This window comes from Oreochromis niloticus, linkage group LG3, assembly GCF_001858045.2.
Source record: "Oreochromis niloticus isolate F11D_XX linkage group LG3, O_niloticus_UMD_NMBU, whole genome shotgun sequence".
Taxonomy (NCBI): domain Eukaryota; kingdom Metazoa; phylum Chordata; class Actinopteri; order Cichliformes; family Cichlidae; genus Oreochromis; species Oreochromis niloticus.
The window spans coordinates 63,161,730-63,290,420 of record NC_031967.2 but is presented as its reverse complement, the minus strand read 5'-3'; the positions used below and the strand labels follow the sequence as shown (position 1 = coordinate 63,290,420).

The following is a 128,691-nucleotide window of genomic DNA, read 5'->3' as shown; positions in this document are numbered from 1 at the left end:
TTAACATATGGCATAGAAACTAAACATTCAACAGGGTTTCCTGAAAACCCTCTGCTGTCTGATCATTTCCTGATAACATTTACATTTACAATAATTGATTACACAGCAGTGGAGAGTAGACTTTATCAAAGTAGATGTCTTTCTGAAAGTGCTGTAACTAAGTTTAAGAATATAATCCACCCACTGTTATCATCTTCAATGCCCTGTACCAACACAGAGCAGAGCAGCTATCTGAACGCTACTCCAACAGAGGTCGATTATCTTGTTAATAATTTTACCTCCTCACTACTTACGACTCTGGATACTGTAGCTCTTGTGAAAACTAAGGTCTCAAATCAGAAGTACCTGACTCCGTGGTATAATTCTCAAACACGTAGCCTCACGGTGTGTTCACACCGAACGCGATAGACGCGAGCGAAAATGCCCCAAACGCCCCTAATTTGACGCGTGCACATTCGCACCTCAACGCGTGTCCAAGAAAAATCCATCGCGCGTCAGAATTGCATATTTTGACGCGCGTGAACCGGAAATGTGGGAGGGATGTGGGAGGAAGTTGTGCCAGACAGTATCTTTGCTAGATGGCAGCTGTCGAGCTAGCGTTTGAAGAGAGAGTCTCCCTTCTCTATTTACTGTGGAGAGCAGAGCAGCGGCGTTAAGGACGTCCTCGCCGTACCTGGGTCCATCAGGTCCTCCAGAGGCGTGAGCAGTTTGGTGAGTTTCACCACTTGCTCGAGGAGCAGCGCCTGGATGACGGCCGATTTCAGCGATATCACCGTCTTTCACTCGCCCAGTTTGAGGACCTGCTGTCCCGCGTCGGTCCCAGAATCGCCCGCCTAGACACCAACTACAGGCGCTCAATCCCACCTGCAGAGCGCCTGTCCATCTGCCTGAGGTTAGTAAAAGTGTTTAATAAGGTAGTCCTTTATTGATACCTGTGCTAATATATGCTAAACTATCGTTTATACACTGCTAACATGGCTGTGGTATGCTATCAGTGAATGCCGTCGGTGTTTACTGATAGCAAACTGTGGTATGGAGACGACTGTTTATAATATTTCTAGTGATACTCGACAGTTCTCATCAAGTCCTGATTTAATTCAATTTATGCTGTTATCAGTGTTAGCAATGATAGCATGGCTGTGGTGTCTATCAATGTATGCTCTCGGTGTTTGCTGATATCAAACTGTGGTATGAGGACCACTGTTGGTAATCTTTGTAGTGATACTCCTTTTTTCTTTTTTATTTAGACCTGCTTTAATTCTGGTATAGTTGAATATTTGTATATAATCCCCGCAGCTGTCAGACTCTATAACAGGGGTCACCAGCCTTTCTTAAAACTGAGAGCTAGATAAAATTGTGAACAGTTTGGTTCATCTTTAGTTATATGGTTCTATCTAGCATATTCTATCTTGATATGCTATGTCTTATCACAGGTTAATTTTTCAAAAATATTAACAGTGATTTAAGCAAGGAAAGGGCTACATGTCAACATACAACTCTTTATTTCTATTAATGTCTTACTTCATTCCTACCTGATTGACATGTCTAGGAATTATGAGTGATTGGCTCACTGTAGTGGTAAAAGTTGCTACCAATCAAATTATGATATGGTAAAGTTAAAACAAAACACAACTGACTGTTTTATATTATATCTAATATATGTTATGTAATTATCCTTATAATTACAAAATGTTTTATGTAAGATTTATGTTTTGTAATTTAAATCTGACATCACAAAAGTATTTTGGAATTTGAATAATGTATTTTGTAACTGCAGTACACATAATACTAATTTTGAACAATTTTGTCCAGGTCCCTTGCCACCGGGGACTCCTTCAGGACCATCGCGTTCAGTTTCAGAGTCGGTGTGTCCACGGTGTGCCAGATCACCCCCCAGGTAGCGACGGCCATCTGGGACTGTCTAGTGGGCGACTTCATGGCTGTGCCTTCACCTGGAGACTGGCGGTCCATCACAGAGGGATTCCAGGAGCGCTGGAACTTCCCTCTCTGCTGTGGAGCTCTGGATGGGGAGCACGTCCAGACAAAGGCACCCCATATATCACATAGGAGACACACACATTGATATACACTAAATATTTATTCCATTTCTTTTTTTGTGGTGCCCAAATTTATGCACCTGCTTGATTTATCACATTTAACACAAATATCACTGTGTGTGTCTGCTGTATGATATATTTAACTGACATTTTTTATTGTAACAACCAACGATTTATACAGGAAAATAATGGCTATTAACAAGGTTGCCCAAACTTTTGCATCCCACTGTATTAGTATATTCTGTCATTAGTATAATATGAAATAAATTCTACATGTGTCAAGTCGTGTGCCAACATTTGCTGTGTAGTAGAACGGAGACATTAGTCATTATAAAAATTTATTTGAAATAATATTAAAATTCTCAAACAGAAAAACATTAAACATAAATATATAAAATATAAGTATTTACAGAGAGACAGGAATAAAAAGGACCCAGCTGCTCTCCAGAGCAGGAACAAGGCTGAGGAGGAAATGCTCCATTGGAGACTGGCGTGGCCTCTTCAGGGACACCAGGATGGCCAGCTCCACCACCGATGGACCGTCCTGGGACCCATCCCTCATCTGCCTCGGAGCTGTCCTCCTCTCTGGGCCTGTAAAACAGCACAAAACACAAAGAAATGAGAAGGCTGCTACTAGATTTTCATTTCAACACTGAAAAAAACCCAAAAAACAACAGGATATAATCAGATTGGTTGTAGATATTTAGTAAAGGTGATCACAAGGGAATCCCACCGAGTAAAAAGCTATCAGTGCTGCTGTACATCTGATGCTACAATTACATACCTGTGGGTGCTGCAGCAGGAGCTCAGGGACTGGGGAGCCAGGAGAAGCAACAGGGGATGCTCTGCTGCAGAATCAGTTGGTTCTATCAAGACAATATTAAATGTTAACAGGTTGAATACAATAATCATAGAGAAAGTATATACAGTGGTCCCTCATTTATTGCAGCAGGGGTTGTCAGAATAACTAGCCCCTCGCCACGCACTTTATACACTTTTTCCCCCACACACATGAACATTAGTCACAGTTCTCACAAGTTGTTTCTCAAAGTGCAAACCTTTGTAGATTGCAAAACGTAAAAGTATTATGCCGTGTTTTGTCTTCATCTGCCTGCCACTTTCGTGCGCCTTTTTCCCTCGCGGTGCAGGTGTCTATTTCCAAATGAGGGTCATAGTTATGGGTGTTTTTGTGCTGTTTTATCTATTGGATGTGATGGTTATCAAAACAAAACATGATAAATTTGACAAGCGCAGGAGACACAGCACGGAGGAGATTTGTCAATCAGGCTGCAGAATGCAATGCTGTACTGTGCAAAAAAATCAGCGAAAAAGCGAGGCAGTGACGGATGAGCGGGACCACTGTGTGCTGTTTATTAATAAACAAAATATATTCCTATATGACAACATGCATAAAAGCAGAACGGTATTTGTACATCAGTGGGAAAATAGCGGTGGCTTGCTAGCTTTTGTGCGGCTTCCCCGGGTCAGTGAAAAATGTAAAAAGAGAAATGAATGAACTTACCAGGTTGCCCGATCTCTTCACATTTCTTCCTCCAAGCTCGGTCCTTTATATTCCTGTCTCGGTACACAAAGCAGCTGGTGTTGTACAGCTCTGGGTTGTTTGCTACGGGGTTGATTAGCCTTCCCTCCATTAAAGAATGAAGGGCTTTGGCTGGATCTGCCCCTTTGACCTAGGTCACAGCCACGTCACCAGGCTCCTGATTGGTTGTCGCGGCGCGATTTGACGCTGGAGTTCAGATTTTCCAACTCGAGCGGCAGAGGCGAAACACGCGTATGCACAAAATGCAACACAAAAATTCACGCGCGTGGTTTTTGTTGGGTCTGTTCCCACAAACCCCGCTAATTCTAGAGACTTATTCATCATGAATGAAAACAAGACAGTCAGCGATCGATCGATTACTTGCGCAAGGGAGGCCTCGTCTATGTCCAGCATGGAAGTGACCCCGATGAGGGCCTCCTCTCGCTGGCTTTTATTGACAAACTTCAAACAATAGTTTACAAAACACCTCCCCTCGCAACCCCCTTTGGTTACAAAGACAAGGCACTGTATGTATATGCATGCAGGTGTGTGTGTGTGTGTGTGTCCTCCTGCTGACCAAAGGGTCGTAAACGCAGGAAGCTTACATCAAAGGAAGTAGATCTTCCAGATAGGATGTATCTGCTATAAAACCTCCCCCAACACAAAGTGGTTAGAGGTGCTCAGGATCAAAGGAATAGCTTTGATAATACTGCTTGAACTAAGACTGTACAAATTTAAGAAACACAATGGCAACATTCAACAATTAGACCTAACATTTCCCCCCTTTTTGTCATTGTATATACTTAAATTTCAACTTATGCACCCTTTGTTTGGACAGTGACAGTGTAGATTTCATTCATACACAACTCCTCTTCATTCACCTTCTATCGATGCAAAAGTTCACAGTTAATACATGTAAGCAGTTAACCTGCTTCTCATTGATCTCATACACAGTAAACTACATCCTATACGTAAGCAAATCAGTATCAACAGTCCAAAAACAGGAATTAATATTTTCAAAAGAAGATGCCACCAAGGACCAGACATTCACCAAGTTATCCAGCCTTGTGGTGCATCTACTCCTGTCGTGCAATTCATTATGTATTCCTGCAAGTAAACAACTGAATGTAACAGTCAAACAAGAAGAATCAACATTCTCAAAAATCATATGTCACTACAATACAACTGTATACAGACATAGACATTCAAACACATCAGTTGACTTTATTGTTTGTCCATGTGGCTCTCAGCTAACTTCAAAGCTGTAGCCTGGTCAACACCCTTCTTTATGACTCCTATCAACCCCCAAATCTTCTCACTGTAGGCATCCTGTGGGGGTTAGAGTCAACTGGTAAATTATCCGCATTTACAACTTCTCCTGTCATGTTGTCACCACAGGAAAACCTTTGTAAAGGAAATTGGATCAAGGTGTTTTGATCTTCTTGGCTCAAAACCTCAGCCAGCTTGATGTAGATGTAGATGATGTAGATGTAGACAAAGGGCTTCTCTGTTTGCATCCTTCTTGCAGAGGACACAAGAATAGGTGACGTTGCTCAGATTTCATGGTAAATCTCCAACTTGGACTAATCCATTGCCCTTCATACACATAGGCAACTGGCCTGTTTCCAGTTTATTTAGCTGTTCAATGTCCTGCAGCAAGTCAGATAGTTGGAGTCGGACTAGCAGGTCTGTCTTACCAGAGCAGTTCACCTTCCCAGCTACTGGTGAATCAACCGTCAGGTTCAGAAGTTGAAAAGTTGGCAGTGTTCCAAGTATGTTTACTCCTGGATGTGTTGCTACGGCAACCAAACAAACTGTCTCGCTCTCAGTGATGCTATATGGCCACAGTCCAGAAGAATGTGTAGACAGTGGCTTCACAAGCATAACCATTGGTCTCGTTCTTTATGTGAGCGGTTGTGTTCACAAACTGCCACCAATAGTTGGTTGAAAACCCCATGCAGGCACTGGGTGTGGTTTGCTCTGTCCCAGTGCGCTCCTGTCATCCCACTCTGGGTCCACAGGCACAAGAAGGCGCACAGCACATTCCCAGCCATCTGATGAGTACCTGTGGCTCAGTTGGTTTCTTCACCGGATTGAGACGAGGGGCCCTGGAGGCTTTCCCCCCCCTTTGTACCCGGTCTTCCTGCCACTTACTCCGAGCTGGCCTGGATGTGTGTCACCTTCTTGCAGTGCGCTTGATGTATCCAAGTGTCCTTTCAGCAATCTTCACTGCTGTGGTCGTCGTCAGCAGCACCCGATATGGACCTTCCCACCGTGGACTGGACCAGCACTTCCTCTCCATGGCCTTGTCCACATCCAATCTCCAGACTTCAGACTCTGCTCCTGTGGAGAACAGAATCATCTGGCAGATCATTTGTTCTCAAGACTTTTTTACTTTTAAACACTTTAAGCATCTAACCTGCTAATATGCTCTCTCTTCTGCTCTCCTATCATCACTACAGAAGACTAGAACTCTAAATGCTCTAACATATATAATCTCAAAGAATCAGACCATTCTCTGTTGGAGTAATCCTCATGTACATTCATATACATCTTAACTAATTCTACACAGTCTAACCATGTCCTGCGTGTCTCTTCCAAAGTCTTCCTAAGTTTTAACTTTACTGTTCCATTAGGTCTCTCTACCAACCCTGCACTTTGTGGGTGATATAAACAATTATGTTGTTAATGTTATCCCTAGATGTTGTGCCATTAATCTAATCACTTTATTTACAAATTGTGGACCATTATCACTATAAATGGTCTCGGGAATCCCATGTTCCAAATATTTGCAGCATATCATACATGACCTGCAAAATTTTTTTTAAGGGTATTTAATCTTAAAGTATAAACTACTCATTATCTCCCTCCTGTTGCGACATGGCAAAGCCCATGGCGCAAAATAGCAACAGTTGTATACCAATTCTAAGGCAGTATTGGTTTATCACACAGATAACAAACACCATCCTGCAAGCTCGCTCCTACTGTAAGTCACAACTGTTTCCCTGCAGTAGATGAGTGGCCCTGCATGTCTGCCAGTGCATCCCGCATAATAGCCAACGTCTGCTGGCGGTGCACTGCTAAAACGTTAACACCATGTTCTCCTAAAGTTGCCTCTTTCGCGATCTTATCTGCAAAAGCATTCTCTAATGCATCTGGATCTTTCCCTCACATGTGTGCTACACATTTACAAACGGCAATTCTACTGGGTAATAACACTGCCTCCAGCAGATTTTGCAAGAGTTTGGCATGTTCTACAGGTTTCCCTGTAGAGGCTGTCACACCTCAGCTCACCCACTGTACCACGAAGAAATGTAATGTAGCAAATGCATACTGGCTATCAGTGTATATCGTCACATCTTATTTCTCTGCAGAATTAGACACTTCCGTTAAAGCTAGCATCTCTGCTACTCAAGCAAATATAAAACATGCTAGTTGTCCTGCATAAATAACTTTCTCACTATCTACTACAGTAAACCCGTTTTAGTTTGTCCCTCTACTGTTGTAGAACTCAACCACCAACAAACCAAACCTTTCCCTCACCAAGTGGCACATCTGTTAAGTCATCCCTCGGCTTATACTCCTCTCTACGCGCTGTCTACACTCATGAGAAGTGCCCTCTTCTTTCGTTGGCAAAAGGTTTGACGGATTCAGAATTGTGCATCACTTTATGGTTATATGTGGTTGTGAGAGTAACAGTAACATTAAAGACAAGTGTCTTGTAGGTGACAGAAATGTAATTTTAGTCTGCAGTAGTAGACATCTACCTCGTGTGAAACTAACAATGTCAAAAGGTGAAATAAACTATTTCCTGAAACATTGTACAGCTTAGGCTGCTGCACATACTGATCTCACGCATGGAGGTAAAGCACAAGCAACTAGAGCTAATCTTTTAGGATAGTAAGTTACTGGCTTCACTTGTGGAAAAAAAAAAAAATGCTGTTAGTTATTTCACAGTCACCTGGCATTTATGCTGTTCACAGAACCACAAGTCCATCGCTGGACCTCCTCTGCGCTGTCACTTATGGAGCCTGGCACGCTCCCTCAAATCCTCATGATTCAACGTTGCTGAAGATTTTAAAGGCAGAGCACGTCGTACACCTTAGTTGTCTTCCTCAACGTCAACGTCGAAACTCTTTCATTTTATTTTAAGATTTTGCTGTGCAGAGTCTCCTCATGACGATCTCCTGGAAGCTCAGTAGCACAGCTCTCTGTGCTGAAGGCGATCTCTGATCCTCCTGAAGACTCTCTCCAGGCCTCAGCTCCCATCTTGTGGACGATCCTCTCAGTCACTTCTCTCGTCATGGCATCTCACGACATCTGCAAATTAAAATGACACTCCTCTTGCCACATGGCTTCCGCCATGTGTCAACTCCCCAATGAGACATGTACAAGAATGTTGCACATTCTCCCTAAAACAATCTCCAGGGTTTGTCCCTTGGAGCAGCTTCACTCCAACCTGTAACCCTGTGTAAAAACATTAGTCAGCAATTAAATGTTTAGCTTGTCTAACTCTCAGCTCCACCTGGAGCCTGTATCCTGGAAGACAAATCCGTTAAATCAAACTTCACATTTTCAACCGACTATAGATCAAAGGAATAATAAAGTATTCAGCATAAAAGACAAATATCATGTGCAGGTTTTCCCCAATCATTAAATCACTATTATTATCACAATTTGTCCCAAATCATGAATCATCCCAATTTATTCCACAATTTAATCGGTGACTTTCCTTAAGCAATGTCACTCCACTCATTTTATCACTATGAGCTCAGTAGTGGCCAGCTAATGAGCCCCATATTCAACTATTCTGTAACCACTGCACATTTGTTCAATTGTCACTTCTCTGTCTGTGCTGAATCCTTTACAAGCACTCTTAAAGAAAAACAAACATTAGCCAAACACAGTTCATCCTGGTTATCAGGTGTCGGCCATTCAGATTCCAGAGAAGCTGTGAAAAGTCATAAAGTTAACACTCGCTGTAGAAAAAGTAACAATAGTTTCATCACAGTATGTCTCAAACTGTATTCACTTCTCCCCTGTAACATTCATATTTTCTCCACAACACAGTGTAATTTCATCATCAACACACAGCCTGTAACCACAGTTTTCTTCACACAAAATCTCAGTAATCCTGTGGTAGAAAACACACATTAAGTTGTGTCCTGCTATAAATCACATGATCAAATCACATGATTAACCATCTGCTGTAAAAAGAAATGTTAATGTTAGCGCTGCGCAGGTGTATACACTCTTTCTCACAGTGATCTCTGTGAGCAACACAAAGTAGTTAATAACACACCCATGGTGAATTCACAGACACAGAAAATTTTAAACCAAAAGGTTAAATTTGCAGAGTTCACATAGTCATGTGACCCAAGTTTCCTCCTGTGGTCTCCTTCTGTTCCTGCAACAGAGACACACACAGAGATACATCCACACCTTTGTCAGGTGGGGGTTAACTTCACACAATGGTGTTAAGTCAGTCAGTCTTGTCAGCTTTTGTCAGTCAGGTAGTTAGTTCCCCATTTATTTTAAAATTCTCACTCATTCACACAGTCATCCATTCTTTCTTTTTGCTGATTGTGGAATTTCATCGTCGCATTTTCATTTTCACCCACAGCAAAATAACGTCATTTCAAAAGGAAAAAGAAAAACTCCAAATTGGATTCCCTCTCTGAATCCTTTTTGACAGGGACTTGTTTTCTGATTGTCCCAAATAAGTGGCTTTCTCCTGAGCTCATTTTAATTTTTTGGAGAAACTCACTTTTGCAACAGTTTTCTCGACGATGAGTCGTATAGCTCTTTTATTCTAATCGTGGATATCTGCTCAAACAGAGATCATCAACCGAAACCTTCAGTGCACCATGAAAGTAACAAAATAAAAAAGAAAGGAAAGCAAAGGAAAGAAAGGCCTTGTTTAAGTCATGACACGTGTTCTTCATGCCAGGGGGATAAATCGTAACAACCCATTTGGCAGGCTCAACTTGGTAACAAAAGACAAATCAACAGCCAGTTTAATCTCAAACATTCATCCAATCAGTCACACACACAACATACAGCATAACCCTGTTGTCTCATCACATAATAAGTTTCTTCTCATGTAACCAAAAAAATGTTTGCCGTGGTAAAACTTCTTCATACACCAGAAACTCACAATCAGCTCACTCAGTTAAAACCCCTCATCAGCATTCTGTTTTCCTCTATGATGCAGTCATCTCTCCTCCTATAATATTCAGTCCACTAGTCTATGTATCACTTTCATCTTACTAGTGACTTGGACAAGATGACAAACAGAATCTCATGCTTAAGATGCTGTCTGGTCTTCATGAGTATCATTTATTGTGTATATGCATGTAGGGTTAGTATGGTTGATGTATTTTCTGTATGTTTTTGTGTTCCTCTCATCACATTTCATTAATCTCATCACTGCTTAAAACCACACACATCTCTCTCTCTCTCTCTCTCTCTCTCTTTTAAACTATCCTTCTCTCATAAACAGAAAGTAGCATTATAGCTGTTTCAGGCTGAGAAACACCAAACACTCTTCGTGCTATCATTCACCACACAAATTATGTTATTTCTTTGTCCGCTGGGCAGGTGACCTGCAGAATCACGTCTGCCCCAGCTGGATGCCTTTTCACACACACCGTGACGTCAGACACACTCACACTCGCTTCTGCTTAGAGCACAATTTCACTTCATTCATCAACGATCCACACACCACGTGCTGCCCAATAAAACTTTGCAGTGTATTTCATCCTCTTTCAAGGCAGACTTAAACACCATATGGTTTTTTTTCTGTTGTATCAGGGATGGATATGTGGTTGCAACGTTTATGTTCACTTTCTTTCCTTTCTGTCTCCTCTCCTGCCTAGTCTGTTTTGGACTCAACGCTGCTCCTAATGCCTCTCCATACTCAGCCTTTAGTCTCTCCTCCACCTCTGCCTCTTACGCTCTTCTCTGGCTCTTTTTTTTCTGCTAACATTCTTGCTCTTTCTAATGCTTTTCCACGGTGTTGTTCCACAACTTAGCGACTGCTAACTGCAATTCCTTCCTCTGCTTAGCTGTCCCTGTTTTACCTGCTGCACTTAGAGTTATTCTTTCTACAAGCATTTTACACTGAACTTCCACTAATATCCCTTCAAATACACCAACAACCTACATACTGCATGCTGCCCGGTGAATATTTCTCCATAAATTTTACATCCCCTTCTAAGGCAGACTTACACATTTTATTCTCACACAAGACAACAATCAGCCACACTCACGCAGACCACGTCTGGCCCGCACACACACAACATAGGCCTATCGCTTGCGTCTACACGCACAGCTAGCGCGCTCTGTTGAAAACTCTCAAACGCCCCATATGGCGGAGAATTCAACCGTCGGACACTCTCCAAACGCCCCAAATGGCGGAGATTCCAACCTTCGGACACTCTCCAAACGCCCCAAATGGCGGAGATTCCGAACACTCCTCACGGCGGAGCTACCGAACCTAGGTTATCTCCACGCCCCACACGGCAGAGAAGCCTGCGTCTCTCTCACGCGGCTAGCGCGCTCCCGTACCTGCGATCAACGCAGGGTCACGTAGCCGCTCTCTAAGGCCTTCTGTACTTACTGTTCGTGTTGTTTCCGTTCATGGGAAGAGTCTCTGTATCCCGTCAATCGCCATCCATCCCGAGGGAGTTCAGACGCAAACTTCCCGGCCTGGTGACAAGCATCAAGGCACCAGGGCTTTCCGTCAATCATCCCAGACGTTGCGGTGGCGTCCTCTCCCTCTCCTCGCGATGGAGGCAATGTGTTGGGATCCGGCTCGAAGGACCAAATAAATGTTGGGTCTGTTCCCACAAACCCCGCTAATTCTAGAGACTTATTCATCATGAATGAAAACAAGACAGTCAGCGATCGATCGATTACTTGCGCAAGGGAGGCCTCGTCTATGTCCAGCATGGAAGTGACCCCGATGAGGGCCTCCTCTCGCTGGCTTTTATTGACAAACTTCAAACAATAGTTTACAAAACACCTCCCCTCGCAACCCCCTTTGGTTACAAAGACAAGGCACTGTATGTATATGCATGCAGGTGTGTGTGTGTGTGTGTCCTCCTGCTGACCAAAGGGTCGTAAACGCAGGAAGCTTACATCAAAGGAAGTAGATCTTCCAGATAGGATGTATCTGCTATAAAACCTCCCCCAACACAAAGTGGTTAGAGGTGCTCAGGATCAAAGGAATAGCTTTGATAATACTGCTTGAACTAAGACTGTACAAATTTAAGAAACACAATGGAAACATTCAACAATTAGACCTAACAGTTTTTTTCGCGAGTCAAACGCGCCCCACGCGCTACACTGACGCGCGTTTCAGGCGTTTTGGCATTTTCGCGACGCAAATCTGCCTCCGAATTTTCGCTTGACGCGCAATCGCGTGTCATCGCGCTCTTTCCATTGACTTTACACGTAAACCTGACGCTCTGGCCGCCTCTATCGCGTTCGGTGTGAACACACCGTAAAGCAGATAACTCGTAAGCTGGAGAGGAAATGGCGTGTCACAAATTTAGAGGATCATCATTTAGCCTGGAGAAATAGTTTGCTGCTTTATAAGAAAGCCCTCCGCAAAGCCAGAACATCTTACTATTCGTCACTGATTGAAGAAAATAAGAACAACCCCAGGTTTCTCTTCAGCACTGTAGCCAGGCTGACAAAAAGTCAGAGCTCTACTGAGCCAACAATCCCTTTAACATTAACTAGTAATGACTTCATGAACTTCTTCACAAATAAAATTTTTATCATTAGAGAAAAAATTACCAATAATCATCCCACAGATGTAATATTATCTACAGCTACTTTTAGTACCATCGATGTTAAGTTACTCTTTTTCTCCAATTGATCTTTCTGAGTTAACTTCAATAATTAATTCCTCCAAACCATCAACGTGTCTTTTAGACCCCATTCCTACAAAACTGCTCAAAGAAGTCCTGCCATTAATTAATTCTTCGATCTTAAATATGATCAACCTATCTCTAATAATCGGCTATGTACCACAGGCCTTCAAGGTGGTGTTAAGGTTCAATGTTGAGAGAGGAATCCAAAAATAACCACAGATCCAGGCGTGTGCAATTTAGACGGCATTTTAATGAATACACATGTGTGAGTTCAACAACCCAATCAGTATTGAACTGTCTTTACCATATTCAGACAACGGTTTTATAGGGTTAAGATAGTACAGCCCCCTTTTCTGTTGCTAGGCAGATTTAAACAAAGCATACGTCACTCCAAAACCACAATGACTCTTAACATAGTCTAAAACAGAACATCTTCTTCGGGTCGACGCCAAGCGCTTCCTGTCTCCATCCTGCCCAGGCTTATCTGCTTATCTCCTGGAACATCAGGTGCACTTCCTGTACAAAATGTCACTCATGCACAACTTTGCAGTCATAAACTCTTACCTACTAAATGAGTCTATCTGTGTGTGCGTACACGTGCGAGGGCGCGTGCATGCTGTGTACTGCGTACGTGTCATGACCTCTCACTATTTGTGTCTGTATGTGTGTCTCGCCCTTAAATGCTCTCACATCTCACCCGTTACACTTCTGACCTTTCACCAGAACAGAGGCTCATCCTTACATATAATAACCTAACTGGAACTATATATGTAATCTACTGAATAAATGTTTTAATCAAAAGCCTCTACTAAAAGCTTAAATCAAAGATAAATGCATAATAAACACCCTACTCTTTGGCTTGCACTCACTCTGCTTTCGGTTTCACTTCTGCAAAACCTGCAACTTCAAAAGCCTATAACTTCCTGTCTCATTTTGGTTTATAGATTCAACTCAACAGTTTAAAGTGGTTCTTACTGGACCTGTAATAAAGACTAATATGATACCAATATATTTGAACATTTGAATGCAATATCAATACCTCTTGTATCAATACTTCTTGTATACATATGCTTGCTATATGTTTATGATGCAACAGTAATGACAGTAATACCAATAATAACAAAATAATAAATCAAAATGACAAAACATACTACTTCCTTCTCCACAGTGGCTGTAGTTAAACCTTTAAATGGTAAATGGCCTGTATTTATATAGCGCCTTTATGGTCCCTAAGGACCCCAAAGCGCTTTACATATCCAGTCATTCACCCATTCACGCACACATTCACACACTGGTGATGGCAAGCTACGTTGTAGCCACAGCCACCCTGGGGCGCACTGACAGAGGCGAGGCTGCCGGACACTGGCGCCACCGGGCCCTCTGACCAGCGACACTTCTGTGACAGCTGCTCACTTCTAACCTTTACTTAAAAAGCCATCTCTAGACCCAGCTGTCTTAGCTAATTATAGGCCAATCTCCAACCTTCCTTTCATATCAAAAATCCTTGAAAGAGTTGTTGTCAAACAGCTAACAGATCATCTGCAGAGGAATGGCTTATTTGAAGAGTTTCAGTCAGGTTTCAAAGCTCATCACAGCACAGAAACAGCTTTAGTGAAGGTTACAAATTATCTTCTTATGGCCTCTGACAGTGGACTCATCTCTGTGCTTGTCCTGCTAGACCTCAGTGCTGCGTTCGATACTGTTGACCATAATATCCTATTAGAGCGATTAGAACATGCTGTAGGTATTACAGGTACTGCACTGCAGTGGTTTGTATCATATCTATCTAATAGACTCCAATTTGTTGAAGTAAATGGAGAGTCCTCTTCACCCACTAAGGTCAATTATGGTGTTCCACAGGGTTCAGTGCTAGGACCAATTCTATTTACATTATACATGCTTCCCCTAGTAGCATCATTAGAAGACATAGCATAAATTTTCACTGCTATGCAGATGACACCCAGCTCTATCTATCCATGAAGCCAGGTATCACAGACCAATTAGTTAAACTGCAGGAATGTCTTAAAGACATAAAGACCTGGATGGCCGCTAACTTTCTGCTTCTTAATTCAGATAAAACTGAGGTTATTGTACTCGGCCCTGAAAATCTTAGAAATATGGTATCTAAGCAGATTCTTACTCTGGATGGAATTACCTTGGCCTCCAGTAATGCCGTGAGGAACCTTGGAGTCATTTTTGACCAGGACATGTCTTTCAATGCACATATTAAACAAATATGTAAGACTGCTTTCTTCCATTTGCGCAACATCTCTAAAATTAGAAATATCCTGTCTCAGAGTGATGCTGAAAAACTAGTTCATGCATTTATTACTTCCAGGCTGGACTACTGTAATTCTTTATTATCAGGATGTCCTAAAAACTCGCTGAAAAGCCTTCAGCTGATCCAAAATGCTGCAGCAAGAGTACTGACAGGGACTAGAAAGAGAGAGCATATTTCTCCTGTTTTGGCTTCCCTTCATTGGCTTCCTGTTAAATCCAGAATTGAATTCAAAATCCTGCTCCTCACATACAAGGTCTTAAATAATCAGGCCCCATCTTATCTTAATGACCTTGTAGTACCATATCACCCTATTAGAGTACTTCGCTCTCGCTCTGCAAGCCTACTTGTTGTTCCTAGAGTATTTAAAAGTAGAATGGGAGGCAGAGCCTTCAGTTTTCAGGCCCCTCTTCTGTGGAACCAGCTTCCAGTTTGGATTCGGGAGATAGACACTATCTCTACTTTCAAGATTAGGCTTCAAACTTTCCTTTTTGCTAAAGCATATAGTTAGGGCTGGACCAGGTGACCCTGAATCCTCCCTTAGTTATGCTGCAATAGACATAGGCTGCCGGGGATTCCCATGATGCACTGAGTTTTTCCCTTCCAGTCACCTTTCTCACTCACTATGTGTTAATAGACCTCTCTCCATCGAATCATATCTGTTATTAATCTCTGTCTCTCTTCCACAGCATGTCTTTATCCTGTTTTCCTTCTTTCACCCCAACCGGTCGCAGCAGATGGCCGCTCCTCCCTGAGCCTGCTCTGCCGGTGGTTTCGTCCTGTTAAAAGGGAGTTTTTCCTTCCCACTGTCGCCAAAGTGCTTGCTCATAGGGGGTCATAGGATTGTTGGGTTTTTCTCTGTATTTATTATTGTGCTATCTACTGTACAATATAAAGCGCCTTGAGGCGACTTTTGTTGTGATTTGGCGCTATATAAATAAAATTGAATTGAAATCAGAAACCACAGAAGTTACAAATGGTAAATGGCCTGTATTTATATAGCGCTTTTTATGGTCCCTAAGGACCCCAAAGCTCTTTACATATCCGGTCATTCACCCATTCACGCACACATTCACACACTGGTGATGGCAAGCTACGTTGTAGCCACAGCCACCCTGGGCGCACTGACAGAGGCGAGGCTGCCGGACACTGGCGCCACCGGGCCCTCTGACTACCACCAGTAGGCAACGGGTGAAGTGTCTTGCCCAAGGACACAACGACCGAGACTGTCCAAGCTGGGGCTCGAACCGGTAACCTTCCGATTACAAGGCGAACTCCAAACTCTTGAGCCACGATCGCCCCTACAAGAAAATACAAAGATCATATTTTATAAGCACACACTGAAACAACAATATCATCAGTTGAACTTGCAATTTCGTAAAAGATTTTCTTCATTGATCAATATTTCTTCAATAATGTCATTTTAATTAAAACTCTCATTGCGTCACATCATTGTAATGTGATACTGCCACCAGAAGGTGGTGGAAACACACCTACAATGTTTTTGTTGACATGTTGAATTCCACTGATGGAGGGAGTTTCAGTTTGTTCCATGACTACATTTCACTCACTGCCTCTGTTTGTATCTCTGTCACTGCAGGACCAACATGGAGCAAGAAGTCAGCGCTCTCAGGAGGCCGACAAACCTCACAGAAGAAAGGGAGAGAAAACCTACAGTTGTGATGAGTGTGGAAAGTCTTTTACCCAGGCTGGACACTTGAAAAAACACCAACTCATCCACAGTGGAGTTAAACCTTACAGCTGTGACTTGTGTGGAAAGTCTTTTACCCAGGCTGGACACTTGAAAAAACACCAACTCATCCACAGTGGAGTTAAACCTTACAGCTGTGAGTTGTGTGGAAAGTCATTTACCCAGGTTGGACACTTGAAAAAACACCAACTCATCCACAGTGGAGTTAAACCTTACAGCTGTGACTTGTGTGGAAAGTCTTTTACCCAGGCTGGACACTTGAAAAAACACCAACTCATCCACAGTGGAGTTAAACCTTACAGCTGTGAGTTGTGTGGAAAGTCATTTACCCAGGTTGGACACTTGAAAAAACACCAACTCATCCACAGTGGAGTTAAACCTTACAGCTGTGAATTGTGTGGAAAGTCTTTTACCGAGGCTGGAGGCTTAAAAACACACCAACTCATCCACAGTGGATTTAAACCTTACAGCTGTGAGTTGTGTGGAAAGTCTTTTAACCGGGCTGGAAACTTAAAAACACACCAACTCTTCCACAGTGGATTTAAACCTTACAACTGTGAGTTGTGTGGAAAGTCTTTTAACTGGGCTGGAAACTTAAAAAGACACCAACTCATCCACAGTGTAGTTAAATCTTACAGCTGTGAGTTGTGTGGTAAGACTTTGGCTCAAAATACCAACTTACAGAGGCATCTAGTTACCCACTCTGGAATTAAGGCGTACAGCTGCGACTTTTGTGGAAAAAGTTTCCGCGACAAACACTACCGAAATATTCACCTGCGGATTCACACTGGAAATGATGTTTACTGCTGTGATCAGTGTGGGAAACCATTTACAACAGATGCACAGTTACAACAACACATGTTTAGCCACACTGAGGAGAGACCTTACAAATGTGACCTGTGTGAGAAGACCTTTAAATCTCCATATCACCTGAAAAAACACCAACAGATCCACACCAGAAAGTAACTCTAGAAGTGCAGTTACTGTGAGGTATGTATTTATCTTTATCTTGTAATTTTAACCAGATTGTTTGGAAAAAGTCTGATCAGTAAACTTATGGAGTTATACTGAATGAACTGTTTGGAAAAATGAAGACTCATCTTCGCTCAGTAAGCTGAGTGTTATAATGTAAACAGTAAAACGTAATTGGACGTTGCCAGAGATGCTCTTTATTTCAGGCGACATTCAGGATAAAAATGTTGAAGGAATTCCCTGATTTATAATGTCTTTGTTTAGAAGTAGAGCAACGCACATGGATCCATTTCTCAACCCTGTCGTCACTGTGGTGGTGGGAAAGAGTTTCTCTGTGACCTTTGTGGAAAAACCTTCAGTCATGAACGGGACCTAAAACCACATCAACGTAGACACTGGAGGCAAAATGAACTACTGCAAAGAATGTGGGAGAGGCTTCCACAAACCATATATACATGAACTCTTCCACAGTGGGGTCAAGAAGCACATATGTGACCAGTGTGGGTCATCCTTCACCACTGCACGTGAGCTTAAAGAAAAAGCATAAGGGAATCCACACAGGAGAGACACCATACAAGTGCAGACACTGTGACAAAAGCTTCTCACAATCAGGTCATCGTAACAAACATGAACATACACACATGGAAGTGAATTTCAGCTGTGACCAGTCTGACAAGAGCTTCAGGAATCTCAGTTCATACTCTGAACACAAACGATCCCACACTGTAAATAAACTGTTTCACTGTTACCAATGTGCAAAAACATTCACTTCATTACTTGCTCTGTGCAAACATCAGCCTGATCATGCAGGACTGAAATCACTGGATCATAATGAATCTGAAGAGAGAGAAAGATCCTCTTCTGGTTTCAGGGTCGGACTTAAAAACCTTGAGATCAGGCTCCACAGAGTTCAGATGGAATCTCCTGTAAAGAGTGTCAGCTGATGTCACACTTGGATCTGATGAGGTAGCTCTGATTTCTGGAGCTGCAGTGAATAATCCTGAATGTTACATTTAGGAAGCTGCATGTATAGATATGTATATCAAGTTTATGTTATCTCTGTTACATTTTAGTCTTTGTTTCCTTAGGACACAGTAGTGTTTAGTAGTTGTACTTGTTACTGTATTATTAAAGTTATAGGAATGTCTTTTTTACCAAACTAATAAAACTAATAAACTAATAAAGTATCAGAATTGCAGATATGGATATATATTCAGAGGTGGGTAGTAACGAGCTACATTTACTCCGTTACATTTACTTGAGTAAGTTTTTGAAAAAAATGTACTTTTAAGTACCTTTTTTGCACGATACTTTTTACTTTTACTTGAGTACATTTATAAAGAAGAAATGCTACTTTTACTCCGCTACATTTGCAAAATTCGACTCGTTACTTAAAAAAAAAAATTAGTTTTAACACATTAGATAACATGCCGTCAGTGGAGTTTCCGGTAACTTTTTTACCAATGAGACGTGGCCATACACTCACAAGACCAGTTTGAACCCGTGGCGGGCGGAGTGGCCCAAGCGTTTCAAAGTAGCGACACACGGAAAGAAGAAATATGATGGCAGAGTCTACGCTAGAGCAGAAGAGGATGAACACCATTGGCCTCACATACAAAGAATGTTTCACTTAAAAGCAGTACAAAAGAACAGCTATGTCTGCAGTGTCGGTGTCTTCAGTCAGAGCCAAAACAAACCAACTTTTCAGCGTTAAAGAAATCAGCTCGTAACCTGATGAAACAGTAAGTTTTCTCTAAATATCTTTTTAACTGTGGTTAGCTGGTTGTCAGTCTTACGGTGTGTTCACACCGAACGCGATAGACGCGAGCGAAAACGCCCCAAACGCCCCTAATTTGACGCGTGCACATTCGCACCTCAACGCGTGTCCAAGAAAAATCCATCACGCGTCAAAATTGCATATTTTGACGCGCGTGAACCGGAAATGTGGGAGGAAGTTTTATTATGCTGTGCTTTTTCTCCGTCTGCGCGCCACTTTCGTGCACCTTTTTCCCTCACGGTGCAGGTGTGTATCTCCGAATGAGGGTCATAGTTATGAGTGTTTTGGGGCTGTTTTTTCTATTGGACGTGATGGTTATCAAAACCAAACATGATAAGTTTGGCAAGCGCAGGAGACACGACACGGAGGAGATTTGTCAATCAGGCTGCAGAATGCAATGCGCATTGTGGAAAGCTGTACGGTGCAATAACAAAAATCAGCGAAATGTGACGGGTGAACAGCGGGACCACTGTATACTGTTTTATTAATAAACAAAATATATTCCTATATGACAACACGCATAAATTAACTGCCTACATTAATTCACTGTAAACCTTGTCCTTCTGACTGACACTCCCCTGCTGCCTCTCCGGGCTGTCCCTGGTCCTCGGGGGGGGAAGTTCTCCACGGTCCGCACCATATTGCCGCTAGTCTCCCGCAGGGTGAGGAAGGGGTCCAGAAACCCCATGACCGCGAAGAACTTCCATCTCTTCCCCGATCCTGCTGCAGACCCACTCCTCTTCTCCTTCTCTGTCCTCTTCTCCTTATTATATGTGTCCCTGAGGCTCTTCCACTTTCTCCTGCAGATGTCCTCTGAATAAACATATTATCTTGTTAGTACATCAGTGGGAAAATAGCGGGACCAGCCTCCTGATTGGTTGTCGCGGCGCGAATTGACGCCGGAGTTCAGATTTTCCAACTCGAGCAGTAGAGGCGAAACACGCGTATGCACAAAGTGCAACACAAAAACTCACGCGTGTGGTTTTTTTCGCAAGTCAAACGCGCCAGACGCGATACACTGACGCGCGTTTCACAGGTTTTGGCGTTTTCGCGACGCAAATCTGCTTCCGAATTTTCGCCGGACGCGCAATCGCGTGTCATCGTGCTCTTTCCATTGACTTTACATGTAAACCTGACGCTCTGGCTGCCTCTATCGCGTTCGGTGTGAACGCACCGTTATGTTACAGCAGCTGTGTCGAGCTCGAGCTGCGAGTCATATTTCCGGCGCTACGTTGTAGTGAGGTAAGTTTGTGGGTGTTTTGTGCAGCTTCAGCTGTCTTTTTAACTGCTCGCTGGTTAGCTAGCGTGAGCTATAAGCTAACAGCTAGCCTGGTTAATGACGCTAGAGTTCCACGAACATGCAAACAGCTCGTCTCTACCATTGACTGTAGAAAACATGGACGACGCCACAGCTCCCCAAAAATGAAGCCAAAACGTCTCTATCGCCCCCTGGTGTCTGGCTGCAGTATAGGTCATAAACCCCGCCTCCTCCATGTTAGCGGATGGGACTGGGGTCAGACTAAAATAAATTTATTCTCCTCAGATAATTTTTTTCCAAAGATTCTTTCTTTTGTTATCAATAATTCTCATCATGCTGATTGATGTCCAAGGGGTCTCCTTTCCCATAAGTTTGATTCTAATTCCTACTGCGGTGATGTTAAATTGGGGTGAAACGTCATCATAGCAGCTTTGACTGGCAGCTGCAGTCACGGAGAAACTTGCGTATCTCTGTTCGGGAATAGCAGATAGAGCGTAGGCTCTGAGAGGAGGGCCAGCGTTTACGTTACGAAAACACGACCGAGTGTTTTAACCTGACAGCCTGAGGTGTTCTTCAGTAAACTGGACTACCTGACAGAAGGACCCGAGGCCCCGCTGCACTTTTTCGGTAAGTTAATCGTGTTTGTAAGCTAATCCGTAACTACTGTCCTTAGCTATGTCCTGAGACCTAGCCTAGCTAGCTAAAATGAGCACTCGGCTGTCAGGGTTCGTTTAGCTAATCTGTGCAGGTGAATGAATTTACTAAAGAAATTAAGAGAAACGTTCCGGGCTAATCAGTCACTAATTACTGTTACTGTACTTTTATTACAAGTATTATACTGTAAAAGCAACAGGCTGCACGCTGCTTCAGCTCCTGTGCAGAACTGAATATTAAATATATGCAAAGAACAGCATGTTTTCGGTCTCTTGCCACATCTGTAAAGACAGTAAGTACAAGCTTTTTAAAAGCTTGTACTTCAGTAACTCCTCATTAATCAGGAACTATGGATTAAAATACTGTAGTGTACTGTAATACTGAAAAAATGTAAGAGAAGAACTTCAGATCCTGACCCAGATAGCAAGGAAACATTGAAACAATGTTGAGTCAATATCAGGCGACGTCATTGAAGCAACGTTGAAGTGTGAGGTTGACCCAACATCACTCTTGCACCCATTTTTAACGTTGAAACAACGTCAGGTTTTGATGTTGAATCAATGTTGAAACCTGACATTGATTCGACGTTATATTTTCTAACACTGTTGACATTGAAACAATGTCAGATTCTGATATTGAAACACTGTTGAGCTATGGTATTGATTTTCCACCTCTTTCGCACAGTTGCTTTTTATTGAAAAAAACAAAAAATCAAAAAAGGTCAATAGACATGTATCATTTGCAAAATAAATTATTAAAAGACAAAGTTTCCTATTTACATTTCTATGTTTCACGTCACTTTTTATTATTTACTCCGGGATGGGGATGGATGATGTGTGTCCTGCGCGCCACCCGTACGATCTGGAGCATATCTGAGCCATTTCTGGACTGCTTGAGCAAAGACCAACTCAGACATAGAGTTCGCCCCTACCTACTGCGCCAGGCCATCTAGGACAAAAATAGACACACACACAAAAAAACAAAGACAAAAAAAAGGGAATTAGAGCACATGAATAAGCTCTTGTTAATTGTCTTCAGCAGGGAGAAAGTATGTAAACTCCTAGGCTGATAAACATGAAAGTCACCAGGTGGAAATCAGCAAACTGCCGCATTTGATTCCCAAAGAGCTATAAGCTGAAAATGTGATATGTTTTAGCATGGTGTGCCATGTATCCTTTAAAAAAAAAAAGAAAACATGGGGTCCTCGGGCTGTACAAAGTGTATAACCCGAGGACAAAACAAGCCGAAGACCAAAGACTCCATCTCCAGATTAACCGGACATGAAAGTCTTGTTATTAAGAAAGACAAAGTAATATAGCAAAAAACAGACATAGGAAATGTGAAACGCACCCAGCACATCAGTTGATCCCATTATTGTTCACTTCAGGCTCATAAAACTACAATAAATGTTAAAACTTACCAAATATGCATCTGCACAGCGCTGTCTCTTTAAATGCCCTTTTTTGCTTTGTCTGGTCCTTGGTTTTTTTTCCCCTGCCCAGTCGAGTACAGAGGCCAGCTCCTTCGTAATGGCATAAACCATTACACGGCGGACTCGCACCTCCAGTGCGGTCCAGCAGCACCAATCAACGCAAAGCGTCTCACCTATAGACACATTTTATGAGATGGAATTAGCATGTCTCATGTCTTAAATGTGTATGCAAGTGCTTGTGTGTTTACTTCACGTAATTGATGATAGAAACATGTCATTTAGTTTTCCCTAAAGCCTGATTTTCAAGTCATACAAAGAATAAACCAAAGTATTGGCAGTACAATGTATTTCTATTCCCTTTTGTTGGATATTCATTTGTTAGTTCTTGTAACTGCTAAAAGTGTTTACTAGTTTTTGCCTGTCACATATATTTGTTATACCATGTAAACTGTGAAATTCCAAGATTTTCAAACTTGTAATAGTGGCCTCACAGAGTCTCTGGAATCTGCAGAAAAAAAAAAATCACAACAAGATGACATTCAGGAGTATAAATTGGGTTTTTTTTTTAGATAAGAGTACAATGACATTGTGATGCAGCTTTAAAGCTTTTTTAAAAGCATACCATCTATAGGGAAGACATCAGACTCTGCATGCTGGCGAGATCGCAAAGCTGTGTCGGTTTGTGCTGGAGTGGCGAAAGGTGCCGGAAGCTGGGTGGGGCATTATGATGGTTGCTATCAGTGGGCTGGGGGGCAGACTGCGGAGTGATGAGGGCTGTTTAGAAAAAGATAATTTTTTAAGTATTTAAGAATACAGACAACTTGTCAAAAAAGTTTCCTCGTGTCAGACACAGATATGTACACAGACACTAGACAGTATTTTATTACCTGGTATTTTCACTCGAGGGGCCTGGGGAAACCGTTTTTTTGTAGGCTGCTCATCCTCTGAGTCCGTATATGTGTACAGGGGATTTGGTCTACAGAAAAGAAATTAAAAACGGTCTTAAGTAATTGTAAATATGCTTTTGGCATATTGTTTCCTAAAGTTAGTTTGATTTCTAACAACACACACAGGAAACAGAGACGTGCAAGAAGGTACAGTATACAATGAATTTTTGAAGTGCACAAGTGTACACGGCTTTGCATTTTTAAAAAGTTTACAAACTTCCACTTTTTGGACTATATTATGTGGTGATATTGCATTATGCATGCACCACAGATATGTATAAAAGACAAGATCATAAATTCTTAACAATCAAAGATATGTTTGTGAATAAAAAGATTTTACTTGTGCTTTCTTTTAAGACTGGTCTGGGTTTCTTCTTCGGACTGAAGGTCAGACGTATCACAGCGTTCACGTGGATATCTCTGACGACTGCGTTCTGCTTCGTGAAATGTGCCTGGAAATACAAACACAATGTACGGCTAGACATACATTACGTGTGGACAAAAGGTGCTAACGCATAGAAAAATCAGCGGTTTCAAAAATACGCTGGTACGTGTGGACGTAGCCTTATTCATTATTCAAGGCACAAACGGAAAGTCATGTACGCGTGCAACGTACAGTCACGTGGGCATGCCGCGTGAGCATTCAAACTGAGTCTAAAGTTTTCGTGTGCGAATTGAAGCGAGTGCTCTCCAATCATCAAAAGTAACAAAGTCATTGAACACGTTTATACAGTTAACTTTACGTTTATCAATCATATATCACAGATTTAGAATTTTTTGTAGTACTAAGCAACTACAGAGCGAAAGTCTGGGTCAAGCGCCGAGGCGACGGCAAGAACAAAGGAAACCTCGAAGCGTTAAAGCTAGCTTTGTAAGGGAATGTAACGAAGAAATTATGAAACAAAAATGTTTTCTTTGTTGATATACTTTGTTCGCAGTGCAATTTATTTGTTGCCGGATTGTAAGAAGTAGACACAATTTCGGGCTCCCACATTTTGTGGGAGCAACGTAAATAACAGTAAAAAAAACTCGTTAATGTACAACATTAACGAGTTTTTTACTGTTATTCAAATGCAAACATGGAAATAACGAGTAGGAAAAAAAATCATTCATTCTTACCTTATACTAATCGTGGTGCAGGCCAGTGCAGTGCATGACCTGATGCCTTCTCCGGTCAATTCCGCTGAGAGTAAATCAAATGTCCCGCTCTACTGTAGAAGACAATGAATACCTGGGGGGATGTACCAATGTGAGAGGGGTGCTGCGGAATAGTCCAAGTGATCGCTGCTTTAATTTCCCGGTCAACTACACATAAATTGCACGTAGACACGATTTTTTAAAGCTGGTGAACTAGACCAAGTCATTGATAACAAATGAACAATAAATCTACTTTCTCTGGTACTTTATACCCGATTAGTTGCAATGCAATTTAATGCTCAACTACAAATTGATGGTTTTTGATGGTGACCGGAGCCGAATGATCGTCAACTATAAATAGACGTTTTCTCGACGTTGTTGTTGTCACCTGGTCGACTATAAATAGATCAAATATCAATGACAAAAAAACAACGGTGAATCAACATCGTTACAACGTCTCTATAGTAAGACCGTCGGTTTACCACAGTATTTCAATGTTGTTACAACATTGGCATTTCAACCCCGACCATATACGACGGTTCGGATGAAAAATCAACATAGATTCAATGTCGTCTTGCTATCTGGGGAGTGTGTGAGGACAGAAGAATCAGCTTTATTTCAATTTTGAGGGATAAAATTTATATTTGAGTTTGTGATGGTTTTGTTCTCTTTGTGATTACAGGAGCTGCCCTCAGATTCAGACCTCAGCACCACCCAATGACAGCAGACAGATCATCCAACATGTTAACTGCAAAATGAACTGATGAAAACAGTACAAAGCTTAAAATACTACATTTGCTGTAGGGAAAGCTGCAGCTTTATTGATAAAGACAAAAAAACAAAAGGATTAATCACTCATGTAACTGTGTCACTATATATCAGCATTACAGTTTTTTCTGATTGCTTAAGCACATTTTTTGTAACTATTGGCTATTTTTGCAAAACTCTACACACAAATAAGAAAACCTGTCACCCAATTCTCAAAACATTGTAGTTCTCTTGCAAAAGCGAACACAGCTAGATTAACTCTTCACACCTTCGTAAAAATGGTGTTTTCGTATCAAACAGTACACACAAGCCATCATCTACTAAGCACACAATGTGCCAACTGCACACTGATGGTATGAATACAAAACACATCTGGCTTTTGCTTTCTCTGTGTACAGATGTCAATTTGAGGTCACACTTTTGTCATAGTGTCATGTAAACATACAAGGATCCAAACTTCAAGTATTGGTGTTTATTCACACTCATCAAAACCAAGACAAAGTCAGAACACAAAATAGGAATTTCACAAAAAAAAGGAAAAAAAAAAGACAATCAGCCTACATCATGTCGTCTTTCTGGGTCCGGCCACAAAATTTCGTCCACATCGCATGCGATATCCTCCAGTCCAAGGCACCGGGGAAAATATCTCCTTGAATGCCGTATCCAGGCCTGACATGATGCCTGGTCAGTATCTCCACATGTCTCCTCCATTGCCTGTAAAAGGGCTACCTGTTGATGAGGATGACGGTCGTACACTTTCCAGCGCCAGGCAGAGAAGAACTCCTCGATGGGATTTAAGAATGGAGAGTATGGAGGGAGGTTGAGTGCCATGAAGGATGGGTGATCTGTAAACCAGTTGCGGACCAAAGCATCCCTATGGAAACTAACATTGTCCCACATGATGACATATCGGGTCTGCTCTGGCCTCTGAACAGTGAGCATGTCATGCAAGGTGTCCAGGAATGCAATAATGTGTGCAGTGTTGTATGGGCCTATGGTTGCATGATGGTGAACAACACCATTTTGGCTTATAGCTGCACACATGGTTATGTTACCACCACGTTGTCCTGGGACATTGATGATGGCACGGTGTCCAATAATGTTCCTGCCACGTCTCCTGGTTTTACTGAGGTTAAAACCAGCCTCATCCACAAAAAGTAGCTCATGTCCCATTGCATCTGCTTCTAGTTCCATCACTCTCTGGACAAGACAAAACAAATGCAACACATCAGGCCCATGCACAGCACTACAGTATGCACTTCCACATTCAGAACCAATGACACTAGCTTACCTGCACATAGTCATATCGCAGTTGCTTTACACGTTCTGTGTTGCTCTCGAAAGGAACTCTGTAAACTTGCTTCATTCTTATTCTGTGGCGGGCAAGTACACGACTTAGTGTAGAAATGCTTGCACTGTGTATATTTTGAAAGATGGTGTCATTATCAATTATGCGCTGCTGTATTTCACGCAGTCTTATTGCCTTATTGGCAATCACCATGTTCACTATATGGGTCTCTTGCTCTGGAGTGAACATTCTGCCTCTGCCCCCAACATCTGGACGTCTGGCAATTCTGTAAAGTAACAATTTCAGTATTTTTGCATGTATGGTACTGTTGTGTTTCTCATTAGAGTATGGCAGTGCTACAAAGTACTTACCGATTCTCATTTCGAAATGTCCTAATGATGCCTGCCACAGTGTAGCGGCTCAGTTTAGGCTGCACCCATTGGCCAGCTTCCCTCAGGGTCATCCCATGGTTGATGACATGGTCCACTATTGTAGCTCTGATGTCATCAGTTATTCTGTTTCTTACTCTTCTTACTCTTCCTCTTTCCCCTCCTCGTCCTCTTCTTGCTCCTCCACGTCCTCTTCCTCCAACTTCTTCACCTCCACGTCCTCTCCCTCGGCCTCCTCTGATTCTCACTCTTCTCACTCTTGCTGCTCCTTCCATTGTACTCCACATAGACAGCTTACCTGTGGCCTGTTTATAGAGCTTAGGCTGATTGCAAAGTGGACTAATTATCTAAAACAGTTTTCACATGTGAAAGTGTGCCAGACAGTTGGCAAAATAGTGTTAATGATAGCCATACATGTTTATAATTTTGCTAGGAGTGTGTTGGAAATTTGGTAATTGAGTGTAAGCAGTGAGTTGTGCCTACAGTTTTGCAAAGTGTGTGTTACAAAATGGCAAACTGAGTGCAAAGCAGTGTTTGTGCTTTTAGTTTTGCAAACTCAGTGAGTGGTTTTGCTATAAGTATTAATAGTTTTAGAAATTGTGCTATAAAAATCACAGTTAGGGTTTAAGCATTCAGAAAAAACTGTAAGAGGACCTCAGTTTGGTGTTTCACAAAGCTGCTGATCTCAGACCTGCACAGCTTCCGTTTTAAACACTCGATGTACTCAGCTGCATGAAGAGCATATGAGATTTTCTCTGGCACAATTAAATAAAACCTGATGAAGGTCAAAGGTCGTCACTTGTATGTTGAACTACAAACTTGTCATCTGGAATTCTTTCACAGTTTTTTGCAGATAATGTGTTATTTACCATAAAGTGATTCAGAGTTATTCATACCAGAGTAACCAGAGAGGATCATATATTTTTAAATATATAACTTTCTACAGGACTGAATATAATATCTTCACGTAAAAGTCTGGAGCCTCTGGGGAGTATCCGAGTATTTATAACATTACACAAACCAAAGGTCTCCATCACAGTGTTCATGAAATGCTGGGTGTATCCATCTCCTGGGGCGGGCCTACAGAGGAGTGCTGAAGATTTCCCTGTGAGGGAGCTGCTGGTGAAGATCATGAGTCCTGCTTGATCTATGCGATGAGCTTCAGTCTTCCTGGTGTTTCTTAAATGAAGTCTCTCTCAGTCGGTCAACAGAACTTCTGGCACAGGACAGCTGTGATGAAAGAAAAGGAAGAAGTTTCTCCAAACCTCTGGACCCAGGAAACCCAGCTTGGTCCTGATGGTCTCCCTCACTAGTTTCTCTCCAGGGTGAATATAGCTGTTGATATAATATGGACTCTGTTATTAAATGAAAAGAACAAATTAGACTACACTACTGAAACGTTCTGCTGATGTTTTTAAAGTTTCCATGTTACCAGGCTGTAGAGGGCTCTGAAGATTTAAACAGTTTTAGATCCATTACACTCACAGTCTTATGTTAAAATCTCAAAGGACAGCATTATATTTTTGATATTAACAGTAACTCTGGGCCTCTGTAGAGTGAGCAGCTGATCTCATCGCTGTCTAAAAATGGATAAAAACAAACATAAGAAGTGCTGAATCCTTCAATAACACAGACTATTAGAGTAGCAGGTGTGTAGCATCGCTAACTAGCTAGCAACAAGCCTCCAACACAGTGCGTATGCTAGCGGCTAATCTAGCAAACGAATTAACAACAAAGTGACTTTAGAACTATAAGATGATACGCTGTGCATCTTTTTTTATAACGGTGACATGGTTGTATTTACCTTAATTAAACGAGTCATCAGTCACGGTAAACCAGCAAAAAAACTCGAGCAGCCGGGCTACGTAAAAAGTGTAGGGGGGCGTGTTTGCGGTCATGTCCAGCGGGTGTGTGGGCGGGAGCGTTACACAGTCGCTCCACCTCAAGTCACTAGTGCGCAGACTCTGGCTCCAAATTTGCAAGATGGCAGCCTCCACAAGCGGGATATTTTGGCTTCATTTTTGCACAATGGGAGGAGGCGGAGTCGCGTCGTCCATGTTTTCTACAGTCAATGGTCTCTACTGCTTTAACTGTTAAAACAGAAGGCAACACTGCGGCTGACAGGGTTTATTATGTGAAACAGCAGCTTGTTTAGTTTAAACAGTCTGCATTAAGCTGGGCAAACACTGTGCGAGTTTTTTTCAGTCACGTTATTCCGCTCCTGCTCAAACTGTACAATTAAATCGCAGAGGTTAGAAGTTCATAGGTCACGATGCAGGGTCTCACACTATAGGCCTGATGCTCTGATGCGACCTGAGTACTCAAACTGTGCGTCCATAACATGAAGCTTATCATACAAAATCTGTCCCTCGCTCTCCCTCTCTGTCTTTCACTCACACAGACACAGACACCATCAACTCTGCTAAATTACTAATGAAAAACATTGACCAGGCAGCTGTGATTGAGCAGCAATGTCCATCCAACTCTTCATGGTTGTTGTAGTCGTGATAATTTTGTGAGGCCACATTGAAAAGCCTCGGATAAGGAAGCGTAGAGCTGCCACCGGGGCAAAAGAAAAATAGAGCTATGTCACGTTATAACGTGAAAAGTATGTTTTTCTAACATTATACTGTTCATGTTTGTACAATATACCTTTCATGTTTGAACAATATAATATCACATTATTGCAATATACATAATTATCACGTTCGTACAATATAAATATTATATTGTTCAAACGTGAAAGGTATATTGTTAGAACAATAAACTATTTGCGTTATAACGTGATATAGCTCTATTTTTCTTTTGCCCCGGTGGCAGCTCTACGCTTATGTACTCGGATGAGCTTGCCTCATCCTCCAAGTTGTGCCTCCATCTCTTGTGTCCAGATCACACGCTGCACTGCCGTGCCGCTCCACCTTTTCTTTCATTTCTGTGTTTGTGCTGCGCAGTGTGAGAGGCAACAGGATTTCAAACTGGTTTGATTATCATGCGACCATACGATTGATGATTGGGAGCTGGTCGTGAGGTGTTAACTGCTTTTCGTTACCCCATGTATACTACACGATGCACACACGATTAAGGCAAAACACGGCCATCTTTTGGAGGCTTCCTCCAAACAAACATCTGCAGCTTGGCAGTGTATACAGCACTATAATGACCAGACCTAATTCTTTTGAAAACCTTACATCTTTCCACAGGTCTCCACTTCATCAGACATCACCTAGACCCAGAGCTGGGCGAGGCCAGAACAAACAGCGGCCTATTCGATGAAGATGATGGATCCATGGGGTCAGGAAAGCCAGTAGCAGAGGAACTGGAGAGGTACCTTTCATGTCCATTCATTGGAGGTGTGGAGCTATTGCATGGCTTTCCTCAGATCAAGAAGCTGTCGATCAAAGTCAATACAGCTCTTCCTGCATCTGCAGCCTGTGAGAGACTTTTTAGTCATGCAGGACTCCTGTTCACTGCCAAACGGTCACAGCTTCACAGCAAGAACCTTGAGAGCAAACTGCTGCTGAAGCTGAAGCACCAGTTCACTGACTGAAGAAACAATTTATGGTAAAGTGAGCCATACACATATGTACATCCACATAGTGGGAATTTGTATTTGTCTTACTTTACTCTGATTTCAGTGTTTATTTGCGAGTGTAGTTTTTCCATTTTTCCATATTACATTGTGTTAATCCACTGTCTATACTTCAGGGTATTTTAGTATACAAAATAAGTTTTGTTTGAATGTCTATTCTTGTGGAGTTTTAGCACAGATGTTTTGTTTTGGGGTTTTTGGGGTTTTTTTTTTTTAATTCCTGCCGTCCGCCTTGGGAATAAACTTTTCCTGATTATACCTGTTGCATCTCTGTGTCATTTGTTTCCGATTTACTTAATCCCTCTTGTATTTAAAAGAACCACCCCTAGTATGACATTCTGGCGCATCAGCTGTAGTCTGTTATGTTGAAGTTGCCTCGTTCTAATGTTTTCTCTGAGGCTGCTGTAAATGTGAATATATTTACTGTGGGTTTTGCTTGAAAAAGTTTTACGTTGTGAAAAACTGAAATCTTGAAATTAGAATTGTTGTGCCTTATTTTGTAGATCTTTTTACATATATTCCTTTTGAAAATACTAAAATTTGTATATTTATTTTTGACTGTCTGATAGCATTTATTTATAAAATAAATCGGACATTTCAAACAGTTACTCGCTACTTACTCAGTACTTGAGTAGCCTTTTCACCAAGTACTTTTTTACTCTTACTCGAGTAACTTTTTTGACGACTACTTTTTACTTTTACTTGAGTAATAATATTTTAAAGTAATGATACTCTTACTTGAGTACAATTTTTGGATACTTGACCCACCTATGCATGCAACACAACAGCTTTATGAATGCTCAATAAGAGAAAGTTTCATTTGGCACTGGTTTGACAACCACACTGGGGCACATATTCAAAACACAGCAAACCTTAACAATCTTATCAAGCAGTGTTGTGTTTATTTCTGCTCTGCCCTGTTCATTGCACACACAATCCTTCGTCTGCCTTTTAGCTTCCGTGATGCTGTCTGTCCAATCGCCACTGTCCACATTTACAGCTGGTACCTCAACCTCCACTTGTCCAACACAACTGCTGTCCACAGCCTCCATGACATGGTGATTTTGTTGTTGGTCATCTGTCAGATCTTCATCGATTACTTCTGCACGGGGCACACCTTCAGACTAGGGCTGTTCGATATAACAATATATATCGGATGACGATATAAAAACGTCTATCGTTTCATTTTACGCTATCGTTTGTTTCGTGGTGTCGCAAAATAAACTGTTTACGGCAATATTTTTTCATTATTTTGATGGTCACTGTAGTGGCTAAATTAATTTCCTAAAGTTCTCTCTTTCTCTTATATTTAATATAACCACACTACGGACGGACAAGCGCTTGTTTTTATGCGTTGTCGTTAGCAACAACGATGGTAAAACCACCTCGTGTCCGCTTGTTTATTTTCCACATAAACCTTTCACAATAAAGCTCAAGATCCTGTTGAGACTTTTCAAAATAAACTGAATCACGTGAAAGATGCAGAGTATTTACGGATGAGAAGCAAAAAAGAGCCGCCAGGTGCTAAAAAATAAACCTTAGCCTCAAACGTTAGAACAGGCTTTTCCCCGCAGCACGCCGTGTAATAAATACTCACAAAGAAAACGGCGGCCGTTACAACTTATGTCTAAAAATGTATCGTTTCATGCATCAGTTAAAACACTCGACTCCAGGTACGCGACGCCCAGCTGGAAACACTTCACGCAAGTCGAGCTGCCCGAGATTCACAGAATTTACAGAAAATGTTACATTTTTGTGATTTATATCGTTATCGGACGATAGATGTCTTAATATCGGGATATGAGATTTTGGTCATATCGCACAGCCCTACTTCAGACTCTGCAGCTGCATAATAAAAGCCGGTAAGATAAAATTAGTGCACATGACAGGTGTGTGATTCATCTGGAAGTTATGTGCGGATTAGTGTACAATGCCAGCAATTTAGTATGTTTTTAAAGGCCCATGTGCAGTGTTGGTGCCCAGTCTGGATTTGTTACATTCATTTCATATGCTGGTTTGCCTGCAATAATGCTAAATCATAAGCTACTCAGTTGACATGATGACATGACGTGGTTCTGCAGCATCACACATTAGCATGTTTTATCTCATTATCTATGACCTCAGCGCATTGAAAATAACACTAAAAGCCTTTTAAGAGTGATATGTATGGTGGCCCCTAGAGACAAAGCACATACAAACTCCAAAACACTTGCAAAATCCAAAACACTTGCAAAATCCAAAACACATGCAAACTCCAAAACACTTGCAAAATCCAAAACACATGCTAACCAAGCTAGGCGAGTGGCTCCAGCAGATCCCGGGAACAACATCGGAGATCTCTGTCCAGAAGCGCAGTCCTGGGAACAGCTAAGATACTGCGCAGGACCCTCAAGCTCCCAGGCCTCTGGTAGAGGACCCGAGCTTGAAGGATAAACCGCCCGCAGGGGCGTGATGGGTGTTTTATATATATATATATGGATATATATATATGTATATGTATATGTATGTATATATGTATATATGTATGTATATGTATGTGTGTATATATGTGTGTGTGTGTGTACATATATATATATATATATATGTATATATATATATATATATAGAGAGAGAGAGAGAGAGAGATAGATATGTATGTGTGTGTGTGTGTGTGTGTGTGTGTGTGTGTGTTTGTGTGTTTGTGTTTGTCCCAGCTGAGTAACAGGAGTCTGGTGGAGCAGCAGAAGAACAATTTTGGACTCAGCTCAACCACTACAGAGGAGACAATGACTTCAACATGGAAGGTGAGAAAAACATCACAGTTACACTATATTATTGGTTGGTTTTTAAAAGCATGTTAACAGCAGCTTTATCTTTTCCATCCTGGGCTCCTCCATATATACAGAATCTACATTCACAACCAAAAACCACAGAAGTTACAAGAATATACAGAGATCATATTTTATAAGCACACATTGAAACAACAATATCATCAGTTGAATTTTTTCTGAAGTAAAAGAGTTTCTCTACTGATCAATATTTATTCAATAATGTCATTTTCATTACACCTAAAAAAGCGCTATACAAATACAGGCCATTTACCATTTACCATTTACCTCCCATTGTAGCACATCATTGTAATGTGACACTATCACCACAAGGTGGTGGTAACACACGTACAATGTGTTTTTTGACATGTTTGATTCCACCAATGGAGGGAGTTTCAGTTTGCTCCACGACTGCATTTCTCTCACTGCCTCTGTTTGTATCTCTGTCACTGCAGGACCAACATGGAGCGAGAAGTCAGCGCTCTCAGGAGGCCGACAAACCGCACAGAAGAAAGGGAGAGAAAACCTACAGCTGTGATGAGTGTGGGAAGGATTTTACCCGGGCTGGACACTTAAAAACTCACCAACTCATCCACAGTGGAGTTAAACCTTACAGCTGTGACTTGTGTGGAAAGTCCTTTACCGAGGCTGGAGGTTTAAAAAGACACCAACTCTTCCACAGTGGAGTTAAAGCGTACAGCTGTGACTTGTGTGGAAAGTCTTTTACCGAGGCTGGAGGTTTAAAAAAAACACCAACTCATCCACAGTGGAGTTAAAGCACACAGCTGTGAGTTGTGTGGTAAGGCTTTTGCTCAAAATGGCGACTTACAGAGGCATCTAGTTACCCACTCTGGAATTAAGGCGTACAGCTGTGACTTTTGTGGAAAAGGTTTCAGTGACAAACACTACCGAAATAGTCACCGTCGGATTCACACTGGAAATGATGTTTACTGCTGTGATCAGTGTGGGAAACTGTTTGCAACAGATGCACAGTTACAACAACACATGTTTAGCCACACTGAGGAGAGACCTTATAAATGTGACCTGTGTGAGAAGACTTTTAAATCTTCAAATCAGCTGAATATCCACCAACAGATCCACACCAGAAAGTAACTCTACAAGTGCAGTTACTGTGAGGATGTATTTATTTTCATCTTGTAATTGTAGCCTGAGTGTTTGGAACAAGTCTGATCAGTAAACTTATGGAGTTATACTGAATGAAGTGTTTGGAAAAATGAAGAAGTAACCTGAGTTTTATAGTGTAAACAGTAAAATGTAATTGGACGTTGCCAGAGATGCTCTTTATTTCAGGCGACGTTCAGGATAAAAACGTTGAAGGAATTCCCTGACTTACACTGTCTTTGTTTAGAAGTAGAGCAAAGTACATGGATCCATTTCTCAACCCTGTCGTCACTGTGGTGGTGGGAAAGAGTTTCTCTGTGACCTTTGTGGAAAAACTTCCAATCATCAACAGGACCTAAAAACACATCAATGTAGACACACTGGAGACAAAATGAACTACTGCAAAGAATGTGGGAGAGGCTTCCACAAACCAAGTACATTAAAAATACATGACCTCTTCCACAGTGGGGTCAAAAAGCACATCTGTGACCAGTGTGGGTCATCCTTCACCACTGCACGTGAGCTTAAAGAAAAAGCATAAGGGAATCCACACAGGAGAGACACCATACAAGTGCAGACACTGTGACAAAAGCTTCTCACAATCAGGTCATCGTAACAAACATGAACGTACACACATGGAAGTGAACTTCATCTGTGTATAATATATATATAAGTATAATAGAATATGGCCCGCACTTCAACTTTTGCTTGAGTTTCTTGCACTTCTTAGTTTTAACACCAGGGGGAGCTGCTGTTGATCAAGGCAGTTGCTCCACCAAAAAGGACAATCACAGAAGAAATTTATCCCAAGTTACTAAACATGGCACAACCAAAGAAGCGAATGGTCGAAAGTGAGTGCAGAAAATTTCAGACACGGTGGGAGAGTGAATATTTCTTCAAAGAATTCAAGGGGACGTGTGTCTGTTTGATCCACCTTCCTGCGTGCCGAAGTGAATAATCTAACTCTACACATCAGACAGGCTCCTATCATCAATCTCTTCAAATCTAATCTAAAAACACATTTGTATTCACTGGCTTTTAATACAGTATGAGATCATTTTGGTAATAATATTTTACGTTATATTGTGTTTTCGTAGTAATAGTTTTGTACTTCTGTACAGCACTGGATTACACCACAGCATTACTGTTGTAATTACATGTGCTATGTAAATAAAATGAACTTTTCAGACCATTTATTGCTACAGTGGCTCCACCACATGAAAGATGCCAACACTCAGATCACCCAGTATTATCTGGCCCTACACCCATTTAACTTCAAGGTGGTCCACAGGCCCGGGGCACAGATGGTAATGGCTGATTATTTTCTCCGGCTCACAGGGCAGGGATAGGCTTGGCCTGATGGGTCCCTGGCCTCAGTCGGGTATGGGACCTGTGTGGTGGAGGTGTTCTCTATAGCTCAGCTGTAGAGGACAGGTGGTGCAGCAACCTCAGGGGACAGTACCAAGGAAGGGATATGGAGTAGTGCCAGATCCGTTATGTAACATAAGTGAAAGATTCAAAGAAAAGGAACAAAGTGCAAGTATGATTAACAACTGAGATGATATTGACATTTGTAAAGTTGAAACTATACTTAGTAGGTAAAAACTTAATATGGACGAAGAAAGAACAAAGATCTGGTAAGTTTCCCAGAAGATCTTATCTTTTGAGTGATTTGATTTTAATTGGATCTGAAAAGCTAGCCCTCCACATCATTGGTGGGATAAGGTTATCATGTTAGCTCCAAGATTTGCGACCACATGACTAGCAATAACAGTCATGTGAGAAAGTGTCAGTGTGCCCCAGGGTGGCTGTGGCTACAATGTAGCTTACCATCACCAGTGTGTGATTGTATGTGTGAATGGGTGGATGACTGAATGTGTAAAGCGCTTTGGGGTTCTTAGGGACTAAGTAAAGCGCTATACAAAAACAGGACTTTGTTTTTTTATTATTTCACAGTAAAAGTGTGACTGGGTGAGCAAGCACAATTTACTGTTAGAACCTGAACCATCCTCTCTGTGGCAGGAAATTTTTGCGCACTAGTCAAAAAAGTCACTGCTGTAGTGCGGGTGAAAGTAGCAGTGAGCAAACCAAGCAGTGAGGAACTCAGTATGGTTAAGAGGAGGACACAGAAGGCGGAATCACACAACAGGAGCTCACTCTCTGTACAGCAAGCAAAAACAAGGGTCAGATACAGGTTTTTTATTTGGAATCCATTTTACCTTTGTTTTATATGGATATACCACATGTGTATTTTTAGTAAAACTCATTTAATTGTTTGGTAATAAAGTATTTATTTTAATCTAGACACAAATAGAACAGCCTTGTATAAACTTTCCATGGCAGTACGTTTCTAATGCACTAGGCAGCTCATTCCCTTTCCCTTGAGAACACTTAAAAAAGAGAGAGTTTTAACACACTTCAAAGAAAAGCAAAAGACAAAAGGAGTTTCCTTTGGTATTATATTCAAACACCTCTGTCTATCTATGGAGGATGAGCTCAGTAGTTTCATTTTCACTTGCAGACAAGATGGAGTAGTTCGAGGAGTATCTCACAGCTCTCTGACAGACACTATGAGCCCTTTACTAACACTTTCTGAAAATCAGCATTTCCTTTGAAAAACAGTGATGAGAAGATTTTGTAAATAATGATAGGATACTTTACATGATTCGATTCACTTCTATTTAATTGTGTGTCATTTTGAAGTGCTGTCACAACAACAGTATGTTGTCATAATAGTTTACGGTGACCAGAGATGGGCAGTAACGCGTTACTTGTAACGAGTAATGTAAGGGATTACTATTGCAAAAACGGTAATTAGATTACCGTTACCTTCACGTAGGAACGCTGCGTTACTGCGTTACTAAAACCGTGATTTTTTGTGAGAGTGTCTCATGACAGTGACGTAAGCGAGTGCGACGTTCGTGACAACAGCTGTCTGCAGATCAGCAATGGATAATATATCGAGTGCGGGAGAGAGTATGAGCGTCCAGCGTTTAAAGCGTGGAAGTACTGACCTTACTTTGAGTTTGATTCCATGAAAAGTGACAAAAACATTAGCGTCCGCTGTTCACTGCGTGGGAAGAAAACTTCTTTTTAAACCCCTAAACTTCCAAACAAGCACCGAGTGCGCTATGACGTAATGTGAAATTCACAGAGAAACTCGCGGATTCTTCCACTGACCGCTGCGGCACACCTGCACCAGGGTAAACCTCCGCCTACCCCAGTCCTGCTTTATAGGTGAAAATAGAGCAACAGGACCGCTAGTCTTTGATTTTATTTATTTTCTGCTGTGTTTTACTTGCATCTATTTGAAAGAGTGAGTGTAAACACAAAAAAATATTTTATTTTATGTGCTGGAATGTGAAGAAAATAGGTTTAAATGTTAAACAAATTTCTTCCAGTCAGAGAATGTTGCATATAATTAAGTTTTTGCTTGATGCATAAAGTTAAAAGATTAAAACAAATAAAACAAGTTTTAAAAAGAGACTTTTCCATTTGATTACATTTTGTATGATGAATTATGCAGAAAAAGTAGAATTGGGCTGAAAGATCTATCGCTTTATTACCTATTCAGGTTGTAAATGTGTTTTTAAAAAGTAACTAAGTAACTAAGTAATTAATTACTTTTGAAAATAAGTAATCAGTAAAGTAACGGGATTACTTTTGGGGGGAAGTAATCAGTAATTAGTTACTGATTACTTTTTTCAAGTAACTTGACCAACACTGACGGTGACACTGTCAGGTAAAGAGCAAAAATATAAGATAGAGAGACTAGAAATGTTGATGTGAAATACCTTTGGATCAGACATGTGATATCACATGGTATACATATGATATCCAGTATATGATTGTATATTACATTTGTACTTACAGTGAATAAAATCTGCCTGATCAGCCTCCACCCCCTGCAACTATGGATCACAGCTTCCAAAATGTCACACAATGTTCATGTAGTTTAAGGATAATTAACACCAGAAGGAACTGACAGACGAAGGATCAGTCCAACAGATCCATCCTCTGTGTGTCCTCCTGTCTGACCTGCAGGTGAGAAACAGGTGTGAGGTGTCAGCTGTCAGGTAGGTGATGAGTGAAGAACAGAACAGAATCCATTTCCTCTTCAAACTGCTGTCAGACATTATCTACTGCACTCTGATCACATCACTCAGACCAGCTGCTTTCTACAAAGTCTCATCAACAACATCTTTAGAAACAAACATCAACAACCAGGAAGCAGCTTCACCTCTGATCACACACACACTCAACTCTACTCACTCACCTGGAGGAACGACTCTCAGGTAGATGATGCTGATGAGCTTCCATGAGCATGTTTGTTCCATGAAGACACCACACTCGTATGTTCCAGCATCATTAATCGTCACATCCTTCAGAATCACAGACACGTCTCCATTCTTCATCTGTCTGTCCTGCAGATCCACCCGGTTCTTAAAAGATGGATGCTGGTTGTCTGGAAGAAAGAGACCATCCCGGAACACAAGGGCATATTCATCTCCCAGGTCAGCTCTGCTCCAATGTACAGCTCTGATGTTGTTGTTTGGAGCTTGATATGTCAGAGTGACGTCCTGTCCAGACTCAGCTGTGATGTTTTTCTGGTCTGAAAGAGGAAACAACACAGAGCAGAGAGGTTAAAGGTCAAAGTACAATTTTCCAAAAGTTGAATCTGTTCAGGCAGCACGGTGGCACGGTGGTTAGCACTGTTGCCGCACAGCAAGAAGGTCCTGAGTTCAATTCCACCATCAGGCCGGGGTCTTTCTGTGTGGAGTTTGCATGTTCTCCCCGTGTTTGCGTGGGTTCTCTCCGGGTACTCCGGCTTCCTCCCACCGTCCAAAGACATGCAGCTTGTGGGGATAGGTTAATTGGATAATCCAAATTGCCACTAGGTGTAAATGTGCGAGTCAATGTGAGTGCGAATGGTTGTCTGTCCCTGTGTGTTAGCCCTGCGACAGACTGGCGACCTGTCCAGGGCGTACCCCGCCTCTCGCCCTATGACAGCTGGGATAGGCTCCAGCGCCCCCCGCGACCCTGAAAAGGATAAGCGGAAGCGAATGGATGGATGAATCTGTTCATCTGGATGTAGCGTTTTGTGGGAGAAACGTTTCGTCACTCATCCAAGTGACTTCTTCAGTCTCAGCTGACTGCAGGTTTCCCCAATCTTATAAACAGTACATTTGCATAATGACTGAAACCAGCCCACTGAAGGAACAATGGGCTGTGAGGTCAGTTCCTTAATCATAATTATGCAAATTCTTATGACCATTGATCAACAATCACTGACCAATGGTCACGGATCACATTAACTCGGTGGACTGACACATCAAATTCACCAGGGAGGATATGAAAAGTGGCAGGTTAGCCTTCTTAGACTGTGAGATTTCCATCAGTAATGGGGGACATCTAAAAGCTGACGTGTACCGTAAACCTACACATACGGATCAGTATCTAAGGTTTGACTCTCATCATCCACTGGAGCACAAACTGGGTGTCATCAGGACGCTACAACACAGAGCAAACACCATCCCCACTGACACAGCGGCAAGGGAGGCAGAAGAACAGCACATCAAGAAGGCCCTGAGTAAATGTGGTTATCCCAGCTGGACTTTTGTCAAAGCTGGAAAGGCACCCAAAGAAAGCTCCAGCCGATCCAGGAGAGAAGGACAAACGCTGCCCAAGCGAAAACCTGTAGTGATCCCATATGTGTCAGGAGTATCGGAACAGTTGAGACGCATTTTTTCTAAACACCGGGTCTCTGTGGCTTTTAAACCTCAAAATACGCTGCGCCAAAAACTGGTCCACCCAAAGGATCAGGTCCCCCGACACAAACAGAGTAACATAGTGTACGCTGTTAAGTGCCAGGAGGATTGCCAGGATTTATACATCGGGGAAACCAAACAACCTCTAGCGAAGCGGATGGCACAACACAGAAGAGCAACCTCATCAGGCCAGGACTCTGCAGTCTATTTACACCTACAGGCCAGTGGACACTCTTTCAATGATGAGGATGTACACATCCTGGACAGGGAAGAACGCTGGTTTGAGCGCGGAGTCAAGGAGGCCATTTACGTGAAAAGGGAAAGACCATCTCTGAATCGAGGAGGGGGCCTAAGGGTACATCTGTCACCATCTTACAATGCTGTGATTGCAGCCATTCCCCAACTCTCTGTGAATGGTACTCATGACCATTGATCAGTGTTCTTTGATCAGTGGGTTTTGGTCAGTGATTGTTGATCAATGGTCATAAGAATTTGCATAATTATGATTAAGGAACTGACCTCACAGCCCATTGTTCCTTCAGTGGGCTGGTTTCAGTCATTATGCAAATGTACTGTTTATAAGGTTGGGGAAACCGGCAGTCAGCTGAGACTGAAGAAGTCACTTGGATGAGTGACGAAACGTTTCTCCCACAAAACGCTACGTCCAGATGAACAGATTCAACTTTTGGAGATTTACTTTCCTGGATGATTGAGAATGCATCAAGACGTCAAAGTACAATTATGATCAGAATGATTGACTTTAAGTATTTTGTTTATTTCCTTTGACATTTGAGTTTTTAGTCATGTTGGATTTAATGAACCTCTGAACATCCAGCAGGTCACCAGTGACCCACTGAGGGGGAATTTTAGCCTCATGCTAAACATGCAAAGTGTCAGAAACTACAAGATGTTAGCTTCCACAGAACAACAACATGTGCTGATAATAAGTGAACATAATGTGTGAGAGAAAGCAGCCTCTCATTATAAGACACTGTGAGTCTCTGCATGCTGCCTTTATGGAGCTACAGCTGTTTGTATACACTGAACAAAAAGCTTTGTAGCTGTATACTGACTCCTGACACTACAATACATCACACTGACACACACATTACACTTCTTTGTCTCTGTCACAGCTGGATTACAGAGACGGATGTGATGCCTACACAAACTCCACCTCTGAATTAACATAAAACTCACTCTTAGTGAAATATTCTTTACATGTAGTACAGACTCATACTCTGTTCCTCTCAGTCTCAGAGGCAGATATATTTTGGTTTTTAACAGTTAAATCTCACCTGCAGAGACAAACACGAAGAAGCTGACAAAAACCAAACTGAAGCAGAGTGACGCAGTTACAGCTGACATGTCCATGTTCTCAAGGTCAGATTATCCAACATTTATATTGTGATAAAAGTCTGTTGGTATTTCCAGTGACTGAAGTTTCTTGAATTTATTAGATTCAAATTAAGGTTAAAATGAAACTAAAAGTTTGATCTTTTCGGCCACTTGCTTAAACTCAACACCTTCGCTTCGACGTCTCTTAATGAAGTCACATTAGCGTGACGTTTGTTACTCTGCTCTGTAGGACGATCATAAAGTGTGTCACGACTAAAGCAGTGAAATCTAAAGCAGGTCTGAGTGTTTAACAGGTTCAGTTCTTGATGGATCTCCACAGAACAACACAAACATAACATATCTCATCATCAATCATCAGCTACATACTAAAGACCATCATCAGCCAAAGGACTTCAAAATGACGTCACTGTATAAAAATGTATATTGTACTATGGAGAAGGCAGCATTTAGCTGTAGCCTTCATAAAACCACAGCTGTTCATGAGAACTTTGTCCACCTTTGATTGTCTTTAAGTTGTGTTGGAGCCACAGAGAGCATATCTTTGCACTTTATGGAGAACCAGTGAGGCTTTTTGGACTTTCCTATGAAACATCAGTGCAGGAGTCTCTCAGTACATCTGTTTACAGTGAGGGACAAAGAAGCAGCAGAAACACACACAGAGAAAAAAGGAAGTAAAACTGCTGAAAATGTTGGAGTCTAAAACTAAAATTACATTAATGACAAACTGTAAATAAAGGTCTAGTATAATTCTGTGCTGAGATTTTCAATAAGTGCAGAAAGAGGCACAACTGCTCTTACAGTATTTGAGGAGGCTTGTCGGTAAATGCCTTATAATTGTTTTCTCCGCCTGTTTCTTGACTATAGGCATTTTTTTTTGTCTCATTCTCATTAAACCAAGATTGTGTTAATCAGTGACTCTGGTAACTTCTGTGTGCCACAAGAAGTCGTCAAAAAACAAGATGAGCTAAAACAATTGTTAACGTTAATACAGTCATTTTGAACTTTGAACTAACATATGAGCAACACTCAAATAACACCAGAAGGTGTCAGGTCACTTACTGTTCTCAGGTATTCAGGACAATCCTTAGAGTTTTTATTCCTTGACATGATGAAAAAAGAAAAAGATGAGATCACATGTTGATTCTCTCTTAGTCGCTTTCTGAGTTGGAACCAGTCCAAAGCAGATGTGAGTGTCAAATCAATTCATGTAAAACAGAAGTAAAAAGAAAAATCCAGAAATAAATGATGATAGAAATGCTGGACACTGACTTCACCAAGTTACTAACTTCAGCTCTGAAAACACCAACTGACACAGGGGAGGAACACTGTGCTTTTACAGGATATAGGATATAGACAGGATGAGACATGTTTTGCTATGTTTGAATATGAACACATTGAAACTCACAATGTGTTACGTCCCACCCACCATGGAGGGGACTAAGACAGTTAGGAGACAGAAACACAAGACAACCAAAATTAATGAAGAGGGACAAAAGCTAGGTTAATAGTTAGGCAGGATTTATTTGTCATGTACCTCGACAATAATGAACTTGACAAAAGAAAAAAGGTGGGGGAGGAGGACTGGGCGGTTGTGCCAAATCAAAAAAAAGCTTTCAAACAAAGATTTCTCAAAAGTCAGAAGCCACCCAGATGGCCAGGGAGCTGCTTATTTGTAATGATCCCTAATGACTGATTTGCCTTCTGTGCCCAGACCGGCCAATGGACACATGGCAATTATCTTTGAATAGGCCAATAGGTGGAGACTTGACACCTGAAAGATAAAAGCAACAGAAAAGCAACATCTTTCGGCATGTAACACAAAAGTTACTCAGATTTTGTGGAGTATTCACACTGTGTGGCAGGTTGAGCCATCATTCAGTGATGTATAACGTCTGTGTGGCACATATTTTCCCCTTTTATGAACATTTTCCATAAATCCTATATTCTGAAGACTTTCCCTGTGTCACTTCACTTCGATGTCAGACATGTTGCAGGTGATGAATAAAAAAAAAAAAACAATGGAGGAAAAACAAGGACAAAAGTTCACAGAAATACAGCATATGATTTAATACACACCAGCTTATTAAGGGATGACTTTTTCCAAAATTTGCTTGATTAAGTTTTTACACAAAAAGTAATTATTTTAGTTTCTTTCTTCAAGTCTCCAGTAAGACGTGATCCCGATTTATTTATTTTCCTCCCTCTATATATGCTCTGTTTTTGTATCCAGGTAAGAAGGACATCTGGAGATTTTACAAGAATTTAGTTAAAGACAATAGCAGTGCACTGAGAAACTGAATAACCTTACACTGTAGTCTCCTTAATGATGAGATGCTGGATGTCTGGTTTGTTGGATGTGCAGTTTGTGGAAGAAAAACTGACTTTATGTGGGTAATTTAAATGAGAACACCCTGTGAAAAACATGATAAATGCTAAATGGACTCGTTCATATATAGGGTCTTTGTACTCTATCTGAGCACTCAAAGCACTTTACACAACTTGCCTCATTCACACAAGCCCCTTTTTCTATGTAAGCACTTCTTTCAAACATTGACATTCCAATTAATGCATCAGCAAGCAACTTGGGGTTAGTATCTTGCCCAAGGATATTTGCAGACTGGAGAAAACAGGAATTGAACCACCAACCTTGCAGTTACTGGGGCGATCGTGGCTCAAGAGTTGGCAGTTCATCTTGTAATCAGAAGGTTGCCGGTTCGAGCTCGGATAGTCTCGGTCGTTGTGTCCTTGGGCAAGACGCTTCACCCCGTTACCTACTGGTGGTGGTCAGAGGGCCCAGTGGCACCAGTGTCCGGCAGCCTCGCCTCTGTCAGTGCGCCCCAGGGTGGCTGTGGCTATAACGTAGCTTGCCATCACCAGTGTGTGAATGTGTGTGTGAATGGGTGGATGTGTAAAGCACTTTGGGGTTCTTAGGGATTAAGTAAAGTGCTGTACAGATACAGGCCATTTACCATTTTACTATGTGACCCGCTCTATCACCTGAACTACAGCAACATAATTTCTCCACAAAGCTGGAATTTTAAAGAAAGAACACATGGATTTACCAGTTTAACATTAATTTAACATAAATTTACCAGTTTTAAGTTTTTTTTAACAGTAAAAAGCTGTTGAATTTACTAAAGAGGTCCTGTGTCAGTTTTCTGACTGATAGTTGTGGCTGTCCTTACAGAATATGTAGAAAATCCCCTCTTAGATCAGAATATTTAAAGGAATTGTGGTTTACAAAGTCTGTGGCACACAAATAGCAAACTTATGGCTGTGGGTGTAATTGTTACTGCCAGGAGTAAACGGTCATTTTCTCAGAAGTGCACACACAGTGAGTGACTTTTATCTAGTGAATCTATAACGGTCCATGAAAATTCAGGTATTGATGAGACTTTGTTAATATTTTAAATTAATGGCTGAATGTTGAGTGGTGAAAAAAGCCAGCAACATCATGGTCATGCAAAAATGTCTTGAAGACCTCTGATTTGCTTCTGTTTCTAAATTCAGATAAAGGTTATTGTACTTAAATCATTGTATCTAACAAGATACTTACCAGGATGTCGTAAAAACTCGCTGAAAAGTCTTCAGCTGATCCAAAATGCTGCAGCAAGAGTACTGACAGGGACTAGAAAGAGAGAGCATATTTCTCCTGTTTTGGCTTCCCTTCATTGGCTTCCTGTTAAATCCAGAATTGAATTCAAAATCCTGCTCCTCACATACAAGGTCTTAAATAATCAGCCACCCTTGCTCATAGGGGGTCATATGATTGTTGGATTTTCTCTGTATGTCTTGTTATAAGGACAAGAAAGGCATTATCGACAAAAAATAAGCCCCCCCCCTTAATTTTATATTTACAATATTATATTTGGTTAAAATGTTCTTATTGTTGAAATATGTTATTTTCTTTGGTTGTTGTAAAATATTGTGTGCCCCAGTCTCCAATGAGACATAGCGCAGGAATATTCACAAACCGGCTGTGTGTAGGCAGCAATAGGCAGACACAAACTCACAGACACGAGAAGTAGACCCAAAAAAAACACAGCTTTATGTGCTGGCAGGGAAAAACCAAACTATACTTAACAATAAAACAGAAAACATGATGCGGGAGTGGGAGAGAGGGAGATGAGAGGGAGCGAGGGAACACAACTGGCTCAAAAGACCCAGGACCCTGATGTAGTTATTCCTCCATTATACTATATGTATATATATATATATATATATATATACATATATATATATATATATATATATATATATATATATATATATATATATGTGTGTGTGTGTGTATATATATAAATGTATATATGTGTATATATAATTTCTATACAAAACGTAACAACTGCGTCTTGCAAAGTAAAACTTGACTCTATCCATTGTGCGGTCAGACTTGTGAATTGTTAGATGTCTGTGCAATGACAACGCATCAAAGTCATATATTGGTTGTTAAGCTTAACGTGGGAATGCTTTACAAACATTCAGAGATGAATTCACACATTTGCATTACGCCTCTGGGATAGCTTGCTCAGAGATGAAATACCGGTTCTGAAAGACGTAGCGAGGCTCCAAGTGCTTTCAGTCAGAAGACCGACAGGTCTCACACACCACAGCCGCTCTATCACGAGACACATACTGTTCTGACCTGCTAAGTTCATGAGCTGGGTTACACCATATCACAAGATTTGTGAGGTGCTTTTGTGATACTTAATGGATCGGATTAGATTTTCTATTTCAATTCAATTCAATTTTATTTATATAGCGCCAAATCACAACAAAAGTCGCCTCCGATATCCGATCCAGTAATTTAGGTCAGTATCGGACTGATACCAATACATTATATCGGATCGGTCTATCCCTATCTCTCAGAGAAGCTAATATGTTTTAATTCAGGGAACAGGAACACTGCTCTGTCTTTTTCTTTCAATCTCAGGCATCTTACTTTTTAGGTGAGCTGTTGTGCACAGTTTTAGAGTTTCAAGTTAGAGAAACACTGCTGTTTCTCATAGCTTCAGTCAAAAATAGACCCTGCACTACTGTAGGCTTCATATCAACTTTGGCCTGTCTGGTACACCTGTAAGGTTATAATGAGAGTCACAGTTACATGTTGCACCATTTCCTGTTTTTGTCAGAAACAGCACTACCCACTAAAAGTTGATGCACTATAACTTGTTTTCACTGTGCAGGATTTTTTGGTTGAACCTGATATATCAGATTGTGAAGCTTGTGTTTTGTGTTCACTTCCAGCTCTGGATTTTTACTATTGGACTTTACTAGAGTAGATCTGTATGATTCAAATTTCAAAGTAAACTTCATGCTTTTCGTCTGCAGTTTGTTGGAGCTCCTCAGATGTCAGCTTTTCTGTAACAGAAAGATGAGAAACTTGATATTCTTCACAAGTCTGAGCTCTGAGCTTGATGTGGTTAGCTTAGCTTAGCATGATGGCTGTAAAAAGGGCAAGCAGCCCAGCTGTACCTGTTCCTCCTCGTTCTGATGGTTGTTTGTCCATAACTGACGTTGCCAGCGCTCACTGCTGGGTAGACCACAGTTGTATCAGTTTCTGCAATATAAAGCATATAAAATTACCAAAGCTACAGCAACAGTACTGTTATATTATTACAGACAGATGTTAAGTTGATGAAGAAATTAAGTAACATGTTTTGTAATGTGCAGCATTTTTCAGGTTTCTTATCTTAACACCTCTGCTGTGAAACTCATAATGAGCAGAAATAACTGAGGGCTCTTTCTGTGAAAAACAAATGTGGAGCACCACAAAGATGCTGCTTGCTATTAATACAAACTTGCACACTGCACCACAGAACACAGAGCAAACATGTTCATGACTTGAACACTATCATTAGCCAAACCGGAACACACTGTGGTGAGAAGTCCTACCTGGTTCAGACTAACTGGACTCAGCAACAGGAAGTAGCTGCTGTGGTTTTACATGCAATTTTAACAATGAGTCGAATGTTCGAGAAGCTGAAAACACACAGTTAAGGACCTTGTTCAACTGTTCTCTTATTACGACTCATACTAAACAACAAGTTCATCGTCTCAACAACTGCGTGCTTAACCAAATCTAGAAAGCACTGTCGTGAGTGTGGAAAGACCATGTCTGGCAATACTGCATTTGTGACTGGTGCTAATATATATAAGCAACGAACTGGTCATCAGAGGAGGCCCAGCTGATTATTAAGTTTAACATTGCCTATAATGTCAGAATAATATAATGCCAAGGAGTGTCAAAGTGCCAAAGCACTTTAAGCACACTTTTTTCAGTAACTTACCTTTGTTGTAGAACTGTACTCAAAAAAAAAAAAAATTGTGTTGAAACACACACACACACACGCACACACACAAACACAAAAGACTGCAGTGCTAATCGATGCGATGAAATATTTGGTGCACCTAAGAAAAAAAGTTAGCTGCACCAGTGCAACCGTGGCAAAAGGTTATTCTAGAGCCCTGCTGAGGGGGTTCAGGCCTATGCAGAACAGCAGTGGGGACAGGGCATCTCTAAAACATCGCTTTAGAAACTAATCTAACAACTCAGCAGGCATTTGAAACACCTTTAGGCAGGTAGTTGGGTAGATACATTCAGCAATTTAAATGCCAACTTTAACAGTAATGAAGAAAACATAGTAATACCTTTGGCTTGTCTAACTGGCTCTTGTTGATGATCTGCTTTTGACCTGTAAGTGACGTGAGTGAGGATATCATCTTCTCCAGCTTCTTCTTGATCTTCTGAAATGATACAAAATAAATAACAACGTTAAATATCAAAAGATAGATTACATTTAAGAAAGTTGTTACTGTAATAATTATGAATGTGAACTTTATTATACTAAGCAAAGTGATACATAATAATGGATTGAAGTGCTTTACAATGCCACTATTCATTCACTCTCACACTACAGTTGTAGCCACAGCTGCCCTGGGGCAGACTGACAGAAGTGAGGCTGCCATATCGCACCATCGGCCCCTCTGGCCAACACCAGTAGGCGGGAGGGGAGGGTAAAGTGTCTTGCCCAAGGACACAACAACCAGGACAGAGAGCCCGGGGATCGAACCAGCGACCTTCCGGTTGCAGATACGCTTCCCAACCCCCTGAGCCACGGTTGCCGCATGAAAGATCAGGAAGTCTGAGTCTCACCTTCAAGTTTCCTGTGAACACATGGTCTCCCCAGCAGAACCAGTAACACCAGTAGAACCACAACACAGACTGATCCAACACATGACAACACAGAGAGAACAGGAGGAGATAGTGATGGAGGAAGAGTGATGGAGGTGGAACCAGTAGGAGGTGTGGATGTAGGTGGAATAGTGATGGTGATGTTTGAAGGAGGTCTCGGTGGAGGTGTGGTGGTGGTAGGTGATGGAAATGTAGAGGTGGGTGGAGGTGTGGTTGTAGATAGAGTTGAGGTGGTGTGTTTGTCTAAAATAAAGCAAACACAGTCATTAAGTTGTCGTCACATTGTGAATGTTGAAAGCTGCAGAAACACAGACAGGTGAGTGTGTCACCTGTGACAGTGATCCAGCTGGATGGAGACTCTCCATGACCGCTGATGTCACACTTGTAGAGGCCTTCATCAGACCTGGAAACATGCTGGATGGTCATGTGACCTGTAGGCTGCTTCCTGATGAGGGAGCCATCTTTATAGAAAGCAGCTGGGAGGTTGGAGGGAGTGGTCTTTGTTTTACAGAGCAGAGTGACGTCATCTCCCTCCATCACAGGGAGGACAGGACTCTGCAGGATCACTGATCCACCTCAACACAGAGACAAACTACAGCATTTCATCCATTTACACACAGCTTCATCAACACTAACTCCACACACTCAGCTTACCAGTGACTGTCAGGTTAACCATGTTACTGATGGGACCCTCTCTGGACTCACACCAGTAAACTCCACTGTCAGATGGATACGTGTAGCTGATGCTGCATGAAGAAACAGCTGGTTTTCCCCACCCATCTCCACACTGACTGTTCTGTTGTTTGCTTGTGTTTCTCCTCAGAGTCCATCCAGCAGAGCTGTCGTCCTCCTCACAGCTCAGAGACACAAAGTCTCTTATAGAGAACTGAGAGCTGCTGGGACTCACAGTCAGACGAGCTGTGAGGGTTAAAAAACAGTTCAAATATTTTACATGACACTCTTAAAATTGTGTTTTGCTTCTACATTATGTTAGTAGTTTAAAACTTTACGTTCTGAAAGCAAAACTGGTCAATTTAATGAGTACCAGTATTGGGCGATCCACACTATTAGAATTACATTCCCTTTGCTATTACTAAATTCAGTAATTACACTACAGTTACAGTTATGGCGTTACTTTCGTTTCTTCAGTTATCTGCACATCTGGCTGATAGAAAGAAAAAAAGAACAAAACATCAACATGTGCATTTGCACTGCAATGAGATGATTTCAGTTGGTGTGCAGGAAAAGCAAAATGGTGCCGTGTCCTACAGTTTCTGAGTGGAGATATGGACATTAATTTGATTTTTATTGCACAAAATGACCAGATTATAATGATTAAGTGTAATCTATGTCCAGGACAGAAAACTTTCTAGCAGGACTTTGGCGTGTTGGAAGCACATGCGCAGACAGCATGCTAATGCTAATCTAGCCAAGAACCCAGAGTAATGATAAAGCCAAGTGTATGTACTAGAATCTAGTCCAGCAGCTAGGAGCCTGATTGTCAACAGGTAAGAAATGCAGTGAGAAGTAAGACAGATGACAACATTGTGTTCATATGTAAATAGTAAATGAAAGATTGTATGTGTGTCCTTATTAGGATAGGGATTTGTGTTGGTGTGTGGGACTGTATACCTAAGGATTTATATTGTTATGGTATTGATGATGCTTATGGTGTGCTTCAGGTCATTTTACAGAGTAATGAGAAAATAATGTAGCTAATAGTGTAAGTAATTATGAGCAATTTTTGTTACTTTTTAAAATTAACAATCTGGTGAGCATGTATCAGGTTTAAACTGTGACAGAAGAAGGTTACTGACCTTGGTTTGTTGTGCAGCTCAGCAGTGAGATCAGAACTAAAGAGAAATGACACTCAGGTTGATTTGAGTTGAACATAAAGAACAACTCCACACAAACAGCTGACAAACACACAAACCCGTCTCTCTCTTTGATATGTTCTCATTTTTAAAAAAAGAAAAGAAAAGAAAAACAAAAAAATTTGATAGAATAACAAGTATTCACACAATCTGAGCTCATCATTCTACTCTATCTCATTTTCAAGTTATTATTATTAAAAGCAGCACTTAAATTGATCATTGTGATCATCTGCAAATGATGATTTGAGCTTTTCACTGCCTGCTGTGTTTCCTCGACTCCTGAGCAAAGATAAAGAGTCAGTTCAGACCTGCAGTTGGTCCTCGTGGTGTTTTGAACTTGAATTCAGCCTGATTTGTTTTTCATGTCTTCTCCTCCATCATCAGTTATCAGGAGAGCAGACAGTCAAAGTACAAGAATTCAAACAAACACAGAGATTCTACTTACAGAGCAGACACAGCACAGATGTTTCCTTCATCGTCCTTCTCACTCATTTGAGCTTTTTTCATTTCTCTCACTGACACCAAGTAAAGCCCGCCCTCTTCCTCTGAGCACCAGCTTTCTATTGGTTCAAAGACCGAGGTGGGACGCTACTTTTTTTATTTGTGTAAAAATGCAAGTGATCACTGCATTAAAAAAACACTCCAAGTGAAATAAATAAGACAAAAATGAGAATTATCAAATGTCCTCTGTTCTCAGTGATCTGTAGTTTGGTTGATGAACAAATCCATGTCCATGTAGTTACGTCCCCTCAGTGAGAGAGGCAGATATGAGCTGAAACACAGGAATCAAACCAGGGACGCTGCTGTTATGGAGCTGAACTGGAACCATTCAGACACTGAGGCCCTCTGAACATATTTCAATCAGGATGCTTGGATGGATGGATAGGTTAGGCAGAGATGACTCTCCAAAGGGGCAAGGAAGAATGAAAGATGAGCAGATAGATTTAAAGTATGCAGAGTGGAGTCTGACTGTCTCGAAGAAAGTGGACAGAAAGATGATAGGACAACAGCGATGATGTCAGCATTGAGTTTTACACTGTGGGAAAGTAATGTAAACTTAGGTTAAAAGCCCCGGGAAAGGAGACTAATGAGTGAATCATTAAACTTTATTGAAAAGCTTAATTTTAATTACAGCTGCGCAGAGACATACTGATGACTGACTGGAACATTATGATTCACACTTTACATTAAAACCATCCTCACACATGGTTTATATATGGTCACTCGTTTGACTGTAAAGTCTACTTTCTTTCTCTCTGTCATGAAACAGCTGTGGCAGGCAGGATTTCAGGAGTAGTTTTTTGTGTTTATAAATTAAAAATCAAAAATGTGGGATTCTGTTTGTCCGTTATTTGGACAGCCCAGCGCGTGCTCCCGATGCAAGGGAAACAAATTCTGTCGGAGATGCCTACCTTGACACCACCATTTTGCTGGTGAAGCCAAAGGCAAGATATGCTTCATCATATTTACTAGCCTTTGGGTTGGAAGGAAGTTGGTTTGGAAACATATCTGTTGATGCTTCATCTTCTGCTTTGCTTTTGCGTGGGTGCCCCATCAAAAACCTGCCCATTATGCTAGCAGTGTCCAAGCATTCTTTTATTTTTTATTCCTACAAGCCCCTGACCCTCGTTGTCCCTAGAGTATTTAAAAGTAGAATGGGAGGCAGAGCCTTCAGTTTTCAGGCCCCTCTTCTGTGGAACCAGCTTCCAGTTTGGATTCGGGAGACAGACACTATCTCTACTTTCAAGATTAGGCTTCAAACTTTCCTTTTTGCTAAAGCATATAGTTAGGGCTGGACCAGGTGACCCTGAATCCTCCCTTAGTTATGCTGCAATAGACGTAGGCTGCCGGGGATTCCCATGATGCATTGAGTTTTTCCTTTCCAGTCACCTTTCTCACTCACTATGTGTTAATAGACCTCTCTGCATCGAATCATATCTGTGATTAATCTCTGTCTCTCTTCCACAGCATGTCTTTATCCTGTTTTCCTTCTTTCACCCCAACCGGTCACAGCAGATGGCCCCGCCCCTCCCTGAGCCTGGTTCTGCCGGAGGTTTCTTCCTGTTTAAAAAAGAGTGCTTCCTTATTGCGGGTTCATGTGATCATTTGGGTTTGTCTGTTTTCTTTATGTGATTGTAGTGCAGTATATTAAATAATTGAATTAAATTAATTCAAAAAATTAAATTCATCTGCTGACATAAAGTACCAAAGGCAAGTAGTTGTGTTACCACTTCACTATCCATCTGCTATTTTGAGTGATCATGGACCAGCCAAGGCTGATTTTTTTTTTGTCCCAGTCGAGCCCTGCCCTTTATAACAACTGTTAGGAAGGTGGAGTTTTGTTTTTTTGTGATTTTTTTTTTATACCGCACATATTTGAAGACTTATAAGGGGCGAGACCTATTTAACAGCAGTTGGATAGCGACGTAGATTACTGCAGCCAGTAACGTTGTCCAAGGCTTCACCTTTAACTGTAGTCCCTGAAGTGGACCTCTCTTTGCAATGTTTGAGGCTTTGGGAACTTTTCTATGCAATTATCTGACCAATAATATAGCTGATGTGCAGTTAATTTACTAACAGGCCAACTGAGAAGTCTAAACTCAAGTTCTAGTGAAATTCCCGTTTTAAACAGTTGCTGTTTTGCTCTCTGCTTTTAGGAATACATGAGAATGAAACAAAAGATAAAAAAAAACCCTAATATGATCAATTTTAGAAAAAGAGAAATATTTTTCTGAATTTTTGTTTTTCTCATATTTACCGAATTAAAGATTGAATGCTGTATCAGACATTACTGAGCCAGAGAAACCTTACAGTGTTTTTCAATTCTACATGTTCGTGGGTAAAGGAAAGAGACGTTTTCAGACTCATTTAGGAAGAAAAAAATTCCCCACCTGCAGCTCACTTCCGCTTACATGGACAGCTCACACCTAAAGGAAAAAAATACAGCTTGTATCTTTTTACTGCAAACTAAATATTTCATTTAAATGTTAAACAGTGAGAAAACTGCATCAGACTCAGTCACAGACAGGAAGGGGGGGTTAAAAGATCTAAACTTGGCTGTGGTCCTCTGTAAGTACATCAGGTTTTTTGATTGATTGATTGATTGATTGACTGATTGATTGATTGATCATACTTTATTCATCCCGAGGGAAATTGGGTTAAGGCTGCCAGCCGTGCCAGCGCCATCTTACCTTTCCGAAAATACATACATTGCACAAACATCACATGGGAAAGACAGGTCAGAGATGTATAACAATGGAAAATGCACAACATGAGGAAAGACGAGGAGAAAAAATAGATGCTGAGATTTAAGAAAAGCCTGAATATTTTTGCGGACAAGCCGACTGCAGTGTTCAGTCAGTGTTCAGTCAGTTTACATTTTATTAATATGTCAGAGTGTACAGCTGGTCTGCAGGTTTTGGTTTTGATGATCTTACTTTAGGATGTTTTGATGCTCTTTCAGTAAATTTTAAGTCTTGTAATATTTATTTTGACATGATTTAAAACTAAAAAATGTTGTCAAAGAGTCATCTTTGTTACAGTTTTGGGGATTATTGTTTTCTAGGGTTATTTTTCTTATAGCAGGACTGTTTGCACCATTAAAAAATCCCTTTAACATCTCACATCCATTAGGCAGCTAGCAACCCACATCCACCATGTCCAGAGATTTCTTTTTGTATTTCATATGGCATTTAAAAAAAGGCATAATCAAAGCTAGGCTCTAGTCATTAATCAGGTGGATGAGGTTAACCTTCAGCTGCAAAAAGGAGACAGAGAGCTGTAAGCTCCCTCAGACCAAACAAAAGAGTCCTACCTGAGAGGGGAGAAGAAAAACAATGTAGATGTTAGTGTTGTCTTTTGAGTGTGAGTCTAGTACCACACGTATTCCATCATCATACTTACTTTATCGTACCATAGCTTTCGTTTGTAGCAGTTCACTGCGTGGATCATTGCACATAACTGAATAATGTACACTGCTGTAATCCTGATAATCAGGCATAAATACATGAAACTGTATTCAATTGAATTCAATTGAAATGAAATAAAATACTGATATCATTTTGGGTTAGTAGTATCTCATTTTATGTGGAAAAATATTGTACATTTGAATCATATTTTGAAAATATCAAGAAAATGCTTTTAAATACACATCAAATACAAATAGACTGATCAGATATGATTTCACATAAGTTGCACTTATGAGCTTTACTTCATAATAGTTGCAACATATGTCACAGGTCAGTTTGACCCAGTATTTTGAGTTGTTATGGTTTGGTTTATTTTTGACTGATGGATTTTTATTTATGTTTCTCTGGTGCTTTGTTGGGTTTTATGATGAATCTGTGTTTCAGTTATTTTGATGTGTTTTTTCATTGTGGATTGTTTTCTTATTCTCTTGTAGTGCTTGTGTTGGTGATGATGATTATGATGATTATTATTAGAGTTTCATGTTTCTGTTTATCTGTGTTTAAGGAATTGTGGTCTCACGTATTGTTTGAGTTCCATGTGTTATATTCTGCCTCTCAGTCTGCATCCTTGTTTAGTGGTCTATTGTTTCCTGTTTTATTTTGAAGGAGTGTGCCTTATGTTAGTGTGTCTAGCTTCGCTCCCCTGTCTCGTTAGCCCCAATCTCTCCCAACTGTCTCCCCCTCCTGTTTTCCATTCCCTGATTACTTCCCTGTGTATATTAGCCCTGTGTTTGCCCTTGCTCAGTGTCGCGTCGTACCCTCAGAATTATGCCTGTGTTTCAGTTCTCAGTGTCATTGTTCAGTTCATGTTTTCAATTATCACCAGCAATAAAGCTAAGGTTCTCAGTTTCTATTCAGTCTCAGAGTCTCGCATTTGGATCCTCCTCTCCATCCGCCTGCACACAGAGCCCTGACAACATAATTGCAACCCTTCATAATAGTGCTTAATGCAACATTATTAATTTGGCTCTATTTGTACTTAAAATATTTTTAAGTCACTCATGAAATTTTCCAAAAAGCATGTTTGTTTCCAGTTACTTTTAATTTCATAAGTAATGTTCATTCACTGTCTAATCATTCTTTAAATGCATTAAAAAAGTAAATTCTGTAACACTTATAGGAATAATTATGTGAATTTATATATATATATATATATACACTTATCAGTTTGTGTATGTTTAAGGTTCACAAACACTCAGCAATGAAGGTTTAAAATCAATTTCCTGGTTTACCTTGTAATTCTTACGGTGCGCACACACCAAATGCGAAAGAGGCGGCCAGAGCGTCAGGTTCACATGTAAAGTCAATGGAAAGAGCACGATGACACGCGATTGCGCGTCCGGCGAAAATGCGGAGGCAGATTTGCGTCGGGAAAACGCCAAAACCCGTGAAACGCGCGTCAGTGTACCGCGTGGGGCGCGTGTGACTCGCGAAAGAAAACCACGCGCGTCAGGTCGTGTGTTGCATTTTGTGCACACGCTGAGTTGGAAAATATGAACTCCGGTGTCAAATCACGCCCCGACAACCAATCAGGAGGCCGGTGACGTGGCTGTAACTAGGTCAAAGGGGCAGATCCAGTCACTCCGTATGGAGGAAAAGCTCATCTGTGCCGTGGCTAATCATCCAGAGCTAAATGATGCTAGTTGCTACTTCTACCGAGACAGGAATAAAACGGACCTAGCTTGGAGGCACATTAGTGAGGAGATTGGGCAACCTGGTAAGTTCATTCATTCTGCTTTTTAATTTCCAGACTGACCCGATGAAACCGTGCAAAAGCCAACAAGCCCGCCTACTGTCCCGATATTTTCCCACTGATGTACAAATACCTTTCCGCTAACAAGATAATGTGTTTATTCAGAGGACATCTGCAGCACAACTTCCTCCCACATTTCCGGTTCACGCGCGTGGAAAGATGCAATTTTGAGGCGCGGTGGATTTTCCCTGGACACGCGTTGAGGTGCAAATGTGCACGCGTGACATTAGGGGCGTTTGGGCGTTTTCGCTCGCCTCTTTCGCGTCCGGTGTGAACGCACCGTTAGTGTCTTTACACAGTTTTCAGTTTTCTTCCAGGTGTTTCTTTGTGTTCCCATAGAAACTGTCTGCCATGTCATAAGCAGTTTCACCCATGCTAATCACACTTGTTTCCAAACACCCTCTAATTTGACTAGTCTGATCTGAGAATCATGCAAAGCTGCTCCAACAGAGTTCAAGAATAAAAACACAGCACACAGTTTCTTTTAAAATCTCCTTTTTTCTTTCTTCAGAGAGCTTTTTCTCAGAGAGCTGTGGTGAATCTGTGTACATTAATAACATATTCCAGAGAAAATTATGTTCAAAACATTAGGCATTCATGTATTTTCTAGTAATTGAGAAAAGTTAAGTTAAAAATAAGGTACTTAATATTAAATTACCAGTTTTGTTTTTACACTATTTAGCTTCCTGCAACAAAAGTCAAGAGGTTGTCAAGCTTCACAGTACAGGATCAGAGAAATATCTGCAATACTCAAATGTTAAGTTTCATATAACTGTAGCTCTAAGCTGTTACGCTGAATGATTTTCTTAAGAATATGAGAAATTGTTGACTGAAAAAATTGAGCTACTTTCAGCTGCTGAAAGGGTCAATATAGTGAGCTGCTCTGTGTGGATGTTTGGCAGAGTCACATTTCCTTCTTGACACAGAGAATTTATCTCTCTGGCTACAATAAACCAGCAACACTTTGCATGGCAAAAAATGTTTACACCACTTGTAGGCTCTTAACCACAACAAAAGATGGGGTTGCTATAAAAGAACATTTTTGTGTGCTAAAAACAGAAGGAAAAAGTGACATTAAAGTTAATATTTTATATTAACATTAAAGTGCTCTATTAATTTTAAACCTTAATAGACTTTATACAACCTTTAAACATTCAAAATTTGGGGAGCAATTTAGTTTTAGCTGATCAATGATTCCTGAAAACTATCAGAAGAATTATTGATCATCTATAATCCAACAGACCTCATCTATACATCACACACCGTTTGACTTGTTATCAGTGTCTGTAATTATACTGTAAAGTGCTGATCCTGAAGCTAAAATACAAAACCAATAGTTGATTCTGAGATTATAGCACATAAATTCATTCATGTTTGTAACACAGTTTTATCTCATGAACATACTGAAGATGAATAAACTGTAGTTCAGAGTCACTGACAGACAGCACAGACACACACTGTTGGTCTGAGTCTGAACATGATGATCATCAGAGACGTCTGAGGTCCATCTGATGGATGTTCAGGAGAGTTCATTTATAGTTTTATTTATAGTTCATTTATATTTGTCCTCAGATCGTCTGACTCACAGTTCAGAGGTTAAGAATTAAGAGGCTCATTTGAACCTTGAGTTGCTTTATGTTTTCTGTAGATCAAAAAAACCAACAAACCAACAACATCAGCAGGAGACTCAGAGTTCAGCTGTAAAACACTCAGACATTTCAAACACTCACTAAACAACAGGAGGCTAGCACGTGCCCCGACACTGTCGTTCTGTGTAGATCAAAACACCAACAACAGCAGAAACTGACAGACCGACGATCAGTCCAACAGATCCTTGGTGGACCTGCAGGTGAGTTCAAATGCAGGCTAGTTAAAATCCCGGTTCTGTTGATAATTTTTTTTGTAGATCAGAAAACCAGCAACAGCAGCAACCAGAAGTACAGCAGAAACTGACAAGCCAACGATCAGTCCAACAGATCCTCCTGTGTGACCTGCAGGTGAGAAACAGGTGTGAGGTGTCAGCTGTCAGGTAGGTGATGAGTGAAGAACAGAACAGAATCCATTTCCTTTTCTAATGCAGTAGGCAAAATGTAAATTGTTAAAAATATGAATTTTGTGTAAAAAATATGAATTTTGTGTAAAATCTTACATACTAAGGGGATTTCTGAGCTCTTTCATAAAAAAAAAAAAATCCATATGATCCGACCAAAACTGTTGTAATAAAAGAAAACCTAGCCAGGTTATAAAGGACCAGAGGACGGCTGGAGCCTTGCTCAGCTACAACAGGGTGAGAGGCAGGGTACACGATGGACAGGTTGCCTGTCTCTCGCAGGGCTAACACAGAGAGACAGGTAACCACTCACACTCACAGGAAATTACTGTATACTGTGCTGTATAAAGTAGAGATGACAATAAAGTTTACTTTCACTTCAGCACAGCAGCAAGCAGGCGCACCGAGGGCTCTCGCACTCACTGTATAGAATTTCCAAAAAACATATGTACAAATTATAAGTCTGTATCATAAAGTCTGGTGTTTTCGTTTTTGTTGGTTTGTTTTTATTTTGTTTTGTTTTTTTGTGACTTGGTTATCAGATTCTGCTCCAGCCAGCCAGAGAATCCCCCACCGCCCCACCCTCTCCTCCCTGCGCCGCAAGCAGCAGACCCACCTCGCAAACAAGGGCGTCCTTTATGGGCAGAAATCTGTGCCATCAGAAACTGAATTTGAATAAGTTAAATTTGAATTTGAATTGCTCAGATTGAATCTGAATTGTAACTTGAATAAATGCTTTTGAAAACTGAATTTGAATTAGTCTAATTTGAAACTGAATTTATGGTTTGAAAATGATCATCACTAAATTGAAATTAAATTTTATATATTGAAAATGAATTCATTTGCTTTGAAACTGCATTTTATACTTTAAAAATTCAGCTCTCGAATAATTTCAGATTCACTTCTCACCATTCAGTTTCAGTTCTACAATTCAGTTTTTTGGAACTTACATCCGGTTCCGGTTCAAGAGTAAACGAGCGCAGATTAATAGAACTACGTTTTACTAGCGGACCGAAAGTGTTACTGACGGGAATCTACAGCGTCTTGAGCTGAATTAAGACTTCAGAAGTCATTCGTCATGTCGAATGACCAGCGGATAAACTCTCAGGTTGGTAATAAATGTATTACATGTATAAGAACAAGCGTCATGTTAACAAATGATAGCCATACAGTAACTTTTATGCTTATTGTAGCTGTTAGCTAAAAACGCTAATTTAGCATAGTTTGCCCTGGATTTAGCTTTGACAAACAAATATGATCGACTGTTTCTAGTAGGATTCCAAAGTTGTCATCTTGGACCCTCTCAGAGCCCCGTATGCTTGCAGAGACCCCTACAGTAGGGAAACATGCAAAACGGTGTCCAAACCTTTGTATTTTAGCTTTATTTATGTCTTACACAGCATCCCAACTCTTTAGCGAACTTAATAACTTTAGCTAAAGTGAATAGTTAGTCTAATTCATTAGTGCAGCATTACTGGTAACTTCAGTGAATCTGAAATTATTCGAGAGCTGAATTTTTAAAGGATAAAATGGAGTTTCAAAGCAAATGAATTCATTTTCAATATATAAAATTCAGTTTCAATTTAGTGATGATCATTTTCAAACCAAAAATTCAATTTCAAATTGGACTAATTCAAATTCAGTTTCTGATGCACAGATTTCTGCCCATAGTCCTTACTCCCAGAAAACCAATCGGTACCTATGCCATCCCCAATATGCGCTGGCATGACTTTGGGGCAGCATGAGTACGAGCAATTTTTCTTTTTGCCGATGCCCGTGATGCCGCCCCCAACCACGATGCCGCCCCAGGCAACAGCCCGTGTCGCCCATATCAAAGCCGCTACTGCTCATGAGAAAAGCAACTGACGGCTAATTATTAAGAATCACATTTGTTTTACGTAAGTACAAAATATTACAGCTTAGACAGTCCATTAGGGTTTAGGGATTATGTATTTTTGAATTTTACTCAACTCGAAGGGGAAAAGACAGAAGATGGAGTTTCACAAAGCCAAAAAAATAAAAAATAAAAATAAATTTTTTTTTTTTCATCCAAATATATAAATCTTTTATTGGTTTGTGTCACGGTTCTGGGTCAGTTTGACCCAGTATTTTGAGTTGTTATGTTTTGGTGTGTTTTTGCATTTTGGATTCTTTTCTTATTATGATGATAATGATGGTTATGACTCTATGTTTCAGTTATTCTTTTTTAGGGATTAGTTCATAGGTTTTGTGTTCTCATGTTTATTGCAGGTTTAGTTCAGTGTCTAGTCTGTCTCTCAGTGTTGTGTCTGCGTCTTTGTTTTGTGGTGTCTTGTTTCCTGTTTTACTCTGAAGGTTCATGTTCCTGTCTTATGTCAGTGTTTCTAGCTTTGTTCCCCCTGTCTCATTAGGTCTTATTCCTCCCAGCTGTGTTCCCCTTCTGTCTCTAATTCCTTGATGACTTCCTCAGTGTATAAGCCCAGTGTGTCTTTGTGTCAGTATTGCATCGTCTGTGTACCTCCCTCTGGTCAAGTTAAGTGTTTTTCAGGATTCTGTGCAGTTCATGTTTGCCATTTGGTTCACAGTTTCCATGCATCTGCACAGCATTCTGTTCACAGTGATCATAGTTATTCCTTTCAGTTAGTTGCAGTCTCTGTCCCTGTTATGTTTTGTCCACTCCCCTCTGCATCAGCCCGAATAAAGGCTCGCTCTCAGTTTAAGTTCACTCCCGTCTCCTCGACTGTGTTTGCGCCTGGGTCCACCACACACACTCTCCACATGGTCTTCCCCCGCTGACCATAACAGTACGACGCGACCAGTATGGACCCAGCGGACACTACAGATGGGATCGGGGAGGAGCTGCAGCGGCTCAGCCGGATCATGACACGCATCTGTGGGTGCGCGGACCCCAAAGTGGTGTCAACCGGATTGGCGGCCATAGATGCCATCCTCCGGAAACAGCTCCACCAGTTTCCTCAGCTTATTGAGAAGTTTGATTCTCTGGGCCCCCTTAAGGAGGAGCTTCGGGCCCGTGCGCTGGCCCAAAGGGTATTGAATGCTGCCTCTGCACCCATGATCCCGCCCCACGAGCGGGAGTCCTCATTTCAGCCTCGTGAACCGGAGGCGGTCCGAGTCGTAATGCTGAGTCTCACCACTGACCCGCCATCGGCCCACATTCCACCATTTTGCCACAGTCTAGCCGCACAGCACGGTGCACAGGGCTGACGGAAGCCATAGACTTCGGTGAGGAGGAGCGGCAGCAGGTGTTACGGGCTTATCGGGAGGAGGAGCTCCGATGGAAGCCCTGGCTCCTTCGCGAAGAAGAGCTCCCATCCATCGCCCCACCGTGGAACAGCCGCTCACCTTCACCCCCTCGTGAGGACTTCTCTTCTCCGTCTGCTTGCCTGGCGAGGAGGTGGGCGGAGAGGAAGAGTCGGTCTCCGCCGTTAATACCGCCGCACTCATGGCCGCTCCTAGGAAGAAGCGGCGTCTGCGGTGTCGTCGCTCCATGCAGCCGCCACAGCCTCTCCAGAATGAGACAATACAGACACAGAGTGTCCACCTGGAGGCCCCGTTTCCATCAGAGATCCGGGTAATGGCTGTAGGTGAGTGCTCAGACATTGATGAGTTTATTTATCCCCTTTGTGACTGCAAGGAAAATGTATGTAAGCCAGCTATAGCCAGCTCTGTTGGGGTTATAAATGTCCCGGAAACTAGTCCTGAACACATAAATCATGCTGCCAAAGACAATCTTGTCATTAATGTAGCACATGTGGCCGAGTGGGCTGCTTGTGAATCTGAAACCTCGTCACAGGCCGAGACTGAAGAGACAGTATGTTGCCTACCTGTGACAGAAGAAACCAACTGTATCCAGGGGCCAGGGAGTTTTGAAACCAGTACTGCTTTAACCATTAACACACTCTCTGGGGACCCTGAGACTATTAAGGATAATTCTGAGACTGTGAAGTCCTGTTCTAACAGGTTTGAGCCTGCCATCATTCCTGCGTCCTCTGAGGGAGAGTCTATCTGTCCGGCCCACAAGCTGGCTGGAGACCCACAGGTGTGTTCTGCTGTATTTGTGAACCAAGACACTGCAACTGGTTCCGGGGCCTATAATGAAGTAAGTTCTGCCTATGTTGCCAAGACACAGCAAGGAAATACTGAGTATAAGACTGCCAGTTTACAGTTATGTTTTTCTGCTCCTGAGGTTAATGAACCCAAGTCTGAAAATAAAGACTTTGAATTTATGTTTGTTAAAGACGATGAAAATATGAGTTTGAGCTATGACAGACTGGACTCTGAGGGAGGCTCTCACCCCTTATATGATTGTACTCCTAACATTTATAAGCCGGTCATGGACAGTTCTTTTCAGGTCACAGAATCAGGATGCGAGCATATGAATAATGTTTCTGTGGGAAATCTTGTTGAAAATGTTTCTTGTGTACCTGAAGCAACTCCCTGTGTGGGAGACAGCCTGTCTGAGGCTCAGCTCTGTCCTGCATCTGTACTTTCACTTCAGATGGGGACAGCTGACGCCCAGCAGCCCCCTGCAAGTGCAGTCACCAAGCATGTTATGATTGAGTGCCCTATGTGGGATTTGGGGTCAAGTTATGAACTTTTTGTGAAGGCTCCCATGAACAATGATTTGACTGTTTTACATGTGGACAGACTGGCACAAGTCAGGACTGAAACTCCTTCAGAGTCTGGTGGGGAGTCAGAGGGAATTGAACTTAGCCCCTTAAAAGCAGCATCAAAAGACAACATGGACAATGTCAAAGACACTGAATTAAAGTCTGTTCCTAGTGTTGCTTCCATATCTACTCCTCGAGAAACTAATGCTCTGGAGTCCATGAGTACTCAGAGTTTGACATTACAGACTGTTTTTCAGAGGGCCAGCAAGGAGATTGAGCCCTCTGACTCAGTAAATCTGTTGGGGGCTGGGAGCAGTAATTATGAACTAATCCCAGTTGGTAATGCAGCAACTGTGTATTCTGGGTATGGATACTTAGACCCTGAGTTGCAATTCCCTCCCCCTGATGGCGGGGCTTGTGTTGTCACCTCTGCCTTTAACAATTGTCTGCAGGATGTAAAACCATGTCAAAGACGTATAAGCTGTGTTATCTCAGGCAATCTGACTAAGAAGGTTTCTAATGTGTCTGAATCAGCTGCCTTCAAGTCTAAGGTTATTTCAGAACTAACCAGAGATGTAGTCAAAAAGCCTCGTTATGTAACTCTGGAGCCAGGCTCGGGGGCCGCTTTTAGTGCAGTGTGTGGGAGCTCAAGCTACGACAAGCTTTCTTGTGTACCATATGACTGTCGGGCTACTGTGTGGGAATCACCCTTGAACATTTCTATTCTTCAAAAGTGTACCAGTGAACCAGGTCATGGACTTATGAAGAATGTTTTCTTGGGTAATGTTTGTGTTTTTCATGCGGCGAAATTAACTCATTTTTGGTCCGATGCTCTGTTTAATTCATGCTCCAAGGCTAGAGAAAGTGTGTTTAACCCTTCAGAAGGAGTAACTCTGGGTTATGTAAATGGTCTTAAGGACATTGTAAAATCAAGGTCCGTTTCTGACATGAGCCCTGCGTCTGCGTCCGCTGACGGCTCGGATGCGCCCAGTCAGCATCATGTCCAGTTTGCTGGCGGGAGGCCCGAGGAGCCCGTCCAGCCTCACGCCACGTCAGCTGGAGGGCCCGAGGAGCCCTGCGGCTCCGTCGCTTGCAGCGCCTACGCCATACTGTCACGGTCAGCGGGGGCAGACCGTGTTGAGAGTGTGTGTGGTGGACCCAGGCGCGAACACAGTCGAGGAGACGGGAGTGAACTTAAACTGAGAGCGAGCCTTTATTCGGGCTGATGCAGAAGGGAGTGGACAAAACATAACAGGGACAGAGACTGCAACTAACTGAAAGGAATAACTATGATCACTGTGAACAGAATGCTGTGCAGATGCATGGAAACTGTGAACCAAATGGCGTGACAAAACTGACATGAACATGCACGGAACCTCATCGTGCGGCTGCATGAAAAACAACATAAACCAAATGGCAAACATGAACTGCACAGAATCCTGAAAAACACTTAACTTGACCAGAGGGAGGTACACAGACGATGCAATACTGACACAAAGACACACTGGGCTTATACACTGAGGAAGTCATCAAGGAATTAGAGACAGAAGGGGAACACAGCTGGGAGGAATAAGACCTAATGAGACAGGGGGAACAAAGCTAGAAACACTGACATAAGACAGGAACATGAACCTTCAGAGTAAAACAGGAAACAAGACACCACAAAACAAAGACGCAGACACAACACTGAGAGACAGACTAGACACTGAACTAAACCTGCAATAAACATGAGAACACAAAACCTATGAACTAATCCCTAAAAAAGAATAACTGAAACATAGAGTCATAACCATCATTATCATCATAATAAGAAAAGAATCCAAAATGCAAAAACACACCAAAACATAACAACTCAAAATACTGGGTCAAACTGACCCAGAACCGTGACAGTTTGGTGCTTATTTGTAGGTGTTTTCCAAATTTTATGGTGTACAAAGTTTTAGTCAGGTCATTTGTATCTTATTTTTAAATTATAAGTTAAACACTACATGTATCTGCTCCATTATTCAAACTGCTGTCAGACATTATCTACTGCACTCTGATCACATCACTCAGACCAGCTGCTTTCTACAAAGTCTCATCAACAACATCTTTAGAAACAAACATCAACAACCAGGAAGCAGCTTCACCTCTGATCACACACACACTCAACTCTACTCACTCACCTGGAGGAACAACAACAGTCAGTGTAACTCTACTGATGGGTTTACTGTCCTTGTTGTTTGTTCCTCTCATGAAGATACGACACTCGTATGTTCCAGTATCATTAATCGTCACATCCTTCAGAATCAAAGACACGTCTCCATACTTCATCTGTCTGTCCTGCAGATCCACCCGGTTCTTAAATGATGGATGCTGGTTGTCTGGAACGAAGTGATGATCCTGGTACCAAAGCACATATTCTGTCTTCAGGTCAGCTCTGCTCCACTTTACACCTTTGTTGTTGTTTGGAGCTCGACATGTCAGAGTGACGTCCTGTCCAGACTCAGCTGTGATGCTTTTCTGGTCTGAAAGAGGAAACAACACAGAGCAGAGAGGTTAAAGTTCGGAGACTATAGATGTTCATCCATAGAAGATGTTTCAGTAAGGAACTACAGAGACCACAGAGCTTTATTTGTATTTTTATTTATTTGTAAAGTGTACTTCCTGAAATTCCTAGGTATTAATATCAACACTGCTGACTACTACTGACGCTGAAAAACTAGTTCATGCATTCATTACTTCCAGGCTGGACTACTCTAATTCATTATTATCAGGATGTCCTAAAAACTCGCTGAAAAGTCTTCAGTTAATCCAAAATGCTGCAGCAAGAGTCCTGACAGGGACTAGAAAGAGAGAGCATATTTCTCCTGTTTTGGCTTCCCTTCATTGGCTTCCTGTTAAATCCAGAATTGAATTCAAAATCCTGCTCCTCACATACAAGGTCTTAAATAATCAGGCCCCATCTTATCTTAATGACCTTGTAGTACCATATCACCCTATTAGAGCACTTCGCTCTCGCTCTGCAGGCCTACTTGTTGTTCCTAGAGTATTTAAAAGTAGAATGGGAGGGAGAGCCTTCAGTTTTCAGGCCCCTCTTCTGTGGAACCAGCTTCCAGTTTGGATTCGGGAGACAGACACTATCTCTACTTTCAAGATTAGGCTTCAAACTTTCCTTTTTGCTAAAGCATATAGTTAGGGCTGGACCAGGTGACCCTGAATCCTCCCTTAGTTATGCTGCAATAGACGTAGGCTGCCGGGGATTCCCATGATGCATTGACCTTTTTTCACTAGCTATGAGTTTATACACCTCTCCAAATAAATAGCTATTATTAGTCACCCTGGTCGTTTCTTCCTGTTAAAAGGGAGTGTTTCCTCCCCACTGTTGCCAAAACACTTGTTCATTGGGGTCATATGATTGTTGGGATTTTTGCTGATATCTTTGTATTATTTATTGTAAGATCTTTACTCAACACAAAACCTTTTTGAAACAGGTCCTCAGACCCCTCAACAACATAGATATAGTGAAAAGCATTCACTCATGTACCTTCACACATATTAACTTGAGTGGCATCCCATTCTTAAATTCCCAGGATTTAATATGATGCCAGCTCATCCTTAGCAGCTGTAACAGCTTCAACTCCTCTGGAAAGGCTTTCCACAGATTTAAGAGTGTGTTTATGGGAACTGGGACATTTTTCTGACACGCTTTGAAGCTGATGGATGTTTTGTGTCTGCACTAAGTTCGTTTTCAGCAGCTATGGCACCGGCAGGATTCACTTTCACAGACTCACAACCACCAGCTTCACCCCTCCCCTCCCCCTCCAGCTGTAGCCTTTAACATTGAGTTTCCCCACACATGTTTACAGACGAGTTAGAGAGCAAGAGAAGAAGAGACTGATTCATAAATGTCTTTGTTTCTGCTCTAACCTTACCCAAACAATGCTGCTCTACAACTCTAGACTACCAGCCACAAAGACAACAGCTGGAGAAACATCTGTCTACCTCTGACACCCACCAGCTCATCCATACAACAAACACACATCAACAACCAGGAAGCAGCTTCACCTCTGATCACACACACACTCAACTCTACTCACTCACCTGGAGGAACAGTCAGATTGATGATGCTGTGCTTCCATGAGCGTGTTTCTTCCATGAACACACGACACTTGTATGTTCCATCATCAACACTTGTCACAAGTTTTAGAATCAAAGACACGTCTCCATCCTTCATCTGTCTGTCCTTAAGATCAACCCGGTCCTTAAAAGATGGATGCTGGTGATCTGTAAAAAGTCGCTCATCTCGGTACACAAGGACATATTCTGTCTTCAGGTCAGCTCTGCTCCAATGTACAAATTTGATATTTTTATTTGGAGCTCGACATGTCAGACTGACGTCCTGTCCAGACTCAGCTGTGATGTTTTTCTGGTCTGAAAGAGGAAACAACACAGAGCAGAGAGGTTAAAGGTCAAAGTACAATTATGATCAGAATGATTGACTTTAACTATTTTGTTTATTTCCTTTGACATTTGAGTTTTTAGTCATGTTGGATTTAATGAACCTCTGAACATCCAGCAGGTCACCAGTGACCCACTGAGGGGGAATTTTAGCCTCATGCTAAACATGCAAAGTGTCAGAAACTACAAGATGTTAGCTTCCACAGAACAACAACATGTGCTGATAATAAGTGAACATAATGTGTGAGAGAAAGCAGCCTCTCATTATAAGACACTGTGAGTCTCTGCATGCTGCCTTTATGGAGCTACAGCTGTTTGTATACACTGAACAAAAAATGCTGAAAATTTGCTGTCAGGACACCAAATTTCATAAGTGTCGTTTTCTGTCCAGTTTAGAGTTTTGATTTTGGTATCAGGTTGGGAGAAGAAAAAGATACAATGAAAGGATAAGTTAGCATTTAGGGATGTAGCAAAGGATTTAGAGGAGACTCTAATATTAGGATTGATAACTGCCTTAATGAGTTAAGGTGTGAATGAAACAACAAATGTTCACAACCCCCTGTGAAAATTTGAGAGAACCCATTCTGCTAGACCACATGATATTACCTCCACCCTTTCCTATAATGAGATCAGTGGATGTGTAGATAGATAGTTTACGGTAGGAGAGATTTCAAGAAGTGTTTCTTATGGCAGAGTGATTGGATCAGTCTGTGGGAGAAGGAGCTCTGCTGCCTCATAAGTTTGGAGTGGAGCGGGTGTGATGGGTTGTCCATGATAGAGAGCAGTTTATTCAATGACCTCTGACTGTCACCGAGTTAAATGCCTCCAAATTCTGACTGATGATGCTTCCAGCCTTGTTGGTCCTAGTTTGTTGATCCTGCTGGCCTCTCTGGCATTGATGCTGCCCCCGAACCCCACCTCCACCCCCCAAAACACAAGAGCAGAATAGATGCTCCACTCACTACTACAGAGTGGTAGATGGAGTAAGATGTTGGAACATCTCCAACATCTTACTGCACACATTAAAGTATCTGAGCTTCCTTAGAGAGTACACTCCAAAAATTTCCTCAACAGCTGCTTGTACTCTAACTCCCATCCAGCCTTAATACTCCTAATCAGTGCAGTGTCATCAAAACTTCTCAAGGTGGCATTTTTCACTATTTTACTAAAAATCTGAGGTGTACAAGGAATGGAGACAGAAATGGAGATAGGACTGTTCCCTGTGGTGCCCCAGTATTGCTAAACACCACATCAAACAGGGTGCCCCCAGCTGTACCAACTGAGGTGACGCCCATGCTGAGCGCCCTGCCACCTACCCACCCACACCCAGTAAGCTTTGTCTCTCCCTAAACATCGGCCCCAAATACGTGGTATTGACTTCCTTTTTAGGCACCCTTGCTCTCAGACTGCCTCACTCTAGTCCCAAAAGACAGGAAATGACAGGCAAAAGAAATTATAAAACACACAGCTCATGTATTGACTACAGATTCTAAATCAAATAGCAATTAAAAATAAATATCTGTTGCCACTAATTACTTCTGCTTTTGAACTACTTTACCAAGTCACCATATCCACAAAACTAGATCTATATAACGCCTTCCACCTTTTCAGAATAAGATAAAGAGATGAATGGAAAATAGCTTTTAATAGACCACGCAGCGATCACAAATACCTGATTATGCCATTCAGCAGTGTTTTATTTACTTGTAGGCCCTGTCTGGGACTCCTAAGGCAGAGCAAGCTTTCTAAAAGCTTAAAAAGAAGTTTGGCACTGCTCCTGTCCTAGTCCACCCTGACCTGCAGAGGCAATTTGATGTGGAGATGGATACCTCAGACACCACTATGGGGGTAATCTTGTTGCAGCAGTTGGACCAACACAGTAAGCTACATTAATGATTATCACATCCCTAGAAAATAATGATGTAGGTAACCATGAGTTGCTAGCTAAACCAGACTGGCGCAGCTATAATGGTTGCCATCATAGCTGTAATTATTTTTTGTTTAGTCCTTGATTCCAGATATCCTGGTTGGTTTCCTCTGTGTTTAGTTCTTGTATTCTCAGGTCTTCTTAGTTTTATTATCTATGTTCTAGTTTGTTTGTATTCTATCTCTTGTTTCTGTTATCATGCCTTCCCTGTGTTTCCTATACTATATCTTCCCACCACGTACCGAGCTAAGCCTTGCCCCCATCTCGATACTCAAACCACTTGTATGTTATGCTAATTCCAGCATCCAGACTGCTCATCAGATGGCGCAAACAGTTCTGAGACAGTTGAAAACTTGGCCTACAGGAGCTCTCTCTGCTCTTCAGGACTGTTTTGAGCAGACTGACTGGGACATTTTCAGAGAGGCTGCTACAAATGGTCACCACACAAACTTGGAGGAGTACACACTGTGGTTGACTGCGTAAGTGCATGAGCTGCTAAAGACTCAAGACTCCGCCTTTTAAGCCATCAGACCAGCGAAGTGCGCACATGGCAGAAGAATCCACAGCTACTTCCAGGAGAGTGACGCAAAGTTGCTAACTAACCATGTAGTTCATCTCCAGAGCATGTCATCTCATATACCGTCTCATTGGGGTCCCATCGTTTATATAACAAGTGTGGAAAGTCTTCTGTGAAAGCTTAGGTGCCATAATCACTTACCGCCAATAACTACTTGAGGCAGCTGGACTATTTAAACTGCTGTCATTATCTACTGCACTCTGATCACATCACTCAGACCAGCTGCTTTCTACAAAGTTTAATCAACAACCAGGAAGCAGCTTTGCTTCTGATCACACACACACTCAACTCTACTCACTCACCTGGAGGCACAACTCCCAGTGTGACGCTACTGATGGGTTTACTGTCCTTGTGGTTTGTTCCTCTCATGAAGATACGACACTCGTATGTTCCAGCATCATTAATCGTCACATCCTTCAGAATCAAAGACACGTCTCCATCCTTCATCTGTCTATCCTGCAGATCTACCCGGTTCTTAAAAGATGGATGCTGGTTGTCTGTATCAAACTGCTCATCCCGGTACAAAAGGACATATTCTGTGTCCAGGTCAGCTCTGCTCCACTCTAAAACATCAATGTTGTTATTTGGAGCTCGACATGTCAGAGTGACGTTCTGTCCAGACTCAGCTGTGGCATCTTTATGGACTGAAAGAGGAAGCAATAGAGAGGTTAAAGGTAAAAGTACACTTCATTTCTTCTATTCAATTCTACTACAAAAGCAGAGGAAACTAACACAGAAAGACGACAGACCTTTATTTCAAAATTCTTGCAATATTACAAAAATCATAGCTAATTTATAATATACTTTGAAAAAAATGTTTCTTTTTTTAAACCATGACAATGTAGCTGGAGTGCACACAAATATATTAATATCTCTAAAATCAGACATACATCATATGTGATGGTTTCCTAGTAGAGAGTCACAGGATTGGTTCATATAAACAAAATATATGCTCTAAATCAGGGGTCGGCAAACCTAGGCAGGGTTAACTGATGGCACAACCATAGCTGGACATGCCATCGGGCATACCGGGTATTTGCTCAGTGGGCCGATGGTGATTTTTCATTTTTATGAGCCGATTATTTATTTATTTATTTGTGTGTAAAAATAGCTCAGTTGTTTGGTGGTGGCTATGGCGTAGCTTCCACAGATTCAGTAACATTAGCAAGTGGTGGAGGCCAGCAGGTGGATGAGGGAAAGGGGAGGCAGGAGGAGGAGAGACCCGAGGCAGCCGCCGGTCCGAGTATCAGCTGAACTGAACTTCAGGTAAGAGGTTATGACCTGCAGTCTATCTGGGTCAGATATAAACCAAGTTTAGGTGGAGTTTATTTTCGTTGTGCTGACATTTTACAGTCAGTTACAATAACTCGTACTGCATGTTAGCTAGCATGACGGATTTTCTATACAGCTGGGTGGGTGCTGTGATGTTATTGATAGTGAACTTTATTTTATTCATAAGGTTAGTTAGTAGGGTTGCCAACCGTCCCGTAAAAAATGGAATCATCCCATATTCACAGAAAATAATACGTTTTTCGTATTGAGCTGAAAAGGAACACAGTTTGTCCCAGATTTCAGCTAGAATGAAAAAAAAGACACAAAGCTGGAGTTTTTCTGTGTCTTTACGCTGCCCAGCTGCCTCTTCTTCTCTCATTCTCTCCCCTCTCTCTCCTGTTGCTACTTCAACCATGAAACTGATCAATGATCAGCTGATCGGCTTTTCTCTCTTGTTTATTTATCGCCCACTTTGCGCCAGAAAGAGGAAACCAGCAGATGTCGCGCTAAACAACAGCAGCACTTTTAAGCTTGATCAGCTGTTGTTAGAATTTATTTAATATTAATTTCTAGTATCAGCTGATGTTTGCTGGAGCCACAGCTGTAAAGCTGCTGGTCATGATGTCGGTTTGGATATGTGGTGAGAGGGAAACATGCAGATGAAACCAGGAGATGTCCTTACTGAATCATCAGAGCTGAACAGGTGATGTAGAAACAGGTTTACCTTTTAGGTGACATGAATGAGTTGAAGGGAAGTTATGAACTGTTTCTGAGAGACAAATAACACCAGGATCCTTTTTTACATAGCTGACAGCTGGCAACTGTGCAGGGGCGGGTCTAGCAAAGTTTTGCCAGGGGGCCAGGTAGGGCATTAACAGGGAAAGGAGGCAAAAAGAAATACTTTCTTATTCTCATTTAAAATGTCTAGCTTTTATTAAATAATTATCTGAAGCTTACAACCAAAGTTTTTATCTGATGTAAAATGTATAGAAATCATACATATACCAACAAGACAGCATACATCACTGTCACAACAGCATTTGTTTTCATTCAAAGGCTTTATGGCTTTAATACCTGGTGGGCCGGTCTCTAGCCAAAATGCCCAGGCCGATATTTTTCTCCCAGTCCATCCCTGGGCACAACACGCAGTGAATTAATCTGAGAAGGTGGCGTTATTAAATTTATTGCTAATGCAATCATATGGCACACTGACTTCTGAAGAAATTTTAGATGGCACTCATCATCAGAAAGGTTGCCTACCCCTGCTCTACATATATCAGTCATATTTGTGTATTCAAAATTGGTTTCTCAGTCTTTTCAGTCTTTTTCTTTTCTTTCAATTCAACTCAAGACTGTAACATCAGACTGGCTAATCTGTGGACGGACTACCATCCATCCATCTTCTTCCGCTTATCCAGGGCCGGGTCGCAGGGGCAGCAGCCTAAGCAGAAAAGCCCAGACCTCCCTCTCCCCAGCAACCTCCTTCAGCTTGTCCTGCATCTGCCCCGGGGCCTCCTCCCGGTGGAACATGCCCAGAACATCTCACCCAAGAGATGCCCAGTTTGGGCATCGGACAAGGATGTTCGGGCATCCTTGTCAGATGCCTGAACCACCTCAACTGGCTCCTTTCAATGTGGAGGAGCAGCGGCTCTACTCTGAGCCCCTCCAGGATGGCTCAGCTTCTCACCCTATCTCTAATGCAGAGTCCAGCCACGCTTTGGTGGAAGTTCATTTCCGCCGCTTGTATCCGCAATCTCGTTCTATCAGCCACTACACACATCTCGTGACCATAGGTGAGGGTAGAGGCATAGATCGACTGGTAAATTGAGAGTGTTGTTTTTATGCTCAGCTCCCTCTTCACCACAACAGACCGGTACAGCGTCTGCATCGCTGCAGCCGCAGCACCAATCTGTCTGCCGATCTCCAGCTCCCTTCTCCCATCACTCGTGAACAAGACCCCGAGATACTTAAACTCTTCCACTTGGGTCAGGAACTTGTCACCGACCCAGAGTGGGCACTCCACCATTTTCCGGCTGGGAACCATGGCCTCAGATTTGGAGGTGCTGATCCTCACTCCCGCCGCTTCACACTCGGAATCAAATGGCCCGTAGCAATGGGCCCGACACCCCATACTCCAGCATCAACTCCCACAGGACACCCCGAGGGACACGAATGCTTTCTCCAAGTCCACAAAACACATGTAGGGCGAACCTTCATGCACCCTCAAGTATTCTCGAGAAGATAAAGACCTGGTCTAGTGTTCCAGGATGAAAACCACATCATCCAAATCCAAATCAAATGTATTTATATAGCACATTTAAAAACAGAAAGTTTGCCCAAAGTGTTGTACAGAAACACAGGAGTAAAACACATGATAAAAACACTGAAACTCACATAAACAGATAAAATACACATATAAACATATCAACTCACACCAGTCTAAACGCTATCAAAAAAGGTGTGTTTTCAAAAGCGACATAAAAACAGGAAAGGAAGATACCTGTCTAATATTTAAAGGCAGCATATTTCAAAGTTTAGGAGCCTTAATTGAAAAGGCTCATTCTCCTATATCTGAGGTAATTCCTCCAATCTCCGAGGTTTGACTAACGGATGGACTCTCCTTTTCAGCACCCTGGCATAGACGTTGCCAGGGAGGCTGAGGAGTGTGATCCCCCTATAGGTGGAACACACTCTCTGGTCCCCCTTCTCAAAAATGGGGACCACCACCCCAGTCTGCCAGTCCAGGGGTACCACCCTTGATCTTCACACAACATTGCAGAGACATGTCAACCAGAACATCCCTACAACATCCAGAGCCTTCAGGAACTCAGGGCGGACGTCATCCACCCCAGGGGCTCTGCCAAAAGGAGTTGTGTTAGGTCTAATTGTTGAATGTTGCCATTGTGTTTCTTAAATTTGTACAGTCTTAGTTCAAGCAGTATTATCAAAGCCATTCCTTTGATCCTGAGCACCTCTAACCACTTTGTGTTGGGGGAGGTTTTATTGCAGATACATCCTATCTGGAAGATCTACTTCCTTTGATGTAAGCTTCCTGCGTTTACGACCCTTTGGTCAGCAGGAGGACACACACACACACACACACACACACACACACACACACACACACACATACCTGCATATACATACATACAGTGCCTTGTCTTTGTAACCAAAGGGGGTTGCGAGGGGAGGTGTTTTGTAAACTATTGTTTGAAGTTTGTCAATAAAAGCCAGCAAGAGGAGGCCCTCATCGGGGTCACTTCCATGCTGGACATAGACGAGGCCTCCCTTGCGCAAGTAATCGATCGATCGCTGACTGTCTTGTTTTCATTCATGATGAATAAGTCCCTAGAACTATCGGGGTTTGTGGGAACGGACCCAACATTTATTTGGTCCTTCGGAGCCGGAGCCTAACACATCGCATCCACCGCGGGGAGAGGGAGAGGACGCCACCGCAACGTCTGGGATGATGGACGGAAAGTCCTGGTGCTTTGTTTGTCACCAGGCCGGATAATTTGCGTCTGAACTCCCCTCGGGATGGATGGCGATTGACGGGATACAGAGACTCTTCCCATGAACGGAAACAACACGAACAGTGAGTACAGAAGGCCTTAGAGAGCGGCTACGTGACCCTGCGTTGATCGCAGGTACGGGAGCGCGCTAGCCGCGTGAGAGAGACGCAGGCTTCTCCGCCGTGTGGGGCGTGGAGATAACCTAGGTTCGGTAGCTCCGCCGTGAGGAGTGTTCGGAATCTCCGCCATTTGGGGCGTTTGGAGAGTGTCCGAAGGTTGGAATCTCCGCCATTTGGGGCGTTTGGAGAGTGTCCGACGGTTGAATTCTCCGCCATTTGGGGCGTTTGAGAGTTTTCAACAGAGCGCGCTAGCTGTGCGTGTAGACGCAAGCGATAGGCCTATGTTGTGTGTGTGCGGGCCAGACGTGGTCTGCGTGAGTGTGGCTGATTGTTGTCTTGTGTGAGAATAAAATGTGTAAGGCTGCCTTAGAAGGGGATGTAAAATTTATGGAGAAATATTCACCGGGCAGCATGCAGTATGTAGGTTGTTGGTGTATTTGAAGGGATATTAGTGGAAGTTCAGTGTAAAATGCTTGTAGAAAGAATAACTCTAAGTGCAGCAGGTAAAACAGGGACAGCTAAGCAGAGGAAGGAATTGCAGTTAGCAGTCGCTAAGTTGTGGAACAACACCGTGGAAAAGCATTAGAAAGAGCAAGAATGTTAGCAGAAAAAAAGAGCCAGAGAAGAGCGTGAGAGGCAGAGGTGGAGGAGAGACTAAACGCTGAGTATGGAGAGGCATTAGGAGCAGCGTTGAGTCCAAAACAGACTAGGCAGGAGAGGAGACAGAAAGGAAAGAAAGTGAACATAAACGTTGCAACCACATATCCATCCCTGATACAACAGAAAAAAAACATATGGTGTTTAAGTCTGCCTTGAAAGAGGATGAAATACACTGCAAAGTTTTATTGGGCAGCACGTGGCGTGTGGATCGTTGATGAATGAAGTGAAATTGTGCTCTAAGCAGAAGTGAGTGTGAGTGTGTCTGACGTCACGGTGTGTGTGAAAAGGTATCCAGCTGGGGCAGACGTGATTCTGCAGGTCACCTGCCCAGCGGACAAAGAAATAACATAATTTGTGTGGTGAATGATAGCACGAAGAGTGTTTGGTGTTTCTCAGCCTGAAACAGCTGTAATGCTACTTTCTGTTTGAGAGAGAGAGAGAGAGAGAGAGATCTGTGTTGTTTTAAGCAGTGATGAGATTAATGAAAATGTGATGAGAGGAACACAAAAACATACAGAAAATACATCAACCATACTAACCCTACATGCATATACACAATAAATGATACTCATGAAGACCAGACAGCATCTTGAGATTCATGCATGAGATTCTGTTTGTCATCTTGTCCAAGTCACTAGTAAGATGAAAGTGATACATAGACTAGTGGACTGAATATTATAGGAGGACAGATGACTGCATCATAGAGGAAAACAGAATGCTGATGAGGGGTTTTAACTGAGTGAGCTGATTGTGAGTTTCTGGTGTATGAAGAAGTTTTACCACGGCAAACATTTTTTTGGTTACATGAGAAGAAACTTATTATGTGATGAGACAACAGGGTTATGCTGTATGTTGTGTGTGTGACTGATTGGATGAATGTTTGAGATTGATCTAGCTGTTGATTTGTCTTTTGTTACTAAGTTGAGCCTGCCAAATGGGTTGTTACGATTTATCCCCCTGGCATGAAGAACACGTGTCATGACTTAACAAGGTCTTTCTTTCCTTTGCTTTCCTTTATTTTCTTTATTTTCTTTTTATTTTGTTACTTTCATGGTGCACTGAAAGTTTCATTTGATGATCTCTGTTTGAGCAGATATCCACGATTAGAATAAAAGAGCTATACGACTCGTCGTCGAAAACTGTTGCAAAGTGAGCTTCTCCAAAAATTAAAATGAGCTCAGGAGAAAGCCACTTATTTGGGACAATCAGAAAACAAGTCCCTGTCAAAAAGGATTCAGAGAGGGAATCCAATTTAAAGTTTTTCTTTTTCCTTTTGAAATGACGTTATTTTGCTGTGGGTGAAAATGAAAATGCGACGATAAAATTCCACAATCAGCAAAGAGAAAGAATGGATGACTGTGTGAATGAGTGAGAATTTTAAAATAAATGGGGAACTAACTAACTGACTGACAAAAGCTGACAAGACTGACTGACAACACCATTGTGTGAGGTTAACCCCCACCTGACGAAGGTGTGGATGCATCTCTGTGTGTCTCTGTTGCAGGAGCAGAAGGAGACCACAGGAGGAAACTTGGGTCACATGACTATGTGAACTCTGCAAATTTAACCTTTTGGTTTAAAATTTTCTGTGTCTGTGAATTCACCATGGGTGTGTTATTAACTACTTTGTGTTGCTCACAGAGATTACTGTGAGAAAGAGTGTATACACCTGCGCAGCGCTAACATTAACATTTCTTTTTACAGCAGATGGTTAATCATGTGATTTGATCATGTGATTTATAGCAGGACACAACTTAATGTGTTTTTTCTACCACAGGATTACTGAGATTTTGTGTGAAGAAAACTGTGGTTACAGGCTGTGTGTTGATGATGAAATTACACTGTGTTGTGGAGAAAATATGAATGTTACAGGGGAGAAGTGAATACAGTTTGAGATATACTGTGATGAAACTATTGTTACTTTTTCTACAGCGAGTGTTAACTTTATGACTTTTCACAGCTTCTCTGGAATCTGGATGGCCGACACCTGACCACCAGGATGAACCGTGTATTTGGCTAATGTTGTTTTTCTTTAAGAGTGCTTGTAAAGGATTCAGCACAGACAGACAAGTGACAATTGAACAAATGTGCAGTGGTTACAGAATAGTTGAATATGGGCTCATTAGCTGGCCACTACTGAGCTCATAGTGATAAAATGAGTGGAGTGACGTTGCTTAAGGAAAGTCACCGATTAAATTGTGGAATAAATTGGGATGATTCATGATTTGGGACAAATTGTGATAATAATAGTGATTTAATGATTGGAGAAAACCTGCACATGATATTTGTCTTTTATGCTGAATACTTTATTATTATTCCTTTGATCTATAGTCGGTTGAAAATGTGAAGTTTGATTTAACGAATTTGTCTTCCAGGATACAGGCTCCAGGTGGAGCTGAGAGTTAGACAAGCTAAACATTTAATTGCTGACTAATGTTTTTACACAGGGTTACAGCTTGGAGTGAAGCTGCTCCAAGGGACAAACCCTGGAGAGTGTTTTAGGGAGAATGTGCAACATTCTTGTACATGTCTCATTGGGGAGTTGACACGTGGCGGAAGCCATGTGGCAAGAGGAGTGTCATTTTAATTTGCAGATGTCGTGAGATGCCATGACGAGAGAAGTGACTGAGAGGATCGTCCACAAGACGGAAGCTGAGGCCTGGAGAGAGTCTTCAGGAGGATCAGAGATCGCCTTCAGCACAGAGAGCTGTGCTACTGAGCTTCCAGGAGATCGTCATGAGGAGACTCTGCACAGCAAAATCTTAAAATAAAATGAAAGAGTTTCGACGTTGACGTTGAGGAAGACAACTAAGGTGTACGACGTGCTCTGCCTTTAAAATCTTCAGCAACGTTGAATCATGAGGATTTGAGGGAGCGTGCCAAGCTCCAAAAAGTGACAGCGCAGAGGAGGTCCAGCGATGGACTTGTGGTTCTGTGAATAGCATAAATGCCAGGTGACTGTGATATAACTAACAGCACTTTTTTTTCCACAAGTGAAGCCAGTAACTTACTATCCTAAAAGATTAGCTCTAGTTGCTTGTGCTTTACCTCCATGCGTGAGATCAGTATGTGCAGCAGCCTAAGCTGTACAATGTTTCAGGAAATAGTTTATTTCACCTTTTGACATTGTTAGTTTCACACGAGGTAGATGTCTACTACTGCAGACTAAAATTACATTTCCGTCACCTACAAGACACTTGTCTTTAATGTTACTGTTACTCTCACAACCACATATAACCATAAAGTGATGCACAATTCTGAATCCGTCAAACCTTTTGCCAACGAAGGAAGAGGGCACTTCTCATGAGTGTAGACAGCGCGTAGAGAGGAGTATAAGCCGAGGGATGACTTAACAGATGTGCCACTTGGTGAGGGAAAGGTTTGGTTTGTTGGTGGTTGAGTTCTACAACAGTAGAGGGACAGACTAAAACGGGTTTACTGTAGTAGATGGTGAGAAAGTTATTTATGCAGGACAACTAGCATGTTTTATATATGCTTGAGTAGCAGAGATGCTAGCTTTAACGGAAGTGTCTAATTCTGCAGAGAAATAAGATGTGACGATATACACTGATAGCCAGTATGCATTTGCTACATTACATTTCTTCGTGGTACAGTGGGTGAGATGAGGTGTGACAGCCTCTACAGGGGAACCTGTAGAACATGCCAAACTCTTGCAAAATCTGCTGGAGGCAGTGTTATTACCCAGTAGAATTGCCGTTTGTAAATGTGTAGCACACATGTGAGGGAAAGATCCAGATGCATTAGAGAATGCTTTTGCAGATAAGATCGCGAAAGAGGCAACTTTAGGAGAACATGGTGTTAACGTTTTAGCAGTGCACCGCCAGCAGACGTTGGCTATTATGCGGGATGCACTGGCAGACATGCAGGGCCACTCATCTACTGCAGGGAAACAGTTGTGACTTACAGTAGGAGCGAGCCTGTAGGATGGTGTTTGTTATCTGTGTGATAAACCAATACTGCCTTAGAATTTGTATAAGACTGCTGCTATTTTGCGCCATGGGCTTTGCCATGTCGCAACAGGAGGGAGATAATGAGTAGTTTATACTTTAAGATTAAATACCCTTAAAAAAAAATTTTGCAGGTCATGTATGATATGTTGCAATCATTTGGAACATGGGATTCCCGAGACCATTTATAGTGATAATGGTCCACAATTTGTAAATGAAGTGATTAGATTAATGGCACAACATCTAGGGATAACATTAATAACATAATTGTTTATATCACCCACAAAGTGCAGGGTTGGTAGAGAGAACTAATGGAACAGTAAAGTTAAGACTTAGGAAGTCAATGGAAGAGACACCAGGACATGGTTATACTGTGTAGAATTAGTTAAGATGTACATGAGGATTACTCCAACAGAGAATGGTCTGATTCTTTGAGATTATATATGTTAGAGCATTTAGAGTTCTAGTCTTCTGTAGTGATGATAGAAGAGCAGAAGAGAGAGCATATTAGCAGATTAGATGCTTTAAAATGTTTAAAAATAAAGACGTTTTGAGAACAAATGATCTGCCAGATGATTCTGTTTCTCCACAGGAGCAGAGTCTGAAGTCTGGAGATTGGATGTTGATAAGCCCATGGAGAGGAAGTGCTGGTCCAGACCACGGTGGGAAGGTCCATATCGGATGCTGCTGATGACGACCACAGCAGTGAAGATTGCTGGAAGAAACACTTGGATACATCAAGCGCACTGCAAGAAGGTGACACACATCCAGGCCAGCTCGGGGTAAGTGGCAGGAAGACCGGGTACAAAGGGGGGGGAAAGCCTCCAGGGCCCCTCGTCTCAATCCGGTGAAGAAACCAACTGAGCCACAGGTACTCATCAGATGGCTGGGAATGTGCTGTGCGCCTTCTTGTGCCTGTGGACCCTGAGTGGGATGACAGGAGCGCACTGGGACAGAGCAAACTACACCCAGTACCCGCATGGGGTTTTCAACAACTACTGGTGGCAGTTTGTGAACACAACCGCTCACATAAAGAACGAGACCAATGGTTATGCTTGTGATGCCACTGGCTACACATTCTTCTGGACTGTGGCCATATAGCATCACTGAGAGTGAGACAGTTTGTTTGGTTGCCTTGGCAACACATCCAGGAGTAAACATACTTGGAACATTGCCAACTTTTCAACTTCTGAACCTGACGGTTGATTCACCAGTAGCTGGGAAGGTGAACTGCTCTGGTATGACAGACCTGATAGTCTGACTCCAAGTATCTGACTTGCTGCAGGACATTGAACAGCTAAATGAACTGGAAATAGGCCAGTTGCCTATGTGTATGAAGGGCAATGGATTAGTCCAAGTTGGAGATTTACCATGAAATCTGAGCAAAGTCACCTATTCTTTGTGTCCTCTGCAAGAAGGATGCAAACAGAGAAGCCCTTTGTCTACATCTACATCATCTACATCTACATCAAGCTGGTTGAGGTTTTGAGCCAAGAAGATCAAAACACCTTGATCCAATTTCCTTTACAAAGGTTTTCCTGTGGTGACAACAGGACAGGAGAAGTTGTAAACGCGGATAATTTACCAGTTGACTCTAACCCCCACAGGATGCCTACAGTGAGAAGATTTGGGGGTTGATAGGAGTCATAAAGAAGGGTGTTGACCAGGTTGATTATTCTTTTTGACTATTACATTCAGTTGTTTACTTGCAGGAATACATAATGAATCGCATGACAGGAGTAGATGTACCACAAAGCTGGAGAGCTTGACTAATGTCTGGTCCTTGGTGGCATTTTCTTTTGAAAATATTAATTCCTGTTTTTGGACTGTTGACACTGATTTGCTTACGTATAGGATGTAGTTTACTGTGTATGAGATCAATGAGAAGCAGGTTAACTGCTTACATGTATTAACTGTGAACTTTTGCATCGATAGAAGGTGAATGAAGAGGAGTTGTGTATGAATGAAATCTACACTGACACTGTCCAAACAAAGGGTGCATAAGTTGAAATTTAAGTATATACAATGACAAAAAGGGGGGAAATGTTAGGTCTAATTGTTGAATGTTGCCATTGTGTTTCTTAAATTTGTACAGTCTTAGTTCAAGCAGTATTATCAAAGCCATTCCTTTGATCCTGAGCACCTCTAACCACTTTGTGTTGGGGGAGGTTTTATTGCAGATACATCCTATCTGGAAGATCTACTTCCTTTGATGTAAGCTTCCTGCGTTTACGACCCTTTGGTCAGCAGGAGGACACACACACACACACACACACACACACACACACACACACACATACCTGCATATACATACATACAGTGCCTTGTCTTTGTAACCAAAGGGGGTTGCGAGGGGAGGTGTTTTGTAAACTATTGTTTGAAGTTTGTCAATAAAAGCCAGCAAGAGGAGGCCCTCATCGGGGTCACTTCCATGCTGGACATAGACGAGGCCTCCCTTGCGCAAGTAATCGATCGATCGCTGACTGTCTTGTTTTCATTCATGATGAATAAGTCCCTAGAACTATCGGGGTTTGTGGGAACGGACCCAACAAGTTGTTTAACTGCCTCAGTGACCTCACCCCCAGAGATTGGCGGGTCATCCGCCTCGTCCCCACACCCTTATTCCTCCACGGAAGACGTGCCAGTGGGATTAAGGAGGTCCTCGAAGTATTCCTTCCACCACCTGACAATTTTGTCAGTCGATGTCAGCAGCGCTCTGCCAGCACTATACACAGTACAGGTAGAGCAACTCTTTCCCCTCCTAAGTTGCCTGACTGTTTGCCAGAATCTTTTCGAGGCAGTCCAAAAGTCTTTTTCCAAGGCCTCTTCAAACCTCTCCCTCACCCGAGTTTTTGCTTCAGCCACTGCCCAAGCCGCGTTCCTCTTGGCGTGTCAGTACCTATTTGCTGCCACCAGAGTCCTACAGGTTAACCATGCCCGATAGGACTTCTTCTTCAGCCTGGTGGCTCCCTTCACCTCTGGTGTCCACCATTTGGCTCGGGGGTTACCACCACGACAGGCACCAACCACCTCGCGGACCCAGCTCAATGCAGCAGCTTTGGCAATGGAGGTGCTGAACATTCTCCATTCGGACTCGATGTCAATGTCTCAATGAACATCTCGCTGACTGGGGCCTTTGATAGGCATTCCCAGTGCATCCTCACTATATGTTTAGGGGCACCGGGTCTGTCCAGCGTTTTCTCCTGCTACCTGGTCTAACTCACCACCAGGTGTTGAACAGTTGACAGCTCATCCCCTCTCTTTCCCCCAGTGTCCAGAACATATGGCCACAGGTTTGGTGATACGATTACAAAATCGATCATCGACCTGCAGCCTAGAGAATCCTGGTTCCACGTGCACTTATGGATACTCTTATGTTTGAACATAGTGTTCATTATGGATAAAATGTGGTTTGCACAGAAGTCCAATAACAAAACACCACTAGGATTCAGATCAGGGTGGCCATTCCTCCTAATCACACCCCTCCAGGACTCACTGTCATTGCCCATATGAGCATTGAAGTCTCCCAGTAGAACAACAAGGTCTCCAGGCGGAGCACCCTCCAGCACCCTACCCAGACACTCCAAGAAAGCTGAGTACTGTGAGTTGCCACTTGGCGCATAAGCGCCCCTTGTAGGGTCTCCCATGGCAAATCGGTCCTGGGTGACGGACCAGACAAAGAGTGATTCAGAAAACCCTTATGTGAAAAAGATCGAGGGAACGGTTAGACCTGCCCGGGATACGGTTAACGGGGCCCCGCCCTGGAGCCAGGCCCGGGGAGGGTGCTCAAGGGCGAGCATCTGGTGGCCGGACCTTAACTACAAGATAGTCAAATGCTTAGAACTGTACAAAATTAACAGGACCCTAACAGCCTTCATCAGGATTTTGATGGGAATTTGGGTAAAAAAAAAGAAAAAACAAAAGAGGCCAACTTCAAGCCAATAACAAAAATCACAGGTTTGGGATTTATCAAGAAGATGCTCTGTCCCCACTGCTGTTCTGCATAAGTCTGAAAACCCTTAGCCAGATCATTGACAAGACTGGCTAAAGGTACTGACTATGGAATGGAGCAATCGTCAGCCGCCTCCTCTACATGGAAGGCAAAATAATCAGTGTTGGGAAGGTTACTTTTAAAATGTATTCCACTACAGATTACAGAATACATGCCATTTTGTAACATATTCTATGACGTTACTCAATGAGAGTAACGTATTCTGAATACTTTGGATTACTTAATGTATTATCATGCTTTTTACAACTACATGAATGTACTACTGCTGTGTGCTTTATTACTATTACTGAAGGTCCGCGGCTCCGAACTGTAGTAAAGGGACAGCTCTGGCTAGTACGTTGGGTTTCGTGTCGGGCTCGTAGCCGAAAAATAGGTTTACTTTGTGGTCTGGGTCAACTTTGCTAGCGAGAGACAGAGAGAGGCGTTGAAAGGCTGCTTATTGTTTCGGAGGAAAACACGAACACAGTGTACAGTGGAGTCTTAATAGCTTACTTACAACTGGGCTCGTCAGGCACTCTTCTGGGCTGCAGTGGTTATTATTATATTTACATGCTTCCAGCTCCCGTTTCTGCTCGGTGACAACTCGTACTTTTCCACTCTCCTTTTTCTCCCTCCCTCGCTCACAGACACATAACGTGTATGGCAGTCCATTCTCGCCGCAGCACGGACTACACTGCCCATGAGGCTACATTCTTTAGGGGTATGCCTGTAATACTCTGCCTATTGCCGTCATATTAAATCATTTTTAAAAATATTTTTCAAGTCATTATGAGACGCGAGGCATTAGGGCCTCTTAATGCGTTTGTTTGGGTTTCCACCGGCATGGAATTACCAAACATAGAGGGTATAGCCAAACATATTGTGGCGAGCTCAGACAAGGAGGAGACAGAGGTGTCGTTTGGTCTTGCTTCCTTGAGTTTCCAGGGAGCACAGCCGTTTATTTTCCAACAGAAACACACCACCGCTAACCCAACTGCTCGGCATAGCTTAGCACAACAGCAACAACAAAAAGGCACTCTCTCACCCAGGAAACACACAGTCGCAGAGAGAACGCGTCACCCTGTGACCATGGCAACCGTAACGCTGCCGCCTGGAGTAACAGAATATACAGTGGACAACACTGCTAGGATTTACAGCAAAGATATTGGAATGTCATTTAGCTGGAGAAGTATTATCAGATGGCATCCAAGAGAGGGAAGATAGCCAGAACTTAGAGGATTCCACTACCAGAAGGAAAGACTGCAGATAGTAAGGACAACTACAAGTACCTGGGCATCTGAAACACAAATAGGAACCTTAATGAGGCCGTTAGGAAAGGCGCAACAATCAAATACATCCAGAGAGTAAAGCAAGTCCTGAGGAGTCAGCTGAATAATAATAACAAGATCTGGGCAATCAACACCTACGCCCTGCTGGTCACCAGATATTCTGTTGGGATAATCAGCTGGCCAAAGGAGGCGATAGAAGCCACTGACAAAAGAGATTTAACCTCAGTCAAGCTGAATTACAAACACCACCAAGTGCGGTACACTTTCTTACTCTTAAATCCCCCAAATTATTATCTAAAATATACAGAACACTTTCTAAAATAGATGAATCAATATCCCTTCCTATTGCAAAGTGGGAAGCAGATTTATCAGTCAGCTTAGACCAAAACTTCTGGTCTCAGGTATGCTTAAAAACCTTTAAATTGATTAAAAATCCCAGTCTGCAATTAATACAATACAAAATACTACATAGAGTGCACTATACAGGTCATCGGATGTTCAAGATGGGCTTTACATCTTCCAACAACTGCTCACACTGTCAAGGCAATACACCAGACAATTACATCCACGCCCTTTGGTTCTGTCCACCAGTGCAGAAGTTTTGGCGTGAGATATGTGAAGACTTATCAAAGTGTCTGAAATGTAACATTCCAGCCTCCCCTTTAGTGTGCTTGCTGAGCAACTTGGATGAGGTCACTGCAGAAATAAACACAGCCCACATTGTTTTTACAGCCCTATGCATTGCCAAGAAAATGGTCCTCCTTAACTGGAAAAATAAAAATAATCTTAATTCTAATCAATATAAAAACCATTTAATAGATCACATTAGTCTTGATACAGCCTCTGCCACCACATTTGATCAATCCCTTTGGGCTCCTTTGATCGGCTTCATCACCTAGTGGGGGTGGGGGGTCATGGTTTGGTCCTGCCTTCGCTATTGTGGTTGATGTGGAGGTTGCGACGGGCTTAGGGCGCCAGGAGAACCCCTAGAGACGTTATCCCTGGAGGGCTCAACGCGGGGGGTTGTGGTCATAACCTGGTGAGTGGCTCTGGTCGCTCTTAGAGGGTGTTCTCCTCGTGGCTGCGTGCAGCGGGGCTGGGGGATGGTTTGTACTGGCGGACGTAGGTTACTGGCCTGGTAGCCTGGCTGCCCCTGAGTGGATCCGGGGCAGGCGGGGGGGCTTGGGGTTCGGGGGTGCTTCGTCTCTGTGATGGGGCTCTGGCTGGGCCTTGGGGCTTCGGTCCTCGTCGGTGTGTCGCCGAGGTTGTGGGCGGGTGGGTGCACGGGGGCTCAGCCCTGGCGCAGGGGGCCTCTGGTGCATCGGCCTAACTGGGGGACTCTTCAACTGGCAGGGAGGTTGTTCCATCCTAGCAGAAATCCACTCTGCAGGTGGGGAAAAGACACAGGAGAGGTGGAGAATAAACCTAACCTGGGTGTCTGTTGTCTTGTGTAGTCTGGAGATGATTGAATGTTGGGGTGGGTATAGTTTCCTCTGCGGTGGGGTGGGGTGGGCTTCCCCAGGTCCTGTAGGGCTTAGCGGTGCTGCTGCCATAGGCCCCGGTCTGGATGGGCCTGGGCTCCCTTGCCTTGGTGGGTACTAGAGGACGGGGGTGCCTACTGGGGTCAGCCGGGGAGCTGGCCCTAAGGAGGGGCATCTTGCCCCTCCCTTCTTTTCCTCCCCATCCCCGGCTGCCTCCCTCTTCCCGCTCCACCACACCCACCCACACAGGTAGGGCCTTGGGGTGCGGGTGTGTCACCAGGGTGCAGGGGAGGCATTCCCCCCCCTCTGTCCCCTTCTGGCCACCTGCGCCTCAATTTTATTTCACAACTTAGACATCCACATTATTCACACTCTCATAACACACACACACACACACATATATATATAGGGCCTTGAGGGTGACCACGTTAACGGCGTCCAGAGGACGGTCTGTGTATTCAACCCTACCTCTGGCGCCGGTGCCCACCTCTCAATTTTAAATCCATGTAGACATTGAGGGTTCTCGGGAGGGGCCGTGCTAACACCTGCTGCTCTCTGGCAGCAGCACCATGCCCTCCCTTGTTTTAAATGCACTTTAGAACAACACGCAGCAACACTACACATGAGCGGGAGGAGGGAGGTATGGGGTCTTCACACACCCCCGTTCTCTACTAGCCATCGGGGCGGGGGGCTGGGAGGAGGTGTTGGCCGTCCGATTGGCCTCCCTGCTACTGCGGAGCCTGGGGCGGTCTGCTTGCCTCCACCCCGGGGGAAAGGGTCACATATCTTGGGTCTGGGTGCCGTTTCCCCCTCTGGGGGCGAGGGTACCTGGACCCGGGGCATAGAGTATGTTTGGGGAGTATGATTGTGTGTACATGTCTATGTATGTCTGTCCCTACGTTGGGTGAGTGCTGAGTGTTTGTATATGTGTGCATGAGGGTGGGAAAGCATGTTTATGTCTGTGTGTGCCTGTTTGTCTGTGTCTATATGTCAGGTTGGGTCTTAGACTCCACCTCCCTGGGTACTCCCAGGCCCTCCAAGTGTGGAGGCCTATCTCCCCTCACCACACTCCCTGCTGGTAACTGATGCCCTCAGGGGTTGGTGCATTGGTGGTTCTTGGTGTCCGAGGCTGGGCGCTCAGGTATGCACCAGCTCACTCCCGGTGGCTAATTGGCGGGGCCTGGTGCCTGTCGCTCGGTCAGGCCTCTTCCGGAGCAAAGGGGGCCCTCGGGCCTCCGGCCTCGGGGCCTGCAACTCGGTTCACTCTGGCACAGCTGGCTGCCGGCAGAGCCGGCGGGCACGCCGGTGCAGCCCCCTCTGGCGTACATGAGTACATGAGGAAAATAGCCAAAGTTGACCAGGTACTCAACAAATACCTCAGGCAGCAGAAACCAGAGAAAGAAGAGGAACCATCATGGAAGGGGCGACCCTGCACAGCATCAGAGAGAAGTGGCTGATACAGGAAAAACCGTACCAATGACACGTTTACAGATGAGTTGGAGAGCAACTTACTCAGAGGAACACTCAGGTAGATGATGCTGAGCTTCCATGAACGTGTTTCTTCCATGAAGATATGACATTGGTATGTTCCATCATCAGCTGTATTCACATTGTTTAGAATCAAAGACACATCTCCATCTTTCATCTGTATATCTTGCAGATCCACCCGGTTCTTAAAAGATGGATGCTGGGTATCTAGAAGAGCCTGCCCATCCCGGACAACAAGGAGATATTCTGGCTCCAGGTCAGCTCTACTCCAATATATGAATTTGACCTTGCTGTTGCTTGGAGCTCCACATGGCAAAATGACACTCTTTCTGGACAGAGCTGTGATGTTTCTCTGATCTGAATGACGAAAAGAAACAAACAAACAAAAAGAAAGAAACAAACAAAGAGCAGAGAGGTTAAAGGGATCATATTACAATAATGACTGCAAGTTTTTACTTTAAACCTTTGCCTAATCCGATTCAAATTTGAGTTTTTAGTCATTTAAATGTAATTTATTTTAACTTTTTAATATCCACCAGGTTGCCAGTGACACACTGAGGGTGAAATTTAGCCTCATGCTAAATATGCAAAGTGTGAGAAACTACAAGATGTTAGCTTCTACAAAACAAAAACGATAGCTGATAGCAAGTGAACATAATGTATGAGAGAAAGCAGCCCTCTCACTAAAAGACTGTGGCAGGGGTGTGGTCTTTGGGTCTGCTGCAGGGGAGGGGTAGTGCAGCGGACTCAAGCGGCAGTGCCAAGAAGAGTGATGGGGCAGGTGGAGAAAATCAGGCTAATGAGGGTTTTCCTACTTTAGTGACATCAGGACAGGAGAGCAGCAGTCACCTGTAAAGCTAAGATAGATGTAGAACACTGGTGCCTAACCCGAAAGCACTGCATGCCCAGATAATAAAGAGACAAACATCATCTGAATCGTGTGTCGATCCTTGTGTGTTCACGAAGCCAATGTGAGTCTCTGCATGCTGCCTTTTTGTAGCTACAAACTTTTGTATACACTGACCAGAAAGCTTTGTAGCTGTATACAGCTGTATAAACAAAAAAGTATGAAATAACTTAAAACATGTTTTATATTTTTGATTCTTCCACACTCATGGTATTCTCGCGATAAGCTTCATGAGGTAGTTGCCTGGAAAAGTTTTCCAGTAGTCTTGAATGGGTTCCCAGAGATGCTGAGCACTTGTTGGCCCTTTTGCCTTCACTCTGCAGTCCATATCATCACACACCATCTCAATTGGTGTTTGGTCAAGTGATTGTGGAGGCCAGGCCATCTGGTGCAGCACTCCATCATGCTCCTTTTTGGTCAAATAGCCCTTACACAGCCTGGAGGTGTTTTTTACGGTCATTGTCCTGCTGAAAAATAAATGACGATCCAACTAAATGCAAACTGAATGGGATGGCATGTTACTGCAGGATGCTGTGGTAGCCACGCTTCAGTGTACCCCCAATTTTGAATAAATCCCCAACAGTGTCACCAGCAAAGCACCACCACACCTCCTCCTCCATGCTTCACAGTGGGAACCATACATGTAGAGACCATCCATTTCTGGGTTGTAACAAGACATGGTGGGTGGAACCAAAGATCTCAGATTTGGACTCATCAGACTAAAGCACAGATTTCCACTGGTCTAATGTCCATTCCATTTGTTTTTCTGGCCCAAACAAATCTCTTCTGCGTATTGCTTTTCCTTAGTAGTGGTTTCTCTGCAGATATTTGACCCTAAAGGCATAAAAAACCCAACCCAGGTCTCCTCTGAACAGCTGATGTAAAGATATGTCTACTACTGGAACTCTGTGTGTCATTTATCTGGGCTCTAATCTGAGGTACTGTTAACTTGTGATTTATGATGCCGGTAAATTGGATGAATTTATCTTGAGTAGCAGAGGTGACTCTTGGTCTTACTTTCCTGGGGCAGTTCTCATTGTGAGCCAGTTTTGTCATACAGCTCGGTGGTTTTTGCAACTGCACTCGCAGACATATTCAAAGCTTTAGCAATTTTCCGGACCAACTGACTTTCAGTTCTTAAAGTAATGATGGACTGTTTGTTTGTTTTTTGCTTAGCTTATTGGTTCTTGCCATAATATAAATTCTAACAGGTGTCAAACAGTTAGGGCTGTGTACCAACTTGACTTCTAAACAACACAACTGATAGTCCCAATGCCATTAAGAAGACAAGAAATTCCTCAAATGAACCCTGACAAGGCAGACCTGTGAAGTGAAAAGAAATTTTCAATTGTAGTGTATATACAGTATATCATACATCACAATATCTTTCAAATCACTTTGTCTTGTTAAGCTTTTGGTTTCCCTTTCACCCTTTTACCCTTAAAAAATGCCCCAAAGAATAATATTTCCACTCCTGTTCTTGATTGTTCTTTGGATCATACATACTCATCATACATACATCAGCCAAGAGATGAGAAAATATCATGTGAATGCATTGTGCTACCTCTATAACTTGTTTTATCTTCTTTGTGGAACTGTTTGAATTTTGTGCCCTGCACTAAAAGTAAAGGAGCATTAAACGTTTTTATTTAAAACGTGGTAATGAAATAAAGGGGCCACTGGTAAATAAAAGATTAAAATCTCTGAAAAAAACTGCCTGTAAGAATAGGTTTGACTTTCAGCCGCTCGCTGAAACTAAACACTCCCAATCGAGGCTTCCTACATTTCCTTCATTCAACTGTAGAACTTGTCAACCCTCCCCTTCCCCTCCTTCATATGATGTCAGCTCACCCTTAGCAGATGTAACAGCCTCAACTCTTCCGAAAAGGCTTTCCAAAAATTAAGAGTGTGTTTATGGGAACTGGGACATTTTGCTGACACACTTTGAAGCTGATGTATGTTATGTGTCTACACACTAAGGCTACGTTCACACTGCAGGTCTTAATGCTCAATTCCAATTTTTTTTTTAATCAAATCTGATTTTTTTGTCTGCTTGTTCACACTACAAATAAAATGCGACAGCAAACGCGCACTAGTGTGAACGCTCAAAGCGGCCCGCATGCACAAAAGAAGACGTCACACACAACACGCTCTGTTTAGACCCAGAGCAAACAATATTGTTTGACTGATGGCCCTTAATATAAAGACTTCGGACTTTACGTTTCCCAATTTTTGCTTTAAATTATTCTGTTATTTACATAATAATGTAAATAACAGCTGTAGGCTTTAGGCTCGTCAGTAAACATGTTTACAGACGAGTTAGAGAGCAAGAGAAAAAGAGACTGATTCATAAATGTCTTTGTTTCTGCTCTAACCTTACCCAAACAATGCTGCTCTACAACTCTAGACTACCAGCCACAAAGACAACAGCTGGAGAAACATCTGTCTACCTCTGACATCCAACTGTCATGGTCCAGTCGAGTGCTGGGCCTTCCCAGTTCCCAGTTTCATCTGTTCATAGTTGTTTCATGTGTTTCCTGACGTTTGTGCTTTCTCCACTCTCAGAGGACCTCTGAACTTTGCCAAGCTGCTGCTGTAATTTGTTTGGATTTAAGCGCTGGTCTGCTCACAGTTTCTCCGTGCCCACCTGCCTGCCTCCCTGCCCAGCGCTCAGGATTACCATCTCCCCTCACCCGGACCACCTCCCCTCTAAGCTTCGCCTCCGCCTGCACATGAGTAAGACTGTTTACTGTCACTACGAGTGCTTTTGAACTAGCTTGCCGCGTCCTGCATCTAACACCTGTTCTCCCCACTTTTAGTGACTACACCCTTACCTCTGCTTCCGTCCCCAGGAGTTCCTGCACTGGCAGATTACCCAGTGTCGGGTTCTCCATCCCATCCACGACAGCCCCACGGCTTCCCCACGGACACTTCTAGTGCTCTTTACAGCTTTGTTTCATAGAAATGCCAAGTCGGCCATGTGTGTTTAACAGTAAAAAGGTTATGAATCTTTGAGTTAAACCCGTGTGTCTCTAAGCGAAGTATTATGAAACATAGTGTGCCTCAAAGCTAATGTTATGGGTGCAGTTTCCCCCTCCAGGGGCAAGGGTACCTAGACCTGGGGTTTACAGTATGCTTGGGGAGTGTGATTGTATATAAGTGTGTCTATTTATGTCTGTCTCCACGTTGGGTGAGTGTTGAGTAATTGCATATGAGAGCATGAGGGTGGGAATGGATGTTTGTATCTGTGTGTGCCTGTTTGTCTGTGTCTATATGTCAGGTCGGGTATCAGACGCCACCTCTCTGGGGACATCTCAGGCCCTCCAAGGTATGGAGGCCTATCTCCCCCACCACTCCCCCTGCCAGTGGCAGACGCCCTCAGACATCGGTGCATTGGTGGTTCTTTGTGTCTGGGGATGGGCGTCCAGGTACACACCGGCTCACTCCTGGTGGCTGCTTGTCAGGGCCTGGAGCCTGGGGCTTGCTTGGGGTGCCCTCGGCCTCTCGGTGTGGCCGGACAGGTGGCCAAAAAAAAAAAGCTAATGTTATTCCCAATCATGTTCTAAGTTCATGTTCCGGAGTAGAGTTTCTAGCGTGTTTTAAGTTTATTTAGGCTGCCGCTAGCCCTCAAGAGTGTTTTTGAGTTTGTCCTTGATTACATTGAGCAATTCTGGGTAATGGTAAGCACTTTGAGCACCTCTCACCTTTGTTCGCTGTTTGCATCAATTGCACCACTGTAAATAAAGCTTTGTCACCCTCGGACCCTGCGTCTCCGAGTGTTGTCTTCCTTAGAGTCCGTTTTCCTCACTGGCCTCAGGGGGTGATGCCACCAGGTCATCCATACAGCAAACAAGCATCCACAACCAGGAAGCATCTTTACCCACACACTGAATCTTTTGAACTCACCTGGAGGAACACTCAGGTTGATAATGCTGAGCTTCCATGAGCGTATTTCGTCCATGAAGACACGGCACATGTATGTTCCATTATCAGCACTGGTCACTTCCTTTAGAATCAAAGACACGTCTCCATCCTTCATCTGTCTGTCCTGCAGATCAACTGAGTTCTTAAAAGATGAATGCTTCTTATCTAAAAGAAACTGCTCATCCCGATAAATAAAGAGATATTCTGGCTCCAGATCAGCTCTGCTCCAATGTACAAATTTGACCTTGTTGTTTGAAGCATGACATGGTAGGGTGACATCCTGTCCAGACTCAGCCATGATGTTTTTCTGGTCTAAAAGACGAATCAACACAGAGTAGATAGGTTATCAGTCAAAGTACAGTTATGATCAGGATTATTTACTTTAAATATGTTGCTTTATTCTTTTGAGATTTGAATTTTTAGTCATTTTGGATTTGATATTAACCTCTTAACATCCTCCAGTCACTAGTAACCCATTGAGGGTTATTGTGGATTTTATCCTCATGCTATTTTCACAAACTGCCCCTGATTACCAACTCTCAATCATAAACATTTCTCTCAGTTGACATTGTTTGACTGCGCTTACTGGCATTATGTGTTTTACAGTGAAGTTGACTCCTGTATTCCTAACAGCAGCCTACTTTACTGCTGATTGGAGTAACGTGTTGGCTTGTTCTTATTTGTAATACAAGGCATGTGAGAAAGTGTCTACATTGTCCGTGTGCTCTAAAGTGTAAGATGGTAAAAATAATTTGTGGTGTTAGCTGCCTTTGAGGAAATATGATTTCAACACAGTTTTCAGTACATGCTGCTCTGCCTCTTTGGATAACTTGATTTGGTCAAAATATCTCCAGATTATTCTCATTGTGTTTTTGGATGTTTGTGCGTGTTGCAATGTGATTTTCATCAACATTTTCTGTTCTTTTTCTCTTTGATCTAACTTCTCTTGTACTGGTGTGTATTGCTGTTGCTTAACATCTGTCTACCTCTACCACACATCATCTATACACACAGGAAAGAACCAGGGGAACCAAATTAATGATAAAAACAATAGAAAATAATGATAAAAACCCTGAAAACCATAAATTTCACAGCCAAGCCTTGACTCTCACGGTGCGGTACCAAACACACCATCCGTGGCCCGGGTGTTGGGGACCGCTGAACTATACAAAAAACTACAAAAAAAAAAATCCCAACATCACTACCCTGGAAGCAGTGTCTGAAATCTACTCATTTACCAGGAGGAACATTCAGATTGATGATGCTGACAGATTTCCATGAGCGTGTTTCTTCTGTGAAGATGCGACACTGGTATGTTCCATCATCAGCAGTTGTCACATCCTTCAGAATCAAAGACACGTCTCCATCCTTCATCTGTCTGTCCTGCAGATCCACCCGGTTCTTAAAAAATGGATGCTGATCATCTGGAAGTAACTGCCCATCCCTGTAAAAAAGGACATATTCTGGCTCCAAGTCAGCTCTGCTCCAGTGTACAAATTTGATCTTGTTATTTGGAGCTTGACATGTCAGAGTGACACTCTGTCCAGACTCAGCTGTGATGATTTTCTTGTCTGGAAGAGGAAACAACACAGAGCAGAGGTTAAAGGTCAAAGTATTTACTTAAAAAATATATTGTTTACCTTTGACATTTGTGTTCTTAGTCATACTGGATTTAATTAACTGCTTAGCATCCACCGGGTCACCAGTGAATAATTGAGGTTTTGTCATGCTAAACATTCAAAGAACAGAAAAAAGTGTTTTGCTTTGCTTCTCTTACTTTGAAGGTACCTTGTCTCATGTGTTAAACATAACACATGAAGTTATGCTTTGCATTCTTTGCCTTGTTGGGTGTAATTTGCAACCACTGTGTTCCCCATGAGTTTCCTGTTCTCTCATCAATCACTGTGTATTTAAGCCTTTTGTTTTCTTCTGCACAGTGTTGTGATCTACCTCATGGCTGCATGTCTCTCTTTTTTTCCCAATGTATTTAGCTTCTTAGGATTCCCAGTTTAGTTTTCATCGCCTTTCCCCCCCTTTCAGCAAATAAAGCTGTATTTTGACTTTAAGTCTGGTTTCTGTGAGTTTGCGTTTGGGTCCTTTCCTGTCATGGTCCTGGGTTGGTGACCCAGTGTTTTGGTCACCAATTGAATTATTATCATTATTGAATTTTGGTTTTGTCATCGTTTATCTTTTCTAGTCTTTTGGTCTCTGTTTTTGTGTTCCATGGTTGCTGTCTCCCCAGCCTGCTGTCTCCCCTAGTCAAGTCCGCGCCTGTTATGTTTCCTGTTTTACTTTGAAAGTCTATGCCCTGTGTCAGTGAGTTTTGCTTCCTCTTCGTCTTGTCATGTCACATGACTCCCAGCTGTACTTTCCTTCTGTGTCTCATTCCCCTTGTTATCCCTCAGTGTATTTAAGTGTTTCTCTTTGTCAGTGTTGCGTCGTCTGTTATCCACGTCATAGGCAGTCTGTTATTCGAGTCATCGGTTATCATAGTCTGTCATAGTTTGTTCATAGTTTCATTAGTTTTCATGTTTTCACCTGCCATCAGCCAAATAAAGGCTCGCTCTTTGTTTGAATTCAAATTCTTTTCTCCACATCCAAAACGCACCAGTTGTTCAGCCATGACATTTCCTGCTTGCACACAGCCAGTTGTGAAATATAGTACAAGAAGTGCGGAATGGTCTCAGTAAAGTCAGCACTGATGCTCATATTTTGATCATATGTATGAAAAATCGAAGCAAGTAAGCAGTAGTGGTGGGCGAAAAAAAATTAAATGTGGCATAGTATCACAATGTTTGCATGGGGATGTGGTATCAATACAAGGACACCAAATATTAATATTTAATTAAATCGATTAAAGTCCTTTTGACTCCTAATTAAGAGCAAGCTCAGTCACACGTGCAGAAATAAGACAGCAACAATCTTACATTTACATGAAATTAATAAATTAAAAATAGTGATTATCTGATGATTGTAGTGATTTTTTTTGTCAAATCCTACAACCAATTCCAACTTGGGGTGACTAAATGGTCACCCAGAGTTTTAGGATGTTGCATACTCATAACCACTTTTAATTGGAAGGCAACTGCACAGGTTGCCTGATTGAGGCAACGTTTCTAAATAGTCGACTTGGACTGACTGCAATCACTCTAAGAGAGACTGTTGAAAGTTTGCAGATAATTGCTCTCTAAATTAAAAAGGCAGACAGATTGCCAAAAATTTGAGATCAATCTGAATCTTATTATTTAAAAATATATTCTGATTCATTGCCATTTTTCAACTGCAAATTTTGCATAATAAAATGAACAGGAACATAAATGTCTTTGTTTCTGCTCTAACCTTACCAAAACAATGCTGCTCTACAACTCTAGACTACCAGCCACAAAGACAACAGCTGGAGAAACATCTGTCTACCTCTGACATCCACCAGCTCATCCATACAACAAACAAACATCAACAACCAGGAAGCAGCTTCACCTCTGATCACACACACACTCAACTCTACTCACTCACCTGAAGAAACAGTCACTTTGATGATGCTGAGCTTCCATGAGCGTGTTTCTTCCATGAAGACACGACACTTGTATGTTCCATCATCATTGAGCGTCACATCCTCCAGAATCAAAGACACGTCTCCATCTTTCATCTGTTTGTCCAGTAGATCTACACGGTTCTTAAAAGATGGATGCTGATTATTTAGAAGAGACTGCCCATCCCGGAAAACAAGGAGGTATTCTGGCTCCAGGTCAGCTCTGCTCCAGTGTACAAATTTGATTTTGTTATTTGGAGCTCGACATGTCAGAGTGATGTGCTGTCCAGACTCAGCTGTGATGATTTGCTCGTCTGAAAGAGGAAACAACACAGAGCAGAGAATTTTAAGTTAAAGTACAATAATGACTAGAAATATTTACTTTCAATGTGGTGGTCTAAAGAGTTAGGGGGTGGAGCGCAATATTTTAAAACATAAATTTCACCAGGGAAGGCCCAAAGAATAACAGTTTCCATTCACACGGACCAGTACCTCCTCTTTGACTCCCACCACCCTCTGGAACACAAACTTGGAGTAATCAGGACCCTACAACACTTGTAAAGGAGGCTCTTAAAACATTTGGTTACCGTAATTGGGCTTTCATCAATTCAGCAAAGATGCACAGAAAAGAAGATCAGACACCAGCTAGGCAGAATAAGAACGACAAACGCAACAACGTTGTCATCCCCTATGTAGCCGGTGTATCGGAAAAACTCAGGAGAGTTTTCTCCAAGCACGACATCCCAGTTTACTTCAGACCCAGCAACACACTCAGACAAAAACTGGTTCTTTCCAAAGACAAAACTGCTAAACACAAACTTAGCAACATAGTGTATGCTGTACAGTGCATTGAGAATTGCCCAGACCTCTACATTGGAGAGACCAAACTTCACAAGCGCATGGCACAACATAGAAGAGCCACCTCCACGGGACAAGACTCAGCAGTTCATCTGCATCTAAAGGACAAAGGTCACTCTTTCGAGGATGCCAACGTTCACATTTTGGACAGAGAGGACAGATGGTTTGAAAGAGGAGTCAAACCCACATAGGAAGCTGGTCTGGCCCCAATCTGGTATCAAGCCGGCACTGCGGGTTGACTTCTGGCATGATAAGATGTTTATCATCTAGATATGGGCCAGGCCTGGCACAGATGGCACTGTCTATGTGATGGGATGCCACATCTGGCTCGATTGTGGTTTGGTTTATGTGGCTCAGGATCATAGAAAACAGGCCTGGCCCGGATCTGGCATCAAGCTGGCACTTCCGACTGACTAGTGTCATGGCAGAGTGTATGTCAACCAGATGTGTGCCAGGTCTGGCATTGACGCCACTGTTTATGCGTTGGCATGCCATATCTGGCCTGATTATGGTTTGGTTTATGTGGCCCAGGCCTATAGAAAACAGGTCTGGCCCAGATCTGGCATCAAGCTGGCACTTCTGACTGACCGGTGTTATGGTAGGGTGTATGTCAACCAGATGTGGGCCAGGTCTGGCAATGATGCACGGGTGGTGGAGCCTATCCCAGCTATCATAGGGCGAGCAGTGGGGCACACCCTGGACGGGTCACCTAGCTATTGCAGGGCTAACAAATAAAAACAGACAACCATTCTCACTAATGGGCAGTTTAAAATGATCAGTTAACCTAATCCCACTAGCTCCATTTCTGTGGTCTGTGGGAGGAAGCCGGAGTACCTGGAGTGAACTCATGCAGCTAGCTGTTTGTATCCACACAATAAGAGGTTTAGGAGCACGTGTCTAAATATGTCACTATTTTCTGATAATGCAGGCCTTTTAACATGGAATCGATTTGAGTCTGAACAGTAACACATAAAAGGCAATCTTGTTATGACATGCAAAGGTTCTTTCTCTTCAGCACCCTCTGCTGGTCATAGTGGGATTTCTCAAAAGCTTATATTTCGGTTTTTGTGTTCCTGTTGATGGAGAAAAACAGGAAGCTGGCTGCTTGTTAGCCTGCAAGATGTGCTGTTCGTGGCTTAGATGCCTTTTAAAACATTTCTGCCTTAGAGAGTTATTGCTTGTGAGTATTATTAATACAACATGTTTACAAGTTTAGTGCTTTTGTATCACAGATATCTGTTTAGAAACAAGTTATTCCTTCTATTATGTTTGTCTTTGGGGAAGCTAAACTCAGTAATTTGTTTTGTGATCACAATTGAGTCTCTGTTGTTACGCATACTATGCAACAGTACAGCTTGAAGTGTAAGCTAAGGAAAAGATATCTTGTAACATTTACTTTGTGTTTATTTTTAGATTTACGGGAAGGAAAAGATGTCAATCATTGAATTATTAATGATGTAAAAGCCTTAAAGTTACCTCCAATGTTCATTGAAGCCATTAGCTGTGTGTCAAGTTGGGCAAAGGGGTGCACAATAAAGACAGAACAAATCTTGTTCCTGTATTAATCACCAGGGAATATGAAATAAAAAGATATGAAAGAGGCAAAACTGTGTGTCATAGTCACAAAGATTAAAGTACGAGGTAATTTCAAATGCTATTTTATAAGGGAAGAGAGGACGAAGGTAAGGACTGCTCTGTGACATCTAATAAACTATAAATTTAAAGTTCACATGTAAGTCCACTTTTTTTAAATTTATTTGAAATTATCTAATATGATGTAAAGTGTTTGGTTCATATTGTGAAAAATGCAAAAACAAACATATGTATACTAACTTTGTGTTATTCAAAGATTCCATGAAAACACTGCAGTTTAGAATTCTGTACTGTGAGGGATTTAAAGTGAAACAGTGCACAGTGGCTGTGGTTTCATGGTCAGAGTTAGGTGACATCAAGTGTAGCAGAGATTCATATAGAATTTAGCTGATGATGCTTAGATCCACTGACTGAATTCCACCTTCATACCAAGCATCTAATATAAAGACAGCCTAAACAGTGTACTGTCAGTGTAGAGGATGGAAATTCGTTTGTAAAACATCTGGTTACATTTGGTTTAATTCAGTTGTTGATTTAAATTTACAAAGAGCAGTTAACCTCATAGCAGCAGTAGCACAGATCAGCTGATTGCAACCAGTGCATTAGGAAAATCTGCTGGAGCTCTGCATAGAAATAATTGTAGCAACACTCAACTATTAAAAATTATTTTACAGTTCCCTTATCTGCTGAATTCACTTAAACCCCTCTACAATGTAGACAACATAAAATAGAGATATACTTTTTTATTTTCCTTTTTTCTCTGCTTATTAGAATTAGAATTAACACTGAAATAACATTTGTATTCCCATCTACTACTATTATTTTATTATTAGTTATCTTTGAACCTGGATATCATTTGTCTACCTCTAACATCCACCAGGTCATCCATAAAAATGAAACCAACCAGAAAGCAGTGTCTGACCTCCGTGAACTCACCTGGAAATACATTCAGGTTGATGATACTGATGAGTTCCCATGATCGTGTTTCTTCCACAAAGACATGACACTTGTATGTTCCATCATCAGCAGTTGTCACATCCTTCAGAATCAAAGACACGTCTCCATCCTTCATCTGTCTGTCCTGCAAATCCACACGGTTCTTAAAAGATGGATGCTGGTTATCTGAAAGCAACTCCCCATCTCTGTACAAAATGAAATAATCTGGTTCCAGGTCAGCTCTGCTCCAGTGTACAAATTTGATCTTGTTGTTTTGAGCTCGACATGTCAGAGTGACTCTCTGTCCAGATTCAGCTTTGATAATTTTCTGGTCTAAAAGAGGAAATTAAAAAAAAAAAAAAAAAAAAAAAGATTAGAGTGATTAAAAGTCAAAGTACAACTCTTCATTTCTAATGAAATGTTTCCTTTAAAAATACATAGACACACACAAAGTTTTCAGTTACAGAATTCTTGGTAAATGACAAATAAAACACTTATTAAGGAGAAAAATAAAACATTTTAAATAGTAAATAGTATTTTCCTTTGGTTCCCTCCTCAGTCAGAGTGACAAGTAAAAAGTTCTATATAAGAACCAGTCCACTTTACTTGTACATTCAAGCTGTTATTTGTAATAATTTCTAATGACTGTAGTTTATGCTTTACACAGGACACTTGACATTACTATTTACATGCATTACTGCATGTTCTCCTTAAATTGTTGGTGGTCTGAGTGGTGTTCAAAAAACTGTGGGCTTTATTGTTTTCTAGGAAACCATCTGCTGACTGCATCCACAGAGTGAATGAAAATAAAAATAAGGCAAAATTTATTACAGCCCCTAAAAACATAACTGTCATGGTCCTGAGTGTGGTGACTCGGTGTTTGTTTTTTGATTATTAATGTTGTTTGTTTTTGTTAGTTTCTGCTTAAACTAGAAACAATGACATAAGACACGGTCTTTCAAAGTAAAACAGAAAAACCATCAACTGATCTCTAGACATGCAACTTAACAGAGACTGGGGAGACAGACCATAGAGGCCTAAAACGAAGGACAGAAAGACACAGAGTAAGCACAACATGGAACCCAGAGGAGCAATATAACAAAACCTAAAACCATCATAGCCATAACCAAACCTAGGGTAATAATAATAACTATAACGATCAAAACAGCACAACAAAGAACTCAGAACACAAGCCATAATATAAAATACAAAAGACTCAAAAATGATGGGTCACAAAGTACCCAGAACCATGACAGATAAGCCCACGCAGTACTTTAATCATACTCTGGATCTTGTTCTGACATATGGCATAGAAACTACACATTTGACAGTATTTCATGAAACCTCCTTTTGTCTGATCATTTCAGAATACCATTTAAATTTAAAATAACAGATTGCACAGCACCAAATTTCATTACAGTAGGTGTCTTCCTGAAAGCACTGTAGCTAAGTTCATTTTAAAAAGTTTTTTCTTAATTTATTTTTTATATTTTTTTACAGATTAAATATTGAATTATGTTCCTGCATAATTCAATATTTAATTCAATATTTATGGTATGCCTAAAATGTGTCCTTATAATTAAAGAGAAAGCAGCCTCTCATTATAAGACACTGTGAGTCTCTGCATGCTGCCTTTATGGAGCTACAGCTGTTTGTATACACTGAACAAAAAGCTTTGTAGCTGTATACTGACTCCTGACACTACAACACATCACACTGACACACACATTACACTTCTTTGTGTCTGTGCTGGGAACTGGAAAGCAGTTAAAGTGTTACAGCTGACATGAGAGACCCCATCCTCATGCTGCTTCAACACAGACTTGCAGAATCAACATGAAATTATCACAAATCTAGTTCATACTCTTTATCAGAGAAAGAAACACTGAAAAACTTTTAAACCTCACCTGCTGAGACAAGCATGAAGAAGCTGACAAACAGGAAAGTCGAGTAGAGTGACGCAGTTAAAGCAGACATTGCCGTGTTCTCTAGTTGACTCACTCTTCGTTTGTACTAATGTTCTGAGTCTGTTGGTATTTTAAATAAATAAAAGATCTTGAGTTTCAGATGTGTCTACATGAGGACAAATTTAAGCTTGAAAAATAGCTGAAAGTCACTGACAGTGAGTAAAGATATTTCATTCAGCTCACCTAAACTCCAGTCTTTCATTTAGATGTCTCTTAAGGAAGTCATGTTAGAGTGACGTTAGTAGGTTGGACTTCATTATGATGTCACTGTGCAAAAAGGAGGAGAAGGCAGCATTTAGTTTTAGCTGGACACAAGCTACAGATAAATGCTTGAAAATTTAGCTTTACTGTAGGTCAATCCAATGTCCTCAAAGGATTATTAAAGTAATGTGAGACTAAAGGGCTAAAAGGAATTTTATTAACAACTGCTCCACTTTATTGTTGTTTGTTTTCATGAATGGTCAGTTGGTGAAGTATGGGATGGCATTTTCAGCTAAATGAGGTAATAAAGAACGAAATTAAGCTCATTTTCTTTGTATTTGGGGAATTTGAAGAGCTTTTGTTATTATTATGGCTGCCACACAGATCCTTCTGGTTCACTTCTCTCTGTTGCTTCTTTCTCATACTTTTGGATCTTAGGTGTTCTTCTTGTCTTCTTGTGGCCTTAAAAGTGAGAGTGAAAACCCATCTCTGCTCCCACTTGTTGGATCTTGACACACAGTCCTCATTTTGTCAAAATGCTACCTTACTATTACTGATGTACTTTAAACTAGAAACATTGATGTAACACATGACTTCAGCTCAGAAACACTGATGTTATCCATGTTACACAATCAGATAAAAGTGAGCATTAGTCCATGTTAATCAGACTAAACAACATTTGTTTGTGTGTGCTACACTGTGTGAGTCCTGTCCTCAGCTTTAGTAGTTAAATTTAGTTTATAACACTAAAAGTGTGGTAGAGTAATTAATGCAGTATTTAAACCCAATAAAATATAAATGTAGTGAGATTCAAAAGGGTTGAAAACCAAAAACAAGAGTACTTGTGAACTGGTATTACATACAAAGAATGAAATTGAAAGTAAAAAGTTAGACTGAGGCTCAATTGTTCTTTATGTCAGAGATAACTGTAACTGCAGGGACAAACAAAGAGCTGACAAACAGGAACGTTGAGCAGGGGAGGGAGGGAGACCTTTGAAAAGTTAAATGGGAGGAGCTATGTGCTGGTTCAGGACATATGAAGTGAAAGTGTTCACTCTATGAATGTTTTCCACAGGAGGATTTATAAATTATACACACCCAGAGAAAAACGAGAGAAGAACAGAAACTTAACTGCTGCTGTAAAAACAAGAGCATAAAATATAAGTAACAGTTAAATAGAATAGAATAGAATAGCTTTTTTATTGTCACTGTTACAAGAACAATAAAAGGCAGTTTGGCATCTCTCCATGTGTGTGGAGTACACAATAGCGAAAGTATTTACACAATAACAGACAAATTTACACTTACAAAAGAAAGATATGTACAAGTCATACATACACCTGCAAAACATACACACACATACATAGATAAATATATGAATATATACATACATACACACACATATTTCCACATACACACTTACATCTATATACATACACATACATGCCATCTAACTAGCAGGTGCATTGAGAGGTGCAGTGTGATCAGTGATATTGCACGTTGACTCTGTGTGTGTGTGTGTGTGTGTGTGTGTGTGTGGGGGGGGGGTGCTGTTGGAACTATGCTAAATAAGGTTTCAATAAATACAGTTTAAAGAGGTAGGGGTGTTGGTTGCATTGAAGTATAAACAGAAATACGATTTATAAATAAGGTGTAATGTCCATGAGTGCATGAGTGTTGGCAGTGCAGTTATCCTCCAATCAGGGTGGAGGTAGGGCATGTTTGACAGCCTGTGGGTAAAAACTTCTGTTGAGTCTGTTTGTCTTTGACCTGATGGACCTGTAGCGTTTACCAGAGGGAAGGGGGGGGAAAGTGAGTGTCCAGGGTGTGAGGGGTCCTTGATGATGATGCTGGCTTTCTGCTGAAGTCTGCCAGTATAGATGTCTCTGAGGGGGGTTAGTGAAGTGCCGATTGCCTGCTCTGCTGCCCTCACCACCCGCTGCAGTTTCCTCTTGTCCTCCGCGGTGCAGCAGTTGAACCAGAGTGCGCAGCAGTAAGTCAGAAGGCTTTCAATGGTGGAGCGGTAGAAGTTTACTAGCAGTCTTTGGGGTAACTGGGCCTGACGTAGTTTCCTGAGGAAGTACAGCCTTTGTTGTGCTTTCCCTACCAGGTGGGAGATGTTTGTGGACCAGGTAAGGTCGGCTGAGATGTGGACTCCGAGGAACTTAAAGCTTTCTACCCTTTCTACCTCCTCCCCATCAATGTAGAGGGTGGAGTGCTCAGATCGCTTTGTTTTTCTGAAGTCGATTACCATCTCCTTGGTCTTGGCTGTGTTCAGATGCAGGTTGTTGTCGTCACACCATTGCTTCAGATGCTGAACCTCCTCTCTGTAGGCTGAATCATCGTTGTTGTCCATCAGTCCTATGACAGTGGTGTCATCAGCAAATTTTATAATGGTGTTACTGGTGTGGATTGGTGAACAGTCATGGGTGAAAAGTGAGTATAAGAGGGGACTGAGGACACACCCCTGTGGGACACCCACATTCAGAATGAGGGTGGAGGAGGTGTGCTCTCCCATTCTTACGTTCTGGGGTCTTTTGCTCAGGAAGTCCAGTATCCAGCTGCACAGTGAGCTGCTGAGTCCTAAGTTGCTTAGTTTATTAACCAGTTTGTGGGGTTGAACTGTATTGAAGGCAGAGCTGATGTCCACAAACAACATTCTAACATAGGTCTTACTACTGTACAGATGAGTGAGGGCTGGGTGAAGAGCTGTTATTATGGCGTCCTCTGTCGACCTGTTTGCCCTGTATGCAAACTGGTATGGATCGAGGTTTGCAGGGATGGCAGCTTTAATGTGGGACATGATGAGCTGTTCGAAACATTTGGCAATTATGGGTGTTAAAGCAACTGGACGATAGTCATTCAAGCAGCTCACTGTGTTCTTCTTGGGCACTGGAACGATGGTGGCTGACTTAAGGCAGGATGGTACTACAGACTGTAGCAGTGAGAGGTTGAAGATGGTGGTGAACACCTCTGCTAGTTGGTCTGCACATGCTTTAAGCAGGGCTGGACTGGGACAAAAACTCAGCCCGCGCATTTTGACTAGAGACCGGCCCACTAGGTATTATAGGAAAAACCATAAAGCCTTTAAATGAAAACAAACGCTGTTGTCACAGTGATGTACACTGTCTTGCTGGTATATATGTATCAGTCTAATAAACTTAAACCTTCACCCTCCTCCCTATTCTGGTATTCTAAACAGTACCCGAAAGTAGACTGCTTGGTCGAGTTAACCTCCTGAACTATCTACAACACATGGTGAAAACCTGAAATTAAGACAGAGAAGACTAGAGGTGAGACATGATCATTACTGATTACTGATGACAGATTTAGATATATTTTCATAAACCATTCATTTGCCACATCAATGAACAGCATGGCAGGGCAAAATATTTTTTCTAACATGGCAACCTTTAAAAAGTGAAAGGAGACAGAAAGACAGGTGAGAAAGAAAAACTTAATTGACTTTTTGATGGCATTTTACACACAGTACTGGTACAGTATCTAGAAAATGTGGGAAAATGCTGGCATCATAAACAGTACTTAGCTACTTCTGAAGATATTATGATGGGACCCTAAAAAAATACTATGTACAATAATGGATTTCTATACATTTTACATCAGATGAAAACGTTTGTTGTAAGATTTAGAGCGATAAACAAACAAGAGAGAAAAGCTGATCAGCTGATCACTGATCAGTTTCATGACTGAAGTAGAAACAGGAGAGGGAGGGGGAAAGAATGAGAGAAGAAGAGGCAGCTGTGCAGCAAAGACAGAATAACTCCAGCTTTGTGTCTTTTTCATTGTAGCTGAAGTCCAGGACAAACTGTTCCTTTTCACCTCAATACCAAACGCGCAATATTTTCTCTGTATACCAGACGATTCCGTTTTTTACGCGACGGTTGGAAACTCTAATAACTAACCTTATAAATAAGATAAAACAAGTTCAACATCAATAATATCATAGCACCCGCCCAGCAGTATAGAAACGAGTTATTGTAATTGACTAAAAAGTCAGCATAACGAAAATAAACTCCACCTAAACTTGGTTTATATCTGACCCAGATAGACTGCACGTCATAACTTCTTACCTGAAGTTCAGTTCACCGCCTCGGGTCTCTGCTCCTCCTGCCTTTCCGTCATCCACCTGCCAGCGTGTTGCATCTGCTGGCCTCCACCACTTGCTAATGTTACTGAATCTGTAGAAGCTCCGCAATAGCCACCACCAAACAATTGAGTTATTTTTACACATCTGCCAGCATCTGGCCAATCGACCACCTTTCAGTGTTTATACCGTTACGAAAAAAAAAGAAGAAAAAAAACCCCATCAGCCCATAAAAATGAAAAATCACCATCGGCCCACCGGGCAAATGCCCGGTATGCCCGATGGCCAGTCCAGCTATGGCTTTAAGCACTCTACTGGCTACACTGTCAGGACCAGCTGCTTTCTTCGCGTTGACTCTGCGCAGTGTGGCTCTGACCTGGTGCTGCTCCAGCCGGATTGGAGTGTCGTCCCTCTCTGTAATGGCAGGATGGGTGATGGTGTTCCTGTTTTCTTGGTCAAAGCGGGCGAAGAAATGGTTTAGGGTGTCAGGTAAGGTGATGTCTGGGGAGTTGGTATGTGTGCAACTGTCTTTGTAGCCAGTGAGTGTCTTGATCCCCTGCCACATGTTTCTGGAGTTGTTTGTGTTCCTTGATGCGCTGCTTGTATTTGCGCTTGGCTTCTTTTATGCCTTTAACCAGAGATTGGCGTGCCTCTTTGTAGACTTGTTGGTCTCCTGATTTGAAGGCGCTGTCATGTGCTCTTAGTAGGGCTTTCACTTCACTGTTGAGCCATGGCTTCTGGTTTGGGAACACTTTAACAGTCTTTGTTGTTGTTACGCTCTCAGTACAGAAACTGATGTATGAGAGTACGGCAGATGTGTGGCCCTCCAAGTCTGATCCTTCTGCAAATACACTCCAATTTGTGTTATCAAAACAGTCTTGTAGGGCCGTGGTGGCTTCCGTGGTCCACACTCTTACTGATTTTTCAGATGGTTTTTGTCTTTGAATTAGAGGTTTATAAGCAGGGATCAGGGACAGAGAGAGATGATCAGAGAGTCCGAGATGAGGCAGGGGGGTGGCCTTGTAAGCATCTGGGATGTTGGTGTAGACCTGGTCTAGTGTGTTGTTTTCCCTCGTCGGAAAGCTCACGTTTTTAAAGAATCCAGGCAGGACAGATTTCAGGTTTGCGTGGTTAAAATCTCCTGCCACGATCACAGCGCAGTCCGGGTGCGTTGTTAGCTGTTTATTAATGGAGCGCTGGAGTAGCTCCATGGCTGACTTAGCATTAGCTTGCGGCGGCACATAAACTGCTATTATTGTGATCGCTGTGAGCTCTCTCGGCAGGTAGAAGGGTCTGCACTGAACCATCATGTATTCTATGTCCGGGCAGCAGTGGACGACTTTAACTGTGTTGTTGGTGCACCAGTTATTGTTTACAAACACTAGCAGACCTCCCCCGCGTTTCTTACCGGACTCTTTGTTCCTGTCCGCTCTGAACGTAGCGTGGCCCGCTAGCTCAATCGCAGTGTCTGGGGTAAAAGAGTCCAGCCAAGTCTCTGTGATGATCATAACACAGTAATCCAGACAGCGTGAGGTGATCCGCAGTCGTAGCTCATCCATCTTGTTATTTAGTGACCGTGAGTTGGTGAGGAAGAGACTCGGAATAGCCGGTCCGTGTGGGTTAGCACGTAGCCTAGCCTTCAGCCCCGCTCTCTTCCCTCTCTTCTGTTTCCTGTGCCTCCGTCGCCTACACCACTTCAGCGGTGGTATGGTGAAATTAGAGTCGGTGACCCTCCAGATCTCTGGGGGAATTGAATCCCAATCATTGTCAAAAAAGGTGTGCAGGTTTTTGTGGTTTAGAACCGCAAGCAGTTCAGTTTTACTGTACTGCATATGTGCTCCTGCATATCGGAGTAAAAGTGAAACAAAAATACACAAAATAAAAAGAAAACAGCTAAGTTGAGGAGAGCGCCGGCCGCTGCGACTGCTCGCACCGCCATCTTCCAAATTCAATTAATTATTATTCTGCTTTATTTCCATTTATTAAAGTTTATTTCTATTCATCTCATATATATTTAATTTGTTGGCTTATATTAGACTTCACTTACAATTTTCAGCCTCACTAAAAATATCTAAACAGAGAAAACCATCAAACTTTGTTGTAATCTGCACAATTATGAGACTTAAAAAAATATAGAATAAATAGAATAAAGAAACACATTCTTTAGGCAAACATTTATGTCTTTATTAACACAGAAAAAGATTAAAGACAGCATTGCCATATTTGACAAAAAAGAATAACATCAGTTACATTTATTTAACTCTGTGTGTGACTTGTGTGGTTGTTTTGGTTTTTTTGTTTTTGTTTTTTTTGACAAATCCAATTTTAAAAAAATTTGTCTTCTGTGTAAAAATGTGTATTACGCATTACACTCTGCTGTTCCTAACCTCAGAGATAATCACATCTGCAGGTACAAACAAAGAAGTTGACAAACAGGAAAGTCGAGCAGAGTGACTCTGCTACAGCAAAGATTTCCGTCTTCGCTGATTCAGCTTAATGTTGAACTAACATTGAGATATTTCAGACAAATTAAATATCTGGTACATTCAGTCTGTCTCTTTAGACAATATGAGCCACTTCAGCTACTCACTCAAACTCTACACTTGTGTTTCAGTGTCTCTGACAGAGCTCATGTTACAGTCACGTCTGCTATCTGTATCCTACAGATAGCACAGTATGTAAGCCAGCATAACAAAAGAACACTAAAAAACAAAGACCGACTGCAGGTCTAAAAGTATAAACAGACTCTTAAGAGTCTTTTGAGCATGAGGAAAGGAAAACAACATATTTGTTTTAGATAAAAATTGAATTACAGCCTTTTGAAGCTCTAATTAGGATGGGCCAATACATTGTATATACTGTGCTGTATACCAAGTTAAAAATCAAAAATTATTTAGCAAAAACAATTTTTGAGGATTTTGTGCTTGTAGAGTTTTGGAAAACAAAATAATGATAATTTGTTGCTCGATAATGGTAATGAAAATGATAATAATAATTATTATTAATTTCATTTTGATTGTTTTTATTTATTCTTGTTATCATTATTATTTGCAATGGCATTCATTTCATTCTAAATAGAATCTAAAATCTCTCCAGTTCATAGAAGGTCAATATTTCCCGTATTTAACATGTGGAGGATGTTATGAGATTAAACTGTATTCACTAGTAAAGCAGGTGCTCTCCTGTAACACATCCGCTGAGCGCATTTTTGCTCTCTACCCAGCCTTACCTCCCGCCGTATTCTGCTGCATGCTAGTAGTCTCATGGCTGACCTGCATCACCCCTCCGCCGACTATTTACTCCTTTTCTATCTAGAAAACAACTTTGCATCATTAGGAGCAGGTCGGTGAGATTGTGCAAGCTTTTCCCCCAAAGAGTCCACCTCCTGAACACCATGCTGCCCTCTTCCACACTGGATTCCCCTCTTCACACTTCTTGGACTACATAACACTCTCCTCTCACTTCCAATACTTGCACTTTTCTGTATCGCACTGTTCCATGCTGTCTATGTACTATTGTACTTATTTATTCTCATTCATTTCTATTTCTTATTCTATTTCTATTCAACTACAATACTATTGTACTTATTCTTAGTTTATCTTATTTCTGTAACAAATAGTTGTATATGTGTATTTGATTTTTATTTTTATTTGTTACACTTTGCACCTTTGATCCAGGAGGATGATAGTGTATATTGTTGACAATAAAAATCTACTTGACTTGACACAGTTTTACCAGCAGATGGCAGCAGACATCAAATGTGATTTGTGATCTTTTTAATTTTTCACTGAAAGGCTAAATGGGAGGAGCTCTGTGCTGGTTCAAGACATAAGAAGTAAAGGTGTTCATGCTGTGTTCCTGTTAAACCATAGAGAGAGAGTCTATGAATGTTTTCCACAGGAGAATGTATAAATATTATAAACCCAGAGAAACACACGAGAAGAACAGAAACTAAAAACAAGAGCATAAAACACAAATAACAGTGAGATTGCTGAGTACATACAAGGAACCAGAAGATGTGATTCAATTCTGTCATGCAGAAAAGTTTATCTACATGTATATTTATTATACATTTAAAAAAGACATGTTTGCTCATATCAGTCTAGTTCATCAAGGGGGAAAAAAAAGACAAATCAGGGGCGATTTTAGCCCATTTAATGAATCAAAGCATCCCCAAAGATTTCTTACTTTTTTGACAATATTTGCTGTTTTTGTGACACACTACTAAAAATATAAAAAGCATACAGTACTTGGTTGAGACGTAACATTTCAACAACAAAAGTATAGCTAACCCCCAAAATGGTTTGTTCCAGCTCGCCTCTCCACTACTCTGAGACGCAGCGAGCGGAGGTGTGAGTGCCTGGCTGAAAACAGGACATATTAGCTACATTTAACCTTCAGTTACTCTTTATATAGTTAGGTAGGAGTCATAACATGTTTCTTTTTAGCTGAAAAACATTACAAACAAAGAAAACCTGCAGTGTTGAAAACGTGTTTTCCGACGATGTTTGTTACCCTGCAATTCATCCTCGTGTAGTAAAATCAGCGACATTTGACCGTCCTGTTGCTCCCATTGACATTTATACAGCCTATTTAAAATCTAAAACTTAAAATTGTCTGTAGCCTACTGTTGTTACCACTGTCCTGTTTGAAATGGAATGAGAGAAGCTGGTTATTTTGTCATATTTTGCATGTGCCGATATGAAACCCAGGAGCCACATTCAGGTAAAAGTGTAAGAACAAATGATCAATCAATCAAGAATGATGTTCGATCAGTATTTCAATATTTATATCTTTTATTAGATGTACATGTGTTTTGGTTATTTGCCTTTTGTTTGAAAGTACACTGAGAGAGGACTTTTTTATTAGTGATCTTAATAATATTTTTTTTCATATTAAAGTATTTTTTTTTCATCCAATTGAATACAATCTATTTGTGTATGATTGTCAGTCCAAAGAGGGAGAGAGGAAAGAGGGAACGTGAGGAGAAAGTACAAGGTCAGGAAGAACCAGGTGAGAAAACAGGCAGGGAACAGTGACAGGCACAACAGAAACTGTTAAACTGCTTGAGAGAGTTGACCACCAAAAGTTATTTGCCAATCAAATCTGCAGAGCCATAGTAGTATCTGCAGTAAAGATCTTTTCATACATTGTATACATTTTACCATAGGCAAAGTTGCCTCCATTTCTATAATTTCTTTATCAATATTTTGTACATTTCAAGCACTCTATTTTTGGAGTGTATTTTTATGTATCTATTGTATTATACATACATATTAAAAGTGAATCTCTGTCCAATAAATGCACTCAGTTTACTTCTTACTCACTGTGATCATCATTCATTATCCTCCCCCAGTAATTAAGGTTAGGATATGTATTTGTTTTTATTCCAATCCAATCTTCTTTAGCAGCATTTTAAATAACCTTTATCAGATTTGATGTTTTTGTTACAGACTTAAAAAAAAGTGCTTTTCTTTTCTTTCACTAATGTTGGGATTAAATTGTGTTAAAATGTAGAAAACGGTGATGTCATGTTTTGTGACGAGGACTCAGGCAGAGAGAGACTTGATGAATTTAAGACTCTTATGATTTAATGAAGAAATTTGCAGACTTGCACAGAGATGGTAAAATTATGATGACTGATAATGGAGATGAAGACAACAGACGATGAGGACAGGGAGGAACAGGAGTTTAAATGCACCAAGGAGACAGTCAGAGGGAACTCGGGACAACTGGAGACATTTAAGGATGCAGGGACTGACAGAGACAGGGAAGAAGTCTCATCGTGACGAGTAAAGTTTATCTTGCCTGGCTGGGCAGCTCTCTGGGTGCTCAGCACCCCCAAAGCTCTGATCATAGAATCGCCCCTGACATAAATATAAAAATTTTGAACAGGTTGTGGATGTCCTCTGGTCTGAGGTGCTGGGGGGACCAGTTAAAGACCAGCAGCTGGACATCAGTGGTTGGACTGGTGGACTACTTCAGTGAAGAGTAGACGACATCTGGCTCTGGTTTAAAGTCTGAACACAAACACACACAGTTCAAACAACAGGAAACATGATTACAAGCTTTGTAGTTCAATCAAGACCTCCAATCTTCACCTCTCTGCATCACACACAGTCCCAGTTCAGACTTTACTGGGAACCAGCTCAGATACAAATCACAGAGCTTCCATACTGCTCACACTGTAACTGCATGTTGAAATGCCTTGGAGAAGAATGACATCCTGAAAAATGACAAATTATGACTTCTGCATAATTTTACAGCCTGTAATTCACATCATTTTGTTAATATTAAAGTAGATTTCAATACAAGGCTTTATTAAAGTAATAGACAAAAAACTAACTCTTATTAGTAAAAAAGTAAAAACTAACTTATTCTTAAGAGGTCAGGTTTGAGGCACTCACCAATTTTTCTCATTTGCTTTTTGATTCACCTTGCCATCCAACATCTCACCAAAGCATGATGTCTATGGACATTACCCAATGTTTAAATCAACAATGTCTCCCTCTCCTGGTGGAAAAAGGGTGAGCAGCAAAGCTTCAAACGCTTTTTCTAGCTTTTACCAGAATGAAAGAGAGAACCCAGTCACAGTTAATTGCTTTCAAATATTCATTCCTGTCAGTGTCAGCACCATTGCAATGAGTAAATAAATAAACACTGTAATAACACAGTTTGTTTATTTATTCATTACATAGATGTCTTAAGAGTAGTTTAACTAATAAGATATGGATAGCATCATTTTAAAATGCAGTAAACTTCCCACTGTGACCCGCATTCACTACATCTCTGATAAATCTCTGTAGTAGTTTTAAGTCAAAAGAAATTTTTACAGACAGGTATAATTTATTATTTGATCATGTTGACTTTATAACAGAGTGTACTTAAAAAAATGCAGAAGTAATTTCTACTTTATGGAATGATCTGTATCTTCTATGTCAAAATATTAAGCTGCAGCCTAACAGAAAAAATGAAAGACATCCTCAAAATTCAAACAGAGATCTGAAGAAGTCTGAAGAAGTGACAACCCAGCAAACAATGGGCTAAATGACAAATGAAGTTCTAGTCTCAGAAATAACCACCGCTCCTGGTTTCAGTATTCAAAACCTTAATTAAACCATTAAGTTATTATATTTTAACCAGTGAGGACGTTCATAATGGAAAGAAACAAAAGAAGGTTACAGTTAAATTATGTGTATTCATCTAGTGCCAAATCAAAACTTTGGCCTCAATGTGCATCATGTTATAAGGTAAATGCAATAGAGTAATACTAAGAAAGTCCTCTATAGCTAACCAAAGAAGTCAAAGTTTTGTTGAGCTGCTTTTTTTGTGTAATAATCAGTAACAGTAATAAAATATTGTTTTAAATGTGGCTTTGAATAAATAGTTGTAATTTTTTTTTTACCCAGGGTAAAATAGGTTGTCCATCACAGGGCCCATAAGGTGAGATGCACCTATGATGGTAAAATGGTCAAAGGTGTGTCTCACCTTATGGGTCCTGTGATGCCAGTAAGCCCAATAAATCTAAATTTGAGTTTCTACATAGTAGTTTATTACGTTTATTAACATAGTAGATCTTATTTAGTTTTAATGACCAAAGCACTTGAAGGACACAAAGATTCAAATGCACTTTTAATACTAAGCAACTGTACAGTGACTGTTTCGTTTCTCACACACTCTCTCATTGCTGACTTTTCATTTTCTTCTTAACATCTCTGCTGAAAAATCCAGTGACCGCATAGAACAGATGGCAGTTTCTGTGAAAAAGGAAGCTGGGCAACCACAACGATGTTATCTCTTTTAAGTGCAGAGTGATACACTTCACTACAGAGGAGAAAAAAGTTCTAACAAAATGAACACTATTAATAGCCAAACTAGGACACAGTGCAGTGAGATGTCTCACCAATTTTAGATTACAGGTAAGTAGAATCAACAACAGGAAGTAGCTGCAGCTGTGGTTTTACAGAAGTGCAGAAGTGAAAATGATTCATTGTCTTCAAGAAGATTTGGTGTCATATCAACAACTAATTCATCACTATATTTCGATCATCTTGAAAATAAAATGAAATGTGTCTGTGTATCAAATTCATATAACTGACACATCTGAGCCGCTCTTGATGTTCAATGCTCAATTATACCGCTCCAAATCTTCAAAAGTCAAGAGTCCACTGACATCTCGTCCAGATAAGGTGGACCTGTGAAAATGCAGATGTGTATTGGACTAAACAATTCTGACATTTTAATCCTTTTAATCCTACAACATATCAATGAATCTCACTGCAGAACTTGCTGATATTTTCATCTATGAATATAAACATATTGCAGTTATTGACTGTGCGATGAGGTGTCTAAAATGTATGAACTAAAACTTTGATGTGAATGGATCATTGTGAGATGATTTTATGAGACCCAGGGTATCAGAGTAAATAACTATAAAATAACTTTTATAGTTATTTATTGGAACTAACTTTTTAGATGCCTCCAAAGGATTTGACAGAGTTATCTTCAGAAGTTGTTAATTAAAATGTAGAGAGTTCCCTGCATGTCTAATCCGGATTTTACACTATGGTACTCACATTAAACCATGCAAATTAGGGTACACTGTCATGTTCGCATACCGGCAGGCAAGGAGAGAAGGACCCAAAATGCAGGTTTCAGTGAGGCGAAATGGAACTTAACGTCACAGCTTTATTAGCAGGTTGTGGGTGAACAGCGAGCTAACTAAACTGGGAAAAGTACAAACTAACAGGCAGATACATACGGACCCGAATACAGAGTGCAGACGGAGGGTGAGTAAACATTAACGATACGACAGAGAACAAAGGTAACACAGGGCTAATATACACACGGCAGTAATCAAGGGATGAGGCACAGGAGGGGAACACACCTGGGAGAAATCACAGCTGACGAGACAGGGGAATAGTAAACTGAACACACTGACACCAGACACGAACCCCCAAAGTAAAACAGGAAACCAGAAACAACTTACAAAGAGGCAGAAGATGCTGCACTTAATCTAAAGAAACATACCAAAATATAAAGAACTGAAGAAGCTGGGTCAGAATGACCCAGAACCGTGACATACACAGGTATCTGAATCTTTCTCTGTATCTAATGAAGTCAGAACAGGTGGAATATTGTCTCCTGTTCTATTCAGTTTATATCATGATGATCTTTTGGTCCGGTTTATGTAAGTTAATGTAAGACTGAATGTATCGTGGGTAACCTTCTTGTTAATCATCTAATTTGCTCTGATTCTTTTGTTTTTTTGTCTCCCTACAGTGCTGGTTTCTATCAGTTACTTAGAGTTTGTGTTTGTTACGGTGCCCAGTATGATATTGCTTTTAATCAAAAGTGTTATTGAGATTGCTACAAGAGGATCAGAAACTAAATTCACAGTGGGTTCACCTGAAATCTTGTCTGATTGTGACCTACACCCATTTTCACACCTTGGGTCGTGTGATCAATAGGGGGTCAATGACCCTCTTGGGGACACTCCAACAGTGATTAGAATTCACCAACTGCTCTTAGAACTGAAGAAGCTTTTTGGATAAGAAGTGAAATATCTTCAAGTCCAGATGCAAGAAATAATTTAAAAGTAGTTTTATATAAATGGTTGTAATTTTGTGTTGTTGTGCTGGTTGTAATTTTTCCTAATTCTTACTTCTGTTTTTAACACTAACATACGTACATTTACAATAGTCTTAACTCTTGATTGTTATCTGCCAAACTGTTGAATATGGCTGTACAGTACAGTACAGTGACTGTATCATTTGTCAAACACTCTCATGCTGCTGACTTAAAAAAAAAAGAAAGATATACAGTGACCACATAGAACTGAGCGCTGCTTCTGCGAAAAGGAGGGTGGACGACCACAAAGCTGTGATCTCCTTTAAGTGCAGACTGATACACTTCACCACAGAGCAGAAAAACAAAAAGTTCTCACAACGTGAACACTATTAATAGCCAAACTAAAACACAGTAAGACGTCTCACCAACTTTAAACTACAGATAAGTAGAATCAGCAGCAGGATTAGAAACAACAACAGGAAGTAGCTGCAGCTGTGGTTTTATGTTTACAAAAGTAAGCACGTGAAAATGATTCATTGTCTTAAGGAACATCACTGCCAAATATCTCCCTAAGAACATGCAGGAATTTGTACCAAAGAATTCTGATATTTTAATCCTATTGCAGCTCGCTCAGCACCTCTTTGACCCGCTGCCCTCTGGTCAGCACCTCAGGCCATTAGGGTTCCATGCCTCCAGACTCACAAAGAGATTTTTCTCCTGGACCATTCAGACTGTCAACAAGTACTAAAACTAAATCAGATCTCCTAATACAAGATTATCATTACAGACCGCTTCACTCTCACACTGCAGGCTTACCTCTTATTCTTAGAGTATTTAAAAGTAGAATAGTAGGGAGAGCCTTCAGTTTTCAGGCCCCTCTTCTATGGAACCAGTTTCCAGTCTGTTTCAAGAGACTGACACTATCTGTACTTTTAAGATTAGGCTTAAAACGTCCTTTTAAAGCTAATGTGCTTCATCAAGTGACAGCTGAACTGTCTATTGCTGCTAGAGCCACAAGAAGCTGGGTGATATGCCACTCAGCTCCCTCCCCCACCCCACCTCCAAAAAAGATAACTATATTTCACTTGCAGCTACAATTCTTTAGACCTCATTTTGAGAGTTTCAGTGAACAGGTACCTAACATAATTTCAGCACTTGAAATTAACTCAAGATTTTTTGCGCCTGCTTGATCTTTTCTAGAATAACGAATCGATAAATGAAGAATGGGCCTCATCTTACATAGAGACTGATTGTCAGTCAGTTGTCTGACTTTTTTCTATAAAATCACAACAATATTCTGTCACCCCAACCAGTCTCAGCAGCATATGATTGTTGGGTTTTTCTCTGTATCTATTATTGTACAATTTACTGTAAAATATAAAGCGCGTTGAGGAGACTGTTGTTGTGATTTGGCACTATATAAATAAAGTTGAATTGAATTGAATATCTGTTCAGTTTCTAAAAGCAACTATAAATACATGCAAAACAGTTGGTGTTAACTATCAGATGTTACCATTCTAGTAAAAGTGATCAATGCACCTACTAAACATCAGCTTGTCAGCGTTTAGCTTAAAGAAAAGTCTCAGTGTTTGGCTGTAGATGTAACAGTTCTGGAGTCAGAGAGGAGCAGCTGTACCTCTCACCTTCGACTTGTGTTTTCTTCCCTTTGATGAAAATTTATCCATAACTGACGTCTCCTGTTCTTACTGTTGAGTAGACCACAGCTGGATCACTGTCTGCATAATAAAGAAAACACACACAACACTCTGATTATTTTTACACTAATAGTTTAAAATTGTCTAATTTTACTTAAAGCATGAATGCTTCTGTCATGGGCTTCGCGTTCTTGTTAATTATTAAGCATGTTCTGTTTGGTTCTATTTTAAATCTTAATTCTTAGCACAGAGCTATCAGCGTCCTGGTCAACATGCTAACATGTCATACAAACTATCACATTATCACCTTTGTAAATGTGAGATTTAAAATTTAAATATGCAGTTTGAAACATAATTAAATTAATGTTAAAATTGTGTTGATTCAATATGAAGCAGTTGCGACTTTTAAAGGTTCAAGTAAAAAACATATTCCATGGATAGAACTTTAGTTGTAGATTAATAGCCTTTATGCAGAGTTCAGAGAATTGCTTTTTCAAATGATGTCTAGTAGTAGTTTAAATTAAAATACAAATACTGATTTAATTTCATTTTTACAGCATCAAGATGTTTTATATTGTAAGGTAAAGGTCCTAACTGTATTCCATTGTTTTTACTTATTTTTGCTGCTGTAATTTACACTGTCCACTTTCTGCTGTGACACAATATGTGGCAATAAAGAAGTGCTCTAATGGTGTGATATGGTACTATAAGGTAATTGATGATCTGTCTCCAGTAAAATGAAATGACCTGAAAAATTAGAAAATGTAATTGTCTAATCTTACAAGCAATCTTACAAATTCAACATGGGATAATAATTATTTCCACCACTGTGGTTACTCTGATCTCACTTTCTGTTTTGTGAAGACTTATTTTGTAACTTTGAGATGAACATTTCTGCTATCGCTGTCTTGGTAGCAAAGGCAGGTTCAAATGTGAAACCACATACTCAGTGGCCAATATCTTGTGGCTAATGACAACCCATTAGCCACTGAGCATAAAGTGTCATAATGTGACCAAGATTTTTTTTTTCCACCCAAAATGAGTGACTGAGCTCATAAACTCAGCAGGAAATTTCTTACAGGGTTCGGTTCAGACAGCTGTTCTTTCATTAATAGGTCTTTTTCTAACCACAGCTATTGCTATCTTGTAGATTTCAGACAAAATGCAGGTTTTTAAGCAAACTGGGTTTATCTGTCGACCTAGAAGCAAAAAACAGTGGGTGACATTATGGTGCCTAAATGCATTATATTTATTTAGACCGTATGTAACAAGCCAGTACAGCTAATTACATATTTAATATGATAACCAGAACAAATTGTTATGAACTTCAATTTATGATACTGTGTGTACTTATTTATATGTTTTTTTCTTTGGTATTACTCTCTGGAGCTTTGTTGTGGTTAATTGTTCTTCAGGGTTCAATTAAATAAAATGCTGATGTCCTCTGAACTGTTTAAACTTTGTAATGTCTGTTGGTAAAGTACCTAAGAGGTACTTTACCATTTTGGGCAATCTGCTATTAAAGTGAATGTCTTAATATAATTGAACAGAAACACACAATAATAATTCTAATGGTACTAGCATTATTTTTGTTATTACTAGTAGTAATTAGTTTAAACATGTATATACAGTTGACATACAGTTTTATAATTTACTTTAAACCTCAGCCCCCAATTACTAACAAAAATGACAATAAGAAAAAAATCTACCTATGTTTTGTCTGATTGGATGACAATTTGATATTTTAATATCATTATACATGATGTCATCTTCTCCAACTGGTTCTTGATCTGCTGAAATAAATCAAAATGAAGAGTAATATAGATTAAATATATCAATCTAAAGTGCATTTAGGGGAGCTGGAAATGAGGGTAAAATATTGATCTTCCAAAGATTTGTAAATGATAACATTTCCAAAGAATGGAAACAAGTTATCACACTGAACATTGTATATGAATAATCTGAATCTCACCGTCAGGTTTCCTGTGAACACATCGTCTCACCAGCATAACCAGTAGCGCCAGTAGAACCCCAACACAAACTGATCCAAAAAATGACAACACGGAGAGAACAGGGGGAGAGGTGGATGTAGGTGGAGGTGTGGTGGTGTGTTTGTCTAAAATAAAGCAAACACAGTCATTAAGTTGTCGTCACATTGTGAATGTTGAAACCTGCAGAAACACAGACAGGTGAGTGTGTCACCTGTGACAGTGATCCAGCTGGATGGAGACTCTCCATGACCGCTGATGTCACACTTGTAGAGGCCTTCATCAGACCTGGAAACATGCTGGATGGTCATGTGACCTGTAGGCTGCTTCCTGATGAGGGAGCCATCTTTATAGAAAGCAGCTGGGAGGTTGGAGGGAGTGGTCTTTGTTTTACAGAGCAGAGTGACGTCATCTCCCTCCATCACAGGGAGGACAGGACTCTGCAGGATCACTGATCCACCTCAACACAGAGACAAACTACAGCATTTCATCCATTTAGACACAGCTTCATCAACACTAACTCCACACACTCAGCTTACCAGTGACTGTCAGGTTAACCATGTTACTGATGGGACCCTCTCTGGACCCACACCAGTAAACTCCACTGTCTGATGGATAAGTGTAGCAGATGCTACATGAAGAACCTGCTAATTTTCCCCACCCATCTCCACACTGAGTCCTCTGTTGTCTGCTTGTGTTTCTCCTCAGAGTCCATCCAGCAGAGCTGTCGTCCTCCTCACAGCTCAGAGACACAAAGTCTCCTTCAAAGAACTGAGAGCTGCTGGGACTCACAGTCAGACGAGCTGTGAGGGTTACAATGAAAAACTGATGATCTGTTAGACTTTACATTGTGAAACATGAACCCAATCAGGTCATATCAGTGAGTATTTATCAGGTTTAAACTGTGACAGAAGAAGGTTACTGACCTTGGTTTGTTGTGCAGCTCAGCAGTGAGATCAGAACTAAAGAGAAATGACACTCAGGTTGATTTGAGGTGAACATAAAGAACAACTCAACACAACCAGCTGACAAACACACAAACTCGTCCTCTAATATATCTGAACATTTCCTATTTGATGACAGAAAATGAGGTGGTCTGCGGTCTTCTAATGTTAAATTTTGCCAACCCTACTAACATCCTACAGGATGGGTTTAAAATAGGTGTAAATGATCAGTGATTAATGGACTGGTTCTTGTATAGCACTTTTCCACTCTAGCAGAAAGGCTAAGACGATCTAGAGAGAGAGAGATTTGGAGAGAGCTCGATGGGAACAGCAAAAAAAACTTCAGAGCAAAAAGGTGCAGTGAACATTTATTGATTTACATTTAAGTAAAGCCAATGTAGGTTGATTTTTTTTCCCCACATGATTAATGATGATTTCAGATAACTAAGCAGTGTGTTACACTGATATCTTATCTGGAGCCATAGCCTGCCTATAATATAGGATATAAGATTTTATAATACATATTTTTAATATAATATAAAATTTATGTTATTCTCATGTTGAACACCATTCATTTGTGTATGATTGTTGATGCAAAGAAGCAATAAAGAGAAAGGACAGTGAGCGGACAGAGAAATTGTACAACAGCAGGAAGAACCAGGTGGCCAAATTTTCAGATACTAGTAAGATGGGAAAACAATCACTATTCAGAAAATAATTTTACATGGACGATGTTTGCTCATTATATGAACTGTAACATAAATGCTAAACATGGTTTTGACAGGTTGCTACTAATCTATTCTCCACTAAGGGTGATATCTGGTCCCGAGTCGGCAGAATAAAGGGACAGTTTATATGAATTCAAAAATTTAAATTCAAAAGTAGATCTATTTGGTTCAGTAAATACCCAAAAGACTCATTTCTGAATGTCTGGAACCCCTTTTTGGAACACTTTGCAAAAGCCAGATTGGACTAAACTAGATTTGTAAACTTTCATCAACTTCAGCTTTTTGTATATATATATATACACACAAAAAGCTGTACGTATATATATATCTATATATATATCTATATATATATATATATATAGATATATATATATATATATATTCCTACACTTGTGTGATGTCATGTCAGAGTCTGTTCCTCTAATGTAGAGACTTGTAGGAGGTTTCTTTTAAATATATATATATATATTTATTGAGCAGACAGTGATCCAAGTTTGTTTGAATTAACTGTTTTTTCTATAACACATCTGAGCCTGTTTGCGTCCCTCTTTGTTTTGGGTTTGTTTTTGTGTTATATTTTGAAAATTTAAAATAAAATTACCAACAAAAAGTAGATCTATTTCTACTTTAGCAATGTTGTAATTGCAATTGAAAATTACTCGACTGTATGCAAATGTTTTAACCAAGAATCACCCCTGATGAAAATAAAATAAAATCAAAATAATCAACCTACAGAGGAAAAAGACATTCTAAATATAAAAGTGAAAAAAATATGTGATAGGCCAGTTCATTTTCTTAAAATTTTGCAACAGCAACTCAAAATGATGCAAAATACTTTGCATGGCCCTCGTGCTTTTATTCATGCCTGAGAATATTTTAATTCAACTGAGCTTTAATTTTGTAATGCAAAATTACAATAGCAGTTTCCTCAAGGCATTTTATATTGTAAGATAAAGACCCAACAATGAAACTTTATTGCTGTATAAACTATGAATTCTTTCTTATTTTTAGAGATTGTCTCATTTTTGCCCCTCTAGTATACCTGTTGTTAATTTCAAGAACACCTTGTGAATTCAGCCTGATTTGTTTTTCATGTCTTCTCCTCCATCATCAGTTATCAGGAGAGCAGACAGTCAAAGTACAAGAATTCAAACAAACACAGAGATTCTACTTACAGAGCAGACACAGCACAGATGTTTCCTTCATCGTCCTTCTCACTCATTTGAGCTTTTTTTTTAATTTCTGTCACTGACACCAAGTAAAGCCCGCCCTCCTCCTCTGAGCAAGAGTTTTTATATTCCCCTTCCTATTCTAGACAGTGCTGGAGCACTTTTTTCACTGTGCAGAGATACAATTGATGAAACTATTTAAAATTATAACACACTGAAATGCATTTTTCTCTTAAAGAACTTTGAATTTAAAAACTGTAGCTAAATCTAGCTACATAAACCGTATCAGTTAAATATAAATGTCAATAAAAATATAAAAGTATGTAACTACTCTTGAAATATAACCTGATTTTATCTCTATGATGCTCTCAGACGAGATGAGTCACACAGATGAAAACACAAATCAGAAGCATAACTCTATTTTGACTATTGTGAAATGAGTGCATGAACATATTTTAAGTACAGCTGTGCAGGTACACACTGATGCAGGGGTGGGCTGCTAATTGGCACATTTGTAAGGACCTTTTTCCTTACAACCACTGACAGCAGCCCTTTCTGTTATTTTCATCACTGACACCAGTTTGTCCAATCAAATCTCATTATCAACTGGCCCCTACCCTACTTTCGACATAGTCTCACACAACTTGGTGAAAAGGTTAAGTGTGGAAAACCTGAAGTTGAAGAGTTGAAGTTGGAGATGCAAAGCAGGCATAAAAATAACAAAACAAAACAAAACAAAACAAAAGTGGATTTCACAACAGTTTCACAATACTGTTCTGTAAAACAATGATACTGATAAGCACTGCACACTTCCAAAGCTACTTATTATATCAGACTGCCAAACAGGTTTACAGTTGTTTTTGGGCTCAGTCTGCTTCATGTTTTACTCACAACCCTCAAAGTTTAGATCTGTTTGGTGGATTTTGAAACTTTTTGGGATTATGTGTCATTGGGTTCTTTTCTACGCACTGTCAAGCAAAGCTTGATGCTGGCATAGCAAGAGGTTTTAATGGGCGTGATGATATCTCACCCCTGACCTGTCATCCTATCTCCCCCTTGCTATAGGATTTGTGTTCTACCTCATGAATCTTTAGACATGAACACAGTTCCTTCTTCCAAAGATTGGAACACTCAGCCTTCAGTTTTTTCGCCATCCATCTGGATGCTGGTATTGAAGACTCCATCGGTACTAGGGAGATATAATTATCACCCGCACCCAAGATTGGTACCAAGCCCAAAGTGCGAAGAAAGATCATTGAGTATGAGAGGAACTGACCTGAAAGACAGGATCAAGGCAAAGCTTGAAATCTGGGCCCTCCATAGCCAGCTACCAAGACTACATGAAGTAACTTCTGAAGATCTGCTAGATAATGTGAATGAATCACGTCCCCCCTGTATTAAAGTCTGTATTGGGCTCTGAGTAGTTTTGTTGTTGTCTGTGTAGCTGCATCTGGGAAGTTGCAGCCTAGTGTAGAAGAAACAACAACCGAAATAAGTGTGACAATGTGGTCGGGTCTACATGCTTCTTTTACAAAACTTTGGACAATAGTTACTGCAGCAATGATCAGTGAAATGTTTGGCTACAAGATGAACAGCTACAAGGAGTAATACCCTCCATAAAGAAGGAGACAAGAGGCCAAGATCAAGGTAGCATGGAAGATAGTTAGCCAGCTATCGAAGTTGCAGAAAGATAAGGACGGGTTACCTTTCTGCATCACTCTGCACCTAAGAAGTACAGCAAGCTGTCAATGCCTGAGGCCTTGGAACTGCCAAGCAAAGCGGCCTTGGCCAGCTGATTGATAAGTACACCAGAGAAATAGAAGGCAGAAGGATAAACCAGCTGTTCTCCACAGAACCATCCAAAGTGTACTCATAGTGCGAGGGGAACAATATAAGAATGGTTCCACCAAGGCTGGAGACAGAACAATACTGGAAGAGCTTATGGGAGAAGGATGCAACTTATAACCACTATGATCAATGGATAGTGGATCTAAGAGCAGACCAAGGCAACCAACACAAACAACATAGAGGCCAACTTCAAGCCCACATGACAAGTCACTATTAAGTTAGAAATCTACCCAAGAGGAGTCAGTTGAATGATAAGAAAAAATCAACACATACGCCTTGCCCGTGATCAGGTACCCTGCTGTGATAAAGAGCTGGCCAAAGGAGGAGAAGGATAGACAGGGACTAGTAAATCTTCAGTTTCTGTTTCAAGTCTTTTTGTCATGTATAGATAAACAGTATAGCCACATATACCCGTAATGAAATCTGTAATGAAAAACAATTGTGCTCCTCAGCTTTACATGAACATATAGAAGTGTGCAGTTGTATTAAAGAAGAAAATAACAATAATAATAATGATAATGATAATAATAATGAAAAAATAACAACTATTAAATATTAAGAGAGTTTAAGACAATTGTTTGGTATTTACAGTTGTTTCATATTTATAGTAGGGCAAACATTTGTCCAGTGAGGATTTATAGTGGTTTAAAGTGAAAGTGTGTAGAGTCCAGTACCTGTAGTGAGTGTCTAATGGTGTGTCCAGAATGTGAGCAGTTCAAATGCTTGATGGCTTGTGAGTAGAAAATGTCTTTGTGTCTGCTAGTGTGGATCTGAATGCTCCAGAACCACCTGCCGGATAAAAGAGAGATGTTGCAGTTCTTAACGTCCCTTTGGAAAGTTATCCTGGCCCTTAGTTCATCTAACTTGCTTTTGAGAGACTGGACGTTTGCTAGAAGAATGCTGGGAAATGGGGTGCAATGTTGTCTGTTTCTAAGCCTGACCAGAATCCCAGCTCTTTTCCGCATTTTTCTATGGTGTTTCTTCTTCCCAGGTAGTACAATGTGTGCTACCTGAATACATAGATTCACACCACCATTTACAACAACACAGGAACAAGGTGTAGGCACAAGATCCATAGAGGCTGGGGTCTATATTTGTGCTGAGTATGGCCTGAAAGTCCTGAGGTCAAAGTGGGAAACAAACCCTTGGGTGGTCAAGAATGACTGAGCTAAGATCTTGTGTGGAACATCTAGATACAGACAGACAAACTGGTGATGGCTAACCAACCAGACAGTAGTAGTGGACAAGCAGAAGTAGAGGGCTGTAGTAATAAATGGACCAATACCAAATGACAGCAACATCAGGAATAAAGATCACAAGAAGCTTGAGAAGTACCAAGGTATCAGAAAGGAGCTTGAGAAGATGTGGAGGGTGAAAGCAGCAGTCCTCCCAGTAATAATCTGAGAACTCGGTGCAGTGACCCCAAGCTGGAAGAGTTGCCTGCAGGAGGAAATGAAGTAGCAACTTACTAAGCTCTGAAGAGCAAAACACCTCAGGCAACAACATAAGAAGAAAGAATGGAAAGAACCCTTTTCTACAGCAACCCATACAACTTTGTTAAGTGCCTTTTTGTCGAAGAGAACAGCGGGTGCCTCAAAATGGCCATAAAAGACCTGGAAGATCATCTGAGTAAAACTTACTCTGATTATCGGAGGCACTAGCAGTTACCATTCTGCATCACCCCCACCTGTGCATGTAAATGGAGAGTCCTCTTCACACACTAAGGTCAATTATGGTGTTCCACAGGGTTCAGTGCTAGGACCAATTCTGTTTACATTAAACATGCTTCCCTTCGGCAGTATCATTAGAAGACATAGCACACATTTTAAGCATACATAAGACCACCTACTTGGAGTGAGTGGAAAAGGTAGTGAAACAGGCAACAGCAACATCGGCCCCAGAACATAATGGCATTTCATATAGGCTCTATAAAAAAAAAAAAAAAATCCCCCCAAAAAAACATGAGCCCTCAAATACCTGTGGAAGCGGATGAAGGTAGTGTGGCAGAAAAGAGTGATTTCAAAGGCTTGGCAAAGAGCAGGAGGTATTCTGATTCCTAAGGAGAAGAACTCCTCATCCATCAGCCAGTTTCGCCAGATCAGCCTGCTGAACGTAGAGAGAAAGATCTTCAGTGAGACTTCAGTGTCTTGGCCCAGAGGCTATCTACTTTCCTGCAAAGAATAGTTGTTTCTTTGCAATTGACACATCAATGCAGAAGGCTGGCATCCGGGGCTTCTCGGGATGTCTGGATTGAATCTGGTGCCAGCATTATCTGCCACCAGATTCAAACTGCCAAGAAAGAAAAAAAGAGACCTTCATGTGGTCTTTTTAGACCTTGCCAAAACCTTTAGGTCAGGTCCGCACAAGTTCTTGTGAATGGCCTTTAACTATTTCAGCGTACCAAACAACATCACAAGACTGATCAAGACCTACTTTCAGGATTGAGAGATGAAAACACCACCACAGCCTGGCAGCACCTGGGAACTGGAGTTATGGCAGGCTGCTCGATTTCCTTTCTGGCATTCATCATGGCAATGCGAGCATCTCGGCGGGTAGTGGGAGGTGAGAGACTCAAGAGTGGCCTGTGTCTTCCTCCCATTAGAGCCTACATGGATGACATGGATGCTGAGAGAGAGCCTATCTAGATATCAAGTCATCGTAAAAGCTGACTTAGCGTTGCAAGCTAATAATCCACTGAAACTTGCTTGCAGTTCTTTATTAAACCTTTAAGACCTACCATAGAACCAAGTCCACCAGAGCATATCTTTATATTTTTACATGCTTTAGTGCCCTTTCTGGGAGCATTTCAAGTTACTATACATCAATACAACTATGGTAGCCCAAACTTTAATAATATGTATGCATTAAGTGCATAATAACTACACAAATTGAAAAAAGTGCAATAAAAAATTACAAAAAAATGAAAATTGTTTTTATTTTGTTGTTTTTTTACTTATAGTTCTAGTTAGAGAAATGTAAGAGGTTTATCCCTCAAAACTGTAAGTACAAAAAAGTTGCACAAAATAGTTTGCAACAACAGGAAATTTATTTTGAGGGTCTTCATAGTTTTATTTTTGAGATTCACCAATTTTTATATACTGCAGGAAAAAATGAAAATAAATATTATAGTGCAAATTAGTTAAAAAAACAAAATAAAAAAAACAGCATGTGTATCAAAATAAACTATTTCTATCAGTGTAATTTGAGTTCTAACCATCCCAGAAACTATACAGAAAAGCATAAAGTCAAACATGCCTTTTAAAAACACCAATAAGGCCCTGAAGGTAAAAAACTACATTTTTCGTGAAAATGGTAAGGCGGACATGTGGTCGTTCGTGCTCCCGTCAGTGGACATAAATGGCTTCTTTCACTGCTCCTCCACTCCCATGGAAACACTAGTCAAATGTCTTAACAAAGTTAAAACCTGGATGGCCTCAAATTTTCTTACCTTCAATGAAGATAAAACTGAAGTAATCATTTTTGGACCAAGGTGTAATTTCAATGCCCCAGATTTGGACTTATGTAACTTAACATATGTTGTTAAAACGCATGTAAAAAATCTGGGGGTTTTCTTGGATAACACATTTGAGAAAAAAAAAATTCAGTTGTTCAGCGGTCCTTTTTTAAATTAAGGCTCCTTTCAAAGGTGAGGTCTTTTTTAATCTTTAAAAACTTGGAATGAGCAATCCATGTGTTTGTCTTGTCTCAACTGGATTACTGTAATTCCCTATATGTGGGTGTCAGCCAGTCCAGCTTGGCCCAGCTCCAACTTGTACAGAATGCTGCAACCCAACTTTTGACTAGTGTGAAGAAACATCAACATAGTACTCCGGTTCTTGCTTCCCTTCAGTGGCTTCCAGTTCATTTTAGAATTAAATTTAAAATCTTATTGTTTAACTTATTAAGCACTAAATGGCCAGGCACTGGAATATTTCTCTGACCTTTTGCAGCTTTATACGCCCTCTAGAGCCCTTCGTCAAGGATGGTTCATAGAGGGGACCCGAACTTTTTTCTCAATTATTGATTCGGCCTTGAATACTTCCCCCGCCTTCCATATAGATTTGGCTTTCGATACTGCATGAGAGTTACCAATTCTTTTTATCCTAATTTTCTTTTAATTTTCTTACCTATTGTTGATGTTAATGTCATTGTTTAATTATTACTTTGTACAGCACTTTGATCAACTCTCTGTTGTTATTAAATGTGCTTTATGAATAAGGCTATGTCCACACGTACCCGGGTATTTTTAAAAACGCAGATTTTTCTATGCGTTTGCACCTTCCGTCCACACGTAAACGGCGTTTTCGGTCACTGAAAACGGAGATTTTTAAAAACGCCTGCCAGGGTGGATATTTTCTAAAACTCCGTTTTTGCATTTACGTGTGGACGAGAAAAACGGAGAAAACGCAGCGTCAAAGGTGTGCGCCTTTTTTGACGTCACAGTGTGCGCCACGTTGTTGTTTCGGTGAAATGAATTTCTACAATACTGTTACTGTTAATTGTACTCTCTGCAGTGTTTAAATGCTTACATATACACACACAGTTACTGTCCCTCCACACATATGACTCGGTTCTGCTTCTATGCCCCAGCTTTGTTTACTATTTCCCACCGAGGCTTCTAGACTTCTGATTGGCCAACATTTCTACACGGTTAGGAATATAGCGCCACCTGCTGCTTTGGCATGTTCCTAGCAGCGTTTTCCTTCATTTCTGCCTTTACGTGTGGACGGGATTATTTTTTAAAACGAAAACGGAAAATCTCTGTTTTCAAAAATACCCGTGTACGTGTGGACATAGCCTAAATAAATGAAAAATGAAAATGAAATGGCATGACCATTATTACAACAACAAAACCATGTACTA

General features: G+C 41.4%; 3 protein-coding genes and 4 long non-coding RNA genes across 9 annotated transcripts; 4 read left to right on the top strand and 3 right to left on the bottom strand.

The window, feature by feature from the left end:
* Positions 1–16,426: 16,426 nt before the first annotated feature.
* On the top strand, positions 16,427–16,957 carry LOC112841714 (zinc finger and SCAN domain-containing protein 22-like; the record flags this gene model as incomplete). Its single annotated transcript, XM_025905844.1, has 1 exon — positions 16,427–16,957. A coding segment is annotated over one exon (531 nt), but the record flags the coding sequence as incomplete, so codon positions are not given.
* Positions 16,958–16,995: 38 nt separating this feature from the next.
* On the top strand, positions 16,996–17,963 carry LOC109201373 (uncharacterized). Its single transcript, XR_003219241.1, has 2 exons — positions 16,996–17,458; positions 17,705–17,963. It is a non-coding gene; the product is annotated as an uncharacterized LOC109201373 (long non-coding RNA).
* Positions 17,964–18,291: 328 nt separating this feature from the next.
* LOC112846378 (uncharacterized) lies at positions 18,292–30,937 on the top strand. The gene is made up of 2 exons (XR_003219316.1): positions 18,292–19,182; positions 30,291–30,937. It is a non-coding gene; the product is annotated as an uncharacterized LOC112846378 (long non-coding RNA).
* LOC109201346 (uncharacterized) lies at positions 25,894–27,620 on the bottom strand. The gene is made up of 3 exons (XM_019356986.2): positions 27,073–27,620; positions 26,705–26,987; positions 25,894–26,613 (listed from the first exon to the last, which is right to left on the bottom strand). The coding sequence occupies exons 1-3, from the start codon at positions 27,375–27,377 to the stop codon at positions 25,966–25,968; spliced, it is 1,236 nt and encodes a 411-aa protein (XP_019212531.2). The 5' UTR covers positions 27,378–27,620; the 3' UTR covers positions 25,894–25,965.
* Positions 30,938–46,595: 15,658 nt separating the features above from the next.
* LOC106097315 (uncharacterized) lies at positions 46,596–49,140 on the bottom strand. The gene is made up of 4 exons (XR_001223587.3): positions 48,889–49,140; positions 48,384–48,479; positions 47,208–47,292; positions 46,596–47,093 (listed from the first exon to the last, which is right to left on the bottom strand). It is a non-coding gene; the product is annotated as an uncharacterized LOC106097315 (long non-coding RNA).
* A 7,884-nt stretch (positions 49,141–57,024) lies between these two features.
* LOC102078781 (hemicentin-1) lies at positions 57,025–105,942 on the bottom strand. 3 transcript variants are annotated; one of them, XM_019356933.2, is made up of 12 exons: positions 105,913–105,942; positions 101,804–101,887; positions 101,561–101,680; positions 99,654–99,986; positions 96,251–96,580; positions 93,976–94,308; positions 92,720–93,049; positions 87,931–88,263; positions 70,429–70,770; positions 67,266–67,595; positions 65,348–65,689; positions 57,025–58,513 (listed from the first exon to the last, which is right to left on the bottom strand). In XM_019356933.2, exons 3-12 carry the CDS (start codon positions 101,628–101,630, stop codon positions 58,389–58,391), a joined length of 2,868 nt encoding a protein of 955 aa, XP_019212478.1. In that variant the 5' UTR covers positions 101,631–101,680; positions 101,804–101,887; positions 105,913–105,942; the 3' UTR covers positions 57,025–58,388. The 3 variants fall into 3 exon arrangements, with proteins under 3 accessions (XP_019212478.1, XP_019212479.1, XP_019212480.1); XM_019356934.2 differs by lacking the exons at positions 101,561–101,680; positions 105,913–105,942 and having other exon boundaries at positions 101,804–101,859; XM_019356935.2 differs by lacking the exons at positions 101,561–101,680; positions 101,804–101,887; positions 105,913–105,942 and adding an exon at positions 98,601–98,680 and having other exon boundaries at positions 99,654–99,834.
* LOC112846345 (uncharacterized) lies at positions 87,860–91,969 on the top strand. Its single transcript, XR_003219278.1, has 3 exons — positions 87,860–88,000; positions 88,079–88,162; positions 91,379–91,969. It is a non-coding gene; the product is annotated as an uncharacterized LOC112846345 (long non-coding RNA).
* Positions 105,943–128,691: the final 22,749 nt, after the last annotated feature.

Coding starts and splice junctions, on each gene's coding strand:
- LOC109201346 (XM_019356986.2), bottom strand. CDS start 27,377: ATGTGGAGTACAATGGAAGGAGCAGCAAGAGTGAGAAGAGTGAGAATC. Junction 26,988..27,072: donor ACATTTCGAAATGAGAATCG/GTAAGTACTTTG, acceptor GTTACTTTACAG/AATTGCCAGACGTCCAGATG. Junction 26,614..26,704: donor TGCGATATGACTATGTGCAG/GTAAGCTAGTGT, acceptor TGTCTTGTCCAG/AGAGTGATGGAACTAGAAGC.
- LOC102078781 (XM_019356933.2), bottom strand. CDS start 101,630: ATGTCTGCTTTAACTGCGTCACTCTACTCGACTTTCCTGTTTGTCAGC. Junction 88,264..92,719: donor CAACCTGAGTGTTCCTCCAG/GTGAGTTCAAAA, acceptor TTCGTCATTCAG/ATCAGAGAAACATCACAGCT. Junction 67,596..70,428: donor ACTGGGAGTTGTGCCTCCAG/GTGAGTGAGTAG, acceptor TTCCTCTTTCAG/ACCAGAAAAACATCACAGCT.